Below are 109556 nucleotides of genomic sequence, written 5' to 3' on the forward strand. Positions count from 1 at the left end.
ATGTATTCCTTATTTATCCACTGGGTCAGTTTGGTTGATTCTTTGCTCCTAGTTTTAATGGAGCAGCTAATTTTCAAATCATCATATTTTTCCAAAGATTTCATACTTGGACATTAAACCCATTTCATATGCTGGGAGTTGTCATTGTATTGGGTGTTGCACTACTATGCGCTATTCATGGTGCAACGGTAGAAAGTACTTTATTTGAAGATGGTGATGGTGAAAATACATTTTGTGCTTTTAACCCAACCCAACCCGAAAAAAACCTATTCAATGATTACTGTTAATCGCTTTTGGTCCCAAATCTTTGGGGTTGTTTTTCTCTAATAAGCATTGGTTACATTTATTTATGTTGTTTGTACCAGTAACTCGTTTATGAATGAGTGTTCTTGGGATAGTTGGTTCGTCCTTGAACCTACGTGCTTATGATTTCGTTTCTCAAGAAATCTGTGCAATAGATTTAAGACTTTATACACTAAAAATATTTTCTTAAACGAAGGTATTCGTGCATGGATGACAACTCAAAATCAGTCTCATGAAAACTTTATATTCCTTGAAGAGGTTCTATCACGTGAAAACACTCTTTAATAGAACTTTAACTTTTAACTAGTTGTGATCAAGAAACTACCAATTTCGCTTGGTGGATTGAAAATGTTGGAATTATCAATTTATCCAATTTTCTTGTTAATTTACGTACTCAAACAAATAGACCTCAATTTAAAGAAATCTCATCTTCTACACATTGACTATGAAAACATGAATTTTTTAAAGGACACTATTAAGTAACAGATGGAACTTTTTTTTCATTTCAGAACAAGTAGAAAAAAAGTTGTTGCATAATTCAATAATTTCGTAATTAAATTTTTCAATTTTAATAATTAGTTTCTTTTATATACAATGAATTCCAATCAAAATAAAATAAATAAAATATAAGAACAAGGAACTTGAAATTATAACTCTGTGTTGGTAAATGTTTAGTTACCCCTGATAAAAGTTATAATATGTTCAAGAGATAAGAAATAAAATAAAATGTTCAATCCAATTTAAGTTGAATTCATCCTGCAGCCAGCTTTTGAATATTCAACTAAACAGCTCATTTCATTTTGCATCTTAAGCGTTGATTTTACACATTTTTTAGATGGAATGAAAAAAGTTAATTTTGTTTATACCTTTCACATTTCTAAATGTGATTTTATAATTCTCAACGCGAACTTTTTATAATGAACTTTATAAATTAATTATTAAAATAGATATATATTTTTTTTTAAATGGATAAATTATACCGTCCTTAAGCAAAACTAATACTCAAGATCGAAAACTAGATCCATTGAGAATAGACGATAGAAGATCGATGAGGACATATTCCCATTTCGTGTAAGAAAAAATTTGTTTGGCATTGATAATTATATGAGAAGCTGTTATAAAATGGAGAAATTTAAATACATTATTTTAAAGTGGATAAGGAAAAGAATGAGAAGAAGGAAAATAAAATGTACAAAAAAAATCAACATCAGGTCATAAATGGCACACGTGTGGTGGGATAAAAGAGTTTGAAAATTGAATTGAATAGGGAGGTGTGGGGCCTGGGATAATGAGAAGACAGATAAGGATGTAGTAGATGGGCCCATGCCATGAACGCACGATGGGGCTTGACAGCCCACTGGTTTTGGGCCTCTCTCTGGTTCACGTCATTTTCTCTCTTCTTGTTTCTTTGCTGCTCCTCCTCACACCTCCACCTTTCCACCCTTATATTAACTCTCTCATTGGTCCCTTAGGGTTTTGGTTGGTGCAATGCATGCATTTGCATCTTATTTCGTTACTTGTAGCATTTATACACTATGGCCCTCCTTTCAATGCTCATGCACACCACACCTACACTTTTTGAAAATTCTTAACACATGATCAATTAAAAGCGTAAGTAGCTTCCTTCTCTGCTTTTATCCAACAAAAAAAGGTTATCGAAAATGTTTGACATGCAGAAGACTGTCCAGCAAGGTATGCTCTGGTTCCAATTCTGAACTTGTGAAGCATGTGGTGTCACCAGTCACTGTCACTGCAACTCAACTCTCACCAATTATGTTTCATCTTTTTTAGCTCTCTCTCTCTCTCTTTGAGATATATATAAGTTAGTTCTTATAATGGTGTAAATTGAGCATTGCGATCTTAGATAGGATTTTCTCTGTGTCATAATCTATTACTCCCAAAGTCGTCATCATCATCATCTTAGAAAGAATTTAACCTAATTAAATATAAATTGATTGAAGATATACATAATTAAAGTGGGCACCAAGGTTTTGAAGTTATTTATTTACAGTATTTGATTGAAATGATAAGAGGAGATAAAGAGTGAAGAGTGTTGTTGAAGGTGAAATGTGGAGTGTTGTTGAGGCATGAGTGAGAAACAATGAACCTTTTCACAATAACGGTTGTTGGACCCTCTCTAGGGGACCGCTTTATATGGCGGCCACGCAAAGTGGACAAAAAGGATAAGTATCATACAACATTCATAAATATATTATATTATATTTATTTAACCCTTATCTCTCCCTCTTTTTCTTCTTTTACACAATCTTCCATTATAAAAAATTTAGACTGTCAAATTCAACTAATACAAATTTAGTTATCTAGTTATATATTATACAATATTTTTTTATAGTAAGATGAAATTTGTACTCAAATATATATATTATAAAATATTTTAACTAATTTATATTTTAAATTTATAACTATTTATATATTATAAGGTATTTTACTCTTGAATCAATGGGAGATTAACCGATTAAATTATACTAAAGATCTTTAGTATAATTTTTTAAATTTAAATATAAAAAAATGAAATGATTAACCGATTAATCACCTATTTCAAGACTTAAACGTACCTATATGTAAACGTCACTATAATAATTATAAAAATGAAATAATAATGTTACGATACCCTTATCATCATCACAATTTATTTGTTCTAGTTAAATATGTTCATATTTATGCTATAAATTATTTCAGCTAATTTTTTTTGGAGACTTTTGATGTTGTTAGAACATTGGATATTAGTGTTATTGCCATGAGTTTGAAGACTTTTATTTATAATTTGATAAAAAAAATTATGGTTACAATTTAAGATCTTTAATTTAATTAACGTTCAGAATTCTTAATTTTATTTATTATTTAATTGATTGATTTATTTAATTATTGTATTATTTTGGTTGCATCTATAATAGTCATTTTTGAAAGCTGTACTATTTAATTAGCTTTTAATAGTTAATAAAAATTGTTTGATTATGCATGATTGCCATTTGCATGTGACCTTGCAATTTGAGTCTTTATTGCGTTCTCATTTTATAAATTATGAATAAGATGATAAAAACGTGTGCCGATAAATGTTATATTATCGTAATTAGAGACGATTTGATGTTTTTAAAAAATAATAATAGTTAGATATAGTCATTCTTAAAAAGCATTCTCAAAAATATTTATTTTGTAAGCTTTGAGAAAATATTTTAATAGTAAGCAATAGCTAGGTCATCTACACCAAATAATAAAAAAATAACGAAATCATTTTTAACTAAAAATTACGGTCTTATCATTGCTTTAAGATTTCTCACTTTCTCTCTAGCATTTTTTTTTTTTAAATTTAAAAGTAAACAAAAGCTATTGTGTAGTGATATTTAAGCCACTACGTGAATTTTTTCTCCTCTATCCCCATCATATATATATATATATAATTAATTTAGTGAATTTAAATAATATCTGAATCTCAGTCTTTAACCTTTTAGTTATTTTTTTTACTCATGTTTTGGTATTTTGGTCGTTTGTCCTTTCTTTTTTTTATTCATTATTTCGTATTTGGTTGTTCCACCTTCGTTCATTTTGTATTTTTATAGTTCTTTGATGATCGATCGAGAGTTTAAGACTTAGATAGTATTGAGCAATTATCTAAGTACTTTGTATAAGAGTTAGTAATATTTATAATAAAAACTTATTTATAGTGTTTAGTAGTATATTATTTCATTCGTGGACAATATTTGTTGCATCGATATTAAATAATTTATCTCATATTTCTTGAATTTATTAAAATGTTGTCTGAATTTATAGAAAAATTATTCTGATTCATATTATCACGTATCTCTTATTTACTTTTAATGTAATTCAAATCACCCAGTAAGTAATATCAGTGTGACTTGACTTGTTTATTTATTTTTAATGTAATTCAAATTACCTAGTAAGTAATATTAGTGTGACTTGACTTGTTCATTCCGATCAGTAAAATATATTTATTTTTATTTTTCTTTTCTTCAATGTTGATCCATCTCCCCTTCCTTTTTTCCTTTCTTTCTCTTGTATCTCACATTTTTAGTGTGTGGCGGTGACAATTGTTGCATACGCTGTTTTTATTATGTGTGCATTTCATTGTTCTTTCACATTACCTCTCTCTTCGAAAATTGATAATTAAATCAATTGGATTGCATCAAATTTGAGAAAAACGAAAATAACTGGTCTAACGATGAAATAATAAAAGAGTCCTATGTTAAAAACTCAATAATAAATTGATCTATATTATAACTACTAAAAAGTATAAAGATAGATAATTTTTTACTGAAATGTGAATACACGTGAGAAAAGAAAATTTGGAAAGATTATAAATGAATGAATTTGACTGTAAAAGTAATATCTTTTCATAATAATGAAAAAAGTATTTGTTATCCTTTAAATGAATTACATTCACTTAACATCCCACTTTAATAATATAATAATATATATTAATTTTTTAAATTAAAAATAAATTAAATATTATTATTCAGAATGTCGAATGAGTTTTTTTTTTATTTAGTATCATCATCCAAAATAAAAATAGAATATTATGTTTAAAAAGACATTAGTGATCAAAGGGACATAGTTGTGTTGAGCACATAGTGTTGTGCTTTACCATGTTTAGCTAAATGGAATTAATAATTGGTGTGTGTGTGTGGAGCCTGCAAACAAAGGAAAGGCAGGCAGAACCAAACTCAATTATTCCCATTTTTATGCCATCATCCATGACGTCATCACCCGACAACCAGCGGAAAATCCAACCATCAGAATCTCTCACACGTGGGATGATATCCACCGCCCGATGTCCCTGAAACACACCACACTCTCAACATATATCACCAAAACCTTATTCCAAACACTCCTCTTTCTTTCAATTCTCCTCCCCACATATCAAACAAACTGTTCAGGTTTCTATTCCAAAGCCCAATCAAACGCACCTCTGTTCCGACACCAACTAACTCTGAACTCCCGAGGTTGCTCCTGCGCTGTTTAATATCCAATTAATTAATTACTTAATTAATTGTTTGATTCATGACTACTGCTATGGAGGCAGAGCGTGACAAGTACAAGATGATCGATTTCGAAGAAACCGAGTTGCGACTCGGGTTGCCGCTGAGTGCAAACGAGACCGAGTCCACGCTCATCAGAAACACTTCCTCTGCTTCCTTCACTGGGAAGAGAGGGTTTTCCGATACAACCACTGCTAGCGTGGATTTGAAGCTTAACCTTTCCTCAACCTCAAACAATGTCTCCGCCACACCCTCTTCCGACATGGCCAAAGACAACACCGCTTCTGCTGCTGCCAACACTACTACACCCTCTTCTCCTCCTGTTAAGGACCCAGCAAAGCCACCTGCAAAGTTAGTTTCTCCTCCTTCCTATTTAAATTTTTTCTGCCTCTGACCTATTTTATCACAAATTATTGAATGGTCTGAAATAACATCAACTCAATCACAGTTTTTATGTTCAGTTTTTTTATTTATTTTATATATAAATTACAAGAAACTATACTTATTACATGCTACTGCGAATAATTTTTTATATAACAATTTTTTCCTTTTTCTTGCTGCTTTTATTATAGTATTCTTGTGTTCAATTAATGCATGTGGTTTGGCACTGGTGGTGAATAATACTGGTAAGACAGATAATGAAACAGTAGTGCTGGTACCTAACTCTGTGATGGAACTGGCTACGGAAACTGTATATGAGATATGGTAACTTATACCTTGTTTAGAATTCAGAAGGAAAATTGTTTTTGGTTTAACATCCTTTTTTGTTGGAGTTCTAACATACTGCTCCTTTTTATAGTGTATATAAATTGACGCAGATTTGATTTCAGAAATTGATTTTCTAAAAGTTTGTTCATATTGTATAAGTGAATGCCATAGAAATTGATCTGATAAAAGTTTTTTCACTGTAAATCTGATAAATTGTTGCTATGAAAGTGTTGGGTACAAGTTAATTAATGATTATAGACAGATGAGAAGTTGATGTATATATTATAGTGAATTAGGGAGATGTATATGATGAGGAAGGATGATTTTGGTTATTGGTTGGAGTGAAAGGTAGAGAAAGTAAAAAGGAGAGTGTAAATGTAATTAGGGGTTGGAGGAAAGGGAAAGTGTGGTGGAGATGTTAAGGAAGAAAAAGTGAGGAGTGGTGGAGTAGAAGAGGATGCAGAAATTTGGGTGGATTGCTTTTGCGGATGGCATGGTTCGTTGTCGGGTAGACAGAGGAAAAGGACAGGACACATGGAATCTTACCTTTTCTCAACCACCCAACAATTTCTCACTCAAACCATCAAAGGCCAAAAAGGAAAAGGATAGTCCACGCACCTGTCCCATCGCCTAACATTAACATTAATTCCAAAAGCATGTGCCCAACACAAGCAATTATTATATGCCCCAATAACCCCCCAACTTAGCCACAACTTTTTTTTTTATTAAACCAAAACCACAGTGAATTCAAAGTTTCAAACCACACGGCTCTTACCAATTATTTCCGTGCCTTGACCGTCAAATTTGTGCAGCTTGCAGATCACTCGCGCACGCTACATGTTTGTTGATGTAGTTTATTGTGGTGAATTTTCAGGGCACAAGTGGTGGGTTGGCCACCAGTGAGGTCATTCCGAAAGAACATAGTTAACAATAATGTTCAAAAGAGCAACAACAAAGAGGAGGTACAAGGTGGTACAAGTGGCAGGAACCACGGGAACACGGGAGCAGCTTTTGTTAAGGTGAGCATGGACGGTGCTCCCTATCTACGTAAGGTAGATTTGAAGGTGTACAAGAGCTATCAAGAGCTGTCGGATTCACTGGCAAAAATGTTCAGTTCATTCACCATTGACAAGTGCGAATCCCAAGGCATGAAAGACTTCATGAACGAGACCAAGTTGATTGATTTTCTCAACGGCTCTGATTATGTACCAACCTATGAAGACAAAGATGGAGACTGGATGCTCGTGGGTGACGTACCCTGGGAGTGAGTCTAAAATCTTCATCTTTTACATTTCTCATTATTTTATTTCCTCTAATCAACCACAACACTATAATTTCACAGAATGTTCGTGGAATCCTGCAAGCGCCTGCGTATAATGAAAGGATCTGAGGCAATCGGGCTTGGTTAGTTATCTTAATCAACTTTCAAATCAACCACAAAAGATCTTATCTTATCTTAATCAGTTAATTAATTTATTAATTATTGAATTGACAGCACCCAGAGCAGTGGAAAAGCGCAAGAACAGAAGCTAGAGTTAAATCTGTACATTAATTCCATGTTTATGTTCCAAACTCTGTTGCTCTTTGGTGGTACCCATTGAAGCTGATGAATTGATTTCTGGAGCAAGGGGTAGTCTGATTAATATAGGAGGCAAGTTATTATGTATAATGTGTCGGTACCATTTTTTATGAATAATTTTCTTGTATATGTATTGTGTATTTTATATATATATGAGAAAATAGTTGGAAATGAGGGACAAGAAATAATGGAGTATGTCTATGTGGGCCCGATTTGTTCCTAGGTACAAAACACTGCAATGTCTATCGTTGGTGTGCATGTCTAATAAGAACAGTGTCTACGTTTGGTTACGCACAGCCTACACGTATGAATTAACTAGGTTATTAATTTATTTGTTTGTGATGATAATCTGGTTGGTTGAGGAAGCAACGCAGAAGAGAAGATCGATGAAGAAAGTGATTGGGTGGGCCAGATTGGATCATGTGCTTGGTGGAACAGCCTTTGGTTAAGGGCTCCACTATTTATTTCACATGTTTCCACTTTCTTTCCTCTGCCCTTCCTTCACTCTCCACTTTCTCTATACTTTTTCTTTTCTTTTCTTGCAAAATAAATTATTATCACTTATTTTCTTCCTTTCTACTCCTCTATTAAAAAAATGTTTTAATAAAATTAAGAAATAATAATGTTTACTGCGTACTTTTATTATTTTAAAGAGTATAAGTATATATAAAATGTGATAACCAAAATGGGTATAACAGACATCTATAAAAAAAAGATAAACAGAAAACTATATAAAAAAACAGATAAATAAAAAATTGAATATGGTTGAGATTGTCCCTCAAGTTGAGAATGAATGTTCAGGATGTCCAATTTGGAACGAGAACTTGAAAAAGATGAAGTTCATAAAGCTTTGATGAAGATGTTTCCAAGTTAGTGAGAAGAAGCCAGTAAACCAGAATTAACTTTCTTACTACCAATGTGTTTAGTTAATTTCAAGTACCTCACCATGTAAAAATGCATACAAACAATTGTTGTTTTATCCAATAACCAGTAAAATTGGTTTAAATAACTAATATAACATCACATTTTTAAATAACCATACATGCATACCTCCCATTCCAGCCGTATACATCATTTATAAACACTTTTTATTTTTTTCTCACCGTAATGTTTGAGATAACAATTTTATCATTTAAACGTCAGTGAGAAAGTTGATGAAAATATTTGTTGTATTAAACTTTCTCTAGTGGGAAGATAATTTAATTTTTTTAGTTTTGTATTCTATTTTTTCACCTTACTAGCTTCTTCTTTTTTTCGTGATTTGTGACTTATGAAAAAATGACTAAAATTTAAAAAAAATAAAATGTTGTTTTTACTCAAACTAATAATAAAAATAAACATATTTTTTAAATATTTTTTTATTTTATTTGATTACATTTTTTATTATTCAAAGGAAAATAATTTTATCATTGTTAACTTATATTTTTATGATACAAATTAGCTAAAATAATTTATACTCTTATTTAACTTTTCTTAACATTTAAAAATAAACAACATCAAATAGATTTTTTTTTAAATAAAAGGGAGTACATTTAAACATGATATTTACTAACTTGCTTTTTTTATGCGAAACTTTATTTGAGACATCTTGAAATTTTTAGTTTTTTTATTTTATTTATATATATATATTTTAAAGAACTTAATGTAGTAGATTAGACATTTGTTAATTTTAGTTTATGTTTGAATTGAAGGATATTGTTGAAATCAAAAAAAAATATGGAGGTGCAGAATAAGGTATGGAGGTACAAGAAGAATTTGGCAATGAGACTAATAGGTTGAAAACACCAACCCAACTCTTCAACTTTTGGTGGATTGGTCAATGGGTCCTCGGGTGAAGGCCATTTTGGCAACCTAAATGAGTGCTTGTATTAAGAAAAAAAAAATAATAAATCATATTAATATAATAAAATTGAGTTTAATTTTTAAACATTATGAAAACATGTTTATTGTCAAGTAATAAAACTAATCCAAGACATAATTTTTTAAAAGTAAGTTTTAATGATTTTAAAAATTTATAGTTTATGATTGTTTTTCAATAGTTTTTAATCCTTTAGTTCATACATATTTTTTTATAAAAAATATTTTTTATTACATTCAAATAAAAATTTAAATTATAATAAAAATAATTATGTATCTATGAATAATTGCCAAAATAAATTAAAAATTTCAATGATTTCAAACGCATCTTAATCTTATATATATGACAAATAATCCTCGAACAAAGTATTGTGTGCACACCCTCGTCTAACAAATAATACTTAGATTGATCGGATATAACTATGACTAATGCATGATTCTTTAAATGAGATATGAGAACAAAATATCAAGTTATATATTTTTGTCAAGTTCACACTCTTCTATTGCATTTTAAATTACTAAAACATTGTTAATTCTTTTAAGTAGCCTAATAAACTTATTTTCAACATTTTCTTTAATTTTGATTTCTTTTCATTTTATTATACAATTTGTCCATTCTGTCATGTTTCAATGGTTTTATATTTTTATTTTATTTTATTTTTTCATTTTATTTGAAGAATTATTCTTTAAATACACATTTTCCAATACTTACTGAGAATTTGAAAAAGGAATAAGTATTATAAATATAATAAGATTTTAATTATATACATAAAAAATTTACTTATATAATAAGTAGGAATGAAATTCATATTTTTCATGTTTAAAAATAGAAAGCAAATTTCATATATAAAAAAATTAAAGAACAAAAATAAGTAACTAAATAAGGTTGACCAAGTCTGAAACTCAATCCTCTAGCAGCCATTCTTATCTCATTTTACTTCTCTCTCTCATTCGTAAAAGTTGCCACGTATAGATTATAGCCGCCGGTGACGTGGACTTGGTGCATATGGTGTCTTAACATAAATGAAGGGAAATGCATCCAGTGGAAAACGATGACTATTCTGCATCAATTATTTAATATAAATAAGAGAGAGCAAGCAAAACTTTGGGAAAAGTTCTGAATTTAAAGTGAGAGAGAGATGGGAAAAGCTCGAGTAGTGATCCAGCTATTGTTCTGCTTGATTGTGACCGCCACCGCCCAACAATGCGGTCGTCAAGCCGGCGGGAGTAGATGTTCCGGCAACCTGTGCTGCAGCCAATTCGGGTGGTGCGGGAACACCGCAGAATACTGTTCACCCTCTCAGAACTGCCAGAGCAACTGCTGGGGCAGCGGTGGAAGCGCCTCCAATGTTCGGGCCACGTATCATTACTACCAACCAGAGCAACACGGGTGGGATCTGAACGCCGTGAGTGCTTACTGCTCAACTTGGGATGCCGGAAAATCTTACGCTTGGCGCAGCAAATATGGCTGGACAGCTTTCTGTGGCCCCGTTGGCCCTACTGGCAGAGACTCTTGTGGAAGGTGTCTGCGGGTACGTAATCATAAATTTCATTCATTCATATTTTTCTGGGTTATTGGTGTAGTTAACAACATTTTATAGATTAAATTGTTAAAAATTTCATGTTTATTAAAGATAAAAATATTTAATATTATATAAGTGAGATAAGTTATTGGAAATTAAATATTGAATAAAAATTAAGACGTTTAATAATATATAATTGGGGTAAACTATTGGAAATTCTAGAGATCAATACATTAATAGTATAATTTGATTTTATAACACTAAAAAAATTATTAGAAATTAAAAATAATTAGTTACAATAGTGTCTAAATCTAGAGATTAATACATTAATAGTATAATTTAATTTTATAATACTAAAAAAAAATCATTAAATAGAAACTAATTTTAGAAATTAAAAATAATTAGTTACAATAGTGTCTAAATTAGAGACTAAAAAAATTATTAGTTTTTAAATTAGTTTCTAATATTGATAAATAATTTCTAAATTGATATCTAATTATCTATCAAGGTTTTAACAACAACTTATTTAGATTCTAAATTTGGTAGCAAAAACTTTGGTAACAAATTAAATAACAATTTAGAAACTATTCGTCGAAACTAATTTAGAAACCAATAATTTTTTTAGTTTTTATAATGGTCTCTAATTTAATCACTATAGTAACTAATTATTTTTTGTCTCTAAAATTAGTTTCTATTTAATGATTTTCTTGTAGTGTAAGGTTGAATTAGACTTAAAGTATATTTTTTAATATGATATAAGAGTCATTTAGAATCTATCAAAACAAGAGAGTTTATTGTCTTATTAAGTCATCTGCTATCGAATTGTTACTAGATTATTTATAAATATATAATCTCACATACAAGATAAAAAGTCTTGACATGAGAAGAAATATTGAAGATTCAACCTCAACTAAAGATTAAATCATTTCATATTAAATAGATAAATACAAACCTTATCTTATAAATCGATTTTTTAATATACCTCTAATATATAAGAGATAAATGTGTTTTGTGTTGGATTGTGATGATGCAGGTGACGAACACTGGAACTGGAGCACAGACAACAGTGAGGATTGTTGATCAGTGCAGCAATGGAGGGTTGGATTTGGACGTGGGAGTGTTCAACCGTTTGGACACGAACGGGCAAGGGTACCAACGTGGCCATCTGATTGTTAACTATGAGTTTGTGGACTGTGGGAACGAGCTCAACCTTGCCCTCCATGCTCCTAATTGAATCTATCATATCATATCAGAGTGCAGAGTTCCATTAATATGCATTAAGCTTTCTTAATTACAGTTTATTAATGTTGACTCTGCTTGCTAATAAATGTCATAATATTGCGGGCACTGTCAGTGACGCAGAGACTAGTTCAAAACTCTTAAATATTGGTTTTAGTCCTTCATAAAGAAGAGTTATAGAAGAAGAAGAGTCGTTGGTTACTTTGCGTAATAAAATAAGTGATTCGTTGACTTAGTTAGGATTAGGGTAGGTTAGGTTGTTTAGTGCATGATAAAGACGCTAACTCAGTTGACTTAGATGCCAAATCTAAGTCAATCAAATTTATTGAGGGACAAGAAAATTAGGCATAGGATTTAACTTTATTTCCTACTAATATCATATATAACATCCGATTTAGATGTGTATGTTGCATCCAATAGTTGTATTAATAGTAACAATGATGTAATTATTATTTTATTAGTTTTAAGCAAATTCAATATTTATAAGGCTCAAATTAAAATTTGATGAAGATAATTCTTAATCAAAATTTATTGTTATTCTATTTTATCGATTATCGGTTTTTTATCAGAAAAAAAATAATAAAGGTATTTCAGGGTATCTCAATCCTTATACCAGAAACTAAAAACGTCACCACACATCAAATTTAACTACTCTCACCTCTAACCTTTTCTTTTGTTGATAGATCTCATACAAACAAGTGATTTTAGACACCAGTAAGAAAACACATGTTACCCTTACCTTCACATAGTTACCTATGACCAAATCTTGAGTTGTGCCATCATGAAGATTATGTGATGATCTATTCTTTCATTCCTAAAAATCTTCTTATTCCTTTGCTTCCATATTTCTCCTACTACAGCTAGCTATCCACACAAAATCAAAGTTGATTAAGAGCTTCACTTTCCTTAATCCTCCTGAATTGTGCGAAGTGCTTTTTTGGTTGATGATGAATCATCGACGTCAAACCCACCCATCCGTAGCATTTCGACCAAACCAACCAAGTTACCCTACAAGTACAAAATAGATGTGACGTTGTTTCTGTTTCCTCCCCACACATGTTACAGATGCTATTCTCCAATGATATCTTCTTATTCACCAAATTTATTTTAGATGCTATTTTATCCTCATCGTGTAATTGCTTGGAAAGGTGTTTATCTGCCTTAATGAAGAAGAGATGCCTTAACGAAGAAGAGATTATGGAGGCTGCTCCAAACCTCTCAAATAGTTGATGAAAAAGGGTCCTTTATCATAACAGTAGATTTTAGACCCCTTCCCTCCTTCCCTACAAATCAACAAACTTCGATTATCGGTTACTTAAGGTTAACCTTGATTATTTCGATTTTATCTTGGTAAATTTTAGCTTTGTGGTTGTATTTAAGTTTTCCTTTAATGTTTGTAAAATTTATTATGGACACATGCACCATAATATATACTCTTTAATTCTTTTATGCTTTCATTACTGATTTATTATCCATACACTTTAATAAAGAAATGAAAATTTTATATAATTTTATTTGAGATATTTTAATTAGAATGGATGATAAATTTTTCTAAAAGAATATATAAAATTTCTTCCGATTTAATTGAAATTGTTTTTATTTATGAATGTTAAATTCGTACTCCACATGTGTACACCCATGTGTTACGATAAAATTAAACTTCTTACTAGACAATGGAACACTGGTTCAACAACATACAGTGGAAACTTATTTCTGTTGTTTACGTGATAAAAAACAATTATTACCCTATTGATTTTATTTTATTTATTTTGAAACTTATTACAGTGTTTATGTAATAATTGTATGATTTATACTTAAAACAATTCGTTAAACTATTTTAAGAAATAATTTGATATGGAGGCTAGAATGTAATAAAAATTAAAATTAAAATTAAGATATCATAAATATATAAATTAGATACAAAAAGATGACTTTTTTTATTAATAAATCCAACTTTCTTGAGTCAATATACTAAGTGCTTCAATGCACTTTCGGTCAGCCAACACGTCTCTTGAATGACTTTTTTTAATAAAATTTGAATACCACCATATAGTTAAATTATTCATTATTGCATATGAAAGTACTTGAAAAAATGTAAAACAATTATAGTTATAATACATGTTTTCATGTAATAAATTTATGAAAAATGTTCAGTTAATTATTTGTTCAAGTCCTTTTTTTAATGGATTAAGAAAAAAAAAACATAAATTCATTATGAGAAAGTGATGTTGCAATGCATGTACATTATTTAATTTTTAGAGTGTGGTTAAATAGGTTTTTTTATCTTAATAATTTTTCTATTTTGTTCTATTATTTTAAATTTTTTAATTGTTTATTTTTTTAAAGTGAGTTAATATACTATTTTCCATCCAGTTTATAATAATAATATTATTACATTACAATTAGGTAATTATTATTATTCATGTTACATATTTATTAATAAGATGTTATTTGTTATTCTTGAAGATCACCTCGATTAAAAATAAGATTGATTTATAGTATTTAAATAAATGTAAATTTTACTTTAAAAAATAATTTTAAACTTAAAATTCACGTGCTATTATTATAACGTTGATATTCATTCATTTGACATGAAAAAAACTATATTAATTCATTAAAAAATAGAATCAAATTGAAAACATCCAGAGTAGATTGCCATGTGTCATCATAATAAAGAAACAGAGAGAGTGATTTGCTGGGGCTATGGTGATCTCTTAGTTTTTTCAAAATTCCATAAAGGATTGCAAAAATAGGATTTTGAGTCTCTTAAAATATATGAAATTTATCAATACGAACATAATTAACATGATTAGTGAATGAATAAAAATATTAAAACATTGCTAATTTAAGGTAATTGTATATTTTTAGTGAAATTTGTATCACTCTACATATTAATTCTTATATAAAACAAACGAGACTTTCAAAACCTTCTCATAAGAAAAATGAATCTTTAACGCTAAACTAGGTACCTCAAACTAAATAATTTTATTATATTAAATAACTTAAATTAAAATAGTTGTATCAAAATATAGAACACAAGACATTAATTTTGATTGAGACTCTATATATTTGCTACTTAACATTACTTACTGTTCTTTTGATAATTTTTTTATCAGTAATATAAATAAATTAATATGATATAGTTTAGAGATAATGAGACTCAGACGCTTTTTTTAAATAGTGTATCCGTGTCGGATACACGTATCGGTGTCGGATACACGTATCGGTGTCGACACTCGTACGACGCTCGTAAGACATTTATCAGTGAAACATAATTTTAAAAGGTATAAATACAATAATTTTCTAAAAATTCAAATTTATTGTATAAATTTTTATTATGATTAAAAATAAGAAACAAATTCTTTTGAATCCATCATGAAAAATATTTTCATGCTCCCAAAAGAATCTCAAACATACTTTTGCATATAAATATTTATTTTCAATTTATATAATTTAAAATTATATAATATATAAATCCGTGTTCCCATATCCTACATTTTATAGATTATACGTATCTCCGTATCTGTATTCGTATCTGTGCTACATAGTGTCCAACCTATTACAACTATCTTTTTATCATATTTAGCTAAATTCACAAAACCTATTATATCATCAAATAACATTATAAAAAAAAAGTTTCAAATCAGAAACGGTTTTATGAGAGAACCATGAGAAAGAGTGTAGTGAAGGAAAATGGGAACCTTCCTGAAGAAAAAGTGAGATAACATTGCTGATCACAAAGAGCAAAGAAAACAAAGAAGAGACAAAGTATGGAGAGAAAAATAAATAATTTTAAAGAAAACTTTGTTTAGGCCGCATTTGGTTGCGAAATTTTCGGAGACAAATAAATTAACATTACGTTAATAAAAGACGAAATCAAATTTTAGTCAAATCGAGAATGATCATTTCTTTTCCCAAACTTTCTTCACCATGCCTTCAAAGAATTTTCAACAAACAACATCGATTTCTTTGAATTTTCTCGGAAGAATCAAGATGGTGGTCACCAGAGGCTATGTGTCCAGCGTCTGAGGCAACTCATATCATACTTTTCAAAGAAAGAAAGGGCATTTTCATAATTTTGTGATGCTAGAGAGGCCCTATAAATGTGGAAGAGGAGAAGCGAGTGAATGAAGTGAAATGCAAAGAAGGATAATGGGAAAAGTAATTGTGTTTGTTGTGTGCGTGTTTTGTGTTGTGGCTTTGGCCTCAGCTCAGAGTGCGAGCAATGTGAGAGCTACGTATCATTTGTACCAGCCTGAGCAGCATAACTGGGACTTACTCGCAGTGAGTGCATATTGCTCCACTTGGGATGCTGGCAAATCCTTGGCATGGCGCAGCAAATATCCTTGGACAGCTTTCTGTGGACCCTCTGGCCCTCGGGGCCAAGAATCTTGTGGCAAGTGCTTGAGGGTACGTATTTCTTTAATTCTTCAACTTTGTTCTAAAAAAAATAAGAGTTATACATGTGTACTAAGGCTATATATAAAGGTTGAATTAGGTTTATACTCAACTATTTGACATTTAAAGTCTACTATAAAAAAATTTATTAGACTTATTAAGTCATTCGCTATTGAATAATCCATAAATATATAGTTTCACGCATGAATTGACAGTTTCGGCATAAGAGAGATGTGTTTAATATTAATATTTTACATCAACTAGAGATTCAATTTTATAAATTTGAGTTAGATTTAAAGTACACTTATTAAGAAAGAAAAGAGGATAATGAGTGATGGGGTTGCATTGCAGGTGACAAACACAAGAACAAATGCTCAGATAACGGTGAGAATTGTTGACCAGTGCCGCAACGGGGGCTTGGACTTGGATATTAGTCCATTCCAAAAGATAGACACGGATGGGAATGGCTATGCTCAAGGCCATCTTACTGTTAACTATGATTTTGTGAACTGCGGTGACTAAACACTACATATAATTAATTACCTTATGTGTGCTCTACTCAGTCACAAGAAATCGAATAAAGAAAGATGTACAAGTGTGTTACTTCTTATAACAGTAATAAAAATAAATAAAGCCTTGTTATTATAAAAAAAACTGTTCTGGATTTGAAAGGAGTAATTATTAGTATTACCATGCTTCCTTCATTTTATATAATGTAATGTAATAGGTCAAATGGTTGTCGTGTTCATTTTGTTTCTCTTTGTTGCGTGTCTAATGCCGCCACTCTAAATATGCTTTAGTACCGTATATACAAGGGAATTAGGTTTCTCCAGACTGAGCAAGTAGTCCTAAGGTTGCTCTAGTCAATAACAATTATGAGTTGACTTGGGTTGGGACCCAAATCAGTCTTTATCAAAAATTCATTTTTTCTTTGAATATATTTCGAAACATCATGTTTCAATAGGTGAGATTTATTTTCATTCATTTCTCTTTCATCTCACTCAAACACTACCTAATGTTTTGTTTAATTAGAAAGAAGAGAGATAGGTTGGAACAAAATAAGTTGATAAATTGAAAATAAATGAGAAATAAAGTTGAAATTAAAGGTGTTTGATTGAAAAGAAATAAAGAGATGAGGAAGTAAATAAAGAGACTATTAGAAATAGATGATAAAAAATGCAATAAGTCTCATCATTCTCTAAAATTATTTATTTTCCATCTTCTCCACCAAACACACTAATTGTTTGATATTGGAAGTGTTTAAAAATAGTTTAGAACGTGGTTATTGATCCAAGGTGGATCCTTTCGTGGTGAATGAGGTGATAACACTTACAAAGACTCCAATATGTAGAATTAATGACCAAGGTTGTTCAGTGTAAATAATGTTTTAAAGGTGCATCTTGTGTATGTGTTATCTTTTTTTAAACTTTTGCATGTTATGAAGGTAGTTTTCAAATAATATTTTCATTTGAGAACATTAATGCAATCCAACCATGATTTTCAATAAATGCATTTACGATTACTTAAACAATAATATTTTAGACAAATGCTTAACAAGAATTTTTTTTTATTTGGTAAAGATACTGGCATAATAGTCACTGTTTTTATACGTATCTCATACTTAATAGACACTAATTATGAGGACTTATCAAAAGGAGCGAAAATAATCTAATTTAAATTAAAATCAGCTACACTTGTAAGGATTAGCACTTATCCTTGTAACTGCGTCCTATTGTTCTGGTATTTAAACAAATCATCCATCACTCCCTAACGTAAAAAAAGTTTCGATGTAAATCTTTAAACACACATCTTAACTACGTTCGAAGTTTCCAAATTAATTCTATCAAAATCATTTCTTTTTTCATAACTTTAGAACAAACGAAGCCTACGACAGTATAGGATAATACAAAATCACCAAAACTAGCAATTGGCGATAGAAATTTGACATGCAAATTTACCCGCACTGCCATTTTCATATTGAACTAAATTTTAAATATGCATAACCTTTCTAACTGATGACTCTTCCAGTACGTTCGTGCCTTCGCAAAATAAAACACGTACACACCAATGCGGTTTATAGAGGCATTAGCAAAAGCCCATCTATGAATTCTTTTCGGCTGTTCCATGAAATTTCTTCCCAGCCTCAACAGCTTCCCTGTAAAAGATTGAAGGCCACACTATCTGTGTTAGGTTGACAATGTGAGTTACATCTATAAATCACTTAAAACTCGAGTAGCAATCACAACTGTTAGACGAGGATGCAGTAGTTTCTGTTATGATTTTGTAAGGTACACTTTTCTCCTACTCGAGGCACTAACATGGCCTTCATCAGGTGATTCAATCTTTTTTCTATGAATGTCTCAAGACATCACACACTGGTACTCTCCTAAGCATGTGCATAATTACGTTGAAATGTGTATAATGCACGTTTCAGTAAATTATGTTTGCCTCAAACCATGACACAAAAACTATGTTGATCATAATAATTCCATTTGCTTAGTATAATAATGTCATTATGCCAAAGGGTGTTAATAAATAAAATAGTATGCAGACCTGAACGCATTTACAAGCTCCTTACTTTCAGGATCAAGCATTACTCCCTCGTAAAAAGCATTTGCAGCTTCATCAAATTTCTGCAACAAGGATAGCCAAGTATAGTTTTAGAAATGTAAACCACACATACTGCTGTTAATAAGGGCAAACAATTTCTGAATATCATGCCTGCAACACACGCAGAGCTGCGCCTTCCCTATAACAAGCTTTTGGCCAATCTGGTCTTAAAGCTCTACAGGCCTTTGCATCAGCTAAAGCATGCTCAGCTTGGCCCAACCTAATCCAGCAGAGACTTCTATTGGATAGCAAAGTAGCATCAGTGGGATCCAGATCAATTGCCTGTTAACACATTTTAAAAAAGTAAAAGAACACAATTTTATCATCATAGAGAATGAAGTATAAGCATTTTTATTTTTTTTGGAAACCAGCAATAGACAAGTATGCTTATATCGGTAGACACTCACTGCATAAGTTCATGGAAGCATTATTGAGACACACAAGTTAAAACTAACAGAAGGGGTTGTTCATAACTTGTGCAACAAATATAAGTAACATAGGAGGCAAATGAAGGATCAGAAGACCTTACTTGCGTATAAAAATCCACAGCCATTTGATGGTCTTTCCTGTGAAAGGCCTCATCCCCTCTTGACTTTGCTTCTGCTGCTCTCTTTTTGGCTTCAGGAGACACCTAGATAAGTTGACAAACAAATAAGAAATGAAAAATGCTAGGAACATACTATTTGACACACTCGTTTAAACACACTCCCTTTTATTTGTTGAAATTTATTGAAAAGCACAATTTTCCAGATCCCACATCTTTTTTACTGAAATTTTTCTTGTGATTTGATGGCTTTCAATAAATTTTAATAAATAAGAGTGTGTTTCTAACACCCCTAGTAAACAATTATAAAAAAACAAAGATAAAATTTGTATTAATTTCTTTTATATTATAGAGATGAACATTATGGATTACCATTCTGACAATGTATTAAATAAAAGCTCAAATATCTTCTACGAGAGTTCAAGCGTACCCAAATTGGTGCTGTCAACCAGAAGAATGATATTTGAATCCACAGAAGGGGCCCACTAAAACACTTTTTAGTAAGAACTAGTACAGTGCACAAATTAAAATTATTAATGCTACTACATTTATTTTAAAAGATTAAAGAGACTTTAATTGTGGAATAAAGCATACTGTAATAGATAAACTAAAAATTAAATGTGTAAAACAGGTAAAAAATATAAATGTAAAATATTTTGAAAAACAAAGATAGTAAATACAAATATGCAATGGAAAACAAAGATAATGAATGCCACGATCTTTGACATAAAGAAAATTGTGAGACAGAAAGGCCAAGACAACAATTTCTGTTTGTGCCACCTGCACACATGTCAGAGTATGTGCAGGATTTGTGAGATCAACAAGTAAACTCAAAATCATGTAGTCCTTTTGCATTTGTTTTGGTTTAAAGAAAATAGATAATGTGATAGCCACTATATTGTTTCTTTCTGAAATCAAGAAAAGTAATTCCACAATTATTGCTTACTGCCTACACATCTTTTCACAGTGATTAATTCAAAATCAACCAAAAAGAAGCTAGCAAGAAGATCACTCAAGGAGTTAGACTTGATGATGTTTCATCCAATGATGAGTGAATGATTAGAAAACGAAGGAGGGAGTGGAAATGAATGTTTAGACATACCCAAACAAAGTTGCAGATCAAGAATATTATATTCTTGCGGTGCCACCATTGGTGGAGGAGGATATTCTTACTAATATGCTTGGTGAAGGAGATGTTCTTACTAACATGCTTAGTGAAGGAGATGTTCTTACTAATATGCTTAGTGAAGGAGATGGAAAAGATGCAACAAATAAATATTTCATTGATGTTTTACTCCCCTTTTTCTAAAAGATCTCTACTAGATAGAGGCCTAGCCACTATTTAGGATTTCATGTATTATTATTTGGTTTGTGTTTAGCTATTGCCGACTAGCTTAGGTTTTGTTTTATCATGTGTGATGTTATGACCTATTATGACTGGGTTGACTTGCTTTCTATCTTGTGATTATTAACAGTTTAACTAAGTATTTATTTTGTTATTTAAAGGTTTTGTTATATCATGTATCCTATTACAATCACACGATTTACAATCTTGTAGCCCCATCCTGATCCAAATATATCCCTGAGTCTGACTACCACAACTAATAAAAGATCAATACAAGAAAAACACACCTCAATGATATTTTGCTCCGAAGAAACAGCATCGGCCTGATTAGTTTCTTTGGCATTTACCAATTCATCCTGCATATTGTTGCTCCTCATACTTAGTAATAAAAACAAGAAATTCACTTTCTCAGACAGAATGCAAACTAGCATTAAAAGTTTCAAATTTTTAACCATGAGGAATGAATAGAATATGATAAAAACATATGCTGGTAAAAATTGTAGGCAAAATCAGTAAAAGGATAGACAATTTTAGTGGTGGCAGAAGAATATAACGCCTATTTTTTATGAAAGATGGAATATTTGCTTGTCATCTTACGTGGACCATGTCTTCTGTTAATGAGACATTTTAAATTAAAATGATAAAGCAAAATTCTAGATACTGCCCTGATTTTCACGACAAAATAAATGCAATAACATATTTCCATCTGGACAACCTACAAATTTACACGGCAAATATTTGTATTTTAAAGGAAATGGTGTAGTTTTTCAAGCACGAATTCATATGCTGACACATTCAAAATAGAAAATAGTTATCAAATGATCTTGTAGCAGAGATATGGTCTTGCCTAACCCAGTTCGGTATAAAAGAAAAATTTAAGAATTTAGTACCTGTTGCTTGTTAGTTTCAGATTGCATATACTCAAGTATCCCACCAACAGTCCAAGTTGGAAAAGCATCCACTTTGGACGTCAAAGGGAACAATATCTCAACAGCACCTACAGAGCCCCTTGCAGCAGCAACCTGTATTGGCTTGACCCCATCCTGATGCCAAGTTTTATTCCAAATATTAATAGAAGTACATTGTTTACTACAATAACAACCATTACTTGTGTCGAGCAAAGAGATCATACACTATTGGGTTCCAGATAATTTAACTCTTTAAGAACTATTTTTTTGTTCATTGATTCCTACACTAACAGTATAAGAAAATGTTAGGACTTTAAATGTTTCACCTCGTCAGAGATATTAGGATCAGCTCCAGCTTTTAACAAGCAATTTATTAGTTCTACACTTCCATTATCAGCTGCAATGTGCAAAGCTGTTGCTCCACCTGCACTTATATTTACTTTAGCACCTGCCTGCATATAAATAAATATTCAAATGTAACTATATAGCATGAGACAAAAAAAAAACATAAAGGAAGAAAACAGCACCTTACAATCATAAATATCTACAAACTAATCCACCTTCACATAAAACCAGTAAAACAATAGTCTAAATCCAGTGTATTGAAAAAAATCTATGCTACATATCTTACCATGTTGCGATATAATTATTTTCGATAAAACATTATGAATTTGATTCCTTAAACAAGATTTCTATATATGTATATAAGTCTGCATAAATATCAGAAACTTTTCTATCCTAGTATGTTGGATGAGAAAAAAAGTTACATTAACCCATTAGTCATCAGTAATTTGGCTAGCATAACAAAACTTTTAGAGTACTCATACATTGTATAATTAATTTGCACTGCAGGAAAGTATAAGTTTATAGATTGAGAAAGATGTGGAACCTGAATTAATATCTCTAAACATGCCAGAGAACCAGCTGCCACAGCCGAAATAAGTGGAGTAATACCATCATCAGTATCAGCATTAGGCTGCAAAGCAAGATCGTCAAGATGAAAGGGAATATAGAATGGAACTATTTAATAAAATATAATTAAAAAAACTAAAAATGAAATCTTCTATGCAAGCGCATAATTGTTAAAAGACCATTTCTTTTTAACCATACCATACAAGGAAGATTAATAAAGCTTATGCTGGTTTCACTAATTAAACCATAGAATTAGTGACAGAAGAATATAATATATATATATATATATATATATATATATATATATATTTGGAAACAAAAGACAGAATGGTACATACTAACACCTGGAACTGCATACAAAATTCATTAAAAAACAAGAAACTAGAGTTAATAAAAACTCCTTGAGATAAAGCTTCCAATGAATAACACTAAGAATAGGCAACAAAGTAAAAGAGGACATACATTTGCACCATGTTCCAACAGTACGCGGACAGCATCTGGTTGGGCATGACCAGCAGCCCAAACCAAAGGCGTTCCTGAATCACTTTCTAGATCAGGATTAACTCCCTTGGACAGCAAGTACTTGAGCAGTTCAGTATCTCCTGCAACAAAAATGAGAAAGATGAAAAAAAATGAGAATAAGGTGACAGAACTCAGGAATACTATTCTATAATTGCACAACAAAGACAACAACACACTAGGAAAATTTATTTATTTAATAATTAAGGTAAAATATGTTTTAAACCCCTCACTTTCTAGATAAAATAGGCCTTAATCGCTAATCCCGTCCCTCTTTATAAAACTTATAGGATACAGGAATAAGGGACTACAGTCACCAATTATATACGGGTATCAACAAAATCATAGAATTGAATATACAGAGAGTAAAATCAATTTTGAGTGAAAATAGAGGAACATAAAACACATTCATTTTGGCGATATAGTAATTAGTTTCATAAAAAGCAAAATATTTAGCAGCAGGAGAGGTGAGGAGTGCATACCTATCCCTGCAGAATGGTGTAAGGCCGTAGCCCCTAAATTGCTAGCTATAGTGGGATCGGCACCATGGTCAATCAGATACTTAGCAGTGGCGGTATGTCCCTGACGAGCAGCATGAATGAGAGCTGTCTCTCCTAAAAAGCAATAGCAATAACAACAGGTAATTATCATTAATCAACTATACTACAAGTATGAACCATATATACATAGAGAGAGAGATAGGGGTAGAAGAAGCACCATCATCATCTTTAGAATCAACAGGGAGCTTCAAATCGGTTAAGAGGTAGTCGCAAACAGCGGTTTGGCCTTCACGCGCTGCAAAATGCAGTGCTCCTCGCTTATTCGCGTCCTTTATTGCTTCCACGGATTTCGCCAAATCCTTCCCCTCGTCCAGCTGCACCGCCAATTCTGCAAAACCAAAAACACACTAATAATAACATGCAATGCAATAGAGGCACGCAGCATAGCATAACACAAAGCGTAATACATACATACTCTTTAAGAGATCAATTGATCCAGTTCGAGCGGCATTCAGAAACAACTGAACTTTTTGCCTCACTGCAATTTCACATACGAAAGAGAGAGAGCGTGAGTAATTACTAACAATCGATTCAGATAGAGAAAGAGATATGGAAATAGAGAATGAAGATAGCACGATGTGACCTGCGAGTGCGTCGGAAGCGTCGGAAGCCATAACAATGGAGTAGAGAAAAGCGAGAAAGAAGAAGAAAACGAAGGGTTTTGCAGTAAACTACAGTCTCACTGTTTTCTCAAATAACATGAAGTGTTCCACTGCGGCCGTCTACAGCTAGGTATGACTACATAACTTTTAATTAAGGTTAAATATGTCTTAGTTCAAATTTTACTACTCCATATTATTCGTAATAAAAAAATTATTGATTCGTAATAAAAAATTATTGAAATTAAATTTTATAAGTGTTTATTTTTTAATATAAATATATTTATAACATTTCAATACAAAATATTTTAATATTTTAGTTTATACTGAAAATTTAGTTGTCAAGTAAAAAAAAAGAATTATTCTAGTTAGTTTATTTACTATAAGTCCTGTAAAGTTTGTAGCATGAAAGTATAAGACATGTTTAACTCTTAACTTAATAAATATATATATATATATATATAATTAAATTACATGTAAATATTAAATTTTTAAAATGAGATAAAATAGTAAAAAAGTAGACACACTATACATTTCCGTCTAATTAATTAATTGTAACTACAACTACTACCTCGTTTTATATTTCTTAATGTGAATCAAAGGGTTTTTGAACTTTTATTTTTATTTTTTATCTTTCTATAAGTTATCGTTGAATTTCACATATTTTTTTCTTCTACATTTTCTCTGTATATCACACTTGTAAATATTTCTCAGTTTAATATATTTGCGTCCATTGAAACTTTATTTAATTTTTAAATCATAATAAAAATATAAATAAGGGTATAATTTGAAAAATAATATCTTTAAATTTCTTTAAAACAAATAAAAAATAATTTCATTTTATATGAATAGGGAGAGTGATTAAATTATAATAATAAATGTATAATTAATTTCAAAAAATATTAAATGTATAATTTAGTTTAACAATAAATTATAATTATTTTCAAATAATAATAACATAATTTATTTCAAATAGTAATAAATGCGGTGTAACTTTAAGATAATAATAATAATAATAATAATATCACAATCGTTACAAAATAGAATACAAAACTCATTTCAAATAAAATTATTATAATAATAAATGAACATTTAATTTTAAAAAATCATAATATATTTCAAATAATAAGAAACGAATAATACATCCCAATAATAAATATATAATTTATTTAAAATAATAATAGTAAAAAGTAATTCAATAAAATAATAGTAAAGGCACAATTATTTTCAAGTAAATATATTATAATAGTAAATGTAAAATTCATTTAAGAGAATATTCGTTTCAATATTTTTAATTGTCACTATTTAAAATATTTTTGTTTTTAGGTATATGTCCTTTTTAGCGTTTAATATTCTCTTACAGTTATATTATTATTGCCCATCTAATATTTAACTAATTTACGGTAATACATTCATTATAATATTAAATTCATAATTCATCTCAAAGAATAATAAATAAATTTCTAATAATAATAAACACACAATTCAATCCAGATAAAATATAACTACGGTAATAACAAATGCATAATTCATTTGAAATGATGATAAATGCATACTTTATTTTACCTGAATTCATTTTAATAAAAACTTCGTAGTCCATTTGGAGATTCTTTCCCTTTCTTTCGCATTCGTGCCCTAGCTTCAATCTAGCTTCATTTTCTTCCATTGACGGGCTCTGAAGGATCTGACCCCGTCGGTGAACACTCATTCTTTTTCTCTATCATTTGCTTTTCAATTGATCAATTTGTCATTTCTTTAATTTTCTTGAAATCTTCGTATGTTTTATGTGATCTTGTTCTGGTCATAATCCTCTGTTTTTGATTGTGTTCGTTTTGTTTTAGTTGGGTTTAAATTAAATGTTTGATTGGGAGGTAGGGTTTAGTTGGCCAAACAAATTCAGTTTTGAAGCCGCAAATGAAGGTAATCCAATACTTGGATGATTGTTATCTTATTGTATTTCATTCAAATAAAAGTCACATCAAAGGGATAAAAGTATACAGTCATTAACATTTTGCCCCCAAATCGTTCTAGGAGTATCATTGAATAAAACTTCATATCAGTAGTTAACATTTTGCACCCAAATTGTTGAATATCATCTATGTTTCTTTTGTTGAAGTTTTGACTTTATTTTGCATAAGAAAGTATTTAGGCAGTAACAAGTGGCTAGCCCTGTTTTGCGGTGCGAGTAGTAACATATTCATGCTGGTAGAGTTTTAGGCATCATGTGTGGTGTGGTCCACGCAGGATCATAGTAGCCGTGCTTGAAGAATTAACAAAAGAGTATGCCGTAAAAATTGCATTGTAAAAGTGTAACACTGATAACAGTCCCAACATAGCCACACAGTACGAAATCAGAAGAATACCTGCTGTTCTGTTATCCAAAAACAGAGATAACAAAGAAAGTGTAATTGATGAAGTTCCTTAGTCCATCTTGTCTGCAACGGTGGAGAAATATGCTTATATGTTATAATAAGGAAATGCTTGATCATAAATTTTGGACCATCTTTCATTTTACGGTTGTGTTTAGTAAATTGTATCCACGTCTGTTTTCCCTCTTCTTTTTTATTCAGTACATTTCACTTCCCAATTTGATTCCCAATTACTCCAGGTTTTGGGAGTGTCAGAATTCTTTAACTTATTTGAATAGGTTAATGTATCTGTTTTGTATTATCTATCGGTCACCTGTGTGTAGGTTACCCATATATTTTTTTGAATATGATTGATGTATACATACGAATCAGCTAAGAGATGAATGATCTCTTGTGCATTTTTCCATTTTTCTTTCAAGTGGGAGTAAATTCATCTTCAGCTATTTTTGGTTTTCAGTCTCGGCCACTCTAACTTAGTTTCCTGACATGTTCATTACTCTTAAAAGGACGTTTGCACGTTAAAGTTTAACTGAACACTGTTTTGTGAAAGCAAGACCTAGGTTGCTTTTGCAATCTCAGTTTGCAAACATAATTTTAACTCAATAAAGTTTGTAAACCTTAATCCAAACATGCACTTGATGGCTTTTCAAGCTCATATTAAACTGTATTTGGGACTAAGGCAAAACAGGTAGTATTGTCCACTGTTGACACACATAGCTGCATGCTCCTAAGGGCTTACAGTTTGTAGCCCAAAGCATCAACTTGCTTGCATACATGTAATGGATAAGTTTGAGAATGCCATTAAGAGATTTAAAAACATAACAACATTGTATTTACACTGAAACTGTGCTTTATTTATTGATTTTTTTTTCTCATTCATCAAGGTTCAACCCAACCAAGCTTGAAGCAAAGAGGAGGCATACAGTAGCAAAGAAAGCAAAGAGAGAAAGAGATGTCTAGAACACTAGTGCAGCCAGTAGGGCAGAAGAGGCTAACAAATGTGGCAGTGGTGCGGCTGAAGAAGCATGGCATGCGCTTTGAAATTGCATGCTACCCTAACACTGTCCTCTCTTGGCGTTCTGGAGTGTAACCTCCTTTCTTTTCCCTCTCTTCATTATTAATAATACATATGCTACACAATCTCCAAATTTCCCATTACATTAAATTTCTGTCAACAGGGAAAAGGATCTGGACGAAGTGCTGCAGTCCCAAACAGTTTATTCCAATGTTTCCAAAGGGGTTCTTGCCAAGTCCAAGGATTTAATTGCAGCTTTTGGAACTGATGACCAGACTAACATATGCTTAGATGTAAGTAAGGAAGCCTCACATCAGAAGTTTATAATAATATCAATAACATTTTTCTCTTTTTTGTTTGAGGGGGCAGATTTTAAAGAAAGGGGAGCTTCAGGTAGCTGGGAAAGAGAGGGAATCAATATTGTCAAGTCAGTTCAGGGATATTGCAACCATAGTAATGCACAAGACATACAATACCGAGACTCAGCGCCCTTATACTATCAGTATGATTGAACGCCTCATGCGGGAAATCCATTTTGCTGTCGATCCACACAGCACCTCCAAGAAGCAGGTTTCTCCTAAATGATTCTACGCTACTATCTTCTCATTTATTTAACGCTTACAGTGATGTTATTATGCTGATTTTTCTGGTATTTTTTATATGATACAGGCTCTGGAGTTAATTCAAGAACTCCAAAAGCACTTCCCTATAAAACGATGTCCATTGAGAATACGTGCTACTGCTCCTCCGGACCAATTGCCTCATCTTTTAGAAAAGCTGAAGGAATGGAATGCTACTGTTATTTCTAAAGAAGGATCCTCTACTCAGTTATCTGTTGTAAGTACTTGCTATTTCTCGTATAGTTGTAAACAACGATAGTTCCATGGCCAATTCTATTTTAAATTAGCTGTACTGGTTTTTTTATTTCTCAGTATTGCATACTATCACCTGAAAGTACACTAAGGATGACAATGGTTGGTTGGTAGTTTTAATTAAGTCTTTATTAATGAAGCCACTTAATTAAGCACTTCTATTTGAAATTTATCATACTATAACTTATTCATAAAATTGACTTAAAACCTTAGTGAAATAATCTTTAAGCTTCTGTATAAGAGCTTATAAGAGTCACAGGACACTTTCATAAGTTCAAATAAGCTTTGTAGAGCTAACGAAAGGTCCAGTTTCAAGTAGTTGTGTTGATGATCTGATTCTAGCATTTGGTCAATCACATTCTTTCTGACATTGTATGTGGTTATTGTTCAAGTTTGAGTCCTGTTCATTTGTAAATGAAGCTACACATAGCATGACTTGGTATTCCGTTGTTGCTTTTAGCTAATTATGACTGATATGTAGAATGTTTTTGCCATTTCTCGTTAGTTATAGAAATATTCAATCTGCTAATCAAAGAATAGTACTAATGCAAAATCAGCTCTATTTTTGGACTTTCTTTCCTACCTCACTCCCAAAGGGATAATCTATTTCTGAAACTGTTCCTTGATTCTCCTGTTATTGTCTCTGTTACATTAACATTTATCCTTTCCTAAATTTGTGTGAATTTGCTATTTCTTCACATTGTGTATGTATATGGTTAATCTTGAATCTGCTAATATGTTGAGGGATAACGGTATAATCTCTGATTGGATTTGAATTGCAGGTTTTTGAAATGGAACCTGGTCTATATAAGGATTGTCATGACTTTGTTATGAATAAGATGCATGGAAGATTTGATGTTCTTGCTCACTCTCTTTATGTGGAGGGGGATACACATGTGGATCAATACAATGATTATGAGGATATGCCTGCACCATTGCCCAAAGAAACTCATGATTCTGTGCTTGATCTGAATGAGAAACTTCAAAAACAAACAATTTCATCTACGAGTAGGCCTACTGAGGTACAACAAAAGCAAAACAAGTGCAAAACATGTAATGTTTGTTTTGATGACTCAAAGCTATACAGGGAACATCACAAGAGTGACTGGCACAAGCACAATATGAAGCGGAAGACAAGGCAGCTCCCACCACTTACTGAGGAAGAGTGCATGGCAGACACGGAATTAGGTGACTCTAAATCTGATTTGAAGGATTATTCATTTTGAGATGATAATAAGTGTTTTAGAGGTGTAAGTTGGTAATCACATTTTTAAGTCGTGTGTGCGTACTTAGGTCAATTTTGTCTGGATAATTTCGGTTATGGTAAACTTCACATGAAAAAATCGTTATATTGAAATCCCCTAGTATATGCTCAATTACAAGGACTAATGCGGTGTTCTTATTGAAGAACTGAAAACAATCATCAATATCAATGTGTGTGTATACATAATGATAGAGAGAGAGATTGTCCTTGCACAGTGTTTCTTGCATGCAAGCAAGCTAGCGCATGAAGAATCTGCCTGTTATAACATTCAATCACAGATTCCTTTAAAGGGCCATATTCCTCAAGCAATTAGTGATTCTAACAATTAGTGATTTGATCCACCTGAGACGTACCAGTTAATTTAATGGTTTTTTTAATGACTGATCTTTGAAATTAGGACAATGATATTGATAATTGCAACGAGGCATATAATAATTTATATAATAATTATAATGATATTTAATTAAATAATTTTTGTTGACTCCTGTGCATATTCTTATTACATTGTTAAAATTAAGTTATTAACCGATTGTTTAAATAATAGAGGGTGTCCAAATATTTTTTTTTTAAATTAATGTAGTTACTGTATAAGATCTTTCTGTTTATATACAGTACGTTGTAGGGTAATAAAGCAGGCCTATAACTACTTCATATCCATTCAAACCATCTATTAAGTACTCGTTTGGTATTAGTTGATTAATGTTCCGATTTGGTGTTTAAAACTAGTGCCATGATCAGTGAGTTTTTGTTTGCTTTTAACCTCCGCAAACGAGTGATCAATTGATTTTCATATAAATTTAGACACTTTACATCCTAGTTAATGAGACAACGTGTTTAAAAACTAGAGATTGTGTCCAATAAAGTCAAATAAGAATATTATATATATATATATAACGAAATTTTATTTATTATGTAATTTGTGTTATAGATATCTATAGGTTCTAAATTTTATATTAAATATATATATGAATGTACAAATACTATTATATTTTATTATAATAATTATTATTTTGACCTTTATTTTTGAATTAGTTATTTTAAAATACTGTTCATGAAAATAATTAAAAAATAATAATTTAATGCCAAGATCTAAATGGTATGAAAACTCTCAACAATCATAAAAAGTTTTATCTAAAGTTCTAGACCGTCTTTTAAATTTAGAAATGAATGTTATTAATCAAAATTATTCCTAGGAAGATGAGAATTCTTCGTATCAAGATTTTGACTATAGGATTAATCTAAATATATCCTATATCAAGGAAGTTCTAGAAGATTGGTTAAATAAAGTTTTTATAGCTTTTTTATATGTAAGAAAATAATAGAAACGTGTAATGAAAAATATAAGTGAAACTTCTTTTATATTGGTTCGCTCAATTGGACATTTGTCTAATTCTTTTTTAATAAAGTTTTAAAATGTTCCACTATAATAAAATATTACACAAGTACTCTCAATGTTAATTTTAACATATACAAGTATACAAATTTTTGGTTACCCACCTTATCTTCTTTTGAGATAAAAAAAAAGCATACATAGACACTTGAGTTTTTTACCCATATTATTCCACTCCTAGCTATATACTAAAGATTAGTTATTTGAAACACAAAGAATCAACTCTAACCACTAAACAAAATAATTTTAAAAATAAAAAAAATTAATCATCATATTATTTAAATTAGATATTATTTTAGAGACTACAAAATTATTTACATCTAAATTAGATTATAAAATTTAAAATGTTTATTAATAATAAAAATTACTTTAAATATTTTTTTTTTTAATTTTTAAAATAATATTTCATTTAGTCTGACTAATAGTTTTAGTTTCTATTTTAATAATTTTCTTGGTAGAACTTTTTTACATAAAAGTTAGGCAGTTTAAGGCTAATATTCTATACGTTAAACTAATTATAATTGTTGCAGTACAAGTTTTTTTTCTCCAATGACGTTCTAGTACTGATATAACCATTTTCGGCATACATATGCATAATTCTTTAATTGGAAGATAGATATATTATTATGTTAGCATTTAATTTAAAAATATGTATTAAACTCTACTTATGTAAGAGAATATGCCTATATTATTACACTTCTTGCTTTAATTCTTAAGTTTTTTGTCACTTGATTTGTCTTACATCACTTATTCAAAATATGTACATCACTAGATAATTGATATTATGAAAAGGTTCATTGCAGTAAACTATCTTCTGTCCTAATCATACTCCAGATAAAATTGTTTATTTATTAAAATTTAATATTATTTATTTTGATAAAAAAAAAACTAGAAATGATTAAATTGTATCATAATAGTACTAAAGATGATAGTCTACAATCTATAAAAAAAATACATGTATTTTCAACATACATTTGAAGCAATTAAAATAATAAAATTAATGTTGTGATGTACTAAAACCATTATTTAAAAATTAAAGAAAATGTGCGTAAGATTTGTTTTTCTAGTGTAGTTTTAAATGAAGAAAGAAAACCATAATAAAAAAAAGTCACGAAACACAAGAAGGGGGTATTAGAAGTAAATATTCAAAAATTTGAAAAAAAAAAACTATATAGAGCTAATTAAATATAATTTTAAAGTTCTCACTACAAATATTTTCTGACTACATTTTGTTTTTGAAAGATTAAGAAACAGTGACAGAGTGTATTTGATTTTATCATTAAAAATTAACTCATAATCTAATTAAGAATTATGTACATAAATGCAATGCTATTAGTGGAATGAAGCAAGAGCCTCATAAATTTGGGAAGGGTTAAAGTAAAGCACATTCTGATTTGTGTTATCGTATTCTATAGTTAACCGTTGCTGACAGTTAGAAACGGGTGGTCAACCACCAACTACCAAATTAAAACCCCCTTTAATAATCTCTTGTTATTGTTATTTAGCTCCCTTCATTTTCCACTTTCACCATTAATTAACTCTAGTAATTATTTTATCATCACACACCAATCAACCCTTCACGGCGAGGGCAGCCACCTTCTTTCAAGGTTGCCTCCGCCGTCGACCACCACTACCCACACATTCATCTATCCGTACACACTCATCAATTCTTCTTCTTCGACGTATAAACAAACGACCCTTTTGCCTAATATATAGAGAGAGATAGATATATAGATACATTGTTCATGCGTCAATAGGTGTAAATAAATATACATTGAATCGGTGAGGTATAAATGGGAGAAGTGGAGCAGCGAGTGGGGTTTCAGGAGGTAGAAACGAAGTTGCAGCAGCATGTTGCGTTTGCAGGAGAGGCGTTGAAGAAGAGGAAGCGTTTTTTGTCGAAGCAGTTATCGATGGTTGAGATGCCGCGAGAAATAGCGTGGGAGAGAAAGAGGAAGCAAGAGGGGAGGACGAGGACGAGGAGGAACAGTTTTCACCACTGCGATGACGTCACCGACGATGACCTTCACGAGCTTAAAGGCTGCATAGAATTAGGGTTCGGTTTCAAGGAGGAAGACGGCCAGACATTGTGCGACACATTGCCTGCTCTAGACCTCTACTTCGCCGTCAACCGCCAGCTTTCACCGGTCTCCACCCCTCACAGCCGTGCCGCCTCTTCCTTTGGCAGCCTCATCAACGCTCCACCACAGCCATCACTTGATGATTCTTGGAAGATTTGTAGCCCAGGTCAGTTTTTCATTTTCTTTCAAATTTTACTTTATTGGAGATCCCAAATCGACTAAGATTAAGAGATTTCATAGTATATAAAGGGTGCAAACCTCATTCTATGAGTTCAATTCTTAATATGGTATCAGAGTCATTTAAAAAACATATCCTATGGAATGTTTGTTGGACGTATCAGGTCATCCGCTATCGCACCGTTATCGGACCATCCATAATATATTATCTCACGTTCGAGCGTGTGTTGAAATTTCACATCGACTAGAGATGATGAGATTTCATAATATATAAGAGGGTGCAAAACTCACCTCATGTACTCACCTCATGTTTATAGATTAAATTAGGCTTAAAGTCCACTTCTTAATACACTTCATAATAATACATGTTCTCTTTACAAAAGTGTGCATGTATGTCAAATGACTAATTCACAATATTTAAATAGGTGAAAACATCTTATCGATTTTGTAAATGGACAATGATATATGAACAATCTCAATTTTTTATACAACCACATTACAACTCTCAATACTATTATTTTAATATTTTTTTATATCATTTAATTACAAATTTACCATTTACTATATATATTTATTTCTAAACCTATCACATTGTCAACCTATCATTTTTCTTTATAAAGTTGTTTTAAGTTTAAAATGTAGTTTTAAGTTTTAAGATGATATTACAGTCATCTATAGAATAAAAAGTGGATATATAATATTTGTTTGAATTTTTTATTCACATATTATATTTGCGGCATGATGAATGGTTAAAAGTTATGGTTGTTGATGAGAAGTGGTATGCAGGAGACGACCCTGAACATGTAAAGACGAAGTTGAGGCATTGGGCTCAGGCTGTAGCTTGTTCTGTAATGCAGTCTCATTGAAGAGTGGAAGAAAATGATGTCTTGTACAGAGAAAGATATGTTCTATAGATATGCACAAAGAAAGAGAGCAAGAAGGCAATAAACAGAATCTGAAATCTGAATAAAGTTGACAAGTATCGTTCTATTTTGGTTTCTGCACAGTTGGAAGAAAAGGAAAAAACAAAACAAAACTGTGCTGCTTTCTGTGGGGTTTTTTTGGGAGCTAAACATACTCACACAATGCTTGGCTCAAATTGGTTGGTCTAAATCAAATACCCCTTTTTTTACGTTTTTATACATATGTTTTCATATGTGGAAATGTCTCTCCGAGGTCCATTCACTTGTACAATTTTGAGCCACTGGTAAATACTACATCGTATGTTACAAATGAAATGTATTTGCATCTAAGATTCGTGTTTCATTCGAATGTTTCAGTGAATGTCACAAAATACCATACAATTATTCTTCTAATTTTACTCTACGCATGCAACAACTTTTGAAACATGAGCTAGCTATTACAACATAAAACTCAATTTAGTGTTGAGAAATTTCACCAAATTATAGCACGAGAGAAAAATATTTTTTTATTAAAATTGATTAATTTTAAAGTTACACTATGTCACATATATTTTCACGTCAAAATAACAATTTTTTTATTTGTTAGAAGAGTGTCAATGTAGCATAGACACTAACACGGATATTGATACGATACGGACACGGATACGATACAGAAATACGTATAATTTCTAAAATGTAGGACACGAGGATACCGATCTATATATTGCATAATTAGGAATTATATAAATTGACAACAAAGGTTTATGTACACAAGTATGTTGCAGATATTTTTTTGGAACAAAAATATGTTTTTTATTACTGGTTTAAAAAGATTTGTTTCTTATTTTTATAATCATAATAAAAATTCATGCAATAAGTTTGAGTTTTAAAAAATTAATGTATTTTTCTTTTTTAAAATTGTGTTAAAATCGTGCTAGAATTGTCAAAAATTCAACAAATATTTTTTGAATTAAACACTTCACGGATACGTATCATACGAGTTTTGGTATCCGATTTAAGAGAAATGTCTGAGCTTCATAGGTGTCAACAAAACCTTTTTCTACAAATGAAAATTCTCTTAAACGTGTATTTGGGAGAATATTGCTAAAACTAAATTTTAATAATGCAACAAAATTAAAAATTAAAGCAAAATATTTATACATACATATATGATATAATTGCGTCAATTAATCGTTTAAGCTTTCTCACAATACGATCATTTACTATATTTTAAATAAATATATTATCTAAGTAACAATTAATTTTTAATTTACATAAGTTTTATAAATTTTATTTATTTTGGTTATTCATATGTTTTAAAAATTTATTTAGTAGTATAAATATAAAAAAATACTAAACTTAATGTAAGTTACATTCGTTTAACTCTACAATAAAATAGAGCCTAATTTTATAAATAAAAAGTAATTAATTATTATATTAACTAAATTATATATTATTTAATAAATTATAAAATTATTAGTATTTAAAGTAATTTTTATTACCAATAAAAATTTATAAACTAGTTTCTAAAGACTAAAATATTTAGTTATTATATTGACTAAATTAGAAACTATTTAATACATTAAAAAAATTATTGGTATGTAATATAGATTTTATAATTAATAAAAATTTAGAAATTATAAACTTTTATTAATAATATAAACCAATTTAGATACTAATAATTTTTTAGTTTTTAAAATAATATCTAATTTAGTTAATATAATGACTAATTTTATTTTTCTTTAATTGTTATTTAATAATTTTTTTATAGTAATTATCTATCAATATTTTAACTATCAATTTTAAAATTTAAAATAATTGGTAGCTAACTAGATATCACTTTACAAATTAGTTTATAAATTTTTGTTAATAATGAAAAGTACTTTATATACTAATATTTTTTTAGTTTATAAAATAATATCTAATTTAGTTAATATAATAATTAATTATTATTATTTTCTAAATAATAATTTTATTATAGTGTAATAAGAGGTCACTTTGCCATTTCAAATAGTTAATTTATTTGGAAGAGTTTTGTTTTTTACCAACCATGTTATTATAGTAGAGATAAACATTTGTAACACACCATTACTCAAATAAAATAGATTTTTTAAAATAAAATAAAATAGAAATAGAAATTAACTTTATAATGAAGTGTCCTTTGCATCTCATTCATTGATCATGTGAAATCTTAACAAATTAGAAAGTAACATTACTATTAAGAGATCTTGGATCCCGATTTACGTGAGGAACAACTTAATCAACACAATCAAAATTTGATAAAAGTTAGCCATCTTAGATTGAAGTTAAATACTATTAATGAATACACAAAAGTATATAATTAATTACAGGTATTTAAATTTTATAATATTTACTTTTAAACTCCTCCTTCTTTATTTTCTTTGATTATTGTTTTATTGTTCTTATTCAACCTAGAAAATAACAAAATTATAACTCATTCAAAATAAAGTTATGTTGCCGCTATGTCAAAATAGGGTAATACAATCAACAATGGAGTACATAAATATTCCTAGTTTATGTTAAGAATAATTTTTAATATCCCAATTAATATAATATTTTTTAATGCTGTAGGTTTTTTATACTTTCTTTATCAGTATAATCATAATTAAGGTTGCTAATATGTCAAATATAAACCTAAAAGACTTTTACTTCCTGACTCCCATTTTTGAATCTGCACCCCACAAATTTCAAAATTACAATTTTACTCTTCTTTAAAATGATTTTCAGATTATCCGTTTTTTTCCAAAACACAGTTTCTAAAATTTATGGAACACATTTCCAAACATATTTTTTGAAACAAGATAAGATTTTTAGAATAAATTTTTTGGAATATATGAAATATATTTTGAAACAAACTTTTCAAAACAGGATTTATGGAACAATTTTTTTTAAACATATATAATATCTTCCAAAATGTGTTTTCCAAACATAATTTTTTGGAACAAAATTGTTTTGTTCTTATGCAGTATTTTCCTTCTCTTCTTTTTCTTCTGCAACGGTGATGGTGTAAAGGTGGGGATGATAATAAACCCTACGAGAAAATAATGAAATAAAAATTAATTTTAAAAAGTAAAAAATAATTAATTATTATATAAATTAAGTTGAATATTATTTTATAAATTTAGGGTTTAAAATGTATTTTTGGGTTAAAAATATCTTTCAAAATTTTGTATTATAAATCCTAGAGTTTAGAATTTTAAAATTCAGAAGAAAAAAAAGATATGTGTCAATAAAAAAGACGAAGAAAAAAATAAACTTGTCATTTCACATCTTCTATGAATGTACAGAAAGAAAGCACGGAGGTGCAAGAAGAAATCGTCTTCAACTTTTGATTAATTAGATCTTAAGTTATTTTTCTTCTTCCATTTTTGTAGTTTGACATGTTATAATGATGCTTCTTATAAGATCTCTTTGCTGTTTCTTTCTTAGGTTAGCTCGATGGAAGTTAAGGCTCATTCCTGCTAAATTCTCCTTTTAAAGACCTTTCTTGATTTTCCTGAATATATCATTTTTTTTATAAAAATGAACCACAAAAAACTATATTGATACAAAATTATATGATTCAAGAGTGAATTAAAGGAGATTTGGATAATAAGATCCTAACTCTTCCATTTGTGTAAAATGTCATTGAGAAAGTTGTTGTGAACAAACTTCAGCAATTAGATTTTTTTTCTTCTCCACCTCAATACTTCCTTCTTATTATTCTTAATGAAGTTATATTCTAAATTATAGAATTTGAAAAATATTTTTTGAATTTTCCTATATCTTCAAATTCTACAATTCATAATCTATAATTTAAAATATATTATTTGTCTAAAATAAATCTAATTTCTACGAAATAACTTTTTTAACAGAAAACTATTCGCTATTACAGTCTTTAGAAATATTTATTTTTTGGTCATAAGTATTTAAAAAAAAATATTTTAACAAACGTGTTAGTAAATTATTTTACTTTTACAATATATATTTTTGGTTCATAAATTATCCTTTCCATCGAGTATTATTTCTAGTCTTCTATATAATACTAAAAACAAATTTAGTTACACATTTGTGAGTTCCAAAACATTTATTTGGGCTGTAATTTCTGACAAAGAGAAGAAACATTGGTGTGTGGATACGAGGAGAAGCAATGTTAAAGCATTAAGCGAATTATGAGTGAGTTAGTAAATGGAAAATCAAAGTGTTGGTAAAACAATAACATGGAATGCTAAATATAGCTTAGAGTCATGGTATGTTTCAAATTCAAGCCACACGCTCATTCGATAACGATTCTTGCTCCCCACCTCCCATGCACAAGTATGAAAAGGAAGAAAAAAATGTCACCAAGTCGTCATAAGACAAGAAAGAGAGAAATCAGTAAACTTCATCTTCTTCTCCTCCTCCTCCTCCTCCTCCTCCAACCTCTTGCCTGGTTTGGCACCTCCAACCAGGTGAGTCTTTGGTTGCTCGAATCTCCAAGGATGGTATGCAGAATGCGTTAATTTGACTGGATAGAATTTCCCATCATCTTAGCACAAAGAAAACCAGAAGCCAAGTTCTTCCTTTTGGCGCAGGAAAATATTATCCATCTTGTGGAGTAAGTTATACGTACCTTTGTAATCTAATAACCTACCTTTTTCCTGTACTGCCAAACGTGTTATCCTCTGGATTTTCTTTTTCTTTACCCTTCTTCAGGGATGAGTTTCCGTTCAAAAGGTCCCTTGTTTCTTGTTTGTGTCCTTGTTTTGTTGAATGACATTCATGGTGCATGGAATGAGGAGCCAGGGTCTTTGATCTTGGGTTGTGGATTGGATGGAGGTGCCGAAGATGGTGATACAAGAAAATGGAGTCCTGATAAAAAGTTTTTGGGGACAGAAGGTGGTTCGATCACATCCAAAGCCTCTTACCAAGACCCTTCTCTTACGTCTGAGATTCCATACATGTCAGCGCGTATTTTCACATCTGAGTCAACATACACATTCCCCGTTAAACCTGACAAGCGTTATTGGCTCAGGCTCCACTTTTACCCCTCTCTTTATGGCAGTTTCGATCCCTCTGACGCATATTTCTCCGTGGCTGCAAATGGGGTTACCCTCCTCACCAATTTCAGCGCCTCAGTCACTTGTGAGGCTCTATCACAAGCTTATATTGACAGAGAGTATTCCCTTGCTCCTTTGAATTCAGATACCTTGACTCTCACTTTCAAACCTTCTGATAAATACAAGGGTGCATTCGCTTTTGTTAATGGCATTCAGCTTATCCAAATGCCCGATTTGTTTGATTCTGCAACATTGATAGGGTATGATGGCCAAACCATAGATCTGACAACCTCGAATTTGCAAACCATGTTTAGACTAAATGTTGGGGGGCAGTTCATATCTCCAGTCCAAGACTCTGGACTTACAAGGATGTGGTATGATGACACACCTTACCTTTATGGGTCAGCCAGTGGTGTGACCAACAAAGCTGAGAAGAATGTCACATTCGACTATCAGGGAATGGCAGAGTATATTGCTCCTCTTGATGTCTACTCCACATCTAGATCAATGGGGGGAGATAAAAATATCAACATGGGCTACAATCTCACTTGGAGCTTCCGTGTTGATACCAATTTCATGTATCTTGTAAGGTTACATTTCTGTGAATACTACTACTCCAAGATCAATGAGATTGTCTTCAAAATCTTTGTCAACAACCAAACGGCACAAGAGCAAGCCGATGTGATTGGGTGGTCAGGAGGCATAGGAGTGCCAACTTATAAGGACTACGTGATATATGTCGAAGATGGAAAGACTAATGACTTGCTCTGGCTTGCACTTCACCCCGACCCTGACACAAAGCCTGAGTTCTACGATGCCATACTCAATGGAGTGGAGATATTCAAGCTCAATGAGACAGACTTATCTGCTCCCAATCCTCTGCTTTCAGACATGCTCCTCAAAGAGCACCGGGAAGAGGAAGCTGGTGTTTTCACCCACAAATATATCCATCATTCTGTTATCGGTGGAGCTGCTGGAGGTGCTGCTGGTTTTGCTTTTATGGCTGTACTATGTGTTGCTGTGTACAACAAGAAGAAGAAAGAACCAGGGTCAGAGTCTCAAACTGGCTGGCTTCCCGTCTATTCGAACTCAAACTCTACCAAATCCAGCAAGTCTGGAAAGAGCAGTGCCAACTTATCCGCCATGTCTCAGGGTCTTTGCCGCTATTTCTCCTTGCAAGAGATAAAGCAAGCAACCAAGAGTTTTGATGAGTCCAACGTAATTGGGGTTGGCGGATTTGGGAAGGTTTACAAGGGTGTCATTGATAATGGAGTGAAGGTGGCAATCAAGAGGTCCAACCCACAGTCAGAACAAGGAGTTAATGAATTCCAAACGGAAATTGAGATGCTTTCCAAGCTGAGACACAAGCATTTGGTGTCCTTGATTGGTTTCTGCGAGGAAAATGATGAGATGTGCCTGGTTTATGACTACATGTCTCTTGGCACCATGAGGGAGCATCTTTACAAGGGTAACAAATCTATCTCTACTCTATCATGGAAGCAAAGGTTGGAGATTTGCATTGGAGCTGCAAAAGGGCTTCACTACCTTCACACTGGGGCAAAGTACACCATCATTCATAGAGATGTCAAAACAACAAACATTCTCTTGGATGAAAACTGGAATGCCAAGGTTTCAGATTTTGGCTTGTCAAAAACTGGTCCAAATATGAACAATGATGGTCATGTTAGCACTGTAGTGAAGGGTAGTTTTGGCTACTTGGATCCTGAATACTTCAGGAGGCAACAGTTGACCGAAAAATCTGATGTTTACTCATTTGGGGTTGTTCTGTTTGAAGCACTGTGTGCCAGGCCTGTTCTCAATCCTCACCTTCCAAAAGATCAGGTTAGTCTTGCTGAATGGGCATTGATTTGCAAGAAAAAAGGAACTCTAGAGGACATGATTGACCCTTGTCTCAAGGGAAAAATCAATCAAGAAAGCTTGAAGAAGTTTGTAGACTCGGCTGAGAAGTGTTTGTCTGATCATGGTGCTGATCGTCCCTCCATGAATGATCTATTGTGGAATCTTGAATTTGCTCTCAATCTGCAAGAAAATATTAATGGTCCGGGTGGTTCAACTCATTCTGCTCCTACTAAAGAAAGTGAGTTAGAAGATATAAGCCTGGGAGAAAACGACGTAGCACGCCACTACAAAAACTTGGGCCTCGGAAGTGATGTTGACATTAGCAACGATTCGACAGAGAATCAGCATGAAATCTTCTCACAACTTGTCAATCCGCAAGGACGATGAAAAGCCGCATGATCCGGGTATTCATATGTTTGCTTTGCTATAGAGGAAACAATTTCGAGCATTCATGGAATTCAAGCAAACCAAACCGGCTATTTTGAAGTATTCGTGGGGATTCTTATTTCTACTCTTTCCTCCCCGTATATTTATCAACATTAATTAATTTATACCCTGTCTGTCAGTTTGTATGGACAAGCACTCAAATTCCTTGTTGCCTGTCATATATAATTGAGACTCTGATTCTTTACTTGCATTGTACAAAACCACACCTATCCTTTTCTAGCCTTTTATTACTATTTTGTTTTTTTGTGTCAAGTTCGACTTGATTAATAGTGCGTGAGAAAATCCTGTGCAAAATATAGAAAGAGATGTTTGGTAGAAATGTAAACTGTACTGTTCTTAATTTGAAGGCAAAAGTTGCATTCAATACAGTTCCAACTATTCAAATTCTGGTTTTCTTAAACCTGCATTTAAAAAGAAAAAAATATGTCACCGATATGAGAAAAGGGATTTACAATCATTCAGGGACAATTTTATTCATGAAAATAATATTTTCAGCATCTCTTTCTTCAGAAGAGATGCATAAATTACAGTTCTGTGTCGTTTCATATCATCATGTGGCTGTTGAGGAGATCAGGACCCTCTTCCTCCAAAGGAGAGATCAAATTTCCAAGCTTATCTTCCAGTGAGAACTGGCATGCTATCGGGGGTATTCCTATGCATGGATATATGAAATGAATTTTCTGTTACCAGAAGAGAGACCCTCATGAGCACAGTGGACTACTTGGTAAGTTCGTATGCTTGGCCTTCATTCATCTTTTCTTCTGACCCCAAACCAGGGAATTGTCCAATATCATGACCTTCCAGTGGTTGAAATTCATTATTTAAACCAACAGCAAACTCTTCAGAGTTGGTTCCGGGGCTTTGGAAATAGTCTGCAATCTGCGTAAAAAGGGTCCAATCCAATTTCGAATGAAATAAAAAAAAAACTAAGCACTTCACTGTAGAGTAAAATTGAATTAACATTAAAAAATGTGCAGGAAAATGACAATAATTGACTTGTCAAAGTGAAGGTGGTATATACCTGGTTCGCTAGAGCAATTCCACTTAAGACAGCTGCCTCTATATTAGAACCTAGCAGCCAATCACCACATATCCCAGCCCTTCCAAACGGATCAAAGATGCAAGGAACTCCAGGTGTGTTAGTTGGAAGAGCTGCACCCCTGCAAATCTCAGAATAACATAATTTTCAATGAATTAATTTTACATGCAATTTTCAAAGAGCAACCGATATGATATTTTAGATACTTGGAGATTATTAAATATTATATCCCACCTAGTTTCTCGAGGATTGAGCCGTGGCTTAGAACAAGGAAGAGTGAGAATTTAAAAAAAAATAATACGAAGACAAACACATTAAATTAAGTTTATATAAGAATTACTTTAAAATAAATCATTTTTTAGCAATCACTTTAACAATTTTATTGTCAAGCAACTGTATCAGATATTAACATCACGGTCAAATGTTCATAATTTTCTGTACCCCTTCCCAAATGGCAGGCTCTGCCCTAATAAAAATAGGCATTAATATTACATCCTCATCCTCCAGAACAAGAATATCCCTTATCATTCACGGCCCTTTCTTTTAACTTGATCACGTAAGCTGATTCAAGTAAACTGCTAATTCTTTCCACTTTATAACCCATCTTTTTTCTTCTACTGTTCCCTTTTTCTTCTTATTAACCCAATTACTTCATGCATAAACGACACATGCAAAATGCACATCTTAAAAATCCTAGTGACCAACCTCCTAATTTGGCCAAGACTATGACATTTCAAACTAACCAACACAATACTTCCAAGATACGATCATTACCATAGTTGAAGCCTGGTATACGAAGGTTCTGGAAGGGACCCTTTTGATAATCCAAGGGCAGATTCAACACCCTCTAGCATTCCAGCCTTTACCCTTGCCACTGTAGCAGAAGGGATGTTTTCCTGAAAATACAGGTTGGTGCAAAGCCCTAATTAATGCAGGCTATACTTATTCATAAAGATATCCCAGTGAATGCATGACAACAAAATGGATGTAAATAATCAAATCCCTTTCAACTTTCAAGTGTAATTTTAAGTAGGAAGATAATGAACGATATACATCTTTAATATTCCTCCGCCATCCCCCATCCTCAAAACAAATAAACAATACTGAACGTAAGCTAAAGCCAATCTAAAACTTGTAATCCTAATTCTTGGTATGTGATTTTGAAATTTCCACCACCTACCTGTGGAACCTTATTCTGTTTTCCATAAGCAGCAGTGCTCAGAAAGGTCCAACAGTGAGGACCACCACTCTGGGAAATCAGTAGTTTCTTTGTATTATTTGCCATCCATGACACTGAATCAACTCCTCTCACAAAAGCTCCTTCAAAAGGAACTTCTGTGCTACTTGAAAAAGGGAGAGGGTCCTCAAAAGCAGCTAGAAGGGCCCATATTGAACTCAACTCCAACCTCTTAACACATAATTAGGCAATACAACAGAAACAAGAAGCATGAGGTGCATAAAAAAGCGCCTTAACAGTAAATGAAGCTGAAAAGTGAACTGGTCTATCAAATCAAATGAACTGAATGGGCATATCATGGACCAACCTTCATTTGTTTTGCAATTAATGGTAATCCTGATGTCATAAGCAAGCGATTGGCACATTTTCCTTTGACAAACATAGTTACAATGAGCAGAGAAAAACTGTACGAAGTTTCAGTTAATTATACAATTTTAGAAAAGCAATAACCAAATTAAGTCCATACTAAAATCAGTTAAGCAAGGAAGCATAGCTAAGAAAAATTTATGGTCAGCATAGAAATATCAAGTTACCATTGTGAGCAATAACAATGGCATCGAACTTGCCACAAGGCTTGCCATTTTCACTCAAGTGCCAGATCCCATTGAACGGCTCCAATTTACTAATCCAGCATGGCCTCACCACATTAACCAAGCGAGTCTGCACAATTCACAGCAGGTGGTAACAGAAGCAAAAAACTGGAATAAGAATAACTAACTTAGGCCTTCTTTAGATAAATAAGTACGTCGGCAGAAAAAAGATAGAATGCAAAATGAAGTAAAGTCTATTTAGATGAACTTCATACATAAATTTCTTTAAAAAATCTCACTACTCTAAAAATCGACATTAACTTGTGAAAAAAACATGTCTAACTTCTGTTTCCTATTTTCTGTTCTTAGAAGTGTTTAGTGGCAAGTTTATCTAAAAAAAGTTTTAATTTTTTCTGCATGTTAAAACTTCTTTTAAATTAACTTATGAAAACTCTGATCAAACTAATGAAAATAATAACTTGCATGAGATAATTTTAACTTTTAAGAAAAACCTAACTAATTTTAACTTCATATTTTCTTCTCTTGTTTAAAGTTTTAATCTATGATATATAAGGAGTAATGCAATGAACCTGAGACAGTATAGAATCAGCAAGGAAGCGCATTCCATTGGTGGCTACGTATCTCCGAGGAGAGGGTACAAACGGAACAAATCCACCACCATTATGAAGCTCTCCGACGGTACCATGCCACTCGCGCACCAAGCCCCTCTCCATCCAACCGTCGACGAGTTCAGCAAAGCGAGAATCATTCACGGTAAAGAATTGAGCCGCATGATCGAATTTTAACGGATTAGGATCGACGACTCTGGTTCCCAATCTTCCTCCAAGACCGTGAATACCCTAAAACAAAGTTCTTTAGCTTTGGCCTAACCAATGGTGAAGTGAATTAGGATTAAGGGGAGAAGAGACTGACAGTATCGAACACGGTGGAGCGAACGCCGCGTGCCTCGAGGAAAAGCGCGCAGATAAGGCCGGAGATGCCACCGCCGATGATGCCAACGAGGGGGTCGTCGGAGAGAGGAGTGGTGAAAGTGACTTGTTCTTGACTGAAGGATTTCTTCAGAACAGACCTTCTAGAAGTTCCGTACGACGATTTCCTGCGGGTTTTGGAGGAAGGACGTTTTTGCCCTTCCATGGCCACCGTGCTACCGCTGCAACCACACACACGTGTGGAGGGCCGCCACGGGGTAAGGGGTAGTACATTCAAGCTCTTCACTGCACTCATCATGCAAACCATGCTTCCAAGGACCTAACCTAACACCAAGCCTCCGTGCATTTTGGATAACGTTTAAATTTGAAAAAAAAAATCACTCATTTTTATTTTGAAATATTCAAATATATATCATTCTCTTCTTGCGTTAACTTAACGTGTTTTCATCTTTCTTCCATTCCGAAACACAGTCACCCATCTATGGCAACAATCCTAATCATCCATAATTTTGACCCAAAAACAAAATCATGAGAGTTTCTCCTTAAATATTATTTATTTTGTTCATTTTCATTTCGAATGAGAATTTTACTAAGTGTTGTAAATTTCTTGTGAAGAGGTAGATCAGTTTGTGTGCACTTATTTTTAAAATGATCAAATCGCATAAATATACAATGCTATTTTAACAAGTATCTCGGGATCAAGATGTGTGTATTCTCCTGTTACTACCAATACCATAGTCAAAAATCCAAAAAGACTCTTAAGAAACAGGATTTAGCAGTGATAAGTAAATTTATAAGATCCTACAAAAAAGGAATATATTTCATAAAAATTCCCTTACCAAGTCTGGTGCAATCTGAGGAATATGAAATTTCTTACAGACATCTTACATCAATAACTATTTATATATGAAACAATGTGTGGCGATATAACTTACAAAACATATACACTTAAAAGTAAAAAAACAAAGCACATAAAAATGTCAGTCCCGATGAAAAGAAAATTAGGCCATCTTTTCTGCAGAGTATCATCCCATATGGTGTGACAAAGGAAAATGAAGGCTATTTTCCTCTCAGCTGGAGGTCAGTAAAATCTTGGGAAGCTCATGATTGGACCGATATGTCCGCATTTGTCTTTTCTGTGATTTTAGAAGAAGCTGTTTCTTTATCCAGTTTTGGTCGTTCTTTGGTTTTGGTAGTGCCGTTGCTCTTCCGTCCAGTGACGTGGTCCTTAGTTTTGTGAGTGACATAATGTTTCGTGTTATTGTCGATACTGCGCCGTCCTTGAGTACAAACGTGTGCAGATACATTGGCATCATCACCACAGCTCTTTCTCCTGGAGAGTTTTGGTGATTTGGGGCGGGTCAGTGGGAGCTGCCATCAAAGGAAAGGGAATGAGAAGTTTTTCTATCTGCTAGCCATTAGCAAAATTTGGAAACATAAAATGACATGATCATGACAAGCAAGTGCTGTGAGGAATTTCATAAACAGTACCTAGCCATAGGTGTATCTTACTGTCAAATTAGCATTACTATTGCATTATTCCTTTGGTCTATTCATGCAAATTCCAAAATTCTTAAAAGGCAATTCATATTCATCCTGAAACTTGAAAAAGACAGGGAAAAGAAAAGTGTACCTTCTTGAGTTCAGTCTTGGGGGGTGGCCCTTCATAGTAGAAGCTTGGTACTGGTTTTGCCTTAATGACCAGGTTCTTTCTCAACTGTTTAATGGCAGCATCATCCTCTTCCTGTACAGGTTATTATTAGATAAACAGCAAAGTTATTTAACCAACTCAAAACACAGTTATACGAGTACATGAACTTGAAACTAGGCTAGGATTTGGCTGAAGTGATCCGATGTTATCAGCATAAGGTTAGACAAAGAAAAGCAAAAGGTTTAAAAGATCAATACCTTTTTCCTTGCCTCGTACTGGCATTTTTCTTCTTCAAGAGCTCGATGCTTCTCCTCTAACTTCATATAAAACTGGAAAGATAAATCAAAGTGGAGATAAGAACTAAAATAGCCAACCAGGAATACAAACAACTACAGAATATACATCTGAAATAGATGTTCAGTAAAACAATACCTCTCTCCGTTTCTCTGCACGGTCCGAGCATCTAAAATTAGGGGCTGAACCAACAGTTACCTTACATTTGGAAGTGCGTGCAGATGCAGCGCTACTAGTTATGGTTAAAGAAAAAATAAAAATAAGTGTTGTATTATATTTAAATATAGGTAAACGTAGCTCTATTTGGGGGTTCCAAATTAGGATTTACTAAAATTTCATAAAGGATCTGTTTGATATTTAGTAGTACTCAGTATGTAAGATTCTAATTTTCTTTTTCAATATACATAAAAAATGATTTGTTCAGAATTAACAATCAAAATGTTATTGAGGATACGAGGAAGTAACAGAACAATTATCTTCATCATCGAGGTGCTTCTTATCATCATAATGCAAGGAGGACTTCCTTGGCGAAAAAGGTGAGTTTGGCTGAAAAGGAAAATGGAAGAGATCTGGCACATCAGTAATCTCATTAAACACACTCAACATTATATCACACATAAATAGCAATAAATGCAATAGCAAAGCATCCCTGCAAGACCTATAGGCACGCAGGTTAAGGATTTAAGGTTGATTCCTTCATAGAATTTCTAGCAAATGAGTAAAATGCCCAAACAAAATATTTCTTACTGGTTTTGGTAGCCAGTCTTACCAAGTCATAGGTTCAAGAACTTTTAAGAAATTCAATATGAATTGAAGTTGGTGGTATTTATTAGTTATGGATGAGTTTCCCAGCAACATTTTTTATACGACAACTGCATTTAAAATTGACCCAGTGCAACCCATCAAGTGTAATCTCTCAATTCTTTCTTCAGCAGTTAGCAGGTATGTGTCAGTCTAATTATTTAAATCATGGCTGATGAACTATCTAAATTGTGTTTTATAAGGAGTCTCACAGCATAACTACGTATTTAAATGTGTCAGTCTCACAGCAGGGGAGACAATTTTTTGTTCACAATACAACACGCAAATAAACATGCATTAAAAACATAAAACAGAACCTAGTTCTGCTACTCTCTAAAACTTACACTTCATCATTTCCTCCTGTTAGTGGAAACAGTCCAACATAATCATGCACAATTAGGACCATTTCATATACTACTTAGCACTCACATATAAGAATTCCAGCCACTCAAGCTTCAAATTTCAAAATAAGATGAAACAGTACCTGTGAATTCTTAGAGGAATTAGGGGAATGAATATTATTAGCTTTAGGAGACATGTTCAGTCCAGTTGCAGCAGCTTCGGTATTGGCAGCCAGTGCATGGGTGACATGCTTTTCAGTTACCTGATCAGATGGTTGCGGGGTAGAGGGGCTTGGAAGCTCTTTCTCCACAACAGGTGAACTTAATTCTTTATTGTCATCCATCTTCTGTATTTCAGACTTCTCACTTTTCTTCTCTTCTGGCAAGACAACATTTAATTTTGTGCTTTTGCCACTTGAAACATCTTTCCTATCGTGATGTTTCTCAAAAGAATTAGCTTCCGTAGATTCCTTTATATCATGATCCATTGCTTGAACCATTGCCGCAATTTTGGGAGAAACACGCATTCTATCACTTAAACTACCATTTGAAGTTGCTATGACACCGTTTGGCTTCTTGTCCATAATCTGTAAGCCAGTAACTTCCCTTCCCATTATGCTGCATGGTATAAGATGAAGCGTAAGTAACAAAACAATTTGAACAGGTGGCTGAGATATTGACAAAGAACATACATGCCTTTGACAAGCAAAAGAAGAAATTTAATTGTCTACGAGAACAATAATATATTAAGATTGGTTAATAAACATTCTGAAACAACAGGAGCAGATCTCTTCTATTGGCCTAAAACATGGTAGACATTACTGGGTGCAAAAGCAAACATATGAAGAAAAGAACATGAGGCATGGAAGAGAAGCATCTCTACATATGCCAAATCTCAAGGGTCAAGAAGAACTATATGTCTACTTTTTTCCATCCTATAACAAATCAATTGTTTTTCAAGGGGGTGTACTTATTTCAGGAGTAAGTCTTGGATATACAGAGAGCATACTAGGAGATGGTGTGAGAGATGCTAATCTCGATCATTCCATCCTGATTAAATATCTTAACTCAACATGCAATACCAAATGATCAAGATTAGCTCTTGGCACCTCTCGCTCTCATGTTCTTACTTAGTATACACCCCATATGCGCGACCACACCCACGCACACCTATACCTGAATATCTACAGTGCCAGAACTAGTTACCTAATATTTGCCACACCAAAGCTAGAAAGATGGCAATGGAAAAAGAAAGAAAGAAAGATACAAACATAAAACTACAAAACAACAGATCTAAAAAAGCAAAAAGGGAACAGAGATATTTCAACTGGAAAACAAAAAGGTAAAAATACATAGGATGGAGGTAAGGATATGAAATAAATTCCAATATAAAAAAAAAAGTAAATTAAATTTTAGCTATTGACTTTCTGAATATTCAGTACAGAAAATTCAAGAGGAAGCACAATTCGCTAGAATACAGGTAAAATGGTGATTTATTCCAGGTAAGCTTGAAAAGACACAGGAGACCCTGAAAGCATCTTGTGGCCCAAGCTAGCTGAGGCCAATATGGAATTAATCTCGAGCACAGCAAAAAGAAAAGATGCAGAAAACTACCTTGCTTTAAAGTAAAATTGCTTTTCTAGCAGAATCACTTCGTATGAGAACACTATTTATTATGCAAATTGGTCATTTTAACAACTACTCTAAAACCTTTAAATTTTATTTTTTATTGTGAAAAAAAAAGACGACTTGTTTTGACCTGTAACAGTAGAAAAGCGGCAGCAGGGGAATTTGAAGGCAGGATTCCGGGAATAACACGCATGCAAATTTGAACGGAGCCCAGATAAATCAAAAACGCAATTACAATATACAAAGTGGTCCAAGGAAGAAAAATATGCACAGAAACTACTTAAATGGAAATAGAAAAAGAAATAACAAGAAAGTCCATTGAGAAAAAAGGTTTTTGCTTTCGATTAACAAACAAAAACAGGAAAAGAACATAAGATAAGCATGAAAATAACAGCAAAATAGATCTCCGAAATGGGAAAAAAAGTTGAAAGGCACATTGCAGAGGTAAAGAGAAGGTGTGAAAGAAATAAAAACCAGAATCTGGTGGCCGTTGCAGTTGCGTTCCGATCTGACAAGATCTCGAGACTCAAGGTCCCTTTTCTTTTGTGTCTCCTCTTCTTCTTTCTCTTCTTTGTTTTGTCCTCTGTGGGTTGCTACCTGCGAAATCCAAAATTTATGTTTGATTATTCCTCCTTTTCTTTAGGGAGGTGTTTTCTTTTTCGATTATTAGTGTTCCTTCCTTGGTTATATATAGCCACTGCATTCTCGTGTGTGTGTGTTTTTTTTTTTGTTTTATAATTTAATTTGCATTTATTATTTTTTCACCGTTTGGGACGGTGTTAAAATGACAGTGAGATTTGAAGAGCGTGACGTTGGAGTCAAATGGAAAACAACCCTCCTCACCCATTTTTCAATCCAATCCATAATAAGATGCAGAAAACGAGAGACACACAAAGGACAACACTGGACACGTGTAGGGTCCTGTGTGGTGGGATCTCCCAACCTCTATGACCCCATAAATATCACATTACTCATTATTAAGGACTATCCCACCAAACTAAGTACCTCATCAATTTCATGTGTCAATAGCAAGAATATATATATTATATTTCTCTTAATATATTTAGGGTTTAAAAAATAAATTTGTGACAAAATAGCGCAAACATTGACCGGGACACTGATACGAACACGAATACAAAGATATGTATAATATTTAAAATGTAGGACACAGAGACACAAATCTATATATTATATAATTATGAGTTATATAGATTGATAATAAAGATTTATGTAAACAAGTATGTTCCAGATTCATAAAAATGTTTTTCATGACTGGTTCATAAGGATTTTTTTCTTATTTTTATAATTATAATAAAAATTTATACAAAAAGTTTGATTTTTTAGAAAATTAATGTATTTTTTCTTTTTAAAATTGTGTTAAAACCATACTAGAATTGTCAGAAATTCAACAAATACTTTTTGAATTTGACACTTCACTGATACGGTGTCCTACAATTGTCATACGAGTGTCAGTATCTGATATGAGTATCCGGTACCGATACCAGTTAAGAGAAGTGTCTGAGCTTCATAGATATCAAATAAGATAATTTCTTAAATAGAGTAAATAAGATAATATCTTAAATAGAGTGATTAATAATAAACTTATATTTCCAACAATGATAATGTTTTGTAGCTTTCTATTTTATTCAATGAATTTATTTTCATTTCATAGTTTTTAATGACTCTAACTATAAGTGTCCTTTGTAAAATCAAAACATATATTATAGGCTTCTATAGTTGTACCGTGTATCAAATTTCACAAATCTTATTCATAAGTAACCAAATTCAATAAAGGTTTCATGGAGGTATTTATGAGAAGAGAGAAATACTTGATATTAGTGTGAAAGTTGAAATAGAAGGTGGTAGAGAAAATAATCAATTGTGAAGAATTCACTGTACTTGCTTATATAAATTAACTCACCAAATTATCTACCATGGGGAAAGTTGAAATAGAAGGTGGTGAAGAATTTAATCAATTATGGACTACCCTCTGAACTAGTTTTAATTCAAATTGCGTGGAGAATTAGATAACATTAATGCATGCAAAAATTTGTATACCTGCTACGGTGGCTAAAACATATACTGTGGTAGAAATGGGGAATTTTTTTTAAAAAATATTAATGACACCAACCTTTACATTAAAATTACAATAATCATTTATTACAAATATAAAAATTATAAAAAAAAAAGTTTGTTATTAGGAGTGATCAAAGCATATTTTAATTTTTTTTTTATCAACAATAAAAAGTAAAAAGTTAATAAATGTGAATCACTTTAGAGATGGTTTAACCTTTATAAAAAAAAACTCAAGTCAACTCATCTAACTGGACTTTGAGATCCAACCTAAAAGAACAAAACTTTGAAAAAAAAACATTAACCAATCATCTTCATAAAGACTAGAGAGTCAAGACACCAGTCAAAAAATAAGAGTTCAAATTTATTGAGATTTATTCTGTTCGAACCCATTTAGTCAAAATCATTATAACTTTTAATAATATAAAAAAGTTTATTAAAAAATTAATCAGTTTATTGTTAGTAATTAATTTAAAAATACAATTTGACTATCAGAAAACCTTTTATAAATACATTCAACACTCTAATGCAAGCATACCAATAATGAAACGAGTTTCAGATTGTGAAGATTTTGAAGCCGAAAACATTTTTCTATTTTTATACATCAACAAAGTTAATCTAGTATATACTGAATTTAGTTTTTGGTGATATTAATTGAGTAATTTAAGAAGAGAGAAAAGTGGAGTAAAATAAATCCTTAATCTTAACGTTTTTTTAATGTGACCTACTTGTTTTGGCAATTACTCAAATGTTGAATTTTCCAAATTCTCGACTTTAGAAATTGGAAAAGCCTTTTTGCAAAGTCAGAAAGATTGCACGGTTGATGTAGAAAAGTTAGCACAAACATTTAATTACGTATCCTCTCTAACACGCCGTCTCAGTACAATAATAGTACAATAAAGTCATTCAATTATTTTATCATTAACATCTCTACATGCTTCCAATGAAAAAGAAGATAGATTCCTTTTGGTTTAGTTTTTGTAATCAACACACAAACCCTTTGTTCTTTCATTCTTCACGTCTCCTTAAAAATTATAAACCCAATTAATGTATTCATTTAAGCACATCATGCTGCTTTCATCATTGTAATTTAGATATATTAAAGTCCAAAATAACACAGTCAAAGTCGTACATACAAAATTGGCCATGTTTCCCTTTGCTTAATTTATCATGAAATGGGACCTCTTTGTCCCTATAATTTATAGGCCCAGGTACAAACTTCATTGTGTTTAGTGACTTTACCACATTAATTTCCCTTCATTTTTTCCTTTTTTCGTCAACAAAGAATGGTGTATCAACCTATTTATGGATTATATACATGGTGGTAATTAGGAGTGCACGTGTGGAGTGACTACATGAAGAAATGTGTTCAAATAATAGTATCCTTTGTTTAATTATCAACATTTTAAAAATGTCATTTTCAATCCAAGTTAATTCTATTAGATTGAAATATTTAAAATTAAAGTTGTGAGTGTTCATTCATATATATATATTATTATTATGAAACACTACTCTTAAATGGTGTGTCGGTGTTCGATACTCGTATCACGTATTCATGAAGTGTTTAATTTAAAAAGTATTTGTTAGGTTTCTGACAATTATAGTACGGTTCTAACACAATTTTAAAAAAGAAAAATACATTAGTTTTTTACAAATTCAAACTTTATTGTATAAATTGTTATTATGGTTATAAAAATAAGAAAATCGGTATAAATATATTTTATGAATTTTAACGAAACAACTCGAGAGAAGAGTAAGCGTATTTTTTTAAAAAAAATTAAGATTTTTATCTTTTCTTCCTATATCTTTAGAATTTTTCTTACTTAATTTAATTATTACTATTGTTGAAATTTCATGGTATCGTAATGAAACAATTTTATTTATTTATTTTACAAGAAATGAACATACATTAAAAGGTTTACAATATTTTAACCAGTTAAATTAGATTTTATTAATAATAACTTATCATTTTTATATCCGAAATAGTACATTCATGCAATTAAATGTTTGAAATCTGTTAACTAATGTTTCTTTTGCATCATTTTTGTCTTTGCAGATTAGATAGATGTCCTTGTGAGGTTATCAGCTTTTGCTCAGAGTTCAAGATGTCTGGAACTGGAGTAGAAAAACTTTCTTCTCAACCTCTTTAAGAGGAGAATTAATTTTGGAATAGTAAGGAAAGAAAGAGATTTTAAATATGGAATCTGTCTTGGATCATGGACTGTATAATTTTGTAGTGTTTTGTTTTAGAAATGATTGAAGTGATAAGTAATACAGATTATGTAATGCTACAGTAGGTGAAAACATGAGAAACATGAGTTTCTTGGAAGGTGGTGATGTTTTGGATTGAAAAGTGGATGATGTGTTAGAATTTGAGAAAATGAATATAAGATTTGAGACATTGTGCAAAATGAGAATATGTTATGGTGAAAAATTATTGAAGTGTATTAGTGATGTATGGATCGTGAAGGATTTGATAGATATATAAATTTAAAAAATTATGAAATAATTTAATATAAAAGAATTTAGAAATATATATTAAAATTAAAATAGATTTAAATTAAATATTAATAAAAATACATATCAATAATTAAAATAAAAATAATATTTTATTTATTATTTTTGATTGTTTATCTTATTATAATATAAAAATATTAATAATTAATAAAAAATATTAAATATATTTTTTATATACCTATAAAAAATAATGTATAATTATTATTATTTTTTTAAATTTCTTCATGAATGCGAAGAAAGTTTTTAAGTGATGAAACTACATAATTTTTTGTGCTTTTTAATATTTTGTTTTTTCTTTTTAAATTATTTTTCAATTTTGCATATTCACGCCTTGATACAAACACACAATTAATAAAAAAATGATAACATTTATAGGATATTTTTTTATAAGATTTGTATAAACTAGTTTGAATATCCTAATATTTATTTTATTTTTCATTGCTCATAAAAAATAATAACTTAAAAAAAAGTTGACGATTAATCTCACTTCTCTTTTTACCAAGTTTCTGTCCTTGACTTTTGCTTAATTATTTCAAATAAAATTTCGTTAGACTATTTCTCTATATCCATTTTGTACATGCTGTTTTATATATATATTTACAGATACCACAGTTAAGTGTCAAATACTAAATAATTGCGATAAGAATAATCACATCTCGTTAAAAGATAAACCTAACATAACATAACAAAATTATTCCGTCAAATAATCACATTAATAATTTAGTCTTTTAATAAAAAAAAAACATAAATGCTAAAAATATTACATCAACTCGCACATTGAACACAACTTACCATACTAATTTAACTATATATATAACAAAATCAAATTAATTATTGAATTCAACTTTAGTTTGTCAGAACAACCTGATTAAATGTACAAACTTAAGATCGATTAATACACTTAAAAAATTATTAAATAATAATTAAATTTTAAAACTAAAAAATTAGTTATTATAATAACTAAGTTAGATATTATTAATATATAAAATAATTTCTATTATTAATAATAATTATAAATTAATATTTAATATTAACTATCAAAAATTTAATTAATAATTACTTTAAATTATAAAAATGAAAAGGCATATTTTGAAGCCCTATTTCACAATAGCACAAATCTTATCTAGTTCACACCCTTGCTTTCAGAGTTCACTTTCATCTCTTATAGGTGTGCACCGACTACACAGTATGACGCAATCTTTGGTCCCCATAAATTCATAGGTCAATTTCTTCTCACCATATGTTTGAACTTTTTTTTGTTCTGTGGGGTGCACGTATAAACATAATTCTATATAAACTATATGCAATGAATCGTAATCAAGACAAGACATAGAAGGTTAACTAATAAAATGACAAGTCATATGTGCCAGGAAAATGATAAATTTTGCAAAAGCCAAACCTACAAAAGATGAACCCTAACTTTCAATACTCTTTTTCACTCATTGTCAACTTTCATCAACTTGGATCCTTTCATCTTTTTCCATCACTAACCTCAAATGCACTTATTTATATATGTTTATTAAAAAATAATTTTTAAGTTAAATTCAACTTTATAAATATATTATCAAATGTTATAATCTCTAGTCAATAATGTGAAATCTCCAACACACCTGTTTCGCATCGATACTACCAACTCGTGCATGAGATTGTATATTCATGGATGATTCGATAGCGGGGATGACCTGATAAACTCAACAAACTTTTGTTACGATAGACTCTAAATGACTTTCATACCATATTAAGAAGTGAATTTGAAACCTAAAACTGATTAATGAGATGATTTATACCTATTTATATGTTATAAAATGTATTTATTTCTAATTAATTTGAAATCTTTAATAAAGTTTAAAAAAAGCAATGCCTACATTAAAATAACAAATCATTGTATAATTGCCAATCAATCACAAAGATATTGGAATTTTCTCAAAAAACAACACCTATGGGATCGCCAAATCTTTCTTTCCATAACAAATCAATTACATATTGTCACAATTGAGAGTTCCTACCACACATAATCTAGATAGATTGCCATAAATTATCATCATTTTGTTGCGGAAGATTCCACACTTCCATCAACAATTAAGCGTGGCTAATCTTATCCATGCCCAACACTCTTTTTTCTTCTTCCGTCATTTTGTGTTGAACTTTCCATTTGGGTTTGCGGGTGTGAATGCTCCACTTCATAAAGGAACAAAAAAAATGAGTGATAAATGAAAAAAAGGTGTATGCTCATGAGGAAGAAAGGAAAAGGACTTGCAATAATGAAAAGGGCTTTACGGGTTTATTTGGATTAAGAAAGAAAAAGACTAATAATCGAAAAAAGGCTTAATGGGTTTATCATATTCTGTTTGGCTCCACGGAATGGAATAGGAATAGGAATAAAAGTATCCCACGCGGGAAAACACATTCCACTTTGGCCTTTATTATGTATTTGGGTTCAATATTGGGACCTTCTTTATCATTCCTTCCCTTTCATTGCAATTTCTAGAACAAGGATTTCCAAAAAGTAACACAAATTTGTAACACGTGCAACTTTTCTCCACCAATGATTCATATTAGACAGTTTCAAAGGTGATGTTTTTTTTTGTCATATGTGACCACCTTTTGGGCCCATAAACAATGAGGCCATGCATGAAGGCCCAGTTGCGAGGAAGAGACATGTCCGACAATGAAGCAAAGGAAATAACGACCATGAAGAGTTTCTCTTTCCTCCTAACAGAATCCAAACGGTTTTACCATTAACAAAGAAGAGATTAAAGAGTTTACCTCGTCCATGTCCCCTTCAAACACCGCCACGTGTCCTCCTCTTTTCTATAACATTCCTTCACTCCTTTCCTTCTTCCTCATTCAATCCTTCTTCATCATCATACAATAATATTATAGTAATAATCATCACAATGCCCACTGTTGCTGCTCCCCCTGTACCTCAAATTCAAAGCACCACTGACCATGAAATTGAATCCCCCAAGAAGAACAGAATCCAGGTTTCCAACACCAAGAAACCCCTTTTCTTTTACGTCAATCTCGCAAAGGTATCTTTCAATTTTCTCTCATAAAGATTCATTCTTTCGATCCCCTCCTTGCTTAGATCTGAACAAAATTCTTTCTTTGAACCAGAGGTACATACAGCAGCGCGATGAGGTTGTACTTTCTGCTCTTGGAATGGGTGCGTTTTCTTTTGAAACATATATCTCATGTTTGATCCTTTTTTGATAATGTGTTTTGAGTGCATTCATGCTTGTTAAATTAATGGAAATCTCTCCACAGCTATAACTACAGTTGTTACGATTGCCGAGATTTTGAAGAACAATGGACTTGCTACTGAGAAGAGTGAGAATCATTGTTTGTTCTGTCATATATTGATGTCTCACACAAGATGGTGTTGTGGTAATCCTAATGAATGTTTTGTGATGGAACAGAAGTTTCGACATCTTCAATTAGCATGAAGGATGAGAGCAAAGGTCGTCTGGTACAGAAGGCTAAGGTGGGTTGCAACTTGCAAGTTGATTTTAGTTTCAGTTGAATTAATTGATCTTACAAAAAGGGTGTTTGATAAGTTTTTCATTGTTACTAGATTGAAATTGTTCTAGAGAAATCTGAGAAGTTTGACAATCTTATGGCTCCTACCAACACTGAATCAAAATCAGCTGCAAATGACAGTGACAAGAAATGACAGATGTAGGAGATCTGGGTCAATGTGCACCTTAACTAGTTAACATCCATATTCAAATTTTCTTTTGTGCTGTTTTGCATCCATAGACGTACATAAGTGGATATATGTTAGATAATTGTTTCATTGAATACCCACCAGAAGAGGAGTCATTAAGTTACAATGATAAACACCTAGTTTTTCATACTTCCAAACTTCAACGTTGTCACTTTAAACGTCATTCCTAGAGATTTTTATGATGATAATGATGATTGCATAAATTGATTCATTATTTTTTCTGCATCTTCCTACTACTTCTTCCTTTACTCCTTATGATTTTTTTTTTAATTTTTATCAAACTTCTGTAATGATTTGCCCTTCTCACAACTTATATCCCCATGTTTTCTTACTTGTTTTTTAAAAAAGGGTTTTTAATGAAACAGTTATTTATTATGATCTTTTAATTTTTTTTAAAAAGAAACAGACAAAAAATCGGTTTTTTAATCTTTTAGAAGCAACTTGTAGTTGCTTATCATAGAAAACAGACATGGTAAAAAGAAAAAAACTTAAGTGTCTTGTAAAATGATACTACATTTGAAAGTTGAGGATGACATAATTTCAACAAAATATTATATCGCATTAAATCATCAAAAATAAATTTAAAAATTTAAAATATATTATTTTCCTACCATTTCTCCATTCTATTATGATACAATTAATCTAATTTACAATAAAAAATGTTATTTTTAACAAATAAAAAAACATTAATTTATAATTGATGTGACATAATACAATAATTTTTTTTTCACGTGATACATATCAATTTTCAATTTTCAATATATAATATTGTGTTTTCTGCATTTGTAAGAAAAAATTTAAAATATTAACTTGAGTTTTCATACAAAACTAATGTCTACAATGAAATGCTAACAAAACCAATAAATAAGAGAACAAAAAGTTCTATAGGGCATTACCCATTCCAAACATTGTATATGTTTCTTGTCTTCTATAAACCAACAAACAAAGGTAGTCTCATTGATGCCTCTACACTTGAAAAATAAGAGATTCTTTTTTATGTATATAAGTACTGATAAAATCTAACAATTATCCATGATACACAGTTTTAAGTTTGAGTTTTTACTATACAATAATTAATCTTAATTTAGTTTTTTTTTGTCTGTGTACCAATTGCTAATTTAGAGAATAAAGTTTCCACATCTCTTTAAATTTTAAAATAGAAAACTATATATCTTACGTTTTTAATTAAATAATATTATGTCATCTTTAAGTTTAAAATAAATATTCATCTTTTGTTATGTTTTTAATAAATATTGTTCATCCTTTTATATTTTTTTAAAGTGAAATTTACTACTCTTATTTTTATATAAAAATATCATGTTAATTAAAACTTAAATGAAAAATTATGAAAATTTAAAATTATTTTTCAGATAAAAAAAAGAATCTTTTGTAAAAAAATTGAATGATTCCCGTAAAAATATCATAAAATATATTGTTTCTAAATTATAGTTCGTTTATAAACAATTATATATTTTAGAAGACACCATTTTAATATAAAATAAATAGTTATATAGTTGATAATCAAACTATTAACTTATCACTATATTTATACGTGATTTAATAATATAAATATAAATTAAAAAAATAAGTATAATTTTTTTATTAATATTATAAAGAAAAATAATATTTATTTTAAAATCTGATTTAAAGTTAAATCATTGAATTTGTATATTTTAATTTTTTTTTTTTTGTATTAGCCAGAGTAGCCCACTTATATAACAGAATCATTATGTTTGAATAAGATCTTAATTGTGGAAAGTATTTTTTTAAAAAAAAAATTTTATGGTAATTTTAAATGCATAATCTATTATTTTTTTTTCAATTTTCTCTTTAAACAATTTTCAATGCATAATAAAAAGGAAAATAAATGCTATCTTGAAATTTAAGAATGACCAATAAACATTAACAAACTTTTCTTAAGAAGAACCACTTTAGGATCACAATAAATAAAGAAAATAATTAATTACTAGTTAATACATCATATTAATTTTAAGATTCCAATACAAGTGTCTTACAAAGGGAAACTAATTTTAAGAAAATAGTACTTCATTTATTATGATTAATTATTATGTTGTTAAACACGACAAAAAATCTAAAAAAATTATCCTTACTTTATAGGAAGAGTACCAATTTATATTTGAGACATGGTTACAGTAATTATATTACTCCATTATCTTATTCACTTGTTTAATAAGAATAAAAGATGTTTTTCTCTGGTTAAACATGGCTTTGAAACATTTGTAATTACTTTTAACATGAGCTCATAGCAATTTTACTAAATTATTTTATGAGTAAAAGATACCATTAGTTAATATTTGGTATAAGATACAAATTTCTTCTCAATTACACCTTTTTATTGAAAAACTTAACAACAGAATTTCTATTTTTTATAAAATATATTTGAATATTATTATTTTATTCCCTTTTATGATTTACATTTGTAAATTCAATATTTTAAAAAATTATTGTACACCATTTTTTTTAAAATAAAATTTTCCACATTAATTAACATGAAAATTAACATTTAGGTAATACCATATTTATTTATACACAATGAACTTCAATTTTATATGCAAAAGCACACACTTTATGTTTACATTAAATTGATTAAATTCAATAATTTAATTAACTATATTAAATTGTTTATTTTTTAGGGAAAAAGGAAAAAAATGGAAAGATGTTTACTGAGTGGTTGGATGACACAGTATCTATCTATTTATCTATCTATCGATCTAACTATCTTTCTGCTCCATCAGTTTCTGATATATAAGACTGTTTCCTTTCATTCATCACAGTTTTTCTGTTCTCTCACACTTGCCTTTCTTCTTCTTCTTCTTCTCCTCAACTCAAAACCCTAGATTCGTAACTGTTCCTCTTCGTCCTTCCAATCAAGGTAATTTCGCACACTATGCTCACTTGTTTAATAATTTATTAATCATTTCTCATGGCAATTAGGTGCTTCCCCTTTAGATCCAGTTGATTTGAATCATCCTTCGTGCTATGCAGTTCCTTCGAGATAGCATGTGATGTTTTGTTTGTAGTATCTGTAATTTGCTTGCTGTGTGTTTTTGCAGTGAAAACCTCGATGGCTGAAGTGGATCAGAACACGAGCGCTGAGAATGATACGGAGGAAACAGTTGAGGCGGAATTGCAGGGTGGCGAGGAGGCGGTTGTTGCTGAGAAGAGGTGGCCGGGGTGGCCTGGGGAGAGTGTGTTTCGGATGTTAGTTCCTGCGCAGAAGGTTGGGGGCATAATCGGACGTAAAGGAGAGTTCATTAAGAAAATTGTGGAGGAGACTCGAGCTCGCGTTAAAATTCTTGATGGTCCTCCTGGAACTGCGCAAAGGGCTGTAAGTCTCTTCTACTTCACTTCTCGTGATTCTCATACACTCTAACTTCTTCAATTCCGCTTATGTGTATCTTGCTGTCTAGTTACTTGCAACTTTGTTTCTTTTTTCTTTTGTTGAGGGAATACGGTTTGATATTATTTTGTTGTTCATATTCCAGCTGCTTGTTGTTGGGCTAGTATTTATCTGGAATCTTTAACGTGCTCTTGTGCTTTTTTTTTTCTTTCTGTAATGCATTTATTTTATATTATGACCGAGAGGTTTTGATTGAGCTTCTCGGAGATTGGAATAGTGGAAATGTTGATGCTATTTGCTTTTCCTTGGAGGTACATGGGATAGCATTGAGTTATATGTTTTATCCATAGTTTAACAATTATTGAATTAGATATCAGAAATGAACAGAAACTGAGAAACTGTTTGAACTCATGCGGTCTCCTTTTCTGAATTTAGGGCTAATGTGGTAGATGTTTACCTTATACGTATGCATTGGGGTATTCTCTATTTAGTCTTTGTCCTAATTGCTTATAATATTTACATTAGAAAACATTAGGAGAGTCAACGTTCCTTTGCATATATTGGAGGTTTGATTCCTCTTGAAGAACTGGAATTTATGTTTCGTGCATCACTTCAGAGTAGCTCTAGTGGTGCTAATTTTCTAGTGGAATTGAGATTGTTGTTGGTCAATGATGTTATGATGGATAACAGATAGTGGTTGTGTTTCCTTCAGCTATCTTTCATGACATTTCCAGTGTCCACTTGGTTGTACCCAGAATTTTTAATTAAAAATATTACAGCAATAAAAGATATAGCTTTTTCATGGTCTAAAAGTCTAAAGTGGGACCTTACTCATGTGCTACAGTAAAAAAGAAAAAAAAACTAAGGTGAAGAAGATGAAGCTAATTCGAAATGAAGACTAATGGCAAGAATCCACAGAATATGAATATAATTCTAACGGGAAATGAATCTGTGCAGGGTCAATGTTCCAATTTTAAAGGCAACGACTCAATCATCAATTAGGTCCCAATATTGAAGAACCAAAGTTCCAGATGCAGGGATCAGCATTGAGCATTGCAAAGTGCTGAAAAGTTTGTTAACATGTACCACGAAGCTCTGCATTCCATCTGGTAAATTCAAAACCTGGATGATTGATGTCTTGCCGCAGATTGCAAGCAATGAAAAGAAGCTTATAACCAAATCTAATACTATACTTAAACCATCAAAACTGAAGTATTTTTTATTGTTATACATGTTATGGAAAAAAAGGATACCGAAAACTACTTAAGTATCAATCAACTCAATCATAGCACATGGAGCTTCTCCGTATTAAATGATAGTTATCATAGTAGTTCTTTACTAGATAATCTTGACCATACTGTTATGTAATTAGCTAAATGCACTCTCGTAAACTGAGATTCAAATATTAAGGAGTTAGAAGACACTTCCACTGTGACGTGCATCTTACATCTTGTGACATGTTATAAAAGTTATTGCTCAATTAAAGTTATTATGTTTCAGCTTGAGACTTCCATTGTTGCAAGCAATTCTTAAGTCTGTTTTAGTTGGTTTAATAAAAGCAGCGAGGAGGACTTTTTTGTGGTATATGTAATTTATGGAGCTATTCATATATTGGTAGAAGAGGGCTTGGAAGGGAAATTTAAGGTGATATGCTTATAGATCACTACTCAAGTAAGAAAAATGGGGGGAATGCCTAGGAAACTGTATATAAGGTGTAGAAACGGGGGAGGAAGGAAAGGTGGTTCTTGGTCAGGTGAAGAATTAGGGCTGTGCAAGCTTTAAATTATACCTTAGATTTCCATGATTAAGTCTAAACTCACATTTTGAGGTTTATTGAAGATGCTCATTAAGGTCTCATCTGAATCACGTTCCATCTATTCATCCTACTTGCTTCTAATGAACATTGTGCTTCCATGGCTGGCACTTAACCAAAAGTTGTTTAACATTTTAATTTTCAGATTTTACTATCTGGTAAGGTTAAATTATTAAGAAGGACCTGATGGTGAATAAATACACTTGAGCATTTGGGTATTAGTAAGCTTAATGGTATGTGATTCCTGTAGCCGATCTCACTTAGTGGGCTGAGACAATTATTGCTATTGTACCATCAGATCAGGTTGTTATGTAGATTAATTAGGTGAAGAGTTATTGTGATAAGGTCTTGATCACAATGAGCTGTGGAACTGTTAGAAAACTGTCTGATGGTGAATGATTTCTTCTGGCATCTTGTTGATAAGTAAGGATATAGAGATTAATTGCGCGAAGAAAATATCACAAAGAGGATTTAAATTATTACATTTTGAAATATTCAAAATTGCTTGCTTGTTTGCTCTCTTGCTGAGCTTGACATTATATGTGGCATGTAATATCATGGTAATTAATGTTTTTGTTTGGTGTATTATTGCCAGTTAAAGTTAAATTATTTTTTGTTTTCCACCCTAATTAATGTTTATGTATTATTGTGATACATAGATATTAGAGATATTGTGCTGATGGTTGATACTGTTATTTGTTCATTTTGATTAGGTAATGATATCTGGTAAAGACGATCCTGATTCCTCTCTTCCTCCTGCTGTGGATGGCTTATTGAGGGTTCATAAGAGGATTATTGATGGTTTGGAGAGTGATTTTACCCACACACCTTCAGGTGCAGCCGGGAAGGTTTCTACTAAACTTCTAGTGGCAGCCTCTCAAGCGGGAAGTTTAATTGGGAAGCAAGGAGGAACTGTAAAATCTATCCAAGAAGCGTCCAATTGTATTGTTAGAGTTCTTGGAGCAGGTTCTTACTCTTTTTTATATAACATTTTCCCATGTAGTTGTTACTTTTGCGTTATTGTCTTTATTCATTATTTTAGAATTCGGTATTTTCATGGATTTCATTTTGGTTTTTATTATTTGAACATGATTTTAAGCCATGATTTACAATCTAATTATAGATTAAGCCATGATTTTGGTTTCAAAAGATTGTTACAATCTAATTATAGTTTTCAAAACATTCTGGAATCTTCGTTGTCTATCCTTAACTGAACATTATTGCAGGAACAGTTTACTGGAGTGGTATGAACGAATTATGGAGAAAATAATATCTATTACTATGTTCTGGTTTATGCTTTCAAATATAGTATTTTTGAAGATTTGAAGCTCTTTTCCAATCTTTGCATTTTGGTCCGTTGGTGGGCTGTTTGACATTCTGTAGTTGATAACCATCTGCATCGTCTTTCTCTTCTGCAGAAGACCTCCCAATTTTTGCACTTCAAGATGACAGGGTGGTTGAAGTAGTAGGGGATGCTAATGGAGTACATAAGGCACTAGAGTTAATTGCTTCCCACCTAAGGAAGTTTTTAGTTGATCGTAGTGTAATTCCAATTTTCGAAATAAATGTAAGTGTGATTTAACCTTACACTCGTGAAGAATATTTCTTTATAATAAGACGCTAAATGCTTCTAAGAGCCTGTTTGTTTACATTTTTTGAAGTAAAAATCTTTTTTAAAAATTTAGTGCTTGTTGAAAGTTTTGAAAGAATAGACGTTGAATAAATCAATTTTTTTTTATTATTTTGAGTAGCTTGTGAACAAAAGCTAACTATTTAAAATAAAAAAGTTCTTTTTATATTGTTACCAAATAGAAATAGCTTATACTTCACAAAATAATTCTAAACAAAAAATTATTTTTTAATACATCCTTAAAATCACCTTTTTATTATAAAAATAACAAGCCATAAATTATTATTTCTCCAGATGCAAATAGCCAATCCCCATCACCCCGAGCACATGCCACCCCACCAATCTTGGGGTCCACCTCAGGGCCTTCCTCCAAATGCTGGTGGAGGTCCTGGTTTTGGACCTCCTTCTCAATACATGCCACCTCCAAGACAACTTGATAGTTATTATCCACCAGCCGAGATCCCTGTTGAAAGACAGCCCCATCAAGGTATATCTGCCTATGGAAGAGATGCTTCAATAGGCGTTCATGCATCTTCAAATGCTCAATCTGCACCTTCCGTAGTCACACAGGTACTTGTGCTTCTTGGAAAATTGTATTGTAGTAATTCTCATAGAAAGCTGTAATTGTTCTTAGAAATTGTGGGTTTGTATTTGGTGGAAATTTGTTGACTGCCGTTTCTTCTATAACTGTTGTAAACCTAGCTGGTTAGTCACAATTTCCCATTTAAGTTGATATGTAGCATTTCTTTTCAGGTTAGATTTAAGATAGCTGAAGATGATGCAAAATGCACAAAAACTTGGTTTTTTTGCTTAAATATTTAGCTAAACGAAGTATGTGAAATATCTTCTTCAGTTGTTTATTAGACATGGTTTCCTGTTTGGTTAGTAGTTTATGTTTGACATTAGATGGAACTGTGGGTGCAGGCAAACACTATTTGTGTAGCTATGTATTCTCGCATTTGGGGTTGGAGAATATGCAATATATAAATATTACTTAGACTTGAGTTCCTGTTCTTTATAAAATGTATTACTTTTTAATCACGATGAATTTTTTTTGCTATTTTGGCAGATCACGCAGCAAATGCAAATTCCTCTATCGTATGCTGATGCTGTCATTGGAACAGCAGGAGCAAGTATAAGCTACATCAGAAGAGCTAGTGGGGCTACTGTTACCATACAAGAAGCAAGAGGTGTTCCTGGGGAGATGACAGTTGAAATCAGTGGAACTGCGTCTCAAGTCCAAACTGCTCAGCAACTGATACAGGTATTCTGATCTTGGTCTTTTGATCAACATAAAAAAAATAATCTGTGCGATGCTGCAAGTCACGTAAAAATTCTATCTTATTAGTAGTGTGAAATTATTTTGTGAAAAGCTGTTTGCAGTGTTCATAGGGGACATAAAAATATTCATTGCGTTTGAGTTTCATCAAGATTAATCTTTATAACTAAAAGTGGAGAAAACTAGAAGCTGGTTAAATTTCAAAATTACAGTTATCGGTCACAAAGTATCGTCTCAATAAAAAATTGGGAGTAAAATTCTAATATATATTTTTCTTCCAATCTTCCTGTTCACGCTCTCATTTCATTTTCAATCTTATTTTTGTTTCTGAAGAGAGGCTAAAGGTTTTTCTTAGTTTAATGCTAATCTTGCTGTATGTATTATAAGTCTGTTTGTGTTTTTAAGAAAAAAAGTATTTTGTAATAACGTAATTATTTATTTGCAAAATTTACATGTTTGGATAAACTTATTTAGAAAAGCAGAAGCAGGAAAAAAATAGAAAATTGTTTTGCTGCTGCTTCTTTTTTACATTCACTTTTTTAATCACAAACAAATTCTATGTGATTGTTTGAACTGATTTAATGCATGTCTGGTAATACTTAAATTTAGGTAACAGTCGTTTATTTTTCAAAATTTCTCCCTGAGAAAGTTAAAATAAGTTCTCTTAAAAGAGTTGAACCAAACTTGCATTTGCCTCACGTGATTAGTCTGCATGGTAATCAAGCAATACAATTAATGAATGCCAATGTGGTGCAGAATTTCATGGCTGAAGCTGCAGCTGCAGCTGGTGGAGCACCGGCACAGCCGCAAGCAGGTGGGCCTGCTGTAGAGCAAGGATACAATTCTTATCCTGCCCATGCTTCTGTCTATGCTTCTCCTCCTTCCAATCCAGGACATGCTGGAGGCTATAGCTCCGTTTATGGTGCAAACTATGGCTACTAAGCTGGACAGTGCAACTAATGCTTCCACTATTTCAATGTAAAATTCTGGTAACAGAATTAATGTAATAATTGATCAAATCTTAGATTCTTGTGTGACCCTTGTATTGTGTTGTACTCTTAGTCATTTGAAAGATTAAACATGCCACTGATGTATCATCTACTTCTATGATTTTGTCTGATTGGTGCACCTACGTAGCGTCTTTGTTTTCTGAATTACTTGCTAAAGGAACTGCTAACAAGAGCTCAATTTAGTGTGTGGAGGATGTTATTTGTGAATGCCTACCAGACTTGGATTGCCTTAAATCACTTTCACGCAGTTCACATTGCAGTTTAAACACTTTCTTTCCCTGTGTATGGATCTCATTTCATTGTGTAAGGCTGTATGTTTTGAGAAGATTAGCGTCCCACTTCAGCAAATAAAATCAGCTTTTGCGTCTCTTAATACATTTGACGTGAAAAAATAAAAATATGATTTTTTCCAACTTCTTTGTCAATCCCTAACTACTAAGGCTATGTCTGGTTTATCATTTCGTCTTTTCTAACTTATATTTGTTCAGAAAACTTAATTGGTGATAAGTTTGATTTTCCTTAAAATTTAATTAGCTTACTTACGTTTGGCCTGAAACTAAGTTTATTCAAGTGACTTTGCGAAGTAAGCAAACTAGGAGACTCCAATACCTGGGTAATATTGACCATACTGTTATGTAATTAGCTAAATGCACTCTCGATACTTAAATTTTTAGTGTCATTTCATTTGCTTCCATGTGGGAGGGTGTTCATTCAATGTGAAAGACTTGTATTAGGAGGAAGAATATAATATTTGTATAATTTTCAACACTCATTAAGACACTACAGGTACACGGAGTTGATATTCAATTTTAATTCATTCTATACAAAGTCAGAGTTGGAGTGTCATGCTTTTGAGGTTTATTATAGGGAGATCTTCAATTTGGTGAAATTAGAAATATTGACAAGGTTATATTCAAGGTTAATAAATATTATGAATTTCATCATGTATGAAGTATAAATCTATTCTTTTCTATAAACTTCTCAATCTTGATTGAGCTAACCATCATTTTAAACATTTTTTAAAGATATTTTCTTATGATACCACATAGAACAAATCAAAATCATAACTTTAATATTAGTTTGTTAGATATTGGAGATTAAGAGATAAGATAAGCGAAAATGATTTCCTTAATATTAGTTTGTTAGGTATTAGAGATTAAGAGATAAGATAAGTGAAAATGATGTTAAAATAATAGATGATCTAGTAAGTCTTAGACGATTCACTAACTCATTAGACGATCTCATGTGAAGAGACTCCAAATGTGTTTTGATGATGACAAAAAATTACAAAGATGTGCTATGATATCAAATTTATCACGCCAGACGATGAGAAGAAGCAAAGTGTTAGACGATGTCAAACACTAAACATGACAAACGATCAAAGTTCACACTATAATATAAAGTCTAGATCATCTTGAAAGGATGAGTAAGACTCAGTGAACGTAAATCTGGAGAAAAAGACTTGTCAAGAAACTGTCATTGCAAGCACGCTTATAAAGCACATGTTAACATCAAAAGAACATGTCAAACGATGTTCAAGAATGAATAAGCTAGACGATGTCTTCATAGATTAAGCTAGCTTGATGATGTTTACAAAAGAAATTTATGGACAAATAGTGTTAGGAAAAGCTAACACTCATATGCTACACGAGAAAGCTCACAACACGAGATGTTTGAGTCAACATAACATCAATCAATAATGTTTCTACCAAAAACAAGCTCGGAGAGTATAACTTAGCAAGTCGTGCGCTTTTCGTAGTAACCTTCAATCGATCCTTTAGGGCGGGAGAGGTCCACTTGCAAAAGACTCTCCAATAACTAAGTCAATAGGAGCACAAGAATAATACATTCTCTGATGTATGAGTTTAAGAGTATATGATAGAATGAAATGTACTTCCTAAAGATTGAATATATAGGTTGATCGGGTGGTGTCCTTAGCAGACCAATGGGACCAACTTTAACTGCACAAACTCATCTACAATTTTAGGCTTCCTACTAGGAGGACGGGGGACCAAGCTCCCAAGTACCACTATGTTCAAGTACATTCATTTCACCAATCATGATCATCCATGGACGACTAAGAGCCTCGTGAACATTGCTAAGAGCACAGGAGAAAACAAAAGAAGAATAGAAAGGAAACAAACGATGATAAATTCAGAAATTATAAATAGGATATGGATTACAAGTAGATTGAATACTCCTTTAAGAGCAATAGGCCAAGCATGATTAGAGTCAAGAGAAGGCAAGGAGGATGAAAGATCCATGGTACCGAAATCTGGTGGTGGAGGATTTCAATTCTGAGAATCTTCAAGCAAGGATAAATGAGTTATCTATGCTCTATGCTGGTATATGATTAGAGAAACCAGAAATAATCAATGGATCACAAATGGTACAGGAAGAACCTATTGAACAAATGAAGAATGTTCCATGGAGAACAAGAAAAAAGGCATGTCTTTAAAGAAGGTAACATCATATATATATATAATACCTTTTAGTTGATGGAAAATAACATTTATATCCTTTCTAAAAGTGACAATATTCCAAAAAATATACTTAATAACCTTTGTAGAAAACTTGTCAAGACCTAGAGAAACATTATGAATAAAACAAATATACTCAAACACGAGAGACATGATATAGAGGGTTTAGGAAAAATTAAAAAGTATGAAACTTTATTTTCAAGAGAGGAAGAAGACATCATATTGATTAGGAAAAAAGACATTTAACTTATGTAAAATTCCAAAAAGATAAGAATGAAAAAAGCGCAACAAAAAAATATTCCTTAGTATTATCACTTCTAAAAAATTTAATTATCTTCTTAAATTGATACTTACTTTCATTGATGAAAGACATAAATATGAATAAATGTTCAGATATGTATTTCATTAAATAAACCCAAGCACTTAGAGAGAATTTCATCAATGAACTTTACAAAAAAATTAAAATCAAAATGACACGACTTGATCATCAAATATTTTAGAATAGATATTAGAAAAAATAAAATTACATTGTGTATAAGACTTTTAAGGAAAAAAAAATATATAACATGTTTACCTAAGCGGAAAAATCCACAAGCTAAAACTCGAACTTATTTTTTAATAAAAATAAAATCTAACAATTCCTATGCAAATTTTAATTGGTTGTAAAAGTAATCTTTTCCATTTTAATTCTCAAATTCACTTTAACCGTGGGGCCCACCTCTTTTTTAGGATTAAGTGCAATTCAAACCTTGTTCGTACATTGCAGGTGCAGTAAGTGTATGGAAAAGCAAAAGTGACACCAAAAAATGACAAACCAGTATTGACACACATTAACAAACCCAAAACTGTCATTTGCTCTATCCCTTCTTGCAGGCTAAGAAACAAATATTTCATTTTTAAACTTTGAACTTAGAAAACTTTTTCATGTCACTTTATGTTTTTGTCTCTTTTAATCTTGCATTCACTTTTTCACTCTGACGACACTAACGCAACCTCACACCAGTCCCACGCACTTTTTTGTTTTTCTCCCTCTCCATCACGCTTAACACACATTCATCCTCTCCACATCACTCACTTTTTCATTCCTTCAATTCTCCTACAAAATGGCTTTATCCACTCTTTTTCAAGAAAAAAGAACGAAAATCACTCTACACAGGTAAGCGTTGGTGTGCTTGTCTTAGCTCACGCTGTAACCTTCTCACTAGAATCATGGACTCTGTTTCACTCTTGTTTTTCCTTATACATCAAACCATCCACATAATGTTCTAATACAAAACAAAGAAAATAACTTCTAACAATTATGAAATAAAACAGAGATGAATAAAAGAGAAAAAAATGAACAAAATAGTAAAAAAAGTTAAAAGAAATAAGAATAAATATCTTTTTCTTCTTGTTATTAAATCAAAACAAATATTCTAAATATATACAACACTTATTCTAAGTTTAACTAAAAAGAGAAAGAAAATCATAATACACAAAAACAAAATAAAAATTATTCATCTTTATAAAAAGAAACAACTGATAATTAGAAAAGACACACTCAATTATTTTATAATTATTCTATTATATAAAGAGAAACAATTGATAATGATAATAAAAAGACACTCAATTAATATTTTAATATATTCTATATAACTCTACCCGTATTCTTTAATAGTAACAGATAAGAAAAAGTAAGACTAAAACAGAGTACATAATTTTAGTGAAGAGGTTACAGCTAAGTCAAACAGACCAACTTTTATCTGTGGAGTGATTTTCAATTTTTTTTCTTGAAGAGTAGGTAAAGTATTTTTGTAGGGAAATTGAGAGAGTGAAAAAGTGAGTGATCTGGAAAAGATGAATGTGTGTTGTGCGTGATGGAGAGGGAAAGAGTGAATGAGAGTGCGTCGGAGTGGTGTGAGGTTGCGTGAGTGTGAGAGAGAAAAAGTGAATGCGAGAATAAAAGAGACAAAACATAAAGTGAGATGAGAAGAACCCTAAATGTATATTTAATCACTATCATTTTACTTTACTGTACTGCAGTTTATTGTATACAAAATTTGAGAGGTTTGGTTTGAGAAAAAATGTATTACAAATTATAGTTAACTCATAATATTTTTAATCTTTGTTTTAGAAAATTTGAACAAATTTCAGAGTGGTAAGGCATCGACGAGATGGGACTCATAGGCTAGGAGTCTCTACTCGATTCAAGGTATAAATGCAAGGAGCCAGAATATTTCTCTTTTGATACCGCAGGCATTCAGCATTAATGCACCTTCTCTCTCATCTGAAATCAACAGGTATTTTTCCATTTTCACCACCTCTTGTTTTCTTTGATTTTTTCAAGTAACTTTTATCAGAGTAAGTATCCTTCCACTTTTCACATATTTTAAGTCCAACCATCTGCTTCTGATATATGTTAGTATTCTTTGTTCTCGGAAGTTTACAACGGTTGGTTGCCAGAATTTTTGGGACGGCAAAGAGAAGTATTAGAGAACAATGATTTCGGCAATTTCATGGATACCAAAAGGAGTATCAAAATCAGTACCCTTGGTTCTTGATCATTCTCTCCAAGAAGATCTTGAAGAATTTATCCCTCTCCAATCAGGTGAGTGAGACTACGAATAAAGATGAAGATGTGGTGGTGTAGTATCTGACAACATAATCCATGCCTTGAAGGACCTGCACATGGAACGTTATGATGATGAGGATGAACGTATTCATCTATTCATCCATATTTTGCCTCATTCTTTTTCTCTGTTATGTCATTTTCTCTTGCAGCTTATATTGATTACATGAATAAGTAGGATTTGAGTTGTTTAGTTCGGGGACCGGTGATCTATACTATCCAATCAACAACATGGATCCATATCTGAAGATAAAAAATTTAGTTCAACACTTCTATTATTACACGTCTGTTCAGTTTTTGATTTTATGACATTTGTTGTCAGGATTATGATTCTGAAGAACTTGAAGACATGACCAAATTGTTTATTGTGATAAAAGTATATTATACATTTTTCTATATCTGATTAGACATTGCTAGACTTATGAGTAATTTGTTTATGCTCTATCAGGTTTCGATACTTGAGAACAGAGAAAAGGACATGTATCGTCACCATGGGTTTCAAATTTCAGCATTCCCAGCTTTGCACCGCTTGGCTTGATTGCCCCTTTCAAGGAGGAGACAGAGGTAAAAAAACTGTGATTTCTTTGTCATGTATTAACTATTTGTTTTTGGAATTATGCTTTTATTTTTCATATGAAAATTGAATATAATGGTTACTGGTCTCAATCAAACAAGTTCAAGCTTTAGATCGTGAATCTTTTCAATTAGGTAAACATGTTAGATCTTTCTTTCCTTAAAAGTCTGATAGACATTGTAATTCTATTTTTTCTAATATTTATTATGAAATATTTGAGGATAAGGGTGTCACTTCCTTTGATTTTAATTATTTTATAAACTTCATTGATGAATTCTCTCAAAGTACTTGGGTTTATTTAATGAAAGACATGTGTGAATTTTATTCATATTTATCTCTTCAATGAAATTAAGAATTGGAAAGATAATAAAAATTCTTAAAAGTGATAATGCTAAGGAGTATTTTTTTCTTGTGTTTTCTTCATTCTTATCTTCTGAAATTTTACATAAGTCAACAAATTCTCATACTCTACACTAAAATATTATACAGAGAGGAAGAATAGATATCTTATTGAAATTGTTCCCTCTCTAACGCTCAATACTAATGTTCATGTTCATCATACAGTCCTCATTGTTTTTTTTCTGATGAATAGGATGTGTTCTTCCTCCTTGAAAATAAAGTTCCTTACTCTTTAATTTTTCCTAAAGCCTCTAGATCATGTCTCTCCATGTGTTTGGATATATTTGTTTTGTTCATAATGTTTCTCTAGATCTTGACAAGCTTTCTATAAAAGCTATTAAGTATGTCTTTTTGGGATATTCTCACTTTCAGAAAGGATATAAATGTTATTCTCCGATAACTAAAAGGTATTATATATATGTTGATGTTACCTTCGAGGAAATGCCTTTTTTCTTGTTCTCCATAGAACATTCTTCATTTAATAGGTTCTTCATGGACCATCTTGTGAGATATGTGAGAAACTATGCTCTGATTAAAAGCTGTCCAAAATCATTCCAAACATTCTCCTGAAAATTAGTTACATTCTAAAATGGAACATGTTATCACTTATCTGTTTTAGTCATATGGAAGTAGTTCATTTCTCTTTTATTTTAAAATTTAAGCAATGAGTTTTTAGTAATAAGTACGTGAATTTAATGTCTGTGTCAACTGCCCGTATTTGGAGGATAAGAAAGTATTCTTTGAAGCATGTATACCTTGAAACTTACATTACATTATCAGTGTCTCCTTGTAAGTCATGTGAGAAATTCTGCTGATTAAAAAGCTGTCCAAATCATTTCAAACTTCCTCCTGAAAGTTTAGTTACCTCCTAAAATCTTACACATTATCACTTGTCTTTTTTAGTCACATGCATCTATTTTTTTCTCTCCAAAATTTAAGCAAAACTTATCAGTAATAAGTGTGTGAATTTGAGTTTTATGAATAATTTTTAAGAGATATAAAATATAAACTTACAAATTTATAATATTTAAATAATAATAATAAAACAAAATTAATTTATTTATTTCTATCTTTTTATTAATTAATATTATTATTATGTAATATATATATATATATATATATCAAGTTGACACATAGTCATTTGAAACATGGTAGTTGAATAGAGATATAAGTAATGTATCGAAGAGGTGATTTTCTGAATCTTGTATTGTTTCAACCATGGTTGTTGCTCAGGGGAAGTCTGATTTAGTTTGTAAAATACATCGATGACTTTATATGCTATTGATATTTTGGAGGTGACAAGCCTAACAAATTGCAAGCCTATTAGCAATTCTATGGATTCAAATTAGAAATTAATAAGAGACCAAGGTGAACCCTTTTCAGACCGAGATAGGTATAGGAGATTGGTGGAAAAACTCATTTATCTCACTATAAGAAGACCTGAACTTTCTTATCCACTGGGAGTTGTGAGTCAATTTATGCAGAACCCTCACATTGATCAATGGAATGTTGTGATTCACACTCTCAGATATGTAAAGGGGATCCTAGGAGATCAGTGGCATGTTTTGATTCACATCCTCAACTATATAGAAGGGACCTTAGGACATACTGGGGAAATACACAAGTCTTAGGGTATTGTAATGCAAATTGGGCTAACTGTCCCATTGACAAGAGATCTAGCACAAGATATTGCATATTCTTTGGGGGAATCTTAAATATTGGAAAAACATGAAACAAATTGTTGTTGTCCGGTCTAGTGTAGAAACTGAATATGGATCTATGACTTTAGCTACATGTGAACTTGTGTTGTGTGGATTAAACAACTCTTTCAAGAGTTAAAATTTTGTAAAAATAAGTAGATGAATTTGTATTGTGACGATCAAGAAGCTCTCATTGCCTCCAATCCTGTGTTTCATGAGAAACATATATAGATTAATTGTCATTTTGTTAGAGAGAAATTGCTCTCCATGGATCTTATTAGTGAGTTTGTCAATTTTAATAAACAATTTGCGGATATTCTAACTAAATATCTAAGACGACCTAGGATTCAATTTATATGTTTCAAGATTTGTGCATATAACTTATATGCTCCAACTTCAGGAATGTTAAAATGTAATGTTATTTTATTATTATTTCTTTTATATGTATCTAGCTTTATGTTTAGGGTTTAAGATAAGTGTTGCCATATTTTTTAGATTGAGAAAGAGATAGCTCACTTAGTAACATGATATATAATTTTTCATATTACTGATATCATGAAAGCAATCATATATGTATCACTAACTCCTCTCACCACCATTTAAATCATTTGTTAGAAAGAAAAAACAAAATTATTCATTTACTAATTCATTTGGCAGGACAATAATCTTGATCTTTTTTTATATTCTATTCAACATCACTACAATCTAATTGTAGTTTTGAAACATTCTGTAATCTTCATTGTCTATCCTTTCTTAACTGAAAATTAATTATTACAGGAACAATTTACTGGAGTGATATGAATGAATTATGGAGAAAATAATATCTGTTACTATGTTCTGATTTATGCTTTCAAATATAGTATTACTGAAAATCTGAAACTCTTTTCCAATCTTTGTATTTTGGCACGTTGGTGGGCTGTTTGACATTCTGTTGTTGCTAACCTCCCAAAGTTTGCTCTTCGAGATGACAGGGTGGTTGAAATCGATATTGGGGGAGATGACAGTTGAAATCAGTGGAACTGCTTCTCAAGTCCAAACAGCTCAGTGATCTTGGTCTTTTAATCAACTTTAAAAAATTCAATCCGTAAGATGCTGCATGTCTTGTAAATATTTTTTTCAGTTAGACTTCTATCTTATTAGTAGTATGATTTTTTTTTTTAGTGAACAGCTTTTTGCAGTGTTCATTTGAGAGACCTAAAATATTCATTGCATTTTGAATTTCATCAAGATTTATAACTAAAAATGGAGAAAACTAAAGCTAGTTGAATTTCAAAATTACAGTTACCCATCAAAGTATCATCTGAATAAAAAATTGGGAGTAAATTTCTAATTTTTCTTGCAACCTTCCTATTCAGCTTCTCATTTAATTTTCAATCTTTTGTTTCTATGAGAGGCTGAGGGTTTTCTGAATTTGATGCTTGTTAAACCAAACATGCACTTTCCCTACCGTGATTAGTATGCATGGTAATCAAGCATTACGGTTAATGAATGTGGTGCAGAATTTTATGGCTGAAGCTGCAGCCGGTGGAGCACCAGCACAGCCGCAAGCAGGTGGTACTGCTGCAGAGCAAGGATACAATTCTTATCCATTGTTAGCAAGGAACCTTGCTTTACGTTTAGCCTGTTGTCTTAATAATAATTACATTTATACAGTTTTCTCCTCTCTCTGTAAGGTATTTTTCCTAGTTTTTGTAACAGATAAATCGATTCTCATTTTCATACATGTCAAACTATCCGCCTCACATACTGAAGAAAATTAACTACAAAATGGCAAAATAATCATGTAACAAAAAATCATTATTCTAAATTGAAAATGTAATTATAAATTTATCCAAGTGTTTAAGATTAATAAAGGGATTCTATTAAAAAATAACAAATACTTCTTAAAATCTTCAGTAGTAATTATTGTAAAAAATAATTTGGGGCTATTTTCTTTTCCGAGCATGGATCAATTTCATTGTATTCGGCCGTATGTCTTAAGAAGATTAGCGTCGTTTTATAAATTTGACGTGAAAAAATATAAATACTTACATTCGTTCAGAAACTTAAAATGGTGATAAGTTTGAATTTTCTTAAAAAGTAATAAGTTTACTTACATTTGGCCAGAAACTAAGTTTCAATTTAAATCAATACAAAGGTTGGATTTCTGGAATCATTGGAGTGAAGCTAAGAATATTAGCTTTGAAATAAGGATGTATTGAAGTTTTGTATGCGCACCGAAACAATGAAATTAATTGACTATAGATACACAACAGCTGAAACATTAATTCACATTAATGTAAAGAAAATAAAAAAAAAGAGAGAAAAATTGGTGGAGGGTCTAAGCTAGAAAAGCCTAAGTAATAAATAATGAAAAACTAAGGTGTAAGGGGAGACTTAGATGGGAGCTGCACATGTGGTTCTGAAATGACCTGTTTGATTGCAACGACTGCAATGCACAACCCGTTTTACGCGGCCACGGTCTTCTGCTCGGACCCGTTTCTTTCTGGGTCGACCTGGGGGCCGGAGTGACTTAGGAGGGTTAATAGTAAGTTGAAGTTGAAGTTGATCAACATCAGACACCCCCACAACCCCCTCAACCTCAGACAACTCCTTCCACAGAGACTTGTCAGGAATTGGGTGTATGGTCTGTGAGTATGTCTTTCTATAGTTTGCAACAGTAAAACAGCTTTCTGTGAATCTTTGCACATTCTGCCTAATAGAGAGAAGAGCAGCCACAGCATGTGCACAAGGCAAACCATACAGCTGCCACCCACGACATTGACAACAACGGGTCCTAATATCAACAGTGTTTGTTCCTTCATGTGATATAACTTCAAATTCAGCATCAGTGGCACGAAGTACCTGGTGTGTCCTTGCACGATCAAGAGCGTCTGTGACAACTCTCTCAGCTGAAGGTACAAGTATTGATGTCCACTGCATACTGGTCTCTCGCCGCTCGTTAAACCAAGTCATTAGTTGTCTTCTTATGCATTCCATCATTTGAACTATTGGAAGCCCAGATGCATCTAGAATCCATGTGTTTAAAGATTCAACTATGTTTGCTGCAAAATGAAAAAAACTTTGCCCCTCGAAGTATGCAGTAGCCCACAAATGAGGTGGAATTCTTCGAATCCAGTACGCAGCATCTTGTGATATTTCTTCAATCTCTAAAACTTTTGCTTCAAATTCAAGTATGGTAAGAACTTGAGCTGCTTGCCATAGAAGATCAACAAGTATTGTGTTATTAAACTCCTTGCGAAAGCTGTCACTCAAGTGCCGCATACAAAATCCATGGAAAGCAGTGGGAAAATTTGCTTCTACACCGTCTACAATTCCCTTCTGCCTGTCAGACAAAATTGTGAGCCTTGGCATGTTTTCAGTGTTTGTCTCCATCAGGTTATGGAGTTCAGACAGAAACCACATCCAATTATCCTCATTCTCCTCATCAACAACACCAAACGCCAAAGGAAAGAGAGCTCCGTCACCATCAAATCCGGTGGCTAGAAGTAATGTACCTAGATACTTGCTCTTTAAATATGTTCTATCAAGCTCCAAAAGTGGTCGACAAGTATTTAAAAAACCATATATTGATGCTTGAAAGGATATGAATAGGCGTTGGAAGCAATTATCAGTTGGATTTCCATAAACAGATGCAATACTGCCTGGATTTGTGCGTTTCACCTGTTCACAGTATTGTGGAAGTAAGCGGTATCCCTCTTCAAAAGATCCACGCATTGCAGCCATGATACGCTCCTTGCCTCTCCAAGCTTGCTTGTATGACAAAGTGATGCCATGAACCCTATGAATCTCTTCCAATATCTCCTTTGGCTTGCAATTAGGGTTCTCCCTTAGCCTTTGCTCCACTGAGGTAGCAACCCATTGCACTGAGGCTTGTTGATGGCCAAGATGTGAAATTCCTCCACATGTGTGATTCTCATGGATTGTCCTAATACTAAAAGTTGGAACACCAGGGAGTTTTGCTGCATGAATGCGCCAGGGACATCCTTCACTTCGGCATTTAGCAGTAAAGCGAGTCTTATCCGATTTTATAGTCTGCATCTCAAAGTGCAGAGCGATTGCTGTATCCCTTAATGCCCTTCGGCAACTCTTAACATCAGGGAATTCTTGTCCCACTGACAATTCATAATTAGGACTTATGGCTAATGTACGAGCCTGAATTACAGGGGATGTGGGAACCATAAGCTGGGATTCATGGACATCCATTTCTTCAGCAGATTCAATACTCATTTCTGGGTTCTGGACCATAGTCATGGCCATGTTCTCATCAAATTCCTGATTTTCTGAAACAGTCAAATCATTGTTCTCTGTTATGGTCAACTCATGGTTTTGTGTGGGAATGGGCATCTCATGGCCATCATGCTCGGGTTTTTGATCCATGGATAGCTCATCTTCATGCCCATACCTGTGAACACCATCTCCATCAACATGGTTCAGTCCCAAACCCAATTCATGGTCATTGGCAATTCCTAAGCCCAATTCATGATCGTGAGTTTGCCCCAGACCCAAATGCTGATCATCAGTTTGTCCCAATTCCAAATCATGGTTCCCACTGAGACCCAAACTGTGATTGTGGTTCAGCACCAGTTGCTGGTTATGACCAAGTGCTAAATTATGACCCTGGCCAATTATCAAATCATGATTAGTCATTGAAGACATGAATCACTATATATCACGACAATGAGAATTTGCGGATAGAACGCCAGCTGCAAGAAACCAGATAACAAAAGACAAGTCAGATCAAATCATACAAATGTGAAGCTTAATGGTTATACACAACTAGATACGCTGAAAACTGAAAACTGAAGAAAAAAAACAGTTCAAAGGAGGCAAGGGAGTGAAGATACACCAACATTACCAAATCCAGTAACAGTATGAAATTCATACAAACTAGACTCGGCTACAAAGATGGGATGCATAAAGTACAAAACGCTCTCTCCGCTCTTAATAACCTAACTACCACAAGTTACAAATCCCAAATTTCATAATACAATGTCAAGTGTTAAGTACAATTACACTATAAGGATTACAGAATACAAGTCCATGATTGTACAGTACACTGTCAATAACTATAAACATGCCACTCGAACTTCATTAATTTATAAACCGTCCCACAAATAAATTGAAATCATAGGGTACACAATAAAAACCACCCCTTTTAAAACCGAGAGAGAAAACATCAATTTTGCAATCCAAATAAATTGAAGAAAAAATTGCATTGAGCTCAAGTTAAGAGTGGTGACTCCAGTGAAGCTAACCCGTAAAAAACTTCAACAAAACCCCCCCAGTGAAGATTTGAACAAAAAAGGCAAACTTTAAAAGGGAACATAAAATCCCAGCATAATTCAAAGCGATAATTAAACAAAAATTAAAATGTCGAAATTACAAAGCACGACCCCCAAGAATTGAAGGCAATAAATATGTTGACGATGAAGAGAATGAGAGTGAAATTACCTGAAAGATTGAAACTTGGAAGAAAAAAAACGGAACCCTAGGTGGGAATGGAAAGGGGTTGATCGAAAAAAAGAAGAAACGGGAATTTGAAAAAATGGCGGGGAAGTGGAGAAAATCGGAATTAGAAGAAGAAGGGTAAGGAGAAGAGAGGAAGATTGGGAATTAGAGGGTCCTCATGGGAAATCCATACCTTCAACCAAGCACCAACAGAGGGTATTTAGGTCAAACGAAACCACCCTCTTCTCTTTTCTTTTCCTTTCCTTCTAATTACTCTTTTGCCCCCACTTCCAGATTATGCTTCAAATATGCAACATTTTATCTTAATCATTTATCTTCACTAAATCATTTATCTTAATCAATACTTTACATTTTATTTTTCTATTCAAAGTTTTATGCCGTTACTTAACTATGTATTAAATACCAAAAACTTATTACTACACTAAAACTCATTCAATTATATTCTTTCTTTATCAGTACATTCTAACTCTTCACTTGTTATTACAAACATTTTAAGTCATTATTATTCAATTAAAGAAAACTCATGCAATAATGTGCTAACACCTCATTAAATACTTTTTTTCAGTTTTTTTTACATGTCTTTTAAATTTTATATCCAAAAATTAAGAATGTAATTCTACCTCTTGATTCTTGGTTTGAGATGTTTAATTATACATCTATAGAAAGTGAGAAAACAAATTAACATCATAAATAATATTTATTAACTACTACTTAAAAAATTATTAAATAAAAATTAATTTTTTAAAAAATAATTAATTATTATATTGACTAAATTGTATATTAGAATTTAAAATAATTTTTATTATTAATAAATAACTTTTAAATTGATATCAAATTAGCTTTCAAGATTTTAGCTACCAATTATTTAATTATTTATATTACATAGTTGAGTTGATAGTTAAAATCTTATATATCAATTTATAAACTATTTATGAATAATAAAAACTAATTTAGATATAATAATGTTCTTAGTTTCTAAAATAGTATCTAATTTACTCAATATAACTTATCTTTAAAATTGATTTATATTAAATAATTTTCTTTTTCTGATTGTCTTAAAAAACTTATTGTTTTTAATCTTTAATTTATTTTTAAATTAATTACTCTTTATTTCATTTCATAGTAATGATATATTTAAATAGTAAAACTATTTTAATAAATTTATTTAAAAAAATACATGTGTATCATCATTATTGTTATTAATATGTAAAAGAAACATTAAATTGGAGTCATTATATAACAAAAAAAACAAAAAAAACTATAAATAAAAAATGTGGATAAGAGTGTGATCTAGAAAGACTGGTGTAAGTATTTCTTAAATGGTAACAATTTAGAAAGTAAGAACTATTGATTTATCTGGACAAATCTTACTCCTCTAACAATTCAAGCAAAACAATTTATTTGGTATGAATTTTAAGTTTAATTAGTCTAATCGAATATAATAATAATTTATATAAATATTAGATTTATAATTTATAAAGTCATAAAAAAGTATAAAGAAATGTGAAATATAAAGTAAATAATAGGTGGTTAAATATTATTCCTACTATATAAGTAAATAAAAAAATATTAAAGTATTTTAAAATATTAGTAAGTTAAACTTGCAATATATATTGAACAATAAAATCTACCACTTGAATAATAATTTGTTACTTGAAAATGTCACTTAGTAAAATAGAAGATGCACTTCAAAAAAAATTAAATTAAAAGTTTCACACTCAACTTCTATCTTATTTTAAAACAATAAATAATCGCATAAGCAAAATATATAGATAGCAACAATTTTAAAGTATATTAAAATAACAATCATCTGTATAATCCTACACCTACAAAATAATTTTTAATGCAGTGTCACAAGTTTTCAAACTTGAATATAAGTCTTAAATTCCTCGATCAATACAATTTTAATTTATCACATAACAATAAACTGAACAACTAAACAAATTAAATTCGCTGATAAAATTCAAAACAATTATCATTATTCACATATTTCAAATTAACTAATTATGAATTCACATGTAAGAATATAATAATTCAACACAACTTTTCAATTCTCAAAGCTTAATAAAGAACAATAATTAAAATCTTAATTTCTAATTACTTTATTCATAATGCAATCATGAAATTATATAAGTAATTCAACTTAAATATAAAAATTTTACTAGTTTGCTTATAATTTTATGATATCTTATTACTCAATACTATTATATATTGTTCGTAGTTCGTAATTATATATATATATATATATAATTACTAGTAATTTGATTATGATTCAACCACTAACTGATAGTAAATTTTGAAAAAAATTATAAATTTTCCCAAAAAAATCTTCAAATTTCAAAGTCAGGCAAATATCACTGTATAGAAAAAAATTGTGTAAGTTTTTACTTTACTAACTAAAATCCATATTATGGCTAAGAGTCATTTTTATCATGGCTTTGTTATGATTGATGATGCATTTTTGTCACATAAATAACTAGATTGATTATGTTAACACTGTTAAAAGATAGTAAAATCAATGGTTGAAAATTGTAACACTATCGATATAGTATAATTTGATCATATTATATATATAACGAGCGTTTTATATAAGAATGAAACGGATATATACAATTTAATGTTATTTGACTGCTTAAAAAAATATCATTTAATTTGTTTAAATACTCAAATAAGTGCAGTCTATTTTATTCTAGATACAATATAATGACACAATTAATATTTATTTTTCATTGCTTCATTTCGATCTTTAGTTTTCCTCAGTTTTGATTCTAGATTTTTTACATAGTAAGAGATATCTTACACAACCATTGTCATAACAACTGTATATTTTTTATTTTTGTAGAGTACTGAAACTGGTGCAAGTTATACTTGGGATTACATCATTTCACATATATATATATATATATATATATATATATATATATGTGGTGAGAAAACTAAACTGTAAGCAAAATATAAAATTAGATCAAATAAAATTAGATAAAATATTTCAAATTATGACAATTCTAGTTAGATTTGGTTCGTAGGTATGGAAAATCCTCCCATTTTTAATTCACACATTCATAACATAATAAATTAAATATTACCAAATTGATTTAATCAGCAACATCATATATGTTAACTAACAATTAACTATAATAAAACTCAAGTTTGTCTGTGTTTGCACATCTTGGAGCATTCCACTTCAATCATCCACACTGAAACTGGTAAGATCAAACATTTTGTCTCTACCTTTCCATTTATTGAACAAGACCCTTATCCAATAAGTATCTTAATTACTTTAAATATGAACTACATGCAGTATAAGATAATATTTAATATTGATAAATAGAGTGAGAAAAAAAATAAAGGGGCAAGTGAAAATTTATAAATACCAACCTATTATTATTTATTACTTATTGTATAACAAAAAGGTATTGCAGTTTAAATAAAAACTTTAACCAGCCAAATAGTCTAAAATGTCCCCCATGGAGACATCATTGATATTTTAATAGCTTCCTGATATCAGCCTTATTACCCTCAATTCATGTAACTTGGATATGTGGATTCTCTTACTGAAGGTGGAGTTGAGTGCGTCAGGTTGAGACTCTTGAATCTTTTGAAGGTGTGTTGGCAAACTTCCAAGAAAGCTGGTCCATTCCATTGTAGAATCTAGTACCTGCTACATCACCAGTGGGAACCGCCTCAGAAATTTCTCTCAGGTCCTGTTTTGACAGTTTCACTGCTAAGGCTCCTAGGTTTTGATCCAGGTTTTTAATCTTAGTTGTTCCTGTAAAGGTGCAAAGAAATTGATGAGGAACAATCATGCACCTATTTATGAACACTGAACATATTTGTGCTTCAAAATGCTTTGGATATAACAGTTCAAACTTTTCAAAATACTTTATGTATTCCTCAATATTTATCAATGACACGATACAAGTTAAATAAAGCCTTGGTAAAAGCTGCAGGGAGATTGGATATAGAGCTAAAGAAATCAACAAATATTTTTAATAGGTCTTCCTCCTATAGAACTTTATGAAACTAAGCACTTGAGAAGGCAAGTAGATATTTGCATAGCAAGATATACAATCTAATTAAATGAGTAGACCTTCAATCAGCAACATTAGTACATAAGAAAAAACTGAGTCTTTAAAACATGGAATGCACTATTATACTGCACCAGTTCTTCAATTATTTGACCAGTATAAAAAGTACATGACTAAACTCTCTGGTTTCAAGGAAGCTGTTGCACAACAGAATGACTTCTGTTGAGGAGATTCAGTATAAAGGTTTTTCAATGTGCTCTACGGTTCTTTATGTAAGCAACAAGAAGAAAACACTTTTTCACTTTTTTTAATCTAATATTGCCTTGGAAATCTGGTCTTGATGGCAGCAAAAATTTTCTGGTATACATTTCTTCTCTTATGTTGGTTTTGTTCAGTTTATTAAAGCTGGAGGTAGCCCCTAGTGAAAGATGTTCCCCTGACTGCTGTTACGATGCTGTGAAGAATGAAATCATGATAGATTTCAACAAAACATAGACCTAGATTCGGCTATACACACTGTTAAAGATTACATCAAATTATCAGGCAATTCTTCCATAAAGTTACATCAAATTATCAGTTAATTCTTCCACAAAGTTACATCAAATCATCAGTTAATTCTTCCAAAAAAAACTATGAGGAATGATATCTTCTCAGATTATTCTGTGGTTTCTCAGAGGTAGATGGAGGAAATACATGAAGAATTGTGATGCTATAGAGTTTAAAGTATCTCACATCTTTCATGAAGGAAATTGTGCGGTTATTAGTCTGGAATTTTTTCCATGTTTCGTGTTGTTTAATTCTTTTTAAGGAAGCTTGTTCTGTATGTTTTTGAGCATGGATTTGGTTTGTTCCTCTGTGTTTCTTTTTTAATGGATTTTTTCTGGACTTGCAGACTGAAATGTCAAGGTTAATAGTGATGTTTAACAAAGTTTTTTTTAAGAAAAAAAACTATAGGTGCATAATAATTTGTTCAGATTGGGAAATAAAATAATAAAAATAATAAATACTATCTTCTTGGTACATAGGATACCAGTTCAGACCAGAGAGAGTATCTGATAGATTGTCACTCACCAGGGATAGGAATAACATCCTCTCCTTGTTGGAGAACCCATGCTAATGCCAACTGAGCAGGAGTGGCCTGATGCTTCTTTGCAAGGATTTCAATTCGTTCATATATATTCTTGTTCTTCTCCAGGTTCTCTGCTTGGAAACGTGGATGTCTTTTCTGACAAGTTAAATAATAACCATCAGCAAACAATATAACCTTTTTTTTTAAGTATAATTTTATACTCTTTTTATGTGAGAAAAAGATATAAGTCGGCATTCCCTGCATAACCATTTTAAGTTTAAATACTACATGTATTTGCAATGAAGACAACAAACCAACAAAAATTATATTCAATAATGAGAATTGATTATTTGTCACATCTTAACAATTCCATTTCCACCTTATGCAGTAGAAACACAGGTGAAACTGTAAATGCTACAATGATATATACCAGGTTGCTAATTGCAGGCACATTTTCCAGAACTCCTTTTCCCCCAAAAAATCCACGACCCAGAGGACTATATGGTACAATTCCAATACCAAGTTCCCTGTACCAATAGAAGCATTACAAAATTGAAGTCAGATTAACACAAAAATGTATTATAACTTTTCTTTTCATTTTCCTTCTTTTACTGTTCTGTTTTTCTTTAATATAAACATTCACAACTCACATTTTTTATACAACAGGCGCAGGGCACGAACTTAAAAAAAATGGAACTAACCTGCAGAGTGGGATTATCTCTTCCTCAACGTCACGAGTCCACAGAGACCACTCTATTTGCACAGCTGTGATGGGATGAACTGCGTGTGCTCTCCTTATAGTATCTGGACTCGCTTCAGATAACCCAATATACTTCACTTTACCCTCTTCCACCAGTCTCTTAAGTTCACCCACCTAAAATATAATAAGGAGTGACAAAATTCAGATAACATCAACAGCTTTATAATGTGTTCTGCTACATATGAGCAAAATCATAGATAGATTTCTGAAAGGAAGAAATGATTAACTGTTTCCTCTATAGGTATAGATTGGTCCACTCTATGCTGATAATAGAGATCAATGTATTCAACATCAAGACGCTTCAAGCTAGCTTCACAGCACGAGCGCACATATTCAGGCGAACCCTTGATCTGAACATTAGAGTCTCTTCCCATAATACCAAATTTCGTGGCTATCTGGATCTTTTCTCTGGGTAGCTGCTTCAAAGCCTTGTCAAACAAAACCAAAAAAGAAAATGACAAACACAACAACTGACTAATAAAGGAAAATTTGCAGTCATATATACACTTCAATCCATTCCAACACAAGCATGATTACTTGAAATCAAAAGAAATAATTTGTACCTTCCCAACCAAAAGTTCATTGGCATTAGCTCCATAAACATCAGCTGTATCAAAAAAGGTAATTCCCTTACTGAAGGCATAGTTGATAATAGAAATGCCATCCTCTTCTGGGAGAGGATCATTGTACGCTCCAGTTAGGCCCATGCATCCGAATCCCAATTTTGAAACCTGTAATAGAAAAAGAAACACAAAAATGAATATTACGCATTAGTAGTATGAAGATAAGAGAAGCATATTAGACACTGTAAGTAAGAACCTCAAAGCCTTGGGTCCCAAGTTTAACTCTTTGAATGTGTTGCACTTCCTCCATTGTTGTTTAGTTGGTGATTCAAAGATTCACAGTCTCTTCTTTTCTACTCCTTTTCCATTACAAGTGAGGTGAGGCCTTTATATAGGAATCAGAAAAGCTCGTTCGCTTCGTCATTCAGTGCGTCAGAGAAACCCATCTTTTCATCACTCATTACGTTTCCACTATCCTAATTCAAATTCGACCTAGTGTCTTTTCAACGACAGTTTAATATTATTAATTAAAAAATTATAACATATAAAAAAAAAGGATTAATTTCATATACCATACTGAACTAGAATAATAATAATATCATAAAATTATATATATATATATATATTGATCTTTTTATCTCAAACTTATGGAATCCATTTTTTAATTCATCCTAAACTTATGGATCTTGCTTTTATATATATTCTTTTAACTTTCTCTATTTTAATGGTGAAATTCAAAGAAAATGTAGAACTTTGTTTTTTTAAATGATTATGTAACGAATAACTCATCGTACTGTTAAATTACTCACATAACGAAGTAAAATATTATAAAAATCAAAATAATTTTTTAACTAAGGATAAAAATTACATTTGTTAGTTTTACTCACTTGTGTCAATTAATTGACAAATTATTATTTTAAACAAATCCTGTATGAATCAAAATAAAAGCAATTTTTTATAAAAATTTAAAACATTTTTTATTAATACATATAAGTAAAATTCGCACATTTACAGAGACCTAATTATAAATTAATGTTTGTATTCTCCTTAAACAATGGGATAAAATATTGTTTTAAAGGATGCTTAAGAAAATAACGCTCCACGGTTATCCGTGTCTTTCAAAAACGGTCAACGGAATCTACACCAAATCCAAAACCAATTTAGGGCTGCTCCGTACATCTATATTTTTTTTTAATTTTATTAAAATGAATATTTTTTAATAAAATTATCAACCTGGATAAATCAGATACAGAACTTCATTTTAAAGAAAATGTGCTTTGATTGCATGATTTTTAGACTTTCAAAGTAAAGTTATATTGGGCAATACAACTTTAGTGACAGTGGAAATGAATTTTAAACTTTCAATGTAGATATAATGTGCTATACAATAGCTTAAATTCTGTTTGAATTGAGAAGAGTATAAGGATTGGAGAAAGTTAATTTGTAAGAATTTAAAATAAAAATGTAAAAAAAGTGAGTATATTGTGTGATATATTAAAGTTGATTTGTGAATAAAGTTTCTTAAAGTCTTGATGTAATAGTTGTAAATGAGTTTTTTTTTTATAAAAGATATAAAATGTTAGTTTACAAATTTATTTATATATTTAAAAAATTTAAATAATAAAACATAAGATTTTTTTTAGATTTTTATACTATTGAATAATTTATTTCGGTATGTTTAAATAATTATTTTTGAAAAATATATGAGTTACTTAATATTCAAACATGGAAAGAATCGCAAAAATAATATTATTTAACATATACAAATGTATTATTATACTTATTTATATTAAATTAGATTGTATGTAAATACATAACTATGTAGATATTTTAGAGGACATTTTACAATATAAATATTATATGTAATGCGAACTGTACAATAAATTTATTTATAGAGAAGAGAAAATATATAAAACAAATATTAAATATTTAAACCCTAAATCCTAAACTCTAACTCCTAAATATCATACATTTTTTTTATTAACAACATATCATTCAATATAATGAAAAAATAATAAAAAAATATTATATATATCATCATGACAAAATCAAAAATAAAAACAAAAGAAAAGAACACCACTATCTTAAGTATTTTTTCTTTCCAATTTTTATATATGAGAAGAGGGGTGAGAAGAGGGGGAATGGCTCTTTACATGAATTCATTTTCTCTCATTTCCTACCCATCATTTTCTTTTATCCAAATTATGAATATTCTCTCACATCTTTTTTCTTCAGGATTGAAATTAACCCAATTCAGTTATATTTTTTTAATTTACAATGAGTTCTATTTTTTTTTCTATTTATGATAAAATAAAGAAAAACTGAACTATTATATGAATTGAATTAAATTAAAAACGGTTATATTTATTTATTTTAATATAGAAATAACTAACAATGTAAATACTCTCTCTATTTCTGTATAATATCAAATTAACTAATTTAATTTAGGTTTTTAAAAATACTTTTTTAATTTATTCAAATTTAGTACTACGTTATGACAAGCACAAAATCAATAGCTTTATTTAAATAAGTTTACTTTTGTAATTTGACAAGATTATCTCCAGCAATTAGCTCAGTTTTACAACATTTTACTAGGCCGAGTCGAATTTCCTTTTACTCAACTCCAAATTAGTTTGCAGCTCAAATTAACTTTTAGATACACATGGTTAAAAATATAATTTGATAATATTAAATAAGAAGATATTATAATTTGATTATATCAAATAGGAAAACATGTTAATAAATATTTCTCTATATTAATGATTATCTTTATTTCTTATTATTGTATCTCTCTTTCATATAAATAAAAATACTGACATCTATACAAGTTACAGTCAAATCCTCTCGATACCAATTTAGGATTTATACCAAAATAAGGTCATGCACATTGGGGTTTGGACATATCATCCTTGTAATAAGACCAATAAAGAAGAACACATTTGGTTCCTTAAACATGAGTTAAACCCTCACGTTTAATTGTAAGTATATATAAAAACAATCAGAACTTTTGCTTAATACATAATCAGGTAGTACTGCATTTTAAACTAAAAACTTTAACCACCCAACCATCACGTGTCCATAGTTGAGTTGGACTCTTACTAAGTTATTATGCATACTGCTAAAAGAAAACTCACAACATATCATATCCTTATATACTACATCTGCATAATGCACTGGCAGCTTATAATCGTACTAGTTCTTGCATCTCATGAATTGCCAACTGAAAATGATTTACTATGTCTTAAGTTGAGACCCTCGGATCTATTGGAGGTGTGTCGGCAAATTTCCAAGAATCTTTGTCATTCTCAAAGAAGTATCGAGACCCTGCTACATCTTCTATGGGAACAGCCTCAGAAATTTCTCTCAAGTCACTTTCTGTAAATTTCAGTGATAATGCACCGATGTTTTGATCAAGGTTCTTAATCTTGGTTGTTCCTGTAAAAGTACAGTCAGAGTTGTACATTTGTGGTGAGTAAAAAATTGATAGCCTACCTGTTAAATTTAGATAGATAGATAAATTGTCCTTGGTTATAGCAGTGATCCACCAAAGACTCAGAATTATTGCATATCTGATTACTCTTCCGACTACCAAATGGCACAACAAAAATCTACTATCTAACAAATGTCATAACAATGGACTTGGTGAAAGATAAAATACTCTTACTTTAAATGCTTTAGGAAAACTGCATACAGAACAAAAGAAAATCATCTCATTATTTTCATCAAAACTTATTCTTGTTGAAGAAAAAAATATAACCACTTGAAAAGACAATACATAATCTGGGAAATGCCTGAGATGACTATAAAGTTCATTTATAGAACTTCATTGAGAAGCTTCAGCAAGTGACTTAGTACACTAGATCGTTCTTGCGCTGCAGTTGGATGCTATATAAGCTAATTCTAGTAAATGGTCAACTTTCCCCTATCTCTTCAATGGGAAAAAAAGTAAAGTTAACCAAAAGTTTTCTAATGTCTCTAACCACACATTAACAGGCCACAAAGATAAGCACGCTAAATGCACAACTATATCGCCCACATATTCTTGAAGAGTCTATATTTATACTCTTTCTTGACCAGTGTTCAAGGGAAGTCATAGAAATATGTTAGCATAATAAGTTGTTCCGATTGAAGAAAATAAAACCATAATCCTGAATCCTTATACACTGAGATACTAATTTGGAGTAGTTGGTATTTAAGATATTTTATCACTTTCTCTATCTTAGAAAGGTAACCATATTTTGTCACTCACCAGGAATAGGAACCACATCGTTTCCTTGGTGGAGTACCCAAGCTAATGCCAATTGGGGAGGAGTGCAGTGGTGTTTCTTTGCAAGGCTTTCTATTCGGTCGTATATTAACTTGTTCTTTCCCATGTTCTCTGATTTGAAGCGAGGATGGTATTCAATCTGCCAAATGAAATTACTAGCCATTAGGCAATCAGATCTCTTCTGCATAGTTTTTTTCAGTATCCAGTCCAACTTTTTCTTTGATATGGAAAAGTAAAATGTATGGTACCTTCCATCATTACTTTTGTTCATTCACACAAGTATTTTCAATTTGAAAAATACATAGCAATTATAAAACAAATCTACTATTGGTTCAAGTTGAAGGATTGATTGTTTATCAGCTAGTTGTCACATCCAAAAATTCTGCAGTATCCAGTAGAAATACACAAATGTATGCTAAAATATTGTACCAGGGCCTTATTTACAGGCATGGTTTCCAGAACTCCTTTGCCACCAAAAAAGCCTCGGCCCAGAGGGCTGTATGGTACAATTCCAATGCCAAGCTCCCTGTATCAATAACATAAACACATAAACAGCAGATCAATTCTTTTTAATTGTATTTTTCTACCTTCTTTCCAAGTAACTCAGTTAAATAGAGTGTCAAAATATTTGTTTATTTTTAGTTAAGGAACATATATGAGAATTATACATTCCAATGATCTTGGAGAAGAACTTGAACTAACCTACAGAGAGGAACTATCTCCTCCTCAATGTCACGGGTCCATAGGGACCACTCTATTTGCAAAGCTGTGATGGGATGGACAGCATGTGCTCTTCTTATAGTATCCGAACTCGCTTCAGATAACCCTATATACCTCACTTTTCCCTCTTCCACCAACTTTTTTAGCTCACCTACCTACAATACAACAAAACCATTGACATATGTAACTTTTGTCTACTGAGACAGAACATGCAGTACAAAGTATATAATAAGTTTTAAGAAATAAAAAAGGTGTAATGGAAGAAGGAATCTGAACTGTTTCTTCTATAGGTACTGTTTGGTCAACTCTGTGCTGATAATAGAGGTCAATGTACTCAACATCAAGACGTTTCAAGCTAGCTTCACAAGACGATCGCACGTACTCTGGTGTACCTTTGACTTGCGTATGAGGAAAATTGATTCCTGCAATGCCAAATTTTGTGGCTAGTTGGACTTTTTCTCTTGGTAACTGCTTTAAAGCCTGATCAAAACAACGAAACACTCTGAAAGTGATTCCACCGTATTTCCAGAATCACTTAATTGAAGTGTAAGCAAGGGTGAGAAAAAAAATGGTTACTTTTCCGATCAAAACTTCGTTAGCGTTGGCCCCATAAATATCAGCAGTGTCAAAGAAAGTAATTCCGTGAGCGAATGCGTACTTAATAAGAGATATGCCTTCATCATCAGGAATACCATCAATGTAGCCTCCACTAAGGTTCATACAACCCAACCCCAACTTTGAAACCTATTGTGAAATAGAACAAGATTCAGTGTTATACAAAATCTTTGATGTTGTTGAAATTAATCGAAGTGGGAATAGGAGAAGGTAGATAGTACCTCAAAACCTTGGCTTCGAAGTTTGACTCTAGGAATCTCCACACTCATCTCTTCTGCCATTTGCTTCGTCCCTGTTCTTGCTGGATAACTACAGACACACCTATTTATACTATTATTGGAGGTACAAGTTTTTCTTAGTACAATTATTGAAGGTGTTATTGTGAGTTATAGTTTTTTATTGACAGATATTTTCAGGGTGGTTGGGAATATTTTGACTGCACAAAGTTAAAATCTACTTTGGTTATGTCACCAAGGCATTAGCATAGAAGAACCAGAATTCCACACCAACACGACAACATGCTTGTGGTTCCGGTTTGTCTGATTATAACACAGACTTTTGAAAGATAAAAGTGTAAATTATTTTCCTACTCTTTGTGAAACTTTGAGAATCAACTCCACTTGTTCAGGGTTCCATCAAATGTTTTTCATAAATTTGCAAATTTCTGCCTAAAGAAACATTTTGGTCATGAGTATAAGTTAACAGATAGCTTTTAAATTTAATTAAAAATGTCTTTTGTGAACAAAGTATCATTTTATAAGTGTTTAGAAATACTTTATAAATACTGTATTGACAGGGGCAGAACGGTTTACCGATTATTATGTCTGTATTAAGATTAAGACAATAATGAATTAGTTAATATATTTTTAATATAACACATATATTAATTTCGATCCAAAAGAAAAAAATTCATCAATATCATATAGATAGATACAATAACAAAACTAGATATTTTTATTATTATAACGTTAATTGTATTTGAATACTAAACACTTATTTAATCATCAAATAACATTTTATAATTATACTTCTTATTAATGTTCGAAACACGAATGTTAAGAGAGAAAAAAAAAACAAAAATACAATCGAAAATAATAAATCAATTGTTCACTCGAGAAGACTTATCTCATACAATACCATATGCCTTAAAATAAAAAATATTTTTACAATATTATTCTTAAAGAAACTAGTAATAAGTTTTAAATAAAAAACTTGTTATAGTTATAATCAAATATTAGTTTTGAGTATAAACAAACTCATTAATTTTTTTCATAATTATTTTAACATATAGAAATAAATATGATTGCATTTTTTACTTTTGAAATTTAAATGTAATGATACAAAATTGATAGAAACAGCACAATAATATTATTGGTAATGTGACAAACTTTTATAAAGAAGCACAACTAATGGTCGGTTGAAAAGTTAAAAGAAGACAAATATAAGACGGAGAGTGGTGAGCGTAAAATTACTCACACTTTTAGCTTTAAAATTTATTATCGGAACTTGGAAATATATAGACTTTATTATTTGGTTCAATTTCTTATGTTTTATTTAGAGAAAAGAAGTTGGATCTAATATTTTTATAAAAAATCTTAAATTCTAAGTATTTTATATTTATTGAAAAAATATCTTAAACATTTTTCAATTTACAACTGTGATTATAAAATAAGTACAAGTTTGGTAATAGGAGTGTATATATCTTTTTGTTGGATTTGGATAAAATTAGTGTGTGACCTAAGAAAATCTTAAACTGGATTGAACAGAGAGCCTTAGTTTAATTCAGAATATTTAATAGTTTAATATAATTTTATTTTTTAATGATTAAAATAGATAAATTTTTTAAAATTATTTAAATAAATAAATTGTATAATTTTAATAAAATTTTAATTATATTAAATCGTGTTAATTTAGTACGATTTTAATTTAAATATATTAAAATTATGTCATATTTTTATAATAAAATTATGTCACATTAATATGATTTATTTATTTTAATAATTTTTAAAAAATTATATATTTTAATAATTAAGATAAAAAATTATACTATATTAATAAAATTTCTTCTAATTCAACCAATACAAAATTTCTTCTAATTCAACCAATACCTGAAGATAGTGAAATAGTTCACATATTTGGAATTTTATTTTCGTTAAAATTGTAATTTCATTGTTAAAAAAATTAAAATACTTTTCAGATAAATATTTTTAAAAATGAATAATTTAATATTTAAAAATACAATCAATCACTCAACTGGTAAAAGAATATGTCAAATTGAGTGTGATCCAAGACACTGTCTAATTTAAAAATGACCAAAATACCCCTTTCATAATATCATAATAAATTTTAAATTATATAGTTTAAAATTATATTTGGAGTTACTATATCTAAACATAGTTGTTAACGAAATAATCTGTCAATAAATTATTTGTTAGGTTTGTAATTCAATCAGATTTAAGAACTATAATATTATATTTAAGAATATTTTTATTTAGTAATAATAATTTAATTTTTTTATATTGCTTTAAACTCAAGACTGGGTTGACCTTTTTGTCCTTGTCGGTTTCTCATCTTTTTCTTTTCTTTTTGTCCGCGCAAAAGAAAGAAGAGAAAAAGGGTGAAAATTGCGTGGATTTCCGTTGGAAAGTTCAAGCTTTGTGTTAGTTGGTTTACTTTGTTTGGATCGGTTCACATTCTTAATTTCTAATATTCTCTTCATCTCATTTCACTCTCTTTTCTTCTCTCTCTCATAAATTATCTTGCTATAATATAATTTTCATAAGGTATTTTTCACTTCATTTTCTTCATCTCATTTATTTTTTCAGTTCCTCCAATAACTGCTTACTAATAACTCCTCTTTTATTGTCTTCTTTAATTCACTATCTTATACTTGGAAAATTCGATTTGGTTTCATCTGCTTTAAATTACCTGTTCATGGTGATATTGGTACGAATAAGATTTACGTTTCAGTTTATTTCTTTCTTTTTAGGTTCACCTGAGACTTTTATAGTACATGTCGATTCATTAATTTAACTTTAGCATCTCAATCAAAATGAATTAATAGTTGTTCCAACTTCTTCCTTCCGTTTTCATGGTTTGATCTTGTTTTAAGCAACGTGTTTATGCTCTCCAGTTTGTCTTTTTTATTCAATTTCAGATTATTGGATGATGATGTTAATAGATAAACAATATTCTGATTTTGATTTTCCTTCCTGAATGTATTCAGTTTGGACGTTTTGCCTTCAATTATTTATATCATCTCGGGAAGAAGGTCAAAGTTTGATCTGTTGAACTTTCAAGCAAAATCGGTTTCTAATTTTGAAGCCGCTTGAGAAGTGTGGATGGTGGCTGCCGCCGGAATCTCGTCTTCTGAGTGCCGCAAGCTCTCCCCGAGTGTTACCATGGCCTTGGCTTCGGCTTTTCTTGAATGGTTGCTGATCTTTTTCCTGTTTATTGATGCTGCTTTTTCTTATTTGATTACAAAGCTTGCTGGTTACTGCAAATTGCAAACACCGTGTTTGTTCTGCTCAAGGCTTGATCACGTGTTAGGCAAGGAGAGAGATGGATATTATTGGGACTTGATTTGCAGTGGTCATAAGACGGAGATTTCTTCTTTGGTTCTTTGTCGTGCACATGATAAGCTTGTGAATGTTCAAGGAATGTGTGAAAGCTGCCTTTTTTCTTTTGCTACTGTCAACAAATCTAATGCTGAAACCTACAGGTTATTGGTGGGTAAATTAGGAGAGGGATCCGTGTCCAGATTTGATCAGGATCCATTACTTGGTGGAAATGAGAGTGCGAGATTCTGTTCTTGTTGTAATGAGCAATGGGCTTTAAAAAGTTGTGATCGAAGGTTGGTGATTACCAAATCAATTGGGTCTGGCGGTGCTGAGTTTGATGTATCAAATGTTGTTGGAAACAATTTTCACATGAAAAGAAGAGCAAAGTCATTTGTATCCACCAGAGGTGTTCGCCTTAGAAGTAAACAGGCAGATCCTTTACCTCATGTCGGTTACACTGAGCTAAAGGTTACTTCTGATACCGAGTCTGAACAGGAACTTTCCTTATCTGATGATGGTGGTACAAGCGTACCTGTTAGGGGTACATGTGACACCAAGAAAGATATAGAATTTTCATGTGAACATATGGAGCCTCCCATCCTTGATTTAAATGAGGATTTGGATTCAGAGAAACTCGGGATTTTCTCTTCTGGACTTCAACCATCATTATCTGAGGCAGGAATGCAATTAGAAAATACAGATGCTCATGGCAGTAAATCTACAGAAGCAACACTGGACAGTAGGAATGGTTTGGCCGAATTCGATTCTCAGCAGCAGGTTGAGAGAAATGCTGTCTGTCCTTCCACAATTGAGCCTATTTCCTGTAATGAAGTCCCTGCATTATCAAATAAAATAGGAGTTCCTGTTGAACATTCAAAGAAAAACTGTAAGTTATTTTTTGCAGTTGCTTTTATGTATACCATGTGACACTTATATAAATGCGTTAAAAAGGTTGTACCTTTTTCATAGCTGAAAAATATAGGCATATTTGATTTGAGAAAACATTTTCTATTTTAACAAATCATTACAGAAATGTCTTCTTATTTTTACTTTGCTTCTTGTTGTCAAAGATTTGTATGGAAAATAGTGAAAACAAGATTTTGTTGTTGTCACTTTTTCCGATACAAATATTTAGAAGCAGGAAATAAAGTCAAACCAAGATGATATTTTAGTAACTATTTATGAAAACAGGAAACATTTTATGAAACCTAATAGGCTCCTAATTTTTTACTATTTTAAGTGCATAAGTTCCATGAGTATTTGTACTGACGAAAAACCTTTTGTCCATTTTATTATAGATGATTTGACAACTGATGAAGTGGGGTTAAAGTCTAAGCAAAGAATAACCACGGACTATGAGGAAACAATTGAGTCAGTTGATAAGCCAAAAACATCGGAAGCAGGTTTAGAATCAACCCCCTTTTCTAATGATATTGGTCATCAAAACCCCAATTTACTTGATCTTGGTGATGCCTATAAGCTAGCTGTCAGTAACAGAGGAAGACCTGGCATGCTTGTAGAACATTGGCTTGGAAAGGATTGTACAAGAATCAGTGAAGATTTGAAGATTTTGCTGTCACAATTTTCAGCAACTCGAGGGACCGATCTATATGTTAATGACATCATTAGTCCAAGATTGTCTATGAACAGTGATGAAGTGAAGAGTTCTGATGTTTCTAACGCTGCTGGAATGCAGATACTTCAAAGGATGATTTCACTTGAGCGAAATGAATCTGGTCTATCTCTGGATGGAAGCATTGTCAGTGAAATTGAAGGTGAAAGTGCAGTTGACAGGCTAAAGAGACAAGTTGATCATGATAGGAAACTTATGAATGCTCTATATAAAGAGCTGGAAGAAGAAAGAAATGCTTCTGCAGTTGCTGCAAATCAAGCATTAGCTATGATAACAAGGCTGCAGGAAGAAAAGGCAACGTTACACATGGAAGCCTTGCAGTACTTAAGAATGATGGATGAGCAGTCAGAGTATGAAACCGAAGCTTTGCAGAAAGCTAATGACCTTCTGGTTGAGAAGGAGAAAGAGATCGTAGAGTTGGAAGCAAAGCTTGAGGTGGAGATAAACTCTGAAATGAAGGTGAAAGATATTGGATTGGATCATTGCATTGAAAAGGATGAAATTATCCTTGGAAAGTCAGTTACTGAAAATACTGATATATCTGACAAAGCTGAAGTTCTACCCATATCTCTGGAGAAACAGAATATTCAATCTGTAAAAAATTCACCATTGGAGTTTCAAGATGAAAGGTTATATATTTCCCAACGTTTGGAGAACTTGGAGAAGCAAGTTTACTTATTCCTGAATATTCATCAATCTAGGGACAATTGGATAAATTCTGAAAATGATGAAAATGAATGCCTGGAAAACTTAGAGAAGTTGGATAATAATATTCTAATGCAAGAATCTGTTTCTTCACTTCAATTAAATTCAGATGACAAGGGTGATCATTCCTCATCCAAGGAACCAATAGTTTGCAAGAAAAATAGTGAACTTGGGTTCAATGGACATAGCTCTCCTGTGCTCTTTGGGAATAATGATTTATCTTCTACACGAAGTTTGGCTTCCGATTTTATTGGAAGGTTGCAAGTTCTTGAGTCGGATTTGAGTTTCCTTAAGCATAGTATCAACTTGTCGAGCACTGGAGAAGAAGGACTTAAATTATTGCGGGAAGTAGCTGATCACCTACAACAATTACGTCAGATTGGAATAAGAGAATTAGATGAACCTGTTGCTTGAGGCTGTATATAAGGTCAGTAATTATTGCTGAAACATTAGGCAATAAATCAAAGAATCTTTCTGTCTTATTTTTTAAAATTATATTGATCCAATTTACTTTATCTGTTCTTTTTTTGTTTTAACTTCGGACTAATTTAGAAAAGAAATTTGTCCACGATAATTATGTGCCTATGTGATTTAGTATATTAAGTACGGAGGAAAATGTTTGACCGGGTGATATATGTTTAGTGAATGAAGCTTCAGATGGGCAAATTTCGTTGACTTAAATACGTACGTATCAAATAAAAAAGATTATTTTCTAATTGGGTGTCAATTAGGGGATTTTTTGATATTGCCGTATTTACAAAATTACTAAATATTTATGTAAATTAAGAAATAGTAGATGGCTGACAATAAAATGGTGGGGAGGTGGGATTGATGTCAAAGATGACATGACGTTGGATAATACAGCAAATAAAGTCAAGTTGGTGGTTGGATCTGGAAATGTCGCTGCTGTTCTGTTCAAGAATGAAAAAGATCGAGATGAAAGTATGATTCAATGCTGAAAGTGTTAAGTATTAATTAACAAGCAGCTTAGATTTAGAGAAAGTGAAGTCTTGTTCAAGGAATAGTTTGTCACTTTAGTTGGTAGGTTTTTGTAATTGTTTATGGATTAATCATGCAGTCACGTATATGGTTAGAGTATAAGTATAATTTAACGACTGCAAAATTAAAGGATAATATGGAGAAAAAAATTAATTTATAGATTCTAATCAATTTAGAAAGAAAAAAAAAAGCCATAAAAGGTGTTTCTTCTAGCAGTGTGTGAGACAACAAATGAATGGGAAGATCATTAATCATATATCAGAGGTCATATTAATGTTGATGTCTGCAAAACTTCATTAGTATGATTCGTGGTTCCTTACCTCACAACAAATAATTGCAAAATACAATATTGACATCTGAAGGAAGATTACGCAATCCTATGCTGTTTAGAAATTTGCATCAGATTTTACTATTTTAGTATACTGTAAACAAAATTTTCACTTTTGGATACTACTTGTTTTGCAGACCAATGATTGGATCGGCAACCAGGAGGAAGTGAAATTGTACAATAGTGAACCAGGTTACCAAGGCTGGTTGCAACTGTACAGTAACATAGCTTGCTTTCATCCAGGATATAAGAAAATAGGATTTGAAATAATGTTGAGTTTCTTTTTCCCTTTTCTCCCCCCTGCCTTTTATTCGGGGTTTCATTGAACGTTTTTGCTGCATTGAGTTCACAAGGTTTTCGTCTGCCATTTATACTGTCTTTTTACAACAAAAAATTTTCCTTTGTCATATTTTCATTGTAAATGAGTGACTGCTTGTTTGTTTAATTGGTGTAATCTTCTCGTATTGGATTGTGTAGTTTGAATATACAGTGAATTAACATCTGTGAAAATTTTATATATGGGCTCTATTTGCCCTAGTGTTTGTACAAATATTGGCCCAAATATTAGGCTTTGTTCATGAATTTCTGTTTGATCCAGTCTTGGCAATTTGTTTTCTTCACCCCTATGGTTTCTTCCTGCACCTTCATAAAGATGTTGGAAAAATTTAAAATACTCCTACTTAATATTTCTGGAATGTGAAATTTGGAAACATGTTTTAAATTTCAGAATTTGAAATATATTTCTAGATCAAAAATACATTCTAGATTGCTTAATTCATGTTACATAATTTAAAATACATTTTTGATTTAGAAATATATTTTAAATTTTTGAATTATATAATTCAGAATTTAGATTACATAATTTAGAAATGTACTCTAACTTACAATCTGAAATTTATTTATGAATTATGAATAACATAAATATATTATTGTATTATAAATCGTACGTAATATGTTTTTGGATTATACAATTTAAAATGGTTTTTAAATTGTGATTATATTGCAGAGTTTGAAATAGATTTTCAAATTATGTAATTCACAATATTTTCAATTTATGAACAATTTGATATGGAGGTACTAAAAGTAATTGCCTCCGAAACTAGAAAGAATTGAATCCAAAACTTTGCAGTGTTGGTTGGACAAAATAGAAAGTTTGGTAGAAGACCAAAAACATAAAAGGATATACCATAGTATAAGTACATGACTAGAGAAATAATAAGAATACAGGAAGTATACTTATTGTATTTGATTTTCATTTATATCATTATGCTTAACGATAATTCTTATAATGGATTCCAACTTTATTTATATCTATCTATATACTATAATTTGTTCATATTAAATTATAATTACGACAAATATGATGTCTTTTATCTAGAATGAAGAGCAATTCTGGAATTTTAAGAATTCATTGATTCAAAATTATTGGATGGAGAAAGCAATTGCCCGATTTCGACCACCGTATTAAACAAAACTTATCAAAGCTTTTTTTAGTGGGCACAAATTTAACGTAACCCACAGAAATATTGCAACGAATGAAATATTTTTTTTATCGTTTATTGAATTTATTTTAAATATTTTTAAGAAGGATGTGGTATAATTAATTTGTTTTAATAATTATTTGAAAATTATTAAATATTAATTATATATTATATTTAATAAACAATATTGTTGCATGAGACAATAAAAAAAAGTGTATTAGTAAAGATATCGAACTATATGAAAAACCTGTATCCTTAATTTAAAACTTTTAGATATTAAATTGTAATTTTATCTCTTTATATAATATTTAAAATTTATGTTTTTTTATTTGTCCTTTTTCTTGCAAGTAACACTTTCTTTCATGTACTTCTATCATATCTGTGATTAATAAATAGGTCATGACTCAGATATAATTTTGAATGCTCACGACATCTTTTTACGAGAGTTTTTAATATACAGAAATCAATTTAAAGACAAATAAGAGATCAAACCCCTAAATATTCGACCATTTTTTTAAAAGGAATTGAAACATAGGTCTTTACTTTATCTATTGTTTGAGTTGGCTAAAATTTGATATTGTATATGCTTTTAAGAAAAATAAATAAAAATTTCAGTTTGTTTAAGATATCGGCTAAAATTAAATAGAAATTATTTTCGTGCATAAGAAAAATCTAGTTTTTGAGTATTTTCTAATGTTTTTTTTTCTCTCTCTTCGAAAATGTTTTTAACATTTCTTAGTGTGTTTGGAAATTTAGGCCACATCAAGTTGGTTTATATCTATATTTTGGTTTGACTAATGAGGTTGGTCTAACATTCCATTTTTTGACACTTTTTAAACCGCGTGAATAAGAAACACGAGTATTTGTTAATCACAACCCATCAATTTAGTTGACTCGCAAATTCAAGCATAAAATATGATGTAGTTAAATGCAATGTGATAATTTTGTTTTATTTACATATAAAAATAATCACTAAAATATTAATTTCATAAATATATTTATTCTACTTTTAAGTTTAACTCAACTTTATAAAAATTTAGTTTATATGAGATTTTTGACATACTCCTTCACGTCATCAATTCGTGCGTGAAACTATATATGTTATGAATGGTCCAGTAGTCTGATAAGTCTAACAATCTTGTTAAAATTAGTTCTAAATAACTTTGATATTATATTAAGAAGTAGAGTTTAAACCTAACTCAATCTTATAAAACTGATTTATAAAATAAAATTTAAACTCACTTATATACTATAAAAAAATCTTTATCTCTCATTTTGAAATCTCTAACAACAACACTTTTAAAACATATTCTATTGCTGCATAAAACAATTTCAATTTCTCATAACCATTTTCCCTATACACCATAGTTACCATTAAACCTAACTTCATTTCATTTTATATTGTGAGCTGGTGAAATATGGCTCCGTCAGATATATAGTCACGATCTTAATTAGATTCGTGTAAATCAAACTACAGGGCTAAGAAAATGCTTGGTAATGTACATCAAAGAATGGAAAAAAGCACAGCATTGCTAGAAAAATAATAAAAAGAACCGAAAGTGGAAAAATGTAGCAATCAATGTAAACTTAACTATAAACTATTTGAACGTGGACTTAATTAAAATAACATTAAAGTATGTGAATGCTTAGCACATATGATAAGAAAATTGTGGTGTTTGATTTAGACTATCTGCACCGCTCTTGACAATTTCAATCTGCTGATTTTGGTCAACACATTATATTAGGGTTACACATCAAACCTCGTCTTGTATATCTATCTATCTATATATACAACCATGTTCAATATCTTCCTTCAAACTTCCTCTTCCTTTTAGCATTTGATATCTTATCAATTTTTTTACTAGTCTTTTGCTTTGCTCCACAAGATCTCTACATCACATAATCAGAAGTGATTCAACATAATTTCCCCATCACGAAATGGGTCGACATTGGTACATGAAGATGAGTTTGCTCCTCACAACAATGATTCTGGTGTTGAGTTTGCAGAAAACAAGTGGAGCAAGAACACTAGAGGGAGAGCAATGGCTGCACAAGAATGTAGTACTGCTCCATTCATTGCAAAGAGGCCCCGTAAATTCCTCTCAGAGAAACCCATGTTCCACCGTACCTGGTCGCAATAAAGGGCGTTGCACTTTAGGTGAAATTCATGCTCATGCACCACCACTCTTTCCCAAGTCTGAAGCAGCACGATGATGATATGATACCCCAAAAATATCTGCCACTGCACCTCAAAAATTCAAACTCTGTCAAAAGTACTCTAATTAATATATATACGTGTTTGTATATGAATGTATGATCTCTGTCAGATCTTATACTTCTCCATGACAGATACAACTTACTGTTACTGCTTCATGTTTTTTTATATATTCATACATTCTTTTAATCTTGTGCATTGATTCTTTTCTTTCATTTTTTAAATTGTATCATGTTATATATGTACTTCCTCGATCTCATATCAGTCAATGATATGCACGATGAGATTTTTGTTTACAGAAAAGCAAAATTTTCAGCTGATGTGTCCAATGTTTTTCTGGTGGATCTCTCTAGTTTTTTTGTCTTTCTTTTTCAAATAGGTTTTTGTTTTGTTTTCCGTGTTTACCGTGACATGTTTCCTCTGCATATGTATGTATGCATGCATGGCGTGTTTATTATGAGCATTGATGTGGCACGTGTTGGAGTAGGTTTAGTTTTGACAATTGATCACTTATGAACGCGTTGGTTGACTTTCTCACCATTGAAGTCAACTTTGCAATAGTTGTAGAAGATTAACTGTGCATGCATGGGACCATTTGCACGTAATTTTATATCAGCATTTTGTCCTACTCCTAACACCAATATTAAAAATACTCAACTTTATAGTAGCATATTTATTCAGAGTGTAAACAAAATTCTACGTTCATAATTAAATTTAACCTTAACCTCTTATTAAGATTATATCATCAAAAGCCATTTTGCATCTGAATGAAGAAACATTCTATGAATTCTTAGTAAGTCTTTAAAGAACTCCCAGATATACATTGCAATGGTGGATAACAAACAACTTTCAAAACATGACTTGCCCCTCTAGTTAAGATCTAGGATAAAGGTATTTTTGAACCGAAATATACTTTTTTTTAAGGATTGGATGGAAATGTATGTATATGAAAGGATAATGCTTTTAATATTAGGAGTAAAATAATAATGGTAAAAAAGTTAATAAAATTTTGCTTCTAGTAAAATCAATATTTTTTTATTGATAATTTTATTGATGTTTTTTTAGTGACACTCACGTAACAACAATCATTTGTCATCACATAAAAAAATATTATTTAAAAAAAATACAAAAATACAGGGAACTAGATCAAAACTCATATCTTAACAAAAACGATACATAAGTAGACTATACTTATTTATAAAGAAAACAAGATGGAACTTGGAAGCCTATTATACTAATGAAAAGATTCTCTATGGATAAATTCTAAATTAGCCAACTTATCAACACACGCATTCCCTTCACGAAAAATATAATAAAAGATAAAATAATAAATGAATTTAAATATAATAACTTTCATAACACAAGATAAAATGATAAATTTGTACATAAATTTTTGTTATCCTTACACATTTATATATATAATCAATACAAGAAAATCATTAAATAAAAGCTAATTTTAGAAACTAAAATAATTAATTACTATTTGACTAAATTAGAGATATTTTTATAAATTAAAAAATTTATTGATTTCTAAAGTAGTTTCTATTATTAATAAAAAATTATATAATAGTTTCTAAATTTGTATCTAATCCTTAGCTACCAAAGTTTTAGTTATTAATATTTTATAAATTTTTATTAATAATAGAAATCACTTGATATATGAATAATTTTTTAGTTTTTAAAGTAGTATCTAATTTAGTTAATAGGGTGACTAATTATTTTTTTCTCTAAATTTGATTATTATTTAATGTTTTTTTAGTGAATATATATATATTTCACTTAATTAAAAAGAAAACAATGGTATTATTTTAATTAATATTATTTCATTAATAAATAAGAAAATATCACAATATCAGAAGGAGAATATTTTATTTTTTTATAAATCTTAAAATAAATTATCTGGATGAGAGAACATAAAAAATTATTACATTAAATGAAATAAATCAAGAGAATGATTTTCCATGATTGATCATTACTTTTAACTATAAATATTTTTATAGTTATTATGGACAATATCTGATGGAAAAATCAGAAACAAAACCCTCCCTGTCAATTATCAATTATCAAACATACCCGAAAACCGTAAACTTTTGTCCCTTTGTGACAACACTGGGTTAAAGAATCAAGAACACCGGATATGGACGTATCTTTCACCACAAACTAAATTTTGATTCCAAAAGTGACCAACCGTTAATTAAACTCAGTTTTCGTTAATCTAACTATGTGATTTAATTTAATAACTACTTTTCTTCTTAATAAAAACATTTTCTTTCATTGGATTGATTAACTATTACTCTACTTTTAAAGTAGGGTGAAATTATATATTGATGGATGCCACATAATAAATTCAATATTTAATAAACTTTTAGTGAGACAAGTTTAAAATAATCTTAGTATAAGAGACCTTTAAATTTAACTAAATTTTATAAAATATTTATTCTTTTATATATTATATTTATGAAATAATTTTAGTTTTTAATCACCGTCTCAAATAAAGATAAAGTCTCAAGAACCCTCAAACACTGATGTACTGTCTAGATCGAAAGATTGCATCGAAAGATCAGACCGAAAGGTTAATTAGCAAAATTAAATAAATTAAATTAAATTAGTTATTGTAGCAAAGTCCATAAAACAAACCCAAAGATACATGTATGTGTTTAGGTGCAAAAAGAAAAGATTCAAGCAGTCTTAAGCTCAATAAGAGAGTCTTATAAATAGATGTTCAACCTAAAAGGTAAATAAAATTAATTTATCTTAAATTAACTAGTATCATTTCCGATTTTGTCATCGGAACACCTTTCAGATACACACTCATCCGTGAGAGAACACCGAGACCAAGAATCGAAAGATCCAGTTGACTGAATCTTTAGTTTCTAATCCAAAACTAACAATTTGAAATGTTAAGAACCTTCATTTTTTATTATTACTCAAAAAATTTACTATAAATTTTTTTTTATATGCTGAAACTTTGCAAAATTGTCTATCAGATTTTTTACTACATCGAGACAATCAATGAGACAATCAATGAAAAAAGAAGAAAAAAATTTAGTATTAGATTTTGACACTAAGAGAAGTGAAAGTTTTTTACAACTCATATCAAGTCCAAACCGAAAGCTCGTACCAATAGCTCGAAGTGGTAGAAACCTGAGAATTGAATTAATGTGTGTGGGGGCAAGGAAATTGAAATGGTGATGAAGAGAAGGTGCCAAAAGAATGGTGGGGCACATGCCCCAAACAAGTCACATGGTGAAGTTCAGAAGGGAGCCAAAAAACTATAGTACCGCATATAATTGCAAACTCATTTAAGGCAAGGCAAAGAACTGTTCCTTCAGAGACACCTGTTCTTCTTCTGTGTCTCTTTGCTCTCTCTTCTCTTCCAACTTGCAAGTAACTAATAACCAAATGCCAATGCCAACAATCTGCTGTTGACATTTGCATTTCCAATTTCCCAACAACACCAAATGCGTCAAACCCTCCACACTCACCCCTTAGCTGTCACCTTATTACTATTCTTATATTATACTCTACTCCACCTCTTCTTATTACTGCTGCATTCTTTTTCAAACCTAACTCTCATTTTTTTTCTGCTGTTCAAATGGTCCAGAACTAATTATTATGCATTAGACCCAATAAAGAAACTGTTCACACATCACAGATTGGTCATACATAATTAGGTGGTAGAGAGCATCAACAGGAGCAGGAGCAGAAGGAGGTACACCTGATTAAAGACCATTGCATTAGCATTGGAAGAAGTGGACTGAATTTCTTGGTACCAAGGACAACAAGACCACTCTTTCCTTCTAAATTTGTACCAAAATTTCCTTCTAAATTTGTACCAAAATATCTAACTTGTCCACCTTGTGTTCCTGTTCCTCGTTTCTGCTTCTAATTTTCTCTCTCTCGCCTCAAATCAATGCTCTTCAAAAATGGCCTTCTTTCTCTATCTCTTTCTCCTACATCACCCCTTCCATTCATTTACCATACATACTACACATATATTCTATATATATATATATATATCATTAACTATTTTTGTGTGAATCTTTTCATTTAAGTAATATGCTTCTTTGTTATTCGAAGTGTAAATGTTGTTAATCAAAAAGCCTAATCTTCTGTAATATCCATTATATTCTTGAACCATGTCTGATACCCATAAACAAGAAGTGTGACAGTCATGTAAGTATTTGAAAAGAAAGAAAAATAGTGTTAAGAAGGAAAAAGAAGCGCGTGGGTGATATGGTTGAAGGAAGAAATTAAAGGGTGAGGGAGGACCTACAAGGCATGGGGGTGTGGAAAAGCAAAGCAAAGCAAGGATTGGAATTTAAGCACGCATACCAATTGTGAGACCCTAACCACCCATCATGTTTGAGGAAGTGAGACACAAACACAATGGTTTTTTTATTTGACTCTATTAAACTGTATTTGATATATATGCATTAGATGTTATGATGGGAAACTTAGAAAGAGGAGAAGAGGGTGAGAAAGGCAGAAAGGGTAAGTGAGGTTATTGGTGTGTCTTAGAGGAAGGAGACAGAGGCATTGGGTGTTGCATGTGAGGCACACACATATTTGAAAGTACGTAAGAAAAAAAAGATAACAATAAGTTTGAGTTGTTTTTGTTGATGAAATGATGATGATGATGAGGGTTGAGTGATGATCTTCTGAGATTACAGTTGGAAATGGAGTGGACAACACTAAGGACATGCATGTGAAGGATTGGGTCCATGCTTCCTTTTAATGAATTCAATGATAAGTAAGAAAATGTTAAGTGTCTTTTCTGGCTACAAAACCAAGACTCACCCATTATTCTCTCTACTCTTCTCAATCACACCTTGCTGCTGCTACCTGTGGAACCTCCTCCTACTTTTTCACAAATCTCTCAAATAAGAATAAATTCACAACATCAACCACACTATAATGGGCTATTATATACTAAAACCCTCTACACTAAAAACATACCCTTTACACTTTAATAAATTAATATTTTATTCATTTTTATTTTATTTTTTAATTTAAAATAACCAAAATATATATAATATATATATATATACACACACACACAAATAAGAGTAAACGTAACTTTTTAAGAAATAGTATTTTTTTATCAAGATTTTATTGAAGGTTTTCAACACTATTCACATTATTATATAAATTAGATAGTACTTATTAAATGTGTTTTAAACAAAAATTTATTTTTAACTCATGTTTATAGAGAGAGAAACAAATGTACAGATGAATTAGTAAACATAGAATTGATCTTAGGATTGATTTATGCTATGTAATAGTGAGGTTTCTTTAGAATGTAAGTTTTTCTAATTAGTTGACATGTTTAGTGTAATTCCTATGTTGTGATGTATTTTCTTCCTTTTACTTTTATTATTTTCTCTTAAAAAGTAAATGATGGATTATCTTTTGACAAACAATCTTGTTGTGATATCAAAATTTCACAATAATTTATAAAAA

At 31.2% G+C, this 109556-nt stretch overlaps 15 protein-coding genes and 1 long non-coding RNA gene across 37 annotated transcripts; 10 read left to right on the forward strand and 6 right to left on the reverse strand.

Annotated features, from left to right (window-relative positions):
- The first annotated feature begins 5125 nt into the window (after nucleotides 1-5125).
- On the forward strand, nucleotides 5126-7895 carry IAA16 (indoleacetic acid-induced protein 16). The gene is made up of 4 exons (XM_068639626.1): nucleotides 5126-5669; nucleotides 6901-7290; nucleotides 7369-7430; nucleotides 7522-7895. The coding sequence occupies exons 1-4, from the start codon at nucleotides 5341-5343 to the stop codon at nucleotides 7557-7559; spliced, it is 819 nt and encodes a 272-aa protein (XP_068495727.1). The 5' UTR covers nucleotides 5126-5340; the 3' UTR covers nucleotides 7560-7895.
- A 2520-nt stretch (nucleotides 7896-10415) lies between these two features.
- Nucleotides 10416-12369, forward strand: LOC137831807 (pathogenesis-related protein PR-4). Its single transcript, XM_068639627.1, has 2 exons — nucleotides 10416-10994; nucleotides 12019-12369. The coding sequence occupies exons 1-2, from the start codon at nucleotides 10602-10604 to the stop codon at nucleotides 12217-12219; spliced, it is 594 nt and encodes a 197-aa protein (XP_068495728.1). The 5' UTR covers nucleotides 10416-10601; the 3' UTR covers nucleotides 12220-12369.
- Nucleotides 12370-16338: 3969 nt separating this feature from the next.
- LOC137831791 (pathogenesis-related protein PR-4) lies at nucleotides 16339-17276 on the forward strand. Its single transcript, XM_068639599.1, has 2 exons — nucleotides 16339-16634; nucleotides 16974-17276. Exons 1-2 carry the CDS (start codon nucleotides 16362-16364, stop codon nucleotides 17142-17144), a joined length of 444 nt encoding a protein of 147 aa, XP_068495700.1. The 5' UTR covers nucleotides 16339-16361; the 3' UTR covers nucleotides 17145-17276.
- Nucleotides 17277-18432: 1156 nt separating this feature from the next.
- On the reverse strand, nucleotides 18433-24760 carry TPR10 (ankyrin repeat family protein). The gene is made up of 13 exons (XM_068639600.1): nucleotides 24604-24760; nucleotides 24436-24498; nucleotides 24178-24348; nucleotides 23943-24074; nucleotides 23404-23543; nucleotides 22919-23005; nucleotides 22356-22481; nucleotides 22012-22164; nucleotides 21409-21477; nucleotides 19762-19863; nucleotides 19344-19514; nucleotides 19176-19255; nucleotides 18433-18777 (listed from the first exon to the last, which is right to left on the reverse strand). Exons 1-13 carry the CDS (start codon nucleotides 24632-24634, stop codon nucleotides 18723-18725), a joined length of 1380 nt encoding a protein of 459 aa, XP_068495701.1. The 5' UTR covers nucleotides 24635-24760; the 3' UTR covers nucleotides 18433-18722.
- Nucleotides 24761-26143: 1383 nt separating this feature from the next.
- LOC137831794 (sequence-specific DNA binding transcription factor) lies at nucleotides 26144-30232 on the forward strand. 4 transcript variants are annotated; one of them, XM_068639603.2, is made up of 7 exons: nucleotides 26186-26315; nucleotides 26461-26539; nucleotides 27873-28074; nucleotides 28167-28296; nucleotides 28373-28573; nucleotides 28673-28840; nucleotides 29658-30232. In XM_068639603.2, the coding sequence occupies exons 3-7, from the start codon at nucleotides 27941-27943 to the stop codon at nucleotides 30099-30101; spliced, it is 1077 nt and encodes a 358-aa protein (XP_068495704.1). In that variant the 5' UTR covers nucleotides 26186-26315; nucleotides 26461-26539; nucleotides 27873-27940; the 3' UTR covers nucleotides 30102-30232. The 4 variants fall into 4 exon arrangements, with proteins under 4 accessions (XP_068495702.1, XP_068495703.1, XP_068495704.1 ...); XM_068639605.1 differs by having other exon boundaries at nucleotides 26199-26311; XM_068639601.1 differs by lacking the exon at nucleotides 26461-26539 and having other exon boundaries at nucleotides 26144-26315.
- Nucleotides 30233-33058: 2826 nt separating this feature from the next.
- On the forward strand, nucleotides 33059-35080 carry LOC137833110 (uncharacterized). Its single transcript, XM_068641482.2, has 2 exons — nucleotides 33059-33776; nucleotides 34574-35080. The coding sequence occupies exons 1-2, from the start codon at nucleotides 33323-33325 to the stop codon at nucleotides 34651-34653; spliced, it is 534 nt and encodes a 177-aa protein (XP_068497583.1). The 5' UTR covers nucleotides 33059-33322; the 3' UTR covers nucleotides 34654-35080.
- Nucleotides 35081-38901: 3821 nt separating this feature from the next.
- LOC137831795 (receptor-like protein kinase ANXUR1) lies at nucleotides 38902-42399 on the forward strand. Its single transcript, XM_068639606.2, has one exon. It carries the CDS (start codon nucleotides 39387-39389, stop codon nucleotides 41973-41975), a length of 2589 nt encoding a protein of 862 aa, XP_068495707.1. The 5' UTR covers nucleotides 38902-39386; the 3' UTR covers nucleotides 41976-42399.
- Nucleotides 42344-46309, reverse strand: LOC137831796 (FAD/NAD(P)-binding oxidoreductase family protein). 2 transcript variants are annotated; one of them, XM_068639607.1, is made up of 8 exons: nucleotides 45775-46309; nucleotides 45432-45701; nucleotides 44845-44971; nucleotides 44619-44680; nucleotides 44255-44482; nucleotides 43849-43970; nucleotides 43057-43195; nucleotides 42344-42914 (listed from the first exon to the last, which is right to left on the reverse strand). In XM_068639607.1, the coding sequence occupies exons 1-8, from the start codon at nucleotides 46096-46098 to the stop codon at nucleotides 42753-42755; spliced, it is 1434 nt and encodes a 477-aa protein (XP_068495708.1). In that variant the 5' UTR covers nucleotides 46099-46309; the 3' UTR covers nucleotides 42344-42752. The 2 variants fall into 2 exon arrangements, with proteins under 2 accessions (XP_068495708.1, XP_090159587.1); XM_090303461.1 differs by having other exon boundaries at nucleotides 44619-44715; nucleotides 45775-46272.
- A 272-nt stretch (nucleotides 46310-46581) lies between these two features.
- On the reverse strand, nucleotides 46582-51353 carry WDL1 (WVD2-like 1). 8 transcript variants are annotated; one of them, XM_068639611.1, is made up of 7 exons: nucleotides 50982-51353; nucleotides 49022-49496; nucleotides 48191-48282; nucleotides 47875-47965; nucleotides 47700-47771; nucleotides 47425-47535; nucleotides 46582-47162 (listed from the first exon to the last, which is right to left on the reverse strand). In XM_068639611.1, exons 2-7 carry the CDS (start codon nucleotides 49490-49492, stop codon nucleotides 46893-46895), a joined length of 1107 nt encoding a protein of 368 aa, XP_068495712.1. In that variant the 5' UTR covers nucleotides 49493-49496; nucleotides 50982-51353; the 3' UTR covers nucleotides 46582-46892. The 8 variants fall into 8 exon arrangements, with proteins under 8 accessions (XP_068495712.1, XP_068495709.1, XP_068495716.1 ...); XM_068639608.1 differs by having other exon boundaries at nucleotides 47875-47968; XM_068639615.2 differs by lacking the exon at nucleotides 50982-51353 and adding an exon at nucleotides 50493-50661.
- Nucleotides 51354-57683: 6330 nt separating this feature from the next.
- On the forward strand, nucleotides 57684-58982 carry DAN1 (Alba DNA/RNA-binding protein). The gene is made up of 5 exons (XM_068639618.2): nucleotides 57684-58129; nucleotides 58215-58263; nucleotides 58365-58427; nucleotides 58517-58581; nucleotides 58672-58982. Exons 1-5 carry the CDS (start codon nucleotides 57995-57997, stop codon nucleotides 58768-58770), a joined length of 411 nt encoding a protein of 136 aa, XP_068495719.1. The 5' UTR covers nucleotides 57684-57994; the 3' UTR covers nucleotides 58771-58982.
- Nucleotides 58983-61534: 2552 nt separating this feature from the next.
- Nucleotides 61535-68035, forward strand: FLK (RNA-binding KH domain-containing protein). Of its 2 annotated transcripts, XM_090303462.1 has the most exons (8): nucleotides 61535-61717; nucleotides 61899-62173; nucleotides 63143-63294; nucleotides 64712-64964; nucleotides 65417-65565; nucleotides 65923-66198; nucleotides 66698-66892; nucleotides 67664-68035. In XM_090303462.1, exons 4-8 carry the CDS (start codon nucleotides 64715-64717, stop codon nucleotides 67847-67849), a joined length of 1056 nt encoding a protein of 351 aa, XP_090159588.1. In that variant the 5' UTR covers nucleotides 61535-61717; nucleotides 61899-62173; nucleotides 63143-63294; nucleotides 64712-64714; the 3' UTR covers nucleotides 67850-68035. The 2 variants fall into 2 exon arrangements, with proteins under 2 accessions (XP_090159588.1, XP_068495718.1); XM_068639617.2 differs by lacking the exon at nucleotides 63143-63294.
- A 4048-nt stretch (nucleotides 68036-72083) lies between these two features.
- Nucleotides 72084-77401, forward strand: LOC137831801 (uncharacterized). Of its 7 annotated transcripts, none has more exons than XR_016521306.1 (4): nucleotides 72084-72379; nucleotides 72511-73569; nucleotides 76650-76762; nucleotides 77178-77401. It is a non-coding gene; the product is annotated as an uncharacterized LOC137831801 (long non-coding RNA). The 7 variants fall into 7 exon arrangements; XR_011084481.2 differs by having other exon boundaries at nucleotides 72087-72676; nucleotides 72819-73569; XR_016521307.1 differs by having other exon boundaries at nucleotides 72100-73381; nucleotides 73454-73569.
- A 444-nt stretch (nucleotides 77402-77845) lies between these two features.
- On the reverse strand, nucleotides 77846-81398 carry LOC137831808 (uncharacterized). The gene is made up of 2 exons (XM_068639628.2): nucleotides 81133-81398; nucleotides 77846-80384 (listed from the first exon to the last, which is right to left on the reverse strand). Exon 2 carries the CDS (start codon nucleotides 80335-80337, stop codon nucleotides 78055-78057), a length of 2283 nt encoding a protein of 760 aa, XP_068495729.1. The 5' UTR covers nucleotides 80338-80384; nucleotides 81133-81398; the 3' UTR covers nucleotides 77846-78054.
- A 3115-nt stretch (nucleotides 81399-84513) lies between these two features.
- LOC137831809 (putative aldo-keto reductase 1) lies at nucleotides 84514-88059 on the reverse strand. Its single transcript, XM_068639630.1, has 7 exons — nucleotides 87827-88059; nucleotides 87571-87738; nucleotides 87235-87435; nucleotides 86949-87121; nucleotides 86678-86774; nucleotides 86250-86403; nucleotides 84514-84919 (listed from the first exon to the last, which is right to left on the reverse strand). Exons 1-7 carry the CDS (start codon nucleotides 87878-87880, stop codon nucleotides 84726-84728), a joined length of 1041 nt encoding a protein of 346 aa, XP_068495731.1. The 5' UTR covers nucleotides 87881-88059; the 3' UTR covers nucleotides 84514-84725.
- Nucleotides 88060-90508: 2449 nt separating this feature from the next.
- LOC137831810 (putative aldo-keto reductase 1) lies at nucleotides 90509-93704 on the reverse strand. The gene is made up of 7 exons (XM_068639631.1): nucleotides 93394-93704; nucleotides 93134-93301; nucleotides 92834-93037; nucleotides 92540-92712; nucleotides 92267-92363; nucleotides 91820-91976; nucleotides 90509-91005 (listed from the first exon to the last, which is right to left on the reverse strand). The coding sequence occupies exons 1-7, from the start codon at nucleotides 93451-93453 to the stop codon at nucleotides 90812-90814; spliced, it is 1053 nt and encodes a 350-aa protein (XP_068495732.1). The 5' UTR covers nucleotides 93454-93704; the 3' UTR covers nucleotides 90509-90811.
- A 2026-nt stretch (nucleotides 93705-95730) lies between these two features.
- On the forward strand, nucleotides 95731-100979 carry LOC137831811 (myosin-binding protein 1). Of its 4 annotated transcripts, none has more exons than XM_068639632.2 (4): nucleotides 95731-95955; nucleotides 96399-97618; nucleotides 98031-99497; nucleotides 100535-100979. In XM_068639632.2, exons 2-3 carry the CDS (start codon nucleotides 96514-96516, stop codon nucleotides 99482-99484), a joined length of 2559 nt encoding a protein of 852 aa, XP_068495733.1. In that variant the 5' UTR covers nucleotides 95731-95955; nucleotides 96399-96513; the 3' UTR covers nucleotides 99485-99497; nucleotides 100535-100979. The 4 variants fall into 4 exon arrangements, with proteins under 4 accessions (XP_068495733.1, XP_068495734.1, XP_068495735.1 ...); XM_068639633.2 differs by lacking the exon at nucleotides 95731-95955 and adding an exon at nucleotides 95965-96118; XM_068639634.2 differs by lacking the exon at nucleotides 95731-95955 and adding an exon at nucleotides 96121-96266.
- The last annotated feature ends 8577 nt before the right edge of the window (nucleotides 100980-109556 follow it).

This window comes from Phaseolus vulgaris, chromosome 6, assembly GCF_051622355.1.
Source record: "Phaseolus vulgaris cultivar YP4 chromosome 6, ASM5162235v1, whole genome shotgun sequence".
Classification (NCBI taxonomy): Eukaryota; Viridiplantae; Streptophyta; class Magnoliopsida; order Fabales; family Fabaceae; genus Phaseolus; species Phaseolus vulgaris.

Coding starts and splice junctions, on each gene's coding strand:
- TPR10 (XM_068639600.1), bottom strand. CDS start 24,634: ATGGCTTCCGACGCTTCCGACGCACTCGCAG. Junction 19,864..21,408: donor CGGAGCAAAATATCATTGAG/GTGTGTTTTTCT, acceptor CAACTTATCTAG/GTGTCTCCTGAAGCCAAAAA. Junction 19,256..19,343: donor CAGCTCTGCGTGTGTTGCAG/GCATGATATTCA, acceptor TCCTTGTTGCAG/AAATTTGATGAAGCTGCAAA.
- FLK (XM_068639617.2), top strand. CDS start 61,910: ATGGCTGAAGTGGATCAGAACACGAGCGCTGAGAATGATACGGAGGAA. Junction 66,199..66,697: donor CACCTTCCGTAGTCACACAG/GTACTTGTGCTT, acceptor CTATTTTGGCAG/ATCACGCAGCAAATGCAAAT. Junction 66,893..67,663: donor CTGCTCAGCAACTGATACAG/GTATTCTGATCT, acceptor AATGTGGTGCAG/AATTTCATGGCTGAAGCTGC.
- LOC137831810 (XM_068639631.1), bottom strand. CDS start 93,453: ATGGCAGAAGAGATGAGTGTGGAGATTCCTAGAGTCAAACTTCGAAGC. Junction 92,364..92,539: donor GAGATAGTTCCTCTCTGTAG/GTTAGTTCAAGT, acceptor TTATTGATACAG/GGAGCTTGGCATTGGAATTG. Junction 91,006..91,819: donor CGATGTGGTTCCTATTCCTG/GTGAGTGACAAA, acceptor GTACTTTTACAG/GAACAACCAAGATTAAGAAC.
- WDL1 (XM_068639608.1), bottom strand. CDS start 49,492: ATGGGAAGGGAAGTTACTGGCTTACAGATTATGGACAAGAAGCCAAAC. Junction 47,772..47,874: donor GTGCAGAGAAACGGAGAGAG/GTATTGTTTTAC, acceptor TTATCTTTCCAG/TTTTATATGAAGTTAGAGGA. Junction 47,163..47,424: donor CCAAGACTGAACTCAAGAAG/GTACACTTTTCT, acceptor CTTTGATGGCAG/CTCCCACTGACCCGCCCCAA.
- LOC137831807 (XM_068639627.1), top strand. CDS start 10,602: ATGGGAAAAGCTCGAGTAGTGATCCAGCTATTGTTCTGCTTGATTGTG. Junction 10,995..12,018: donor CTTGTGGAAGGTGTCTGCGG/GTACGTAATCAT, acceptor GTGATGATGCAG/GTGACGAACACTGGAACTGG.
- LOC137831809 (XM_068639630.1), bottom strand. CDS start 87,880: ATGGAGGAAGTGCAACACATTCAAAGAGTTAAACTTGGGACCCAAGGC. Junction 87,436..87,570: donor ATGAACTTTTGGTTGGGAAG/GTACAAATTATT, acceptor TTGTTTGACAAG/GCTTTGAAGCAGCTACCCAG. Junction 84,920..86,249: donor GGATGTTATTCCTATCCCTG/GTGAGTGACAAT, acceptor GCACCTTTACAG/GAACAACTAAGATTAAAAAC.
- IAA16 (XM_068639626.1), top strand. CDS start 5,341: ATGACTACTGCTATGGAGGCAGAGCGTGACAAGTACAAGATGATCGAT. Junction 5,670..6,900: donor CCAGCAAAGCCACCTGCAAA/GTTAGTTTCTCC, acceptor GTGAATTTTCAG/GGCACAAGTGGTGGGTTGGC. Junction 7,431..7,521: donor ATCTGAGGCAATCGGGCTTG/GTTAGTTATCTT, acceptor TTGAATTGACAG/CACCCAGAGCAGTGGAAAAG.
- LOC137831808 (XM_068639628.2), bottom strand. CDS start 80,337: ATGTCTTCAATGACTAATCATGATTTGATAATTGGCCAGGGTCATAAT.
- LOC137831791 (XM_068639599.1), top strand. CDS start 16,362: ATGCAAAGAAGGATAATGGGAAAAGTAATTGTGTTTGTTGTGTGCGTG. Junction 16,635..16,973: donor CTTGTGGCAAGTGCTTGAGG/GTACGTATTTCT, acceptor GTTGCATTGCAG/GTGACAAACACAAGAACAAA.
- LOC137831794 (XM_068639601.1), top strand. CDS start 27,941: ATGTCTAGAACACTAGTGCAGCCAGTAGGGCAGAAGAGGCTAACAAAT. Junction 28,075..28,166: donor CTCTCTTGGCGTTCTGGAGT/GTAACCTCCTTT, acceptor TTCTGTCAACAG/GGAAAAGGATCTGGACGAAG. Junction 28,841..29,657: donor CCTCTACTCAGTTATCTGTT/GTAAGTACTTGC, acceptor TTTGAATTGCAG/GTTTTTGAAATGGAACCTGG.
- LOC137833110 (XM_068641482.2), top strand. CDS start 33,323: ATGGGAGAAGTGGAGCAGCGAGTGGGGTTTCAGGAGGTAGAAACGAAG. Junction 33,777..34,573: donor TTGGAAGATTTGTAGCCCAG/GTCAGTTTTTCA, acceptor AGTGGTATGCAG/GAGACGACCCTGAACATGTA.
- LOC137831811 (XM_068639632.2), top strand. CDS start 96,514: ATGGTGGCTGCCGCCGGAATCTCGTCTTCTGAGTGCCGCAAGCTCTCC. Junction 97,619..98,030: donor TGAACATTCAAAGAAAAACT/GTAAGTTATTTT, acceptor ATTTTATTATAG/ATGATTTGACAACTGATGAA.
- DAN1 (XM_068639618.2), top strand. CDS start 57,995: ATGCCCACTGTTGCTGCTCCCCCTGTACCTCAAATTCAAAGCACCACT. Junction 58,130..58,214: donor TTTACGTCAATCTCGCAAAG/GTATCTTTCAAT, acceptor TCTTTGAACCAG/AGGTACATACAGCAGCGCGA. Junction 58,582..58,671: donor GTCTGGTACAGAAGGCTAAG/GTGGGTTGCAAC, acceptor CATTGTTACTAG/ATTGAAATTGTTCTAGAGAA.
- LOC137831795 (XM_068639606.2), top strand. CDS start 39,387: ATGAGTTTCCGTTCAAAAGGTCCCTTGTTTCTTGTTTGTGTCCTTGTT.
- LOC137831796 (XM_068639607.1), bottom strand. CDS start 46,098: ATGGTTTGCATGATGAGTGCAGTGAAGAGCTTGAATGTACTACCCCTT. Junction 43,971..44,254: donor AACAGAATAAGGTTCCACAG/GTAGGTGGTGGA, acceptor CTGTATTTTCAG/GAAAACATCCCTTCTGCTAC. Junction 42,915..43,056: donor GAATTGCTCTAGCGAACCAG/GTATATACCACC, acceptor CTTTTTACGCAG/ATTGCAGACTATTTCCAAAG.